Below are 144,179 nucleotides of genomic sequence, written 5' to 3'. Positions count from 1 at the left end.
AAAAATTAAGATAATTTTGGAGTTAATTATCTTAATTTTGTTTAATTAAATTTTATTTATTTGATGTTATTTTGAATTCATTTAATAAGAATTATTTGATTTTGTGAAAATTGAAATTAATTAAATATTTGTTGGATGAATATTTAATTAATTAATGGTTTTGGCATGGTGTTTGTTGAGATTTTGATTAAATGGTAGGTTAAGAGGATTAAGTAAAGTTGTCGATTTTTAGTGTTGTTGAAGTTGAATTAAATTAAATAATTATGAATGTTATTTAATTAAACTGTAGAGTGTTTGTTGGAGATTTAATAGTTATATGTATATGTGGAAATATATATATAATTATTATGTGAAAGGAAAAGATAATTATATTTGTTGGAATATAATTATTTAAAGAAAAGATAATCGTATTTTGGAGAATAGATATTTATTAAGGGAGAAAAAGAAAAATAATTATATTTTGGAAAAATATAATTATTCGTAAAAGGATAATTATTTTGGACAAAGATAAATAATAATTAATTATTGTGGAAAATGATTAATTATTTTGGAGAAAGATAAATCTTGATTCTAGAGAGAAGTTGTTATGATTGGGTAAATAAAGAAAGAGAAATTGGATTTAATTAAAAGGAAAAATGGATAATTATATTTTGAAATATAATTATTGGGATAAGGAATGTAACATGCCAAAATTTTAAGAAATTTTTATTAATTATGTTAAATTATTTGGGTGTTATATTAAGGATTGGAGCAAAAATTTAATGGTTGGGTTAAGATAATTCATGTTGGAAGTTATGAATGATTTATTGAAAAAGATTTGATTGATTAAAAGAATTGAGAATTTAAGTTAATTTGAGATTTTGGAGAAAAAAGTTGGTTTTGGTGGAATTGGATTTAATTATTTGGATGTTTGTGGAATATGATATTAATTATTTGGTTTGTCTAAATAATTAATATGGAATATAATTACTTGAAAAAGAAGATAATCCATGAGGAGGGAGATGATTGATTTGATTGGACGATAAAAAATATATTTATTTAGAGGAGAGAATGATGATTTAAATAAATATATATGTTTATTATAGATTTTGGTGAGAGAATAATAATAACAATAATAAAAGTTATAAATGCCTAAGATTTTGTGCATTTAAGAAATTTATTGAGAAAAAATAATGAGAATAAAGATATATGTATATTTTGGTATTATATATATATCCTAAAAGGAAGAAAAAATAATAATAATAAATATTATTATTATTATTTGGGTCTATAAATAGTATTGGAATGCTTAAGTTGAAAAGAAAACGAAAAAGAAAAAGATTCTTCATCTTCTTCACTAAGATATCCCTCTGCTGCCGCCGTCTCACCAATTTTAGTTATGATTAGTTTTTCTGGCAAAGCTTGAAAATTTAAAGTGATGAATTTTCCCATCAAGGATAAGAGAATTTTTCAACCTCCATTTGAGTAACCTTGGTAAGCTAATGAAATTAAATTAGTATTTTGTTAATTTAATTTTGGATCTATTTGCAGTTTCTTTAAAGGTTCAATTGACTAATTTTTTAAGATTTAAATCTTGGATTTTTTCCAATCAAAGTTGAATTGATTTCAACCCAATTTTTTTGGAAGTTAACTAAGTTGGGAGAATTTTTGGATGATAGCCAATGCTAATTTCATTAATTAAGATACTGAAATTTTCTTTTATGATTAAAATCAAATTAATTGGAGAATTTTTACCGTCAACTAGGGAGTGCTTTGTTTGGCTAAAATCTTCATGTAAGAGATTCTCCTACTAGACCTTCGAACTGAAGTTAAGAGCTTGTAATTTTCCATTATGCATTGATGTAGCTAAGATGCATAATGTGTTGATGTTGATGATTGATGATGATGACTGATATTATTTTGATGACTAATTTATGTTGATGATGATGCATGGTATATTAATCACATGATTAAGGATATTATGATTAATATTCAAGCGATGTTATGATGTTTATAATATGTTAAATGCTATGGATGGGCGTTCTGTCAACTTTGTCTATTAGAGTCGTACCCATATAGGTGTCCGTTGGGATCACAACCTTTTTATGATTGTGTAGTTTGACGGGATCACCAGTCCAGTATGAGATGATATGTATATGAGTGACTTGACGGGGTTACTCACAGCCCAATTGTCTTAGTATTTTTTTCGAGTTCACTAAAGACCAGTTTGTCCTAGGTGTTTCTTTGGGTTCACCAAATATCAGCTGTGTTCCTACGGGATCACTAGATTCTTGTGTTTGGGAACGCGCCAGTTCAGGGATACTTCCTTACAATACTCTAATGGGAAGTTAACAGACACCTTGTAGGACTAGTAGTGGGTCCCTTACTGAGTATATGTTTATACTCACTCTTTCTATGTTTAATATTTCAAGCAAAGGTAAAGGTAGAGGAAAGCTGGCAAGCGACAGAGAAGGATTCACGACATGCCATATAGGGACTCAGTTTTACTTCCGCATCTATGTATCAGTGTTTTAGTATTCTGTTTTTAATGAAAGTTTAGTCTTCCTCTTTTCAAGAAAGTGTCTCTTGTTATTGTTTCTTTTTAGTAATGACCTCAACTTAGTATAAAGAGTTAGGTCGTTAAATCATTAGAGGGTGTGAAACGACATCTACTTACTATTGGAATATCCTCCTACGTACTACACAAAATAAGTGTATCATGGAGAGTTAGTTAGCTTTAATAGAGGTATGAAATACTTTGATGAAGAAACTAGTAGTAACCCTTTCGATGAAGAAAATAGTAGTAGCCATTTTCATGAAGAAGATGATATTTTTGGTATGATGAATGATTTACAAGCCCCGATTGAATAGGAAGAGGAAACAGAGAAATGTCATTTGGGGGATGAAATATTGAGGAATAGTGGGGTAGATATAGAACAAGATACAACAAACATATTTCAGAAGTTATTGAATGAAACATGTAATGAGTTGTACCTTGGTTGTTTTGAATTTTCTTCCTTGAATTTTTTGGTTAAGTTGATGCACGTTAAGGTTTTAAACGATTGGAGTAACAAGTCATTGGACATGTTGTTAGAACTCTCAAGAGCAAAGTTTCCAATGTGTAGTAGTACTATCCCTAGTTCATTTTATGAAGCCAAACGAAAACTTCGTGACTTGGGTTTGGGATACAAGACTATTCACGTGTGCAAGTATGACTGTGTATTGGACTGGAAAAAGTTTACCAATTTGCAATATTGTCCTACATGTGGTGAGGCTCGGTACAAGGTTAATCATAACAGAAGGAAAAATTTCACATAGGGTATTGCAACACTTTCCTTTGGTACCGAGATTACAACACTTGTTTGTCTTGCAGGAAGGGTCCGCTGACATGAGATGGCATAGGGATAAACGTGTTAAAACAAATGATGTGTTGGGACATCCAACTTGAAAAATAGCAACTAGAAGTTAACAACTATTACTTTAGTTAACAATTTTCTTGTAGCTATTACTTTAGTTAACAACTAGAAGAATAGCAACTAGAGGAATAACTAAAGGAGCAAAAAGATAAATAATGTAGAGAATACAAGAAGCTTTGGTAACCAAGTTCGGTGAACCCACCTACGTCTGGAGAGCTTTTCCAGCTCATATAAGCAGATTTTATTAAGATTCAAACGAGTATAGCACTTTAACAATCTAGAAGACACTCATCCTAGATCTAGTACTCTTTTTAGTTATAAACAGAAACTAAAAATAATCAAGCTCCCCCTAAATTGTATTTGAATCTAATGAAGATGGCCAGACTCCCCTTGTAGAAAAGTCTTCTTTAAATCTCTTATCCCAGATACATCTTGAGTTGTCTACGAAGATATCAAACAATCTTCATATAATATCTAAAAAGGTAATACCTTACCTTTTGCAAAGATTCTTCACGAATTGTAGCTTGGAAATTGTCTTTGAAAAATACAGAGATTGACAAATACCTTCTCCTTTTATAATGAGGAGAAATATTTGAAACTTTCTTCTTGAAGATGCGCAAAACAAATCTTTTTTCAAAAGATAAAAGATATTTAGAAAAGATCCTAAAGATAAGGAAGATCTTTTATCTTTTTTTAAATAAAAAGAAAAAAGATCCCTAAAGATAAGAAAGATCTTTTATCTTTCTTTAAATAAAAAGAAACTAATTCCATATTTGTCAAAAAATCTAACACAGTTGATATGGAGGGACGGAAGCACTTTGATTGTAAATTTGCTGATTTTGCTTCTAATCTACGGAACATGCATTTAGGGTTAGCTTCAGATGGGTTTAATCCATTTGGTCATATGAGTACCTCGTACAGTATGTGTCCTGTTGTAACACAACAGGACACATACTCGGTCATAGATCTCCTAGTAGGGAAATCGATGTGTATCTCCAACCATTGATTGATGAACTAAAAGAGTTATGGAATTTTGGGGTGCGTACATATGACTCTCTTATCAGTCAGTTCTTTTAGCTACATACAGCCTTGTTATGGACAATTAATGACTTTCCAACGTATGGTAACCTATCAGGGTAGAGTACAAAGGGGGTTGTGGAAAATAATGTTTTCCTATTTTGCTCTTAAAATTTTGATAACTTTCATAAACTATAAATTTTACATACATCACACATATTATGAACTAATTTAAATAAATAAAACATCAACAGAAAGGTAACCATTTGTTGGCCAGAAGCCACTACACAACATAATTTATCAACATTCACACTACAAGAAGTAGGGTTACTCCCAACGCATAAAAACATCGGAAGACATGAGTCGGGTACATCAAGGACCACTTCAACGTATGGTGACCTAAAGTTAGAGCCTTGTTGTGGACGATTAATGACTGTCCCATATGCATGGATGATAGATCGTCGTTTGGTATTTGAGGTAGAATATCCTTCATGGGACATTAACTCTGTCTTCCAGAGAACCACGTGTCGCGTAGAAGTAGGCTACACAATGGAAAGGTAGAGCGTAGGCCTTCTCCAACGGTGATGAATGGGCATGAAATATTAGAGCAACTAGATCAGTTGGAGTATCCAGTTATTAGTAAACATCCTTTAGTAAAGGATAAGAAAAGAAAGAAAGCTCTTAACTGGACTAAGAGAATTACTTTTTTTGAACTTCCTTACCGGTTGAGACTACTGTTACGTCACAAACTTAACATAATGTATATTTAGAAGAATGTTTGTGACAATTTGATTGGTACATTGTTGAATACCAAAGGAAAAACAAAGGATACCATGAATGCTCGATTGAACCTACAAGATCTGAAGATAATAAAGAATTTACATCTTATAGAAGTGGTAACAGATTGGTCAAGCCACACGCAAGCTACACATTGACTAGCAACGAGCGAGTTGAGTTTTACAAGTTTCTGAAATTAGTTAAGTTTCTCAATGGATTTGTTTCCAATATATCATGAAGTGTGAAAGAAAGAATGGGACAAATATCAGGTCTCAAAACGCAGGATTGTCATGTTTTATTACATCAACTTCTACCTATTGGTAATCGAGCATTCTTACCGAAAAATGTGTACACTTCTATTACCGAACTATGTAGTTTTTTTGTTACTTGTGCACCAGAACCATAAGAGTAAGTGAGTTGGATATATTGTAAGCAGATATCATAATCATACTTTGTAAGTTGGAAAAAAATATTTTCATCTTCCTTCTTCAGCGTTATGGTACACCTTGCCGTTTACTTACCATATGAAACTAAGGTTACTAGTTCAGTTTCTTACAGTTGGATGTATCCTATTGAAAGAAGTCTACGCACTTTGAAAAAATATGTTCAGAATAAAGCACGTCCCGAGGGGTCTATTGTAGAAGCATATGTGATAAATGAATCGAACACCTTTTGTTTGCGTTATCTAAGTGGTATTGACACTCGATTCACTAGAGATGAGCGAAATGATGATACCATTCCAAAGGACAAGGTGATTGGTGAATTTTGAAATTTTCAAGTAAAAAGTACGACCATTAGGTACGTCTAGTCTTCAAACTCTATGACAGGAAGAAAAACGGCTCTTCCATTGGTACATCCTCAACAATTTAGATAAAATATCGGAGTATCGCAAGTAAGCATTTCTTATCTTCGTATTTCTTAGGTATAGTTTAGTATTTGTTATACATTGTTGTTACACAAATTAAATGATAGGGACAAACCACGTACCCATATATTTATTTAGTTTATATTTCGAATTTGATTATGTGTTCATATTTGCGTAATGAATGTTTGTTTTCTATGTCCACACGCATTATGTTGTCAATCCCGAGCGATTTCGATGAGACAGATGCAATGTTCCTTGAGTTCATCGAGGATCTAAATAACCCTGCGGAAGGGTCATCATCGGTAGGTGACAATTTGGGTGAGTCTAATGGTACGTTAACTCACAATTATTTAAACTTATTTATCACATTAACTTGTTGTTTTAATTTATTCAGCAGGTACTACTTAACCATCTCTGACGTTGACTCCTAGGAGATGTGCACAGCCTCGACTCCTAAAGTTGGAGCGCTATGTTCACACCAATGGAAGGATTCTGATATCGCTAGTCCCTGGCACAGAGAAGCCTATTTCGTCGCACATTGTTCGCTTCAGCCAGGCGATAGACGTATGTGTAAAAAAGACATTTCCAGTCTACAACCTTAGATGGGCGAACATAGGAAGAGAATACATCGAGGTCGTTAAGGGTGGCTTACAGGTACGTCCATTACACATTTTTATTTTCATTCGAAACATTTTTAAGTTAACCAAGCTAAAGTGTAGCATTTTTTTCGTGCTTGATTTCAACGATCAAGCAATGAATAGATTTTTTGAACATGAAATGCTCAATACCTTTAAAGAGTTCAGGGACAACTCTCACATGCACTTCAAAAAGTACAGCGACCCTGAGGAGGCACGTGCCAACCGACAACACATATTAGTGGGATGTATAGGGGATTGACACTATCTCTTTGATCATTACATGAGTCGTGCATTCCAGGTGAGCAACGATACACTTTGTAATGGTTAATTTTGTTTTCAACTTTTACTATGAATAAGAAATAAACAATATAATTATTTTCATGCAAGAGCAATTACGGACCAACAAGGCTACTAGATAAAAGCAACCTTACAATCATACCAGCGGGTCGAAGTCGTTTCTACAACGACACCACAAGCTCGCTGAGCAAATAGGTGAGTTGGTCGATTGTGTGGAATTGTTCCGACAAACACACGTTCGAGACGAGACTTTTGTATCGCAGACCGCAAAGAATGCACATGTAAGTTATCCAAGCAATACTCTGCCTTTATTTGTCCTCTTTAATTTATTTGTGACTTACTTAGTTTTTAAATTTGTTGCAGAATCAAATGCTGAAACTCTAGTCCCAACCTACCCAAGATGGTTCTCAACCACTCTTCAGGGACGAGATATGCAAAACCGAGCTTCTAAAAAAGCCTTGATTAGGGACCCAAGCTCAAGTCCCGCAAGACATTAGTGTGACCAGTGCCTCGACCTCATGTTCGCAATGTACGATAGAGCTTCAATTATGGGTCGAGCTTGATGAAGCTAAATGAGCGATTGAAGAACAGAGAAAGACACAAGATACGTTAGCTTCACAAGTAGAACAAATGCGGACATAGAAGACATGAGTCGGGCACATCAAGGACCACTACATGATCTTTAGCTTCGCGGTACGTATATATGTTTCCATTATTCTTAAGTTCTTGAAATTACATTATTCAATGATGATATGCATATGTACCAAACTTAGGCATTTTTTTATCATTGTTGGTCCCACGCTGTGGAATGGCGTATAAGACTTGTTAGGAGATGCACGTAGTTTTTATATATTTTTCGTGTTTTTTTTAACAGTTACTATTTTTTATTTATATTATAAACCTTCTTGAACTGTAATCATATTTAAATTTTTGTTCAATTTGATATTTTATAACGGTGTTTACTAATTTATTGTTTATTTTCTGTAATTTAATAGTTCATAAATCATATACAAATACTACAATTGAATAAAAAACAGTTTAGAAAATAAAAAAAAAGTATATATATTTAATAGATTTTTCGATGCACCCAAGAAAGCATCGGGAACATGGTTTTCGAGGTCGCGTCAGGGATGGTTATTTTCGAAGCACGACTGATGTCGAACATGTAGACGTCGAGGATGACTTATTTTCGACCCACGGATAACGTTAAAAATACTGCCATTGGGAGATATATACTCTCGATGTCGTGTTAGTGACACATCGAAAATCTGTCTCTCGACATATTTTTTCTGACTCTCTTTCTGACATCCCTTTCGACATCGAAAACTTATTTTTCTGACGTATTTTACACTTCTTCCGACGTTTTTATGTGTTGGCAGTAGCCCTACTTCTTGTAGTGTGAATGTTGATAAATTATGTTGTGTAGTGGCTTCTGGCCAACAAATGGTTACCTTTCTGTTGATGTTTTATTTATTTAAATTAGTTCATAATATGCGTGATGTATGTAAAATTTATAGTTTATGAAAGTCAGCAAAATTTTAAGAGCAAAATAGGAAAACATTATTTTCCATAACCACATTTATAAAATAGGAATAAGAATTTTGAATTCTTTCTTTTCATAAATGATTTGTACTAATGGTAAACTATAAATTGATTGAGTAGTGAACAGATTTTGGATTCTAGCTACATCTAATGTAGTTTCATTATTACTATTAGTTTTTTTTTAAAACAAATGAGAGAGTTAAAGCTATGTGACTTTTTTATAAGGATATGTGTGTAATTTGAGGAGTGATGTTGGAGATGACTCTTAATATATATATGTAGAAATAGAAAATGGAGATTATAATTTGTGAAGGCCAGGGTGAGAAATAAAAGGGTAGACGAAATGAAAGAGTAGAATAAGTTGAAGTTTGAGTTTGACACATGATTAGCTGTTAGAAGAAATGATGTCAGGGAAGTTGAGTTTTGCTATGGCCACTGATCGCATCTGAAATTTGAAGTTTGTTTTACTTCGAAGTTTGTTCAATTTTAGTTACTTTACTTTCAATTGTCTAATTTTAATTTCTATACTTTTAATAAATCTTAAATCTATTCTTAATGCTAGTTTATTATGTTGATTTTTTAAATGTTTATTTATAACATTTTTACAATAAATTTTGAAAACATATTCACATACTTTATTTTATTGATAATATGCATTTGATTTAAATATTTATTTTTATTTTTACATGTATTTTGAAATATATGAATGCGTATGGTGTGCTCAATAACCAGGCAGCAAAGAATGTGGATACAATGTTATGAAATTCATTCAAGACATAATAAGGCAAAAAAGCGTCACAATTAGAGATGTGGTATGCATTTTCTTGCACCATTTCTTATAACTATCATTCTTACACTTGGGACAATCTAGTTATTACATTACATTTATTTCATTTACAGCTGATGAAACAAGCATGATGAGACAAACACCTTACACTCAATTTGAATTAGATTCAATGAGAGTTGATTACTGTGACTTTCTAGGATGCTACATTGACACATGTTTTTTTTATTGCAATGAATTGATAATTTTTATATTTATAGGTTTAGGTATATTGTGATATGATGTCAACTTTTGCACGATTATGTCTTATATGATCTTATTTGTTAGATACTATATTTCTTTTTTTTTTTGTAGAAACATTGGTTTAAAGTTTATTAATGAAATTTATATTGTTTATTCGATAGATGTTCAGTAAGTTAAATATATGTTATTTACATTCGATTATATGGTCTGGTGGTATGCATAGTATATATTTGTAATTGTTGATATTTTGCATGATTTGTTTGAAGTTGTGAAGTCAGAAGTCTTGAGTTGTTGGAGTTGTGTGAGTTCTGTAATTTTGGAGTCGTTGCGAAGTTGTATAGATTATTTAGTTGAAAAGATTTTGCAGGAGTTGTTTGAAGTTATGAATTTCGAAGTTTTGAGTTGTCGGAGTTTTGGAGTTGTGTGCGTTATGTAATTTTGGAGTTGTTGCGGAGTTGTGCTGGTTATGTAGTTGAAAAGAATTTGTAGGGTTGTTTGAATTTGTATGTAATGGATTTTGCATAATTTGATGTTTTGTTTTGTTTAGGTTTTTTTAGCTTGTTTAAGGTCAATCACAAGTCAAATGTATGGGAGGGTAGTAATGACCCTTTTTTTTTTCCTAAAGTTGTTATAGTTGATGGGCGAAAAACATCAAGAATAAATTTTTGTTGACGGGTAAAACCCATCAATAGAAGTTCTATCTTGATAGGCAAAATACATAAATGAAAAAGGTTATCTTGATGGACTTATCCAATTTCTTGATTGGTGAAAGATTTCAAAGTCCCCTTTTTTATGACAATTACCATCAAGAAAGGGTTTTTTATGGCATGTTTTGGCCATCAAGAAAACGAGTTTTCTTTGAACTTTTTGGTTTACTTGATGGGTAAAAAATATCAAAATCTCTTTTCTTGATGACCAATACCATCAAGAAAAATAGTCTTCTTGATGATCCGGCTTTCTTGATGTCTGTCTATTTTATGGGCAAAGACCATCAAGATAGACCTTTTTTTACGTGCTTTGCATATTAAAGAAGGTCAAATTTGTAGTAGTGGGTAGAAGAGAAGCAAGAAGACGTTGTAGAAGCTCTTCTTTATACAATCAACAAGCATTTCGGCCTAGGAAATAACATTGATATTGAAAACCAAAGGAAATAATAAAAAAATTTAAATGTTCCTCCATGGAAAACTTTAGATGCTACAAAGATATGTTCTTATTTACAACTTATATCTTCAAGGATTACAATGTTAGGCATTGGAAAGAAATGTTCATTGATGGACTTCTAAGCTTAATGGCAGAACGAGTTTACAACTCTCTCAATAAACACTACAAGAGACGTGGGTACTCTCGATGCACAAAAATGTCGGGGAAAGTGAAAAAATCGTCGGAAAAGGATATGCCGACATTTTTCGCGGTGTCGGGTCGCACGTGGGGAAAAGTGAGTTGGGAGAGGCATTCCTGACGCGTGACCAACACGGCGTCGGGAATGCCTCTTCCGATGTTGTGTTCCTCGACGTCATCGACGACGTCAAGATCAATACCTCTCCCGATGCCATTTTTGGCGATGAAATCACCAGCATCGGGAAGTCCTCTCCCGACGTTGTATTTTCTGACTCATATCGTAGCATCGGGAATGATTTCTTTCGACGTTTTTGTGCATCCTATTCCTAACATTTTGTTGCGTCAGAAATTTCTTTTTATATGTTTTTTTAAAATATGTAATTTTTAATTTTTTCCCCTTAAATAATTTACTCAAACAAGTTCTTTATTTTTGTAAAATAACGACATTTTGATTGCTCAAATATTTTTCCGACGTTTTGGATTAAATTAAAACAAATTTAATATAAATTAATAAATTAAAAAATACAAACACAAATTAAAAAAAACATAATTAATAAGTTAAAAAAACATAATTAATAGTGTTCATAATGCAAAAAATATAGTTCTCATAGTACAAAAAACTGCAAACAAAGTCATACGTCTCCTAATGAGGCTCGTACGTGCCATTCTACACCTTGGGTTCTACAATGATACAAAAGTAAGTAAGTTCAGTACATATATCCATATGTTCACTGTATACTATCATTGCAAAAACTTAAGAAAAATGGAGACATATATACGTACCGCAAAGCTAGGGATCATGGGATGGTCCTTGATGTGCCCGAGTCAAGTCTTCTATCAACTTTTGCATTCGTTCCACTTGTGAAGCTAACGCTGCGTGATTTCTATCTTGCACTTCAATTTATTCCAAAACTTCATTAAGTTTATATTGTAATTTAATCTCTTTTTGTGTGGACGACGAACAAGATATCATGGAACTGCTTGCACTCGTTGTCTTGTGGGCCTTCGGCTTGGGTCCCCAACCAAGACCTTCTGAGTAGCCTGGTCGTTTACCCAACACCTGATCGCATATCTCATCCCCAAAAAGTGGCTGACTACCCTCTGGGATAGGTTGGGACTGGAGTTCCAGCATTTGATTTTGCAACAATTTTAAAAACTAAGTTAGGTAACGTAAAAATATATAACGAAAGAGGATATAATTAATAAGAGCATAAGTGTTGGTTCAATAACTTACATGCTATCCTTGCGGCCTGCAATACGAACATCCCGACTCAAACATGTGTTTCTCGAAACAACTCCACATAGTCGACTGACTCCCCTTTCTTCTCAACGAGCTCGTGCTGTCGTTGTAGAAACGACTTTGACCCACTACTATGATTTTAAGGCTGCTTCTGTCTAGCAGCCTTATTCGTCCGTGATTGCTTCTGCATGAAACCAATTATATTGTTGATTTTTTATACATATTAAAAATTGAAATCATAATTAAGCATGATAAATACTTAGAATGCACTGTTCATGTAGTGATCATAGAGGAAATGTCAATCCTCATCCAACCAATATGTTTGGTGGGTTGGCACGAGCCTCCTCGAGGTCGCTGTACTTTTTGAAGTGTCTGTGACAGTTGGCCTGGTGTTGAGCATCTGATGCTCAACAAACCTATTCATTGCTTTATCATTAAAATCAAGCATGAAAAACCGCTACACATTACAAAAATAACACATTAGATTGGTTAACTAGATATGTTTTAAATGAAATCATAAATGTGTAGTGGACTTAATTACCTGGAGGTCGCCCTTGACGACCTCAATGTATCCTCTGCCAACGTCTGCCCACTTAAGGCAGCGAACGAAAAATATCTTTCGCACGCACACGCCTATCGTCTGACTGAAGCAAACAGCGTGTGGGGAAATAGGTTACTCCTCTAAAGAAAGGGATACATATCTCTCTCTCTCACACATCCATAAATTTTCACTAAAACTAACTTCAAAATACTTCAAAAATCTTCACATCCTACCCACCCCTTCAAACTATAAAGGCTACCTGCAGGATAGCCAACACAACCTAATTATTAACAACAAAATACTTCAAAAATCTTTGCATCCTACCCACCCCTTCCTGCAACGCTACCTTACAAGTCATCCAAACATGAAACAAATTCAAAACAAACAAGGCTACCATAACTCCATGATAGCTATCCCAAATAGAAACATATTCAGCACAAAAAAGTCTACCATAACTGTAGGATAGCCAGGTCAAATCAACAACCAAGTTATTCAACACAAACAGAATACGATAAAGCCCCTTCAAATTTGAATGCAACCATAACCCCCCTTCATTAAAATTTGAATTCAACCATAACTCCCCCCTCCCCCCCCCCCCCCATTCAAATTTAAATGCAACCATAACCCTCCCCCTTCATTAAAATTTGAATTTAACCATAAAACCCTCACTCATTCAAATTTGAATTCAACCATAACCCCCCTCCTCATTTGAATTCAACCATAACCCTTCCCCCCCTCTCATTCATATTTCAATTCAACGATATTCAACACTAACAATATTACACACTGACAACATTTCAATTTAAAAATCTAATCCAAAATAAAATTTTAAAATAATTTTTTTTAAAAAAAACCCTAAACTAAATCCTAAACCTAAAGTAAACTTATTTTAAACTTACTTATATAGTGGCAGACTGCGACGGACGGCGACGAACGGCGTCGAGGAAGGGTAGCGACGATGAGGACGGACGAACGGTGGCACCTGTCCAACTTTTTCTTTCTTCTTAGTTTGGTTTTATTTAAAACAGAATCGAAATGAAATATATAGAGGATCTCCCAACATCGCCCGAAAACGTCGGGAGATCCCCGATCTGGTGTCGAGAAAACACCCATTTTCCTGATGCTTTTAATGAGCGTCAGGAATAAGGGGTATTCCGATGTCTTTTCCAACACACTACGCATGGCGACGGGAAAACCCATATTTTCTGACTTTAGTTTCCCAACGCTCAGTTAACGCGTCAGAAAACCCCACATTTCCTAATGTGTTTCTCGACGCGTTATGCCTGCATCGGGAATAGCCCCTTATTCTTGACGTCTTAGTTTGTGCATCGAGATAGCCCCTATTCCCAACGTTTTTTATGCCGACGCCTTTTGATGCGTCAGGAAAAGCTCGATTTCTTGTAGTGAAAACATATCTTGAAGAAATACCTTGGGAAACCCTTACCTATGCCCAACTAACTTTTAGAATCATAGAGTGTGGTCTAGATATCTACAATAAGATAAAAATTCAAACTAAGGAACAAAAACATTCAAATCTTCATAAAAGATAAACAAAGACCTTTTGCTATCAATATGGATTTGAAAAGATCAAAGAACAAGGATAACAAACCTTGTACCCCTAAAAGGTATCATAAATATTCAAATTACAAAAGATTCGCCGAAAAATGGCAAAAAGAAATTCAAAAAAGAGGAAAATCAAATAAAAATATTTTTTTTGTTACAAATGCACAAAAGGACATTATGCCAATAAGTATCCATAAAGTATAATCCATGAGATAAATGAAGAAGAATATTCTTCATATTCATCTTATATTTCTGCCTTTCAATTGCAGGAAATTGCAGATGAAACCGATTCAAAAATTTCAAATCAATCTTCTCAGATAAGGGACTAAAAGCATTCTTCCGAACCAGTACAAATAGTTGGTAAAGTAAAAGTAAAAGTTGCTAATACATGCCACATTGCAGTTGAAGAAAGCAAAGATTTTGAAGAAGGCAAAAAAGACAGAAGTCAAAGAAGTTCTGTTTTTTACCGTATTACTTCTTCTACTGCACGCCCTTCAGTCTTCCACAGACTGAGTACATTGATAGAGGTTGACAAAAATTGAGTTTCAACTTCTAGCTCCCCTCGACTTTCTTCCTTTCAAAGGCTATACACAACTGCAAAGAAAGTATAATCTACAAGCCCAACTCCAGTCACAAGAAAATCTGCCTTCAAAATGTTAAGTGTGTCGGTAACAAGAGGCCAAAAGAAACCTTCCATATCCATCCCAAGCAAACCTCGCTTCGTGACAGGGGACGAGGAAATTCGCAGTGCAGTTTCGTCAAGAATGAAAAGAAAGATGTTCATTTTAGTTAATACAAAGGGTTCATTGAAAGTAAAGCGACATGACGTTGTTTTTACTCGACCTGAAGATAATGAACTCAGAAGATGAAGTAGATGTAGCAGGTTGCTGCCATGTTACAATAGAAGAGACATTCGACCATGATACATTTGAAGAAGATGTCGAAGTCATTCCGTTATCACTTGGGGACGGGGGTCAATCAATGATTGATGAGTTAAAAGAAGTCAATCTTGGTACGATAGAAGAGCCTCGTCCAACCTTCATAAGCATCCAACTTTCTGATGATGATGAAAATGAGTATGTAAACTTACTCAAGGGATATAAAAATGTCTTTGCATGGTCATATAAGGAAATGTCTGGAATCGATCCAAAGGTGGTCGTTCATCGCTTAGCAATCAAACCAGAGCATCGGTCAGTCAAGCAAGCCCAACGACGATTTCGACCCAAACTCATTTCTTAAATCGAGGAAGAGGTAAATAAGCTCATGAAGGCTGGATTTATTCGTGAAGTCTAGTACTCAACGTGGATAGCTAATATTGTTCCTGTAAGGAAGAAGAATGCTCAACTACGTGTTTGTGTCAATTTTCACGACCTAAATAACGCATGCCCAAAAGATGACTTTCATTTGCTTATCATGGAAATCATGATAGATGTAACTGTAGGGCATGAAGCTTATCTTTCATGGATGAGTCGTCAAGATATAATCAGATTTGAATGGCTGTAGATGATGAGGAGAAAACATCATTCTAAACTCCAAAAGGTATATAATGTTATAAGGTAATGTCTTTCATATTGAAAAATGCAGGTGTCACATATAAACACGCTATGCAAAGGATCTTTAATGATATGCCACATAAATACGTTGAATGTTATGTTGACGATCTTGTAGTGAAGTCCAAGAAAAAATGTGATCACCTGAAAGATCTTAAGGTTGTACTTGATCGCCTTAGAAAATATCAACTAAGAACGAACTTCTCTAGTGTGCATTCGGCGTAACTTCAGGAGAGTTTTGGGATTTATTATGAGACATCGTGGAATCGAAGTTGATCACTCTAAAATTGATGTTATTTAAAAGATGCCAAGTCCAAAGAACCTACACGAGTTGAGACGATTGCAAGGTCGTTTAGCTTACATTATAAGGTTTATATCTAATCTTACGGGTCGATGTCAACCATTACAGAGATTGATGAGGAAGGATGCAGTCTTTGATTAAGATCAGTCATGTCAAAATGCATTTGATAGCATAAAGAAGTATCTACTCAACCTTCTGATTTTGAGTGCGCCTGCAATTGGAAAGCCATTGATATTGTATATCGTGGCTCAAGAGACTTCGCTCGGGACACTACTTGCACATGAAAATGATAAGGGTAAGGAATGTGCACTCTACTATCTAAGTAGAACTCTGATTAGAGTTGAATTGAATTATTCTCCAATTGAGAAAATGTGTCTCGCCCTCTTCTTTGCAATAGATAAATTAAGACATTATATGTATGCCTTCACTATACATTTGGTGGCAAAAGTTGACCCTGTCAAATATATCTTATCAAGGCCAGTCATCTCAAGACGCCTCGCTAAATGGGCTATTATACTCCAACAATATGATATTGCATATATCTCCCAAAAAATAGTAAGAGGCCAAGCATTGACAGATTTCCTGGCTGATCATTCGGTTCCATCAAATTGGAAATTATGTGATGACTTACCTGATAAGGAAGTATTGTTTGTTGAAAGCATGGAGCCTTGGACCATGTTCTTTGATGTTGCGGTACGAAAAAGTGGAGCTGGTGTCAGCATTGTCTTCATCTCTCCTGAGAAACATATGTTGTCATATAGCTTCACACTCAGTGAGTTGTGTTCAAATAATGTTGTTGAATACGCCCAACTCTAATCATTGGCCTGCAAATGGCTTTAGAATTTGGGATTAAGTACATAGAAGTATTCGGCGATTCGAAGTTAATCATAAATCGGCTCTCCTATCAGTACGAGGTAAAACATCAAGACTTGAAGCCCTACTTCATTTATGCCAGAAGATTGATGAATAGATTCGACGACATAATATTGGAGCATATACCCGAGATCAAAAAATAAGAAAGCTGATGAGCTTGCAAACTTGGCCACTACTTTAACAGTCTTAGAAGACGTACCGATAAACATTTCCCTTTGTCAAAAGTGGATTGTGCCCTCGATTGAAAGTCAATACGAAGAAGCTGATGTGATATATGTTTATGCAATTGATGAAGAAGACTAGTGTCAGCCCATTATAGACTATTTGGAGCATGACAAACTTTCCACCGATCTTCGACATCGAGCTGAGATACGGAGAAGAGTTTCGTGATTTATTAATTACAATGACACACTTTATCGACGCTCATATGAAGGTCTTCTTCTGCGATGTCTAGGAAAAGAGGAATCGACAAAGGCCTTAGAAGAAGCACATTCAGGTATCTGTGGTGCTCACCAGTCTGGTCTAAAGCTCCAACATCAGTTGAAAAGAATGGGTTACTATTGACCCACCATGATCCACAACTCAATGCATTTAGCGAAGTCTTGTGAGGCTTGTCAATTCCATGCAAATTTTATACATTAGCCACCAGAGCCTCTTCATCCAACAATAGCTTCATAACCTTTTGAAGCTTAGGGACTCGACCTAGTTTGACCTATCACGCCTAAGTCATCAACTGGTCATTCTTACATCCTTGTAGGAACTGATTATTTTTCTAAATGGGCTGAGGTTGTGCCATTAAGAGAAGCAAAGAAGGAAAACATTGTAAATTTTGTTTGGACACACATCATTTACAGATATGGTATTCCTCATCGTATCGTGACTAATAATGGACGACAATTCACTAACACTATAATGGACAAGCTATGTGAGAAGTTTAACTTCAAACAGTATAATTCTTCTATATACAACACCACAGTAAATGGATTGGCAGAAGCATTCAATAAAACTTTGTGCAATCTTCTGAAAAATGTGGTCTCTAAGACAAAAGGAGATTGGTAAGAAAAGATTGGGGAAGCATTGTGGGCCTACAGAACTACCCATCATACTACTATAGGTGTTCCACCTTATTCTTTGGTTTATGGTGTTGAAACAGTACTTCCACTAGAAAGAGAAATTTCATCCTTAAGAATGTCAATTCAAGAACGGCTAACTACGGAAGACAATGCTAAATTACGCCTTCAAAAGTTAGAAGCACTTGACGAAAAGAGATTAGAAGCTGAACAAACACTAGAATGTTATCAAGCACGAATGTCTAAGGCTTTTGACAAACATGTAAAACCCCAATCATTTCAAGTTGGTGATTTAGTGCATGTAGTAAGAAGACCCATCATCACAACAAGGCATATGTAGAATAAGTTCACACCTATATGGGATGGACCCTACATTGTCAAAGAAGTTTTCATGAATGGAGCATACAAAATCATTGATCAAGATGGATTACGAATTGGCCCAATCAATGGCAAATTTTTCAAGAAGTTTTATGCCTAATCTAGTTATGTAAACAAAATTGAACTACATTATGACTTGATCCCTATATTATAAAAAAAGTACGTAGGCAGCTTAAAGTTCACTTTAAGTTCAGTCACACGTAAAAAAAAAAATGTTTCATTATCATCTCATTTGTAAGCAATGTAAAATAAATGCAAATGCAGCCATACTAGAATTAAAAAAAATTGCATTATCATTCAACAAAAATTATACCTCTACAAGGATTGCAACAAAAGAAAAGTGGGCATAAATCAAAGCTTCCACTTGAAATTCTTAAATTCTTCACGTGCAACTTTCATGCTCTTGCGAATTGTAGCTAGAACCTCGATCGCTTCTTCAGTAATAGCAGGGGTGTTTTCAAGGGTGTTGACTTCATCCTAGAGCTTGGCACTTCTAATTATTGTAGGTTTATGGCCTCTGCTTTCTCACAAGATAAGATCGACAGTTATTCAGATTCATCTCTGAAGTCTCATCTCTAGTTCCTTCTTTTCTAAAGATAACTACACGGCTCTCTCCTAAATAACTTTGGCGTCCCTTCGTAGCTGATCCATCAAAGTTAAAGCTTCCTTGATGATAGATGTCTTCTCATCTAATTGATGAGTTTTATCTATTGACAACAACTGTGCAGGATATGAAGATTGCACATCGTTGAAATTGTCTACCCTTTTAAGGTAACTATTTAGATACTCTTTAAAAGGAGTCAAGTCGTCTGCATGGATCTTCGCAATCTCTAAGAGAACTGTTGCTATTTCTAGCCTAAGTCTTGGGATATATTCAAAAGGCGTTCACATGATCTTATCTTAAATATCCTCCCACATACATAAGGCTATTTTCTGGAAGAAGTTTGAAACCAATTTTTCATCAATCCACTGAAAAGGCTCAGGGTTTCTCGTAGTCTGTCTCTTAGAAGTGTCTAAAGGCGGTTCAAAAATCTTAAGAGGAGCATGTGTCGAGCTGGCCTTCTGTAAGAACGCTTTAAGGCATGCATCTCCTTTGGATGAAGGACTCTTAATATCGTTTCCTCTCACTTTCATCTTGTCTCGACGAATCTCCTCGAGAAGAGTAGGTAGATGTAAGGATTATTCGGCTAGTTTAGCGACAGGAGTCTTCGAGGTACCAACTTCCTCAATGGCTGAATTAACTGCATGAGGTTATGTCAAAGATTCACCGCTACCTAGCTCTATAAGTCCTTCAAGATGATCATTCAAAGGTGACTGCAGAAGTAAACAATGAATAAATCATTTTTGAAGAAGATGAAGAAAAAAAAGATTTAAGAAAGGAAAATGTGTAAACCAATGGTGGAACATCAGGGACTCCCAAAGCACTTGACCCCTTTCATCGGGATCATCACTTGATACCTTCGCTTTCTTTAAAGGTTTCTTCCAATGACGATCACTTTTGCTGCTATCGCTCTCATCTTTATGCTCCTTCACCTCCTCCTCAAGAGTAGGAGTCATCGCCTCAACCAAGCAAATTTCATTACCACCTAGATTGCTCCCTTGGTTCTTGGGTAGTTTGGGTTGTAAAGGGAAGGAATGACACTACTCATCAAATGGTGTCTATTATCTTCAAAATTGGTCATGTGCCTCGTGGCCCACCAGTTTTTAAATTGTTGCGTCACATGTTTGTAAGGCTCTAACGAACGGGTAGGTAAGTATAACTCAGATAAAGTGTTACACCTTATACATATTCTCTAGTGATGTAATATATTATCTAATGGGACCATATGTGGCATGCCCCCTATATCATTAGGGATATCCTAGTAAAAGTTAAATTGTCATCCAAATCGATACGAACTGTATGATGTCATGATCCAGGTATTCCCACAGTAGGATGACAAGTAGCAGGAACTCATGCTTACGAAATAAGAAGTCTACAAAAATGATGAATCATGGGTATCAGTCATGCGTTCATGTTTATTCCTATTCTAGGGGCTAGCGTGCCACTGAATTCTTGCACCATTATGGATCAGTTCTCGCCCCTCATATTCGTCAAAATGAATATACCCGACTTCATCGAAAAAGTTAACCATCTTGGGACCTCAAACTTCTGTAGGAAGTGGATAATACATGCCAAAATAATGGGCTAACCAGCCATGGACGTAATGCATGAAAAAGTGAAAGCTCATGTGTCCTATCAGATTGGAGGCTTTGGTTATCAAACCTAGCTCATGATATATGTTCACCAAAACTGGAACTGCAAGACTATAAATAGTGTCAATGGCCATTAAGCTTGCAATTTTAAATACTCTAGGGCGTAGATATTATCCTTTATGTGGAAATACAAAAAGGCACAACCAGCAAGATAAGAAGGCAGCTAAATACGTTTCATCCTTCAGATCGTCCCTGATTCCAAGTTCAGCAAATAACATGTTCTCCCTAGAGGACCATTCTCAAGCCTGGATCTTCGAACCATCAAGGTTTTGAGTAGATTTGGAGCGTGATGCCTTCTTTTGTTTCCATGTGGTTGGCTTATCATAGCTTCTAGACCTAAGGTACCAGAAAGAAACCCAGGAGCTAATAGTCACTTGGGAGTCATTCTTGAAAGATGTCGCACGATCATTCTTGTACGTACAAACTATTAAATAATACACCTAGAAAAGATATTGACAGGTCGTCGGAAGGGACTTCGTTTTATCTTAAAAAGAGGTTAATTCTTCAAAGGAAGGGATCCTTTCCTCATAGAAATCTTCCTTAATTGGAAGACCCCCAAAGGACCATAGGTCCCATAAGAAAATGGATAACCCACCCGCCATAGTATGAAGAGTATTAGTCGAAGGACATCAAGCTTCACAACAACATCACTATTATGATCACAAGTGTACAAATAAGCTATTATGGAGCCATATAAACGAGCATTGTAAAGAAGTCGCGCATTTCGACCAACTACAAGCTCTAGCCATCCCAATAGCAGTCAGTAAAGTAGAACTCTCCAGGGACCTTGGTCATAGTACCTCAACGTGTTTGGCCTTCAATTAAACATTGTTCGAGAGTGAGAGCTCAGTCAAAAATTAGGAGCCTTTTTATGGATAGAAGACTGTAAGACCCATGCATTTTTTTCCTCAGACAAAGGTATCTCTACAGATAATTTGGGAAGAATCGAGTTGTTGTCTAAGCGTGGCCAATGATCTACAAAAGGGTCAGCGCATGGCTTCTCCACAAGGAGACTGAGTCCAGTTTCTCTTGGTTGATTTCTATCAGAAAGTATTACAAGGTGTCGGACTCCGGACAAGAATCGTTCTGCAAAGTAAACCATCGTTCTGCAAAAGAAGATCACTAAAAGCAAGTTAATACTGATGACATGGTCTTGGAACAAAGAATATGTGAAAGCAAAGTAGACGAAGCAGGGCATCATGATTTAGTTGCATCGTCTATCACAAACAAATTCCGTACATCGACGAAGTAGTAGGGTATCATGATAAAGTTGCATCTTTTATCATGAACAAATTCCAGAAGTCGAAGAAGCAGCAGGGCATCATGATAGAATTGCATCTTATATCATGAACAAATCCCAGACGTTGACGAAGCAGTAGGGCGCCATGATCGAGTTGCATCGTCTATCATGAACAAACCCCAAGAAGTAGCAGGGCATCATGATGGAGTTGCATCGTCTATCATGAACAAATCCCAAAAGCCGAAGAAGCAGTAGGACTTCATGATAGAGTTGCATCGTCTATCATGAACAAACCCCAGAAGCTGACAATCAAAGAAGCAGGATGTCGAGGAGACCGTAACTTCATATATATTGGCATGGAATCTCCAAAGAATTAGCTACAAAAAAAAGGTTTTTAATAATAATAATAATAAACAAAGTCAACCTTTGGTAGAGCTTCAAGTTGGTGCTAAGAGTACTGAACCTAAAAAAAATTAAGTAAGCTAGGTATAAAAAAAATAGAAAATAGAAAACCAAGAAAATAAGAAAGTTAACAAGAAAAAGAAAAGAATTTTCAAAAATTGTTATTGAAAATAAAGAAAATGTAAAAAAAAAAAAAAAGAAAAAAAAGAATTTTTTTTTTTAAAAAAAGTAGTTATTGAAAAGAAAAGGAAATAAGAAAAAGAAAAAGAAAAATAAGAGATAAGAAAACAAAAAAAAATCTTAGAGTTTCTTTTTTTTTAACCAAACTTCATATAGCATTTTAATCACTCATGTCCAAATGCATAGTGTGATTAATTTGGCATTTCTAATGGGAGCCAAAATCAAGAATAAATCACTTATATTATGGTATTAGATTATCATTTTCGAGAATCACCCACTTATGCACGTGTACAAAACTCGAAAAGGGGGCATTTGTTGAGCAAGAAATTTCAGCCAGTTAAATTTCGGCATGTCATCACAGCAAACATTGTGATAATTATAATTCGATTGGCTTTGGGTAATTAAGTCTTCTCATACCTAATCCAATTAGGCCCAAATATAAAAATTGTGCTAAAAAAATAATGGACATAAGCCTGTCAAACAAGTGGACTCGAGCCCGAGCCCAAACAAATGGGCCCAACCCCGCCAAGTAAAAGGGTCTAAGCCCAAGCCGCAAGGAAATGGACCCAAGCCCAAGCCCAACAAGCAAATGGACTCTAGCCCACCTAAAGTCCATGAAATTTTTATAAAATCTACATTTACCATTCATTTTAGGATCTTGGATTGAAGGAAGAATCGAAGCTCCAAAGAATTGAAAACTCAAAACTTCTAAAAGCTCTCAAGACGTGCAAGTTATTATCAACCTCGAGATCATCCTTTTGAAAGATCGAAGACTTGGGAAGATTAAAACTTTTCCAGAATTCCAAAAGATTGAAGCTCGAATCAACTTACAACTACAGCTTCCTGAAGATCGAAGACCACAAAATTTTAAGTTTAAATTGTATTCGAGAGAAAGCATCAAAGGAGTAAATATTACAGATTTTATCCACAATACATAAATTAATACAAAGTTCAATTTCATGAATTACATTTCTTCTGAAATCTCGTGTAAACAAGCGGTTTTCCCACGTTCCCTATATTACTCTCCAACTTCCCTCTTGGAGATACTGGTACGGAACGTCAGTATAGATGAGTTCTCTAATTTACGTATTCTAAATTATCTTAGAAACACCTCTCTAAACAAAATTTCTACCTTCTCCAATTTTGGTTCCCACAAACCAAATCTCAACCCAGAGAATAGGAAGGTTTCCAAGTGGTAGTGCCCCAATTTGATGTTTGGTAGATTCAGAGTCGTCCACGATCGTAAGTATTCTTCCTCTTCTTTGTAATTTTTTAATACAACATGCTTAGCCATAGTCATAGCCATAGAAATTAGTTTTGTAATTTCTTTTGCCAATGGATTGGTATTTTTATATTTTCAAATTAAATTGAATAATAGTTCTTTAATTCTTCCATTGTGCAAAGATTCTTATCCCTTCACACACAAATTGGGGTGCATATGATCGTATAGAGGATACTTTTTAAAGGGTCAAAATGAAAAATAGTTTTAAGTTAGAAAAACAATTGAGTTTTGTCCTTCTGCGGGTGTCATCATTCTGTAAAATTAAACTTTAATACTTCTTCCTTCGTTCTTTTTTTTTTGTTAGTTTTTATGTGTTTTTTCTTTATTTCTTTTTTGTTTATTCATGTGCTTCTTTTTTCGTTTTTTTACTTTGACATCTTCTTCTTCGAGCTATAATGAGTTTCATTAGTTGGCATTTGTTGTCAAAATTGCACCATATAGCACAAATTAGAAAATAAATATAATTTGTAGCACAAGGAAACAATAATCGCAAAAATGACAATTTTTGACCAGTTATATGGTAATTAATTTTTTTTAAATGTCAATTTTTCCCTTTAGTTTCCTTCCTCTTATGCTATCAATGATGACTTCTATCACTGATATCATACAATCAATGATGACTTTTATCAATGACATAATGTCTAATATGTCGATATATTTTTCATGAATTTATCACTGATATCATTCTTATGGAAATCATTTCCTTGCAATTCTTTCATTGCAAATCATATCACATCGTTTGTCTCTCGCATACCGCATAATCATCTCATAAAATCATTCAACATTTTTAATTACGTCTTGTACCCTTTCCTCAGCTCAAGTGTTTACCACACTCTTTTTCCAAGTTGCAACTATGCGGAGTAAACTCGATGCATTTAGTAGGTTTCATCAATTCTGCTATGCATAACACGTCTTCCAATGCCAAATCACACAGCAAGCAAAAGACATTTCATACCAGATCACACAGCAAGTATGAGGCATTATATTCAAGATCACCCAACATGAATAGGGTATTCTATTCAAGATCACACAACATGAACAGAACATTCTATTCAAGATCACATAACATAAATAGAGTATCTTATCCCAGGTCACACAACAAGGATTGCTTTAAATCTCTGAGTTTCCTTGTACTTTCTTGCAATCTTTGTCGAGTTAAGACTTGCTTTAAATCTCTGAAAATCTCAGAATCTTCTTAATTCTCTCTTTAGTAAGCTCAAGGTAAAAGCAGCTTTAAAGGGATCAGAATCCATCTATTTATAGGCTTTTTGGGTGAAGTTTTCTATGCTTGAATGATAACTTCTGTCAACGGCGAGGAGTGGTCCAATACTAAAACATCACGTGTTTCTACCATAGCCTTATCTCAGATTTAGATTGAGCGGCAAGGTCAAATTAATCGTCAGCTTTCTGACACAAGGATCATGTCACTATTTTTGTAGTAGTGTGCCTACCTGTCATTGTGTTATGTCTTCCTATGAGTCTCTTCACATAGTATTCTTACCGCTAGACCTTTACACATAAGTAGTACGTGATCAGCCTCTCACAATTATTCTTCCATGAAATTTTTTTATTGCCTTTGTTTTGCTTCTACTTTTCCATCTCACAAACTAAAGGTTGAACCTCAGGTTGTTGCTTCTATCTTTATTGACTATCCACCATGCATCAAAGGTTATTGTCTATATGATATTACAACGAAAAGGATTTTTGTCTCATGTAATGTTGTTTTTCATGAACAAGTCTTTCCTTTTTCACATTATTATCAATGAGAATGTTGTTGTTAATTCATTTCCTGATTTAGTGTTGCCACATTCATTTGATGTAGCTTGTTCTTGTGATGACTATGATGTTATATCATTGGAGTCTTCATCTTCTATTATACCTAGTACACTAGAAGATGTTGATATTAACGCATCTGCTGTTGAGAATGATATTGATGTCTCTCCTAATCATGATGTTTCTACTTCTGAGTCTTCATCTTTGCATACCTCATAATGGTGAAATTCTGATGTTTCTGAGTCACAACATGAAGTTTTTGTAAATCATAATGGTGAAATTCTGAATGAGCATTCTAATTTAACCTTACCTCGACATTCTTCATTGCAGCATGTTACATTCAGTTACTTTACCTATAACCACTTAGAAGTATCATTGGTTGTTGTCTTGACTTGTGACAAATTATCTTTTGCTCATAAATAATTTGTACTAAATGTATCTTCTTTGTATGATCACTAATCTTATCATTAGGTTGTTTCTTTTCCTTTTTGGCATGCAACCATGGACAATGAGTTGAAAGCCATGCAAATAAAAATGGTATGTTGTTTCTATTCCTCAAGGACAACATTCCATTGGGTGCAAATGGGTGTACAAGTCAAGCATAAATCTTCTGGGTCAGTGGAACGGTACAAGGCTCGTCTAGTGGCCAAGGGTTACACACAGCAAAATGGTTTTAACTATGTAGAGATTTTTCTCCAATTGCTAAACTTGTGACTATTAAGGTACTTCTCTCTATTGTCGTTTCATTACAATGGCCCTTAGTACAACGATGTCAACAATTCATTTCTTCATGGTTATTTATATAAAAAGTCTATACGGATTTGCCTCATGTTTATAAACATAAGGTTGTTCGGTCTAAGCAGGAGCGTCTTGTATGTAAGTTGCATAAATCCATTTATGGTCTTAAACAAGCATCTAGGCAGTGGTTTGACAAATTTTTTCATGCATTGTTATTGCTTGGTTTTCAATAATCTAAATATGATTACTCTTAATTCACTAAAAGGTCTAGTGGTTCTTTTATTGCACTTCTTGTGTATGTTAATGATATTATTATCACTAGGGCATCACTGAATATTATTGATACTTTGAAAGTTCATCTAAAGGATGTTTTTAAGTTGAAAGACTTGGGATCTTTGAAGTATTTTTCGGTTTAGAACTCGTTCGTTCATCCAAAGGGATTTTGCTTAGTCAACATAATTACACCCTTCAGTTGCTTGAGGACATAAGTTCTTTTTATCTTGCAAGCCGAGTTCTTTGCCTATAGATCCTAATGTTAAACTTTGTGTTGATGAAGGTGAACATTTAAATGATCCTACTGTATATCGAAGACTTATTGGTCATCTTTTGTATCTTACTGTTTCTCATTTGGATAGAACTTTTGTTATCCATAAATTGAGTTAGTACGTTACTCGGCCATGTAACTTCTCATTTGTTTGTTGTGCATACTTTGCTTCACTATTTGAAGAGTTCTCTTGGTCAAAGCGTTTTCTTTTGTGCACCTTAACACTCTATGCGGGAAAGTGGAGACGTGACCGCCTAGACATTCTATATGAGGCTCTTTCTGAAACACTGCGCAGAATGCATAGTAAGCGGAAATAAAGATAAACATATGAAACTTTAATGTGGAATGTGGACTTAGACGAAATATGGAAACTTCATTAATATTTCAAATAATAAAGTACATTCAGTACTTTATACAACATTATTCTTTACAAAACCACTAAGCACAATCTAAACAACATTAAACTCTTCTTGCCTAGCTACTACATGTTATGCGAGTTGACAGTGGCCACTACCAAAATGATCCGTTCTCAAAAGGCACAATAAGTGATCAAGGCTACAAGTTCAACGTTGAATGTCCTTCGTTTGGGGGAGGAAACAAAACAAAACATTTGAAAGGTTAAACGAAAACGTCTAGTGAGTGGAGTCTTTTATCAACACCTTTGATGAATCAAGGTTTTTCTTAATGCGTTAATCATTTCACCAAAACATTCGATATAAACGCTGCGTTTAAATAATTAAATATTGAGTTTTAAGCAAGTCGTTCCAATGCATTAGGCGGTTAACATAATTCAAATTCCATTATTAAATATTTGCAAATCGCATGGAAAACTATTTCCTTTTAATCAAGCCCAAGGCTCATAACAAGTAGAAACACATTCATTATCAATCATCTTATCATCATATCCTATAATCATTCTGCATGATAATTACATCTTGGTGCCCTTTCTTTAGCTCAAGTGTGTATCACACTCTTGCCAACTTGCAGCTATATGGAGTAGTGATCTCAATGCATTTGTCAAGTTTCCATTAATTCTACCATGCATAACACGTCTTCCCTGCGCCATACCACACAGCAAGCAAGATCCATCCCACACCAGATCACACAGCAAGTTTGAGGCATCCTACTTGAGATGACAGAGCATGAATATGACATTCTATTTCAGAACACAAAAAAAGTATGAGACATTCTCATCACATAGGGTACAAAAGATCATCTCAATTTATCATTACAAGTTTATATCAAATTTCATGCATTTCTCCATTATACATCATTTTATCACATCCTTCTAGTTCATAGTCATTTATAAATCGTATGCATCTTTAAGATTCAAAAAGCATATGAGAAATCACGTCGTTCATAATTTCGGTAGAAATATAGTAAGGATTTAAACACATTGTAGAAAACCTTTTTATTTTGAAAAGCATTTTATAAGAAGAACGACTCACAACCTCAATAGTTGGTTGCTATCCACGAGCTCTTTTGCACTTTCTGATCAAGCTTAGGTTTGATTAGAATCTCCGAGGAAACCTTGGAAGTTCTTTCTAATTTCTCTTAAGTAAGCTCAAGATAAAAGCATCTTTCAAAGGATCGGAATTCACCTATTTATAGACTTTTTCGATGAAGTTTTTCATGCAAAAATGATTACTTCATTCGGCGGTGAGAATTGGTCCAATATCAGAACGCACCACGTGTATTTGCCATATCCTTATATATCCTAGATTCATATTAGGCGGCAAGGTCAAATCAATTGTCAATTCCCTTACATGAGAAAGACATCACTAGTTCCCAGTGACATAACCAAAAACACATCAATGCTCCTCACGTAGTCACTTTTTGTCGCTTAGCATTCTTTATCGTACAGGTCACTTTGCCACATGAAGTCTTATCGCGTGCAGTAGGCCCACAATCCAGGCCTTACATCTTCTTCTTTTCAGTTGAAAGCTTTTTGTGCTGTTGATTGGACGTCGTGTTTAGATTCACATAAATCTACAACTGCTTTTTGTGCTTTCTTAGGTGATTCTTTGATTTCCTGGAAGGCTAAGAAACATATGGTTGTATCTCATTCATCTGCTGAAGCAGAGTACCATTCGTTGGCGGTAACAACTAGTGAACTTACATGGATTGTTCAGTTTCTTAAGGATCTTCATGTTTCTTCACCTGCTCATGCCTTGCTATTTTGTGATAATAATTCTTCTATTTACATTGCTTCAAATCTTGTCTTTCATGAAAGGATGAAGCACATTGAACTTGATAGTCATTATGTTTGTGACAAGATTGTTCATGGGGAAGTTAAACTGCTTTCTATTCCCTCATCTCCTAAACTTGTTGATATTTTTACGAAACCTCGATCTCTCAATGTATTTTTCAATTTGTTGGCCAAAAATGGGTGTTGTTAATGCTCTTTCTCCATCCTAAGGGAGAGTATTAAGAAATGTTTAACTTTAATTGTTGGTTATTAAATGAGTTGTATGAGCTATCATCAGCTGTGTCATTTGTACTTTCTCACATATGGCTATTTATAGCTAAACTTCATTAATGCAAGTTTTAACTTATACTCATGAGTTTAATATTTATTTCTTATTCTCTCAGGCGCCTTCTTCTTCTTTGTTCTCTAAACTTTTCTTCAACATATTTTCTTTTTTGAACAAAAATTTGTGTGTTTGATGAAGAACAAGAAGAAGACGTGAGAGGTCGAAGCAAGAGGTAGACTTTGAACAAAGAAAAAGAATAAAAAAAGAAAAAATTATAGTTGCATCTGATGAGAGCTAGAAAGAGAAACTAGAATGAGAAAGTATCAAAGAAGAGCTGTCCAATGAGGAACTAAAAAAATGAGCTAAAAACTAGAACAAGAAGCTAGAACGAGAAATAAGAATTCATCAGCTCTAGGTCCTTGTGTGCTGTTTGAGGACAAGATGTTAACACACGATTGATGTAAGCAAAATACCATCTTTCGAGCAAATTCGAATCTTGAGCCACATTTTAATTGGATCCTTAAAAAAGGATCGTTCATACAAAAACTCTGAGTTTTTTGTGTCATTTAATATTATATATATTGAGAGAAAAGGAAGAAAAAAGAGGGTCAAATGCAAGTGGATAGTCTCTAGAAATTTATCGTAGAAATAGCCTACCACAAGTTTATTAGTCGACTATTTTTAATATAGATATTTTCGATATAAGAGTACGACTTTTGGATAGTTTTATTAGCTTTTAGCATAAGATTGTTGGAATTTATATCATAAAAATTTCATAAATTAACGTTTACGTTAAAGTGGAACTAGTAGAAGACTTTGTTTATTAGAGTAGTGAGAAGAATTGATGAATGAAAATTAATTGATTTGTACGATCAAAGGAAAAATGAATAAATAAGGATGGCTATGGATACCAACCATACATGCAAAGAGGTCCACAAAGGATCTTGACACTTCCCCAATTAGATAATAAGTACATCCATTTTGGAAAACAAACAGAAACTCTACGTCTGAAATTGACAACTTTGTTTTTCTTTTTCTTTTTTTTTTCTTCTAAAAATAATGATTTATTTGAAAGCGTTTTCTATATTGGAAATTACAAACAAAAGAAAAGAGGAAGAAGAAAAACAGCGTTGCTCAATCGTCCTTTTCTAAAGGGCCGCCTTACCTCGTTCAGTTCGCCCCCAAACGGAACCGCAACTAGAGCCGTGCACGGTTACGCTGTCAAATTTTAATAACTTGTTATAGAAAATTAAATTATTCTACATAGTAAAATTATTAAAATATTTAGAAGCCACCTATACCTAAGAATTTTGGTCCCAACGTGTGAAGATATTGGCAAACCTATATTTGCCTATTTCCTCATCCCTTCCAAAACTTGAATGACCTTAAGCCTCAAACCTAAGAATGAATGTATGGATTTATAAAGCAAGCTTTATAGCAACGTGGGAATACAAGATTTGAATAAAATAATAATAATAAATATCTTTTACTCAATTTTTCATTTAACAATCCCCACTTGTAAAGGTTTTACAATCAATAGAAAAGTTTCCGATTATATCTAAATTTATACATATCGATAAATGCTTGTTTATATTTATAATTAATAAAATTTGAAGTTTTATTATATTTTGTAAATATTTTGATCCATTTTGTTATATTTAAAAATGTTCCATATAGTTTGATTATTAACTTTTTAGGCTATGTGTAGTAGCTATATTTTGCTTTCTATTATTTGAAATTTGTGATGTCTTATTTCCGTAATTTATTATTTATAGTCGTAGATAATTTTCAAAAACAAAAATAAGTTTTCTTAAAGGACATTTTTAAATATAATAAAATAAACTAAAATACATAAAATTTTAGATTCTATTAATGATGAAATTTAAATTTTTGCTATATTTTTTAATATTTTGTCAAATTTGTCATTTTTAACAATTCCCCATTTATTAATACTATTATTTAAGGTTTTATTTGATAACTATTTGTTTTTGTTTTTTGTTTTTAAAAATTAAGTCTAATTTCTTTCCGTTTTTTATTATGATAGGCATCTTTCTTAAGATTCTTATCTAATTTTTTTTTTTAAAAAAATACTTTTATTTCCAAATTTGAATTATTTTTTAAACTAATGGTAAAAAAGTATATATCAAAACAATAAATTTACGAGTGGAGAAACATTTATAATCTTATTTTTCAAAAACAAAAAATCCCAAACTCAATGGCTTATAAAATAGAAAGTGCATTATTTTTTTGTTTTTGAAAATTAGCTTCGGTTTTTGAAAACAACAATACAAAAGTAGGCGATAAAATACAAAATTTTAGGTGTAAAATGGTGTTTATAGACTTACCACTTACCAAACAAGACCTTAAGGATGTTTGTGGCGCAGAGTCCATTATTATTGTTTATGGGGCTATGGTAAATTATGTGTTATTATAGTATGTGTTTCGAATGTAGAGTATCACAGTTTGAGTTATTATAGTTTCTGTTTGGGGTGTAAAGTATTATAGTCTGAGTTATAATATTTTGTGTTTTGGGTGTAAGTTATACAATCTAAATTATAGTTGTCGGTAAAATAAACGTTGATGATTATCTTAGATCATGTCTTTTTTTTTTTTCACTATTATATTTTGTCATAAAGATATTTAGATATGTGAAATACTATTTTTTAAGAACATAGTTTAAATTATACCTTCCACCATATACAAAGTAGTTTGTTATTCGTGGGATGCACATGTTATAAAATTTTATAATATAACTTCTTTTGTATATTAGTGTTGTGATGTACTTATATTATATGTATTAGTTAGTTGATATACTTACTACATGATTTTCATTTTTTCAAATTTTATGCAGTTTATTATAGTATTATTAAGTATATGAACGACATAACTCATTATGTATCATTATCAAGTATATCAACAATATATTGTTAAAGTATATCAACACATTAGTAAAATGTGAATCATTATCAAGTATATCAATCAATTTTATAAGTATATATCAATAGTGTATCAAGTGTATAAGTAGGACTTCAAGCATATCAAGTGTATTTAATCAATTGAGTTTATTAGCAAAAAATTATAAGTGTATTTACAGTACATCAAGTGTATCAAATTTATTGAGTATATATTGATGAAGCATAACAAGTTTATTAGCAGTGCATCAAGTGTATCAAACTTATACGTGGAATATTTAAATGTATTAATACCTAAAGGGTATCAAGTGTATAAAAAAGAATCAAATGTTAGAAGGAGTATTAGGTGTATCAAATGATATCAAGTGTATCAAAGAGTATCATGGTGTATCAAGGTCCAAGTGTTGTCAAGAAGTATCAAATGTATATCAAATATATCAAGAAATATTAGATGTATCAAGAGATATTATGTGTATTATGTATTCCAGATGTATCAAATGTATATCAGCAACGAGGACATTTGTGACATTTTATGTCTTATATATATGGGCAGAACTTCGCTTTTGTCATTTTTGCAAACGATAAATATGTGTACTATGAATTTGATTATTATAACTTGTGTTTTTTTTTTCAAATGGCCTTAACTATACATAAAAAAAATATTTAATTAATTTCAATTTCAATAACACCCAAATAACTTCGCATTTAAACAATTCAAGGTAACACCTAGTAAATTCAATACATATAAATAAATATTAAAATAATTGAATATAAAATTACCTTAATTTTTGAAACATTACGCTATTTTAGCAACCAAAATTATGTCCAAATGGAAGGAGTGCAAAATTGGGAAGAGAAAAGAGAGATAAGCAGACAGATGAGAGCGGTCTACGTGAGAGATGGAAAGGGAGGGAGATAGCAAAAGGCGAGATTAGCCATTCTGAGGAAAGTTTCAAAGAAGTTGGAAATGGGAAATCAACAATCGTTATCTTCATAACGCAGGTAGAAAGATGTAGGGCATCTGTCTGTCTCCAAAATGGGTCGAAAGTACAATTTCAAAATTTCTACAATTTAGTTAGGGAGATATTGTTTTTTTTATAAAATAAACAATGGGCATAAAAAAAAAGGGAACGGAAATAATAATAATAAATAATAATAATATATAGAAACGCCTTCCTAAGCGGAACTGGCTTCAGTACACTGGTCCCTCACATTACAGAGATTCGTCTCTTCTTAGTTTCGGAGAAGAAGACGAGAGAGAGAGATATAGCAAAGTTTGCTACTGCCATTCTTTAAACCTCCGTATCTCCACCATTTTCTTTCTCCTTCTCAAAGAAGGAAGCCATTTCCGCAATGGATTCTGTGTTTGTTAGAGCCTATAGAAGTCATTTTACTCTTGCTGCAGGTTCGCCTCAAAAGTGACTTTCCACTTTTTCAGTGTTCAATCTTAGATTTCTCCGCTGGAAATTCTGCATCGTGCTTGAGCTTCTTCTTTTTCCTCTTATTGATTGGTGCATTTTTGTTATCGAGTCTGTTTTTTCTTTTTTTTTTTTCTTTTTTTTCTATTTTGATGATTCATTTTTCTTTGCGCTTGATGAGTAACTCGATTATATTCTCGCGATTGTCATCTTATTTGGTTGATTGAAGCTGATTTGCTGTTTCTGTTTCAGTTGGTGGGATTGGAAACGGGTGGACGAGTAGTGACGTCAACAACGTTCGGCTTCCAAGTAAGATTAATTCGTTTTTAGACCTTTATTTTCTTTGCATTGATCGCTTTCGCTTTTCGTCTTCTCTGGTACCTTTAATTCGCCAATGGCATTTTCGTTCGTTTTTTTCGAATTTCATGTTTCGTATTGCAAATTTTGAAAGAATTTGTCGTTGATTGTGGAAGTTGGATGAATTGAACTGGTGGAAAGGATTATCCTGGCGGCGAATTCGCATGTAACCTTTGGAGGGGCTATTTGAGAGTTGGGAACAATGTTTTTTTTTTTTTCCATTGAAATAAAAATTAAATAATTTTTTATAAAATTTAATTTGAAGTGTGTGTATATATATATTGAAGGGAACTTGGAAAACATTATATAAACTTACCTGTCAATCAGCGCCAGTGGCAATTAAAATTCTGGAAAGTGTGTTTTCTTTTTTCCATTGGAATAATAGATTTCAATCTCTTGGTCCTCGACGTACTTTTTGGCCATTTCACTACAATTTCAGTTTAAAACTGAAATAAAAAGATTACAGTTCTCAAAATTACATTTTTTTTAGAGACAAAATTAATATTTTAATATTATTTTTTTGTAATAATGTTTTCAGCATTTTCTTTTGGACCAAATTGCGAATATTTGGATGCCAAAGATGATAAATGAATACTTTAATATTGATTGAGTAGCCATTTTTCGTTTGGAAGTCATTAATATATCTCCAAGGAGCTTCAAACGAAACACGAGAGATAGGAGAGGGCCAAATACAATTCGGTAGTTTATTAATATTTGTATTTCTTTTGCTTGAGAAAGAAGTATCCCACAAATGTGTTGTTGTGTTGGCAGCAGCATAAATGACGTAATTTTAAAGCAGGAGATCAACTAGATTTTCACCCTTTTTAGAAGAAAAGACTTCGACCTCATTTAAATGACAGCTCTGAAGGGGTAAAAAAAGTGAATTACTAAAGATTATGAATGTCCTCGAATAACAAATTTCCATCTTTGACCCCCTAAATTTGAGAGAACACTGCGTTTGACCTAAGCTGCACAATGTCTGACGTGATTGACGCAAGTAGGACACGTTTAATAGTGAATGTTTGCACGCTGGGCCATTTACAAAAGTGCCTGCATGCGTGATGTTGGCCTTCTGTCACTGACTAGTGGCACATGGCATGTCGTAATTTTGTTCCAAGTCCATGACCGAAAAAGGAAGTAGAAAGCAACGAAGAAAGTCAAGAAAGATAATAGGAGAAAAGATTCTTATATGCGGATATGTATGTTGGGAAAACATCCCAATATGGCAGAATAAACAGAAAAATAATAGTATTGTAAAAAAAAAATGATAGTTGAAAAATTGTAAAAAAAGAAAAAAAGTTTAATAATAGAGAAATAACAAAAATAATAAAATGGAAAACACAAAAATCAACATGAAAAAACTTCAGACTCAAAAAACTATCGAACTTTACTATTTGAAAAATCACTACGATCACACGAAAATTTCACGTTTAAAGGTGTTGGAAGAGCCTAAGTTGAAAAATTCAATATGAGATTATTGGACTTTTATGCCAAAACACGTGAATCTGCTAGTATTTCAACTACATATGCTGTCTTGCATGTCTACATTACGTGTCATAAGAGTGGGAAGGTGCGGATCAATATCCAAGGATGACCTTACTTAACCTTACCTGTACTTGATCTACTCTGTTAGTCGTACTTGTTCTATAACTTGTATAACTGTGCTCATTCTACAGAGTAGATTTTGGAAATCTCAAGACCAGTGTCCAGGATCTGCAAACAATTCTTGTACCAGGAACAGATCTGGCACTTATGCAAACCAAAAGTTAAAACCTTTTATCAAAATGATTACTCTCTCAAATGAAGAGAGAAATGTTGTATTCATATAGAAATATGAGTACAAGTTCCAAACTACCCTTTTAACTAACTTTCTAACTTCCCTCTTTTGAAAACAAGCAACTCTCTTTTAATATAAAAGTAACTCTCACTCTGTCGGGTACACCATATTCCACCCCTCTAAAATCAAACTCGTCCTCGAGCGTGACTATTTAGAATACCAATTGTGTAACACTTTGAAAAGGTGAATTATTACAAGGTTCCTTTTCCAAAGTTAACCACCCTTCGAGATTTATCCCTAGCCAATAAATGAGTCATTTCACTAAATTCATCTGCCACAACCATCACGACATCTTACCCTCGCTGAAATTTTGGAAACTCATCGAACAACTTCTGCATTTCTTGATGAACTTCACCGTTCTTTTATTTTCTACATTTTTAACTACTACAAGGCCCAATCGACCTCCCTTTCTTTACCAAACATTTTGCAATGTATTTGAGGATTAAAATCTCCTACGGGAGCAATCTGCATCGTCTGAAGAAGACAAGATACATCACGTTCATCCGTGGACCGTGTCAATATAATTGGTTTCTTTCTCATTATCTTCACTCATCCAGCCAACAAATTCTCTTTTCTTCATCCATATATATTCCTGTTTTATGTTGGGGCACTCACTAGACAAGTGCCCCACTTGGTTACCCCCTTAAACATTTTCCAGTGTAGGCCAATTATAAAGATTTTGAACTTTCTACTTGTAAACAACCTTTGTTTCTTTCTCACCAACCTCTTCTTGCTCTTCTTTATCCATTTTCTTTAACAACTTCTTTCCACTGATTATGATAAACAAATGATTGCTTCTACTCTTCCTGGAATTAACACTTTCATTTTCCTTTTGGGTCAGAGGCAACAGTACAATCTTTTTATCCATCCATTGAAATTCATAAGTATTCTCTCTCCCATAATGTAAGGCCTGAGTATCGTATTGCCACGTTCTCTCCAATAGAACGTGACACACATCCATCTCCAAAGCATCTCAAACTATTTGATCTTTGTAGCTACTTCCAATTGTCAACGGAACGGTGCATATCTCATTAACTTGAGCTTCTCCTCTTTTCTTCACCCATCCAATCTTGTAGGCACTTGGATGAGACTCGGTTTTCAAATTCAAGGCTGCCACTAACTTCTTGGCACCGAAATTCTCACTACTTCCGCTATCTATGATGACATTGCAAACTTTGTCGTTGATTTCAAGTTTAGAAAAAGGACGGAGAAACAAATATTGCATATACTTAAAGTTTGAGTGACCCAACCGAAAATGGCACCACATGCAATCATGTTCAAAAGTGCTAAAATAGGAAGAGGGTAAACTAGCCCTAGAGAAACTACTACTAGAGGTATCATCATCAAGAATGTAAAGTCCCCCGCTAAGTCGGGCAGTGCCAATCCTCCTCCCTGAGCTCATGTCCTGAAAACAAATAAATTCAAGTAAGAAGATAGCTTTGGAATGTAGCTCACTAGTGATCTTGCTTATAGATAGCAAATTGTAAGACAGTTTAGGCACATGCATAACATTCTGGAGAGCAAAACTGTTAAAGGAAACTATTTGTCCTTTGCCAACGATCGAGGCTAGAAGCCGTTGGCTATCCAAATTTTTTCATTACCGGCACATCGGACATAAGAGATAAAGTGCTCCAAAGAACCTGTCAAGTGATATGTAGCCCCTGAGTCTAAAATCCAGGGATTCTTCCCATCAACGCTAATAAGCCTAAGGGAAGGCATACCTGACGGAGCAATGGCACCTAGATTAGGAGTCTTGGTCTAGCTTGCAGTAGGGCCAGTTGATTAAGAAGTGCTGGCAGAGGTAGTCTCACTAACGTGGGCACGTCTTGAGCTCTGTTTCTCGTTGAAGGGTCGTTTCTTACCTTCTGAGGGACGATCGTGGAGTTTCCAACACCGATCCTTGGTGTGCCATTGTTGCTTGCAATGCTCATAAAAGGGATTGGTTTCCCATTATTCTTGTCACTATCATGATTGAGGACCGAACACTAAAGGCAGTAGAGTCAGTGGCAAGGGTAGTCAGTATACCCATGACATTAGTGCGGTCTTCTTCGAGACGGACTTCAAAACACACTTCCATTAGGGAGGGAAGAGGTCTTTGTTCGAGTATACAACCATAAACAATATCAAATTTGGGATTAGACCCTGTAAGGAAGTCATAAATACGGTTAGCCTCTTCAAGCTTAGCATATTGTATATTGTCATTTGGTGTGTCCCAAACTGTCTCTCTGCACAAATCCCTCTCTTTCCAGAGAAGAGAGAGCTTGTTGAAATAGGTAGTCACGTCCAGGGTCCCTTGTTTGCAATCATGGACCTGTTTTCTTAATGTATACAACCAAGAGGCATTCTGTCATTTCAAGTAAAGGGTCTGAATTGTTTCCTCCAAATCTTTTGTTGTGGTTGCGTATGGTAGAAGCTTGCCAATATGAGGTTCCATATTATTAATCAACATGGACCAAATGAGTGAGTCCTCCTCTTTCCAGAGTCGTTCCAAGGCCTCACTCGGTGGAGGACATACAGTCTCTCCAGTTAAAAAGCCGAATTGGTGGCGACCTTCATGGAACATCTTTACTGATTGGGACCAAGAAAAATAATTTTGCTCATTTAATTTTTTACTTGGAAAATCCCTGTAGATGAACCCAAAGAGTCAGTTATATAATTTGATGGTAAATTAGGGAACGAAGTTACCGGGTTCTTGGAATACATTGGCGACTCGATTGGTTTGGAATGCACCAAAGACTCGCTCGCTTCAATGCCTGATCTGTCATGAGGTTGGTCAGTCTCCTTACCATAGAAAAACGGTTGCTGTAAAGCGTCAACGGACAATGGATCCTTGCTGTACAGATTTGACAGATTTATGGTAGGGGTTGCTATCCGGAGGGCATAGGCGGCTCATGGGGCTGCGGCTGGACGAGAGGGTATGACAGTTGGAAAGCCGATGGCGCGTAGAGGGGATTGGGTAGATCAACGGTCTCTGAAGGTTTTGGAGCAATTTTTCCATGGCGGCGGCAGGTTCAGGTTCGAGCTGGGTTTTTCCTAGGTTGGTTTCTAGGGTTTCGTTATTGCTTTGCTCTGATACTATATTGAAAGCAATTAACACCAACACGAGGCTTACGTAGAAACCCGAGAACCAGGAGAAATAACACGATATTTTTAGTTTTATTATTTTTTGATGATTTACAAATGTACAATGAGGGAACTTAAATAGAATACCCAAGGGCAAAGAAAAAAGTAAAAGAAAGATTTATGTTAAGCTTTCCGTAAATACTTTTTTCCATGAATAAATTTTCCATAAATGGCCTAAGGGCCAAACCCACAAATTCTAACAGTCTTGAAAAGGCAATGTTGTTGAGGATGTGATTCTTCCTTTTGTGTCTTCAAAAAACTTGATCTCTATCATCACTTCAATCATCTTTGCTTCTTCTTCACTTTCTTTAATGTTCTCGAATGAATCTTCATCTTCTTCATCTCAAGGAAGAGTGCAGAAAAACTACCCATAAAACTGATCTCCCCTTTCTTCCTTCACCAACTTCCTATTTATAACCGTCTAACTGCCTACATAACTAATTACCTTTACACCCCTGGCCTATACTAATCTAGGTATCTAACAGTTTGTTCATAATTCGAGGGTAGAAAACGTGCCTTCATCTACTTCTTCATCTTTTCCCAAGATCAAATTGATCTCTTGCCACTCCTTTGCCGATTCACCTCTATAGTTGATCCCATCATGCTGAAGCACTTTCTTTCAACTTCAAAGCGAAGTGAACCTTCTTTTGCTCAGGAGTATTCATGTAGTTGAAGAAATTTTTGGTATTCTTTACCCTATCCAAGAAAAACTCTATGTGGATCATACTTATTAGCCTTCAGCTCCTTATTATTTCTTCTTGTGCCAGAAAAAGTGTTTGATGCTGATGACACTAAGGTTTGGTCAATTGGGCAGCAGGGCAGATTCTATGTTAAATCTCTCTCAGCCTACTTGATCTCTGCCTCCCCAATGGATAAAAACTCTTTAAAGCCCTATGAAAATCATGCTGCCCTTGGAGAGTGAACACCCTGATTTGGATCATACTTTACGGGTCCCTAAATTGTGCAGAAATTCCCCAAAAGAAGTCCCCTAGCAGCTCCTCAGTGCTTCAGCTATTGGAGGTTCTGCCACTACCTAAGAAACCTCGGCTGATTTGGTTAACTTTACTAAAAGCTCTTTTAGCGATTGTTGTTTGAACGTAATCAACGGATCTTTCATGACAGGAAAAGTCCAAGCTCAGAAATCTTCAGTTTAGTGCAGCGTAATGCAGCAGCTTGGAGCTCTCTCAACAAGAATTTTGCAAATTACTCCACTCAAGACCTTTGTCTCAACTGTGCAGTTTTTCTATCTCAGCCAGTTTCCTAGGCCTGCTTCTGATGTGGTGTTCCCTATCTGGACTTCCATGGAGCTTATTCCTATGCCTTCTTTTTTATTCTCACATTTGTATTTTTGTAGTGTGAAGAAGGCTCAGCCATTGTATTGTCCAACATTGTGTTTCTGCCCTATTTTCTTTTCTTTCTAGTTTTCGGTGGTCTTTTGGTTTTGCTGTAATAGGCTGAATTTCGCTCTCATTATAATAGGCTGGACATCGTTTTTATTGCTTGTTTAGACTTCTTTATTACGGTCATTGTATAACTCTCTTGTACATTGAGTTCTTATTATTAATATAGAAGTTTGTCTTTGTTAAAAAAAAACTCTATGTTGCATCTCCCATCATAGCTTGGAAGATCAATCTTCATCTTGAACTCTTGAGGTTCTCTTCTTCTTTCTCCATAATGGCCTTGTCGCCCCCTTCTATGATCATCAAACTCGTCATTTTCCTCTTCGTCACTTGAAGAACTCCAATCTTGGAATTCTTGATTGCATTCTTGAAAACGTGGCATTGGTTCTTGATTTTCTTGGAGCTGTCTTCTTCAATTCAAGTTGTCTTGCCTTCTTTCTTGGAGATTTTTTTTTGCTGAAATTGTATATTTCTTGGCTGTCCAGCTCCATGTCTTCCTCTTCTACCCCAATCTTGATTGAATACCAGAGCTTCTTCACGATCATATTGAGGTGGATTCAACGAATCCAACCTTTGAATTATGGTATTGGGTGCTTCTTGAATTCCCTCCAAGGTAGCTTCAACGGACAGCAAACGTACTGTCGAGGATCTTTGAGGGAGGATGGCCATCTTCTCTGCCTCTTGTTCTTGGTTAGCATTCTCACCAACTGACTGGTTTCTCCTTTGGGCCACCGATCCAAGGAATTTTCTTCTTGCTCTGATAACAAATTTGGTGTAAACCAAAAATCTAACTTTTGTCAAAATAATTACTCTCTCAAATGAGGAGAGAAATGTTGTATTTATAGAGAAATATGAGTACAAGGTCCAAACTACCCTACTTACTAACTTCCTAACTTCCCTCTTTAAAAACAAGTAACTCTGTTTTAATACAAGTAACTCTCACTCTCTTGGGTACACCATGTACTGTCACAGTCTGCAAATGTCGCTAGTTATCTCCCCAATTAATTCCCATAAGGTTTGGGGGGAGTTTACCAGCCAAAAGATTTGATTGGGAATTAATCTTATTGTCTCTTTCCTAGATTCTGAATTCATATATGCAGGAAACACCGGACTTAGGGTCTAGCAGGGGGATTTTTAGTACACTCTACTCTTTTCCTTCTTAACTCCTATTTGGCAGTCACCTTGTTGCATTTGGAAAACGTAACCTTTTCGTCATTGATGAAGTAATAATCTTTAGAGTATTCCAAGTCTCGAATTCCACCAGACTAGTATCAAATTAAATACAATTCATACAATGTAATCATTGTAATTAATGGTAACCAGGTGTAAAACAGTGATGAAATTAAAGACCGGAAATCAGAATAGATAAGCAAGGTGCAACAATGTTTTATCCACTAGGCTCTGTGTCTTGGGTAATGGTACAGCTTCATATTAGGACAGTGACTCAGACATGGACAAAAAACTTCTCCTATTTGGTCTTGTCGAAGCAGCTAATGCTTATATTTATATGGTTAGCTGGATCTTAGATTGGATTGCATGCAGATCCTTTATCCTATGGTGTCCCTTATTTCTAAGGTGACACGATCTTCATATTTTTAAGTTTTTAGTTCCATATTGCTTCGTGATATCCATTTATATCCCAGCTTTCTTAGTATTAGGACTCCACTAGATTGCTAAATCAAGTGGCCAGTTTGACGTTACAATTTTTATCCGTAAAATCAACAAAGAAAATTTGCAAGTCAAGTGGTATGAATTGTAAACTTACTAGAGCCATAAAAACCGTAGACTATCTACATTGTTGAACCCCCTTGAGAATTTAACTCATGATGAAAGATGAACACACGGTTCAAAAATCATGGTTACAGGATAGAAAATGAAAGAATAAATTAATGAAAGCATAACAAGATGAAAATAGATGCTGGAATTGTGAAGTACAGACACTGTTGAATCAACCTCATACTCTCTAGACACTCCTTAGGCTGGATTCTCCTTCCTCAAGGTTGAATCCTATCTCTACACTCACTCTCACGGGGTAAGGACGATCTAAACATAAGATTCTTGGTAGCAACTTTCATTCTTGAAGTTCTGTGTTGAAGGGTGAGATCTCTCCTTTGAAGTGTTGGAAACTGTGGGTGGAATGGGATTCGTTTTGAACAAGAAGCTCCCCTCCTTTTTATAGACTTTAAACGCTTGGGAGGAGGCCTAAACTGCTGCCTCTGGCATTTACCTAGAATTTTTGGGGCTGAAGAGCAGTCTTAGATAGAAAGAATAGCAATTGTGAACAGCCCGTCAACAATCCAAAATTTGGGTTTTTTTATCAGCCGTAGTGCTTCTGGGCGATGTGGTCGCATTGACCCAATTTCTTCAAATTTGCCAAAGTTACCTTCCAAAGTTCATAAGTTGACTCAAAATTAGTAGAAAGCCTAGGCCATAAGGACTTGCTTAATATCATTTTATCCATTTAAGACCATTCATGGGGCAAAATACAAGCAAAATAAACCTTTTACTTAGATATCAATCTAAAACATGCATTTCAAACATGTATCAATTACCCTTCCTTTGCAACACAGGAACACCTTCTCGTAGTTTGGCTCTTTTTGTGGACTTTTCTTGTTTGTATGCTTTGTGTATTTTTTTCATTTTCTTTCATCAAGTCAAGTTCTTTTCATATTTTTTTCAAAGAAAAAAAAAAAAAAAACTCTCTTTGAAAAAAATTTCTTCACTTACCTCTAGTTAAGATTAACATTTATGATTGATTCAAGCGTGAGCTTGAATTTTGCATTCTAGCTTTCAATGACATCAGGATTGTTCATTGGTCGCGGAAGGCATTAGATTTGCTTGCATGGGTCATAAAAGGAAATCATTTTTTCACAAACAAATAGCCATTTTGGACGTTCAACTCTGTGGCTGGTCATGGCAAAGTTTAGGAGCTATCTTCTGCAAATGGATTCTTTAGTTTTGAGTTTAGTGTGAACTTCGTTTTCTAGTCTCATGTTAGACATTTTTTAGTGGAATGTGTTGAAAATAACTGTACTAAGGGTGTTTGTCTAATCTTTATACCCTTGTTTATTTCCTTTTTTGTCGAGACCTATTATGGCCTATAAATATTTCATCTCTTGTATTCTCTTGATAATAAGAAAAATATACAAAAGACTCATCGTGATTTTTCTCTCCCTCAACTAAGGCCTTCCACGTATACTTGGTGTTATTCTTTTTCTTATTCTTTAATTAATTTTTATAGAATGACGTGTCTTTGACACTAGCTTTACAAAGTTAATATAAATTTGAAGTGCAAAATATAGGAAACTCATTTCTAAATTAGCCATTTTTTTTTAAAGGAAACGAGTCTCACTATCATTAACGTACAATGAGCAATGGGGGATCAACAAGCGCACCCGGACATCTAAACTAGGTTAACACCCTCTTAGCGCCTTCATCATATCCATAAAGCGGAAATAAAAGCAAATCTTTACTCTAGGCTAATATTAACCAATATAGGGACAACATAAAAACCACAAAAACAAGGCCAAAATAAAATAATCCAATCTGTCCATACAAAACATAAAAACAGAAGGGCAGAGAGCAAATGAAAATCGTCCTCATTTATGCTGAATGCCATTTATTAGTTAATCAGACTTAAGAATTGACATAGTTTCCTTGCACTACTTGGGAGGAGGCCCATCCACGCTCTGTCTTAGGCTGTTTCTTACCATTTCATTTTATGTTTGTTAGAATTATTATAATTAGTGGGCTTAGCCCACTAGGAAGATTTACCTTAAATATTCTTTCCTTTTTTATCTCTTTGTACTTTTCTATTATTCCCTCTCGTACCTATTGTATGAATATCAGAAAATAATAAAACTAAAAACATCGTGGCTTTTCTCTCGGTTCTCGAATTTCCATGTAAGCCGGTTTCGTGTTTATTGCTTTCAATATGGTATTAGAGCGAAACAACGAAACTCTAGAAAAAAATTTAGGAATCACCCAGACCAAAACAGCCGCCACTGCCGTGGATACCACCATGGAAAAACTACTCCAATGGATTCAGACGTCGCCGATCTATCCAATGGGCTAACCTCGCCACCGTCTGCACAACCTTTCGGCCAAAAACCACTTCACGCGCCACCTCTGTCGGGCACGTGGGCCCACGCGCCGTCGTCCGTTAATCTCACTGCCCATCCCATCCGCTTCTACGTGTCGTCGCCGGTCCAACCATCTCACCCTTTCGGTCATCTGCCGCCACACGTGCCCGTCCATCGCCGCCGAACAGCAACCTTCAAAACTGTCAAATTTGTACAGCAGTACCAATCTGTCCGTCGACCCTTTACAACAACCTTTCTTCTATAGAAACGTCCTAACCAATACCATAGCAGATCGGGGATTGAAGCGAGTGAGTCAACGGCACCCTCTGGTTATGGACAACCATATGTTCGTGGTCTCGGGATTAATCAAACCTACAGGAGAGTTGTTTTTGAAGTTATTACATCCTTGGCACAGACCGATCTACTGATGTATTCCAAGAACCCGATAATTTTGCTTCCTAACGTGCCTTCAAATTATATAACTAACTCTGTTGCCTTTAGTGCTCAATCCTTGACCCATGATAATGGGAAACCAATTCTCATTTGTGAGCACTGCAAGAAACAACGACATACCAAGGATCAGTGTTGGAAACTCCAGGTCGGCCCCCAAGAGGTAACAAACGCTCCTCCAATGAGCAACAGAACTCAGGGATATCAATGTTAGGGAGATTGCCAGCACCTCTCAGCCCATTTAGCCCTACTGCTAGTTAGACCAGCTCTTCTACTCTAAGCGTCATTGCTCAATTAGGTATGTCTCAGTCCCTTGGCCTTATTAGTGTTGATGGGACGAATCCTTGGATTTTGGATTTGGGGGCCACAGATCACTTGACAGGTTTCTCGGAGTACTTTGTCTCTTATACCCCCTGTGCCGGTAATGAGAAAATCCGAATAGCCAATGGCTCTCTAGCCCCGATTGCTGGGAAAGGACAAATAGTCCTCTTTGACGGTTTCTCCCTTCAGAATGTTTTGCATGTGCCTAAGCTTTCTTACCATTTGTTATCTATCAGTAAGATCACCCCTGAGCTGCACTGTAAAGCTACTTTCTTACCTGAGTCTGTTTGCTTTCAGGACTTGAATTCGGGGAGGACGATTGGCACTGTCGGACATAGCAGGGGACTTTACATCCTTAATGATGATACCTCCGGTAGTAGTATCTCTACGACTAGTTACTATCTTCCTATTTTAACATCTCTGAACATGACTTTATGTTGTAGCATTTTCGGTTAGGTCACCCGAACTTTACGTATATAAAATATTTGTTTCTCCATCTCTTTCTTAAAATAGATGTCTCCTTGTTATCTTGTGATGTGTGCATTCGGGTAAAACAACATCGTGTTTCTTTTCCCTCACAACCATATAAACCCACACAACCGTTTACCCTTATCCATAGTGACGTTTGGGGTCCCTCCAAGGTCACCACCTCATCTGGGAAAGGGTGGTTTGTAACCTTCATTGATGATCATACCCGTCTTATCTAGGTCTACCTTATCACCGATAAATCTGAGGTTTCCGCTATTTTTCAAAACTTCTATCACACCATTGAAACACAATTCCATAAAAAATTGCTATTCTTCGGAGTGAAAACGGTCGGGAATTCCAAAACCATAACCTTAGTGAATTTTTAGCCTCTTAGGGGATTGTTCACAAGAACTCGTGCGCCTACACTCCTCAACAAAATGGAGTGGCAGAGCGAAAAAATCGTCACCTTCTAGAAGTAGCCCGTTCCCTTATACTTTCCACTTCCCTTCCTTCATACCTGTGGGGAGATGCTATTCTTACAGTAGCTCATTTAATCAATAGAATGCCTTCTCGTATCCTCCACCTTCAGACTCCCTTAGAATGTCTTAAGGAGTCCTACCCTCTACTCGTCTCGTTTCAAAGGTTCCTCTTGTGTGTTTGGGTGTACTGCTTATGTCCATAGTTTTGGTCCTAATCAGATCAAATTTACCCCTCGGGTTCAGGCTCGTGTGTTTGTTAGGTATCCCCCTCACCAGCGTGGTTATAAATGTTTTCATCCACCGTCCAGGAAATACTTTGTCACTATGGATGTTACTTTCTGTGAGGATCGACCCTATTTTCCCGTTAGCCATCTTCAGGGGGAGAGTGAGTGAAGAGTCTAACGGCACCTTTGAATTTATCGAACCTACTCCTAGTACCGTGTTTGACATTGATCCTCACCCTATAATCCTACCTACAAACCAAGTTCCTTGGAAAACATATTACAGGAGGAATCAGAAAGGAAGTCGGGTCCCCTACCAGTCAGCCGCCTGCTCCAATCCAAGACTCCAAAGCTCCTCGAGATCAAGGTATGGAAAACCCTACTGAACCTTGCACTATTAATACAATGAATGAGAATGACAGGTCTGATGTTGCTGTTCTTGAAAATGTGGAAGAAAAGAACAGTGGTGATGAGACTGAGGTCAGAATAAAAACCAGTAACAATGAAGCTGAACAGGGTCATACAGGGAAACTTGACAAGTATGGTCATTCTCTTGATCTTCCTATTGCACTGAGAAAAGGTACTAGGTCTTGTACAAAGTACTCCATATCTAATTATGTGTCATACGAGAATCTCTCACCACAATTCAGAGCTTTTACTGCCAGCCTTGACTCTACCATAATATCGAAAAATATTCATATTGCTTTAGGGTGTTCTGAATTGAAGAATGCTGTCATGGAAGAGATGAAAGCTCTTGAAAAGAATAACACTTGGGAGGTCTGTGCTCTACCCAAGGGACACAAGCCTGTGGGATGCAAATGGGTGTTCATTCTCAAATATAAAGTAGATGGAACACTTGACAGACACAAGGCAAATTTAGTTGCAAAAGGATTTACTTAGACCTATGGTGTTGATTATTCAGAAACTTTTCTCCTGTTGCTAAGTTGAATACTGTCACAGTCTTTCTTTTTGTTGCTGTAAACAAAGATTGACCTCTATATCAGCTGGATGTTAAAAATGCTTTTCTGAATGGAGATCTAGTAGATGAGGTTTACTCCTTTTGCCTAGCTTTGAAGCCCAGTTTGGTCAACAAGTTTGTAAACTCCAGAAATCCTTATATGGTCTGAAACAGTCACCTAGAGCATGGTTTGACAGATTCATTACTTTTGTCAAGTCCCAAGGATACAGTCAGGGACACTCTGATCACATTTTATTTACAAAAGTTTCAGGGAAGATTGCAGTTTTAATAGTTTATGTGGATGACATTGTTTTGTCTGGAGATGATCAGACAGAAAGCAGTCAACTTAAGCAGAGAATGGGTAATGAATTTGAAATCAAGGATTTGGGAAATCTGAAATATTTCCTTGGAATGGAGGTGGCCAGATCTAAAGAAGGCATCTCCGTGTTTGCTAACCGAGACAGGTATGTTGGGATCTCAGAGAAAATACACCCTTGATCTGCTAACTGAGACAGGTATGTTGGGATGTCGTCTCGCTGACACTCCTATTGAATTCAACTGTAAACTAGGAAACTTTGATGATCAAGTTCCAGTTGATAAAGAACAATATCCGCGCCTTGTGGGTAAATTGATTTACTTATCTCATACTCATCCTGATATTTCCTTTACTGTGAGTGCTGTCAGCCAGTTTATGTAGGCTCCCTATGAGGAACACATGGAAGCTATCAAAAGAATTCTGAGATACTTAAAAACGACACCTGGTAAAGGGTTGATGTTTAGAAGACAGACAAAAAGACCATTGAGGAATATACTGACTCGGATTCGGCAGGATCTGTTGTTGACAGAAAGTCTACTTCCGGTTATTGTACCTTTGTTTGGGGCAATCTTGTAACTTGGAGGAGTAAGAAGCAAAGTGTTGTGGCCAGGAGCAGTGTTGAGGCTGAATATAGAGCTATGAGTTTGGGAATATGTGAGGAAATTTGGCTCCAGAAAGTCCTGTCTAATCTTCATCAGGAATGTGAGACTCCATTGAAGCTCTTTTGTGATAATAAAGCTGCTATTAATATTGCTAACAACCCAGTTCAACATGATAGAACTAAACATATTGAGATTGATCGGCATTTCATCAAAGAAAGACTTGACAGTGGGAGCATACGCATTCCGTACATCCCTTCGAGCCAACAGGTTGCTGATGTCCTCACCAAGGGGCTTCTCAGACCAAACTTCGACTTTTGTGTTAGCAAGTTGGGCCTCATTGATATTTACGTCTCAACTTGAGGGGGAGTGTTATAATTATTAGAATTAGTGGGCTTAGCCCATTAGGAAGATTTACCCTAAACATTCTTTCCTTTTTTATCTCTTTGTATTTTTCTATTTATTCCCTCTTGTACCTATTGTATGAATATCAAAAAATAATAAAACTAAAAACATCGTGGTTTTTCTCTCGGTTCTCGGATTTCCACGTAAGCTGGTTTCGTGTTTATTGCTTTCAATAATATTAATATATTTGTTCTCTGGCGTAAAGTGATTAAGACTAAATATTACATCTTATCCATGTAACCTACTTGATTGGTCCCTTCTCTCAAAAGTATCTCTAATTTGGAGCTGTTCTTATCTCAACACTTGAAGATCGGGTTAGAGAAGACACTATTCTCGGAGGAGATTTGGTAGGTGGCAATGTTTAATTCCTCCTTGTGGTCGTTGGTCTTGGTCTCTATTCCTTTTTGGTAATAAAAATCTTGGTTTTGTTCTGTGAGTTTCTCAAATTTGTATTTATTTGAAGGAATCTCTCCTCTGTGACTAGTTTTCTACGAGGCCTTGTGGAAAGCGTCAATCTCAACAAATGCCAAGTTTGTATAGTCTATGTGGTCAAAGTTTGAGAGACATTGACGGATACGGTGAAATTTAGAAAAGAAATCTCTAGGAGAACAATTTTAAGGTCCTACATCGTATCTTCCTCTCATGATCTCTTGAAGTGGTTTTTTCTGGAGGACGTTACTTGGGTGTTCAAACCTGAAATATTGCTGCCTAAATCTGAAAGAGGATTTGTTTCGAAGTTCCGTGGCTACAATTTTGAGAACAATCAAATCTGGTCACATGATGCCTTCTGTTCTGCTTTTGTGAGAATTTTACACACAAAATAAAAGAATGCTTAATAATCTTAAGAAGTGTAGGAGCTGTGGGAAATTATTGTTAGTTTTTTTCTTCCTGGAGTCCACTCTTTTTTTAAAACATATTTCTAACGAACTGGTGACCTTTATTAGGTCTTCTTTTTGTGAGTTTTGTATACAAACGACATTGTTACCACCGTTTAAAAGCATTGTGGATGTACTTCCTAAAGACGCTAAAAAAAGACTAAAAGAGGGAGGGTTTTTTTTAATAATTTTTTTATTGTTATAAATATTATTATTTCTCTTTTCTTTTGATATATGCATCTGTCTTTTGTTTTTTATTTGTAAACGTCGAATAGTTAAGGAAATTGGTGGAAAATGCATACTAATCTGTTCACATGTCACAATTGAAGGTCCAAGGCCTGGAGCATTGAAGATTTCTAAAAAGCACTGTTGTGTTGAATCTGAATATGGATCACATCATTTTGAATGTGTTTTTGGAAGACATCGGGAAAGATACACCTTCTATGAGAAAAAAGATGACAGAGTCCAAGTTAGAAAAGCAGCCTCTAATCAGCCTTTTGAAACTGAATCCGGAGCCTTGAGTTCCAAAAATTATGGTGACGCTTTAAGGAGTTTTTTAGATGCTTTTTACAGGTTTTCGCGGCCGCACACAGTTATTGGTACAGTTACGTTTTTTCAAACTCATGTCCTTTGAGGCCAATGACTAATTTTTTCATTTCTTTTCATGAGGGAAAATTCTTCGATGTAGCTAGCTGCTGCAACATCGTGGATACTACCCTCTAAATGATTGGACGTACAGTGAAAATTACTTTCTGTCCTCAGCTTATGCTTTCCTTTCATGCTTCTAGGCATTGAGCATTGTATCAGTTTCTCTACTAGCAGTGGAGAAACTATCCGACTTGTCACCATTATTTTTAACTGGAGTGTTGGAGGTGATGTTTCAAACAAAATTTTCAATTTGAATTCTGACAGCATTTGTAAATATATTCAACACATTTGCATCTTTTTTTCAGGCTATAGTTGCGGCCCTCTTTATGAATATTTACATTGTAGGTCTGAATCAATTATTTGACATTGAAATAGACAAGGTACTTCTGTTGTATTCTTTTTCCCACCGAGCATATTAAATTTGGCACACTGAACATAATTTTTAGAGGACTTGAGAGTGGATCACATTATATGTGCAGTCATGGGTTAGAATCCATTTTTACATTGAAGGCATTTCTTGCAGAACACCATGCCCATTTCTGCAGTGTTCTCCTCATTGGGCACTTTATCATAATCTTTTATAATTCACTAGTATGAGCATTTCGACCATATATAATTCTTTAATGTGTATTCTTTATATATGAGTGGAAGCACCTTAAGTCTGCTGAAAAAGCTATCATAATCCGACCTTCACTGGATAACGTTTGAATAATAATAAAAGGGAAATTCAGGATTTTCTTTTTGTTGGCATGAAAGAAGACCAAACTTAATGTTTCCAATGTGTTTTAATTGCAGATTAACAAGCCATATCTTCCATTAGCATCGGGAGAATATTCTTTTGGAACAGGCGTTGCAATTATCTCCACGTTTTCCATTATGGTAGTACTTTGTGTCACATCATTGCAAGACCATTTGTTAGAAGTGTTATTTAATATCTTTTGGGTTTTATTCGATTGATTAAGTAGAAGTATATGTGTACTATTTCTTTTTTTTTTTTTTTTTTTTTTGGAAAAAAGCACCTTTTTGGTCCATAGAGCTTTTAGTTTTTTAAACGTAGAGACCAAATGAAACCTAGGAACCAAATAAAAATAAAACTTAAATTCAAGAGTAAAAATGCAATATTTGAAACTTAAGAATCAATGCAAACTAATGACGATGTTCCTGTGTTAGATCACTAATTTCATTGGCAGGTCCTCTTTCTGTCCCTAGAAACATCAACTCTCCCCCGCTATTGCTTCTTGCCACCTGCCGATCATTGACTCTTCCTCATCCTTTACTCGTTCGCAGGATGTTTGGTTTGCTCCCTGATATATGACTGCCATTCCTTAACCTTTTTCTCACCTTGTGTTAACAAATGGTGCTGTTTTTTCACAATTTCTTTAAGCTAGAGAGGAATGGTTTTTTCTTTAAATTTTTTTAATAAATAATCACTTTCGTTGAGAAGAGAAAGAAAGAAAGAAAAAATCCATCCAAGTCAAGTGACCCTCCCAAGGTGTTGCCCCGTCCAAGTGCTCCAAGTTCTTGTGGGATTTCAAAAGAAAAAGAAGTGATTGATTTGGTTAGGAATTTTCTAATGGTGATCGCCCAGTTGAATGTGCATGATGACTGAAAGGTGAGGAAGTCGTTGAAAATTATTGGCTGACAAAGCGTTATTACAATGGATGATGGTAGGATTCTTGGGAGACTTAGCTCTAATGGAAAATGAATGCACATTGGGCCTTTTCCTTTGAAATTTGAGGCTTAGATTATCACAAAACATAACAGATTTAATTTTGTGTAGGTTATGGTGGATGGATTCAGATTAAGAATATACCTTTGCACTATTAGAACTTACAGACTTTCAAAGTTATTGGTGAAAATTTTGTGGGTTTGATTATGGTTGCTTATAAAACCCCAAGTATGTTTGGATTGTATTTCTCTTTTATTGAGGTTTTTTAATTCCTACTTCCATTGAAATTCAGGACAAGATTTTAGGTAACTCTCTTAATTTGGAGATATAATTTCTATTGAGCCTTCTCCTTTTGAACAATCTCATGGAGGAATCTGGAACTCTAGTGATTTGTTTAACCCTTTGGATTTGGTTCATATTAATAGAGTAATTGAAGACTATTAAAAGCAGTAAAGAAAATACACCTAGTTACGTGGAAACCTGAGTATCGAAAGAAAAACAACGATATGACTTTCTTATTAATTTCTCATATTAACAAAAGATATAAAGGGGAAAATAAATAGACAACAAGCTTATGATAAAAAAAATGAAAGGAAATTAGGGTAAATCTTTCCTTGGGCCAAGCCTACTAACTCTAACACTCCTCCTCAAGTTGAGACGTAGATATCAATGAAACTCAACTTGCTAACATGTGAGTCAAAGCTTTGTCTGAGATGCCCCTTGGTGGGAACATCAGCAACCTGTTGGTTTGATGGAATGTAAGGAATGCATATGCTACCATTGTTCAGTATTTCTTTAATGAAGTGTTTATCAATCTCCACATGTTTAGTTCTATCATGTTGAATTGGATTGTTGGCGATGCTAATAGTTGCCTTATTATCACTAAATAATTTCATCGGCACCTCACAGTCCTGATGAAGGTCAGATAAAACTTTATGAAGCCAAATTTCCTCACATATCTCCAAACTCATAGCCCTCTACTCAGCTTCAACACTGCTTCTAGCAACAACCCCTTGCTTCTTACTCCTTCAGGTTATGAGATTGCCCCATACAAAGGTCTATGATAGACCACCACCTCCTATAATACATCAGTACAACCATAGGGGAAAGAAATAGATAGCAAGTTAGTTAGCCTAAACAATCAAATAAATAGTTAGGCTGTTATAGAAGTTTGTTACAGAAATAGTTAGAAAGTTAGTTAGCAGAAAAGTATAAATAACACACGAATACAAGAGATTAGGGAGGAGAAGTTTTATGAGAGAAAGTTCCTATGTTCATTCTTAGAAGCCAGAATAACAAGGAAGAGAGTTCAATATTGTAATTCTTTCATTAATATCAATAAAGCAAGCTTACTGGTTACTTCATAAGAGAGGGTCCCATCAGTCTAGTAACCGGAAGTGGATTTCCTCTCAACAACGGACCCTACCCAGTCAGAATCAGTATAGGCCTCAATAGCTTTCTTGTTGGTCTTCCTGAACATCAAGCCTTTACCAGGAGTTGTTTTTAAGTACCTCAGGATTTTATTAACTGCCTTCATGTGTTCCTCACAAGGAGCCTGCATGAACTGGCTAACGGCACTCACAACATAGGAGATGTCCGGTCGAGTATGTGACAAGTAAATCAACTTTTTCATAAGGTGCTGATATTTTTCTTTATCAATTGGAACTTTATCACTTGAATTTCCTAGTTTACAGTTGAATTCAATAGGAGTATCAGTAGGACAACATCCCAACATACTTGTCTTAGTCAACAAATCAATGGTATACTTCCTCTGAGAGATAGAGATACCTTCTTTTGATTTAGCTACCTTCATCCCAAGGAAAATTTTCAAATTCCCCAAGTCTTTAATTTCAAACTCATCACCCATCTTTTTTAGTTGGATGATCTCAATGGTGTCATCCCAAAATAAAACAATGTCATTAACATAAACAATCAACATGACAATCTTTCCGACCCCTGAAGACTTTTGCAAACAAAGTGTGATCAGAGTGCCTTTGATTGTACCCTTGGGACTTGCCAAAAGTGGTAAACCTATCAAACCATGCTCTCGGTGATTGTTTTAGTCCATACAAGGATTTCTGAAGTTTGCAAACCCGATGATCAAACTGGGCTTTAAACCCTAGAGGAGGGCTCATATAGACTTCCTCTTCCAAGTCTCCATTCAAGAACACATTCTTAACATTCAGCTGATATAGAGGCCAGTCTTTATTCACGACAATAGATAACAAGACTTTAACAGTATTTAGTTTTGCAACTGGAGAAAAAGTTTTAGAGTAATCGACATCATAGGTCTAAGTAAACCTTTTTGCAACTAATCTGGCCTTGTATTTGAGTGTGAACACCCATTTACATCCCACGGTTTTGTGTTCCTTGGGGAGAGTATAGATCTCCCGAGTCTTATTCTTTTCAAGAACTCTTATCTCTTCTATAATTGTTGTTTTCCACTCTGGGCACTCCAAAGCAATATGGATATTTTTAGGTATCACGGTAGAATAAAGGCTGGCTATGAAGGCTCTGAACTGTGGTGATAGACTCTCATAGGAAACATAGTTACAAATGGGGTGTTTTGTGCAGGACCTAGTACCTTTTCTTTGCACAATAGGAATGTCGAGAAAAGGATTATACTCATCTAGATTACCTGATTGATCCTGTTCAGCCTCATTACCACTAGATTCTGCCTTGACCTCAGTCTCATCAACACTATCCTTTTCTCCCATATCTTCAGGAGCAGCAATGTTAGACCTATCATTCTCACTCATTTTACTATCAACACATGAGTCAATAGGACTAGTCATACCTTGATCTTGTGAAGATTTAAGGTCTTGGACCAGAGTCGGCTGATTAGTAGAGGGCTTTATTTCCTTTTTGATATTCCTCCTATAGTAGGTTTCTAGGGAACTTGATTTGTAGGTAAGACCATGGGATGAGGATCGGGGTCAAGTAAGGTAACAAGGGTAGGACTGGTAGACTCTAAGGAATAGTAGACTCTTCACTCACATTTTCTCCTTGAAGATGGCTAAAGGGGAAGAAAGATCGATCCTCACGAAAGGTGACAACATATTTATGGGAAGGAGGGCGAAAACATTTATAGCCCCATTGATGAAGGAAACACCTAACAAACACACACACCTGAGCCTGAGGGGTGAATTTGGTCTAGTTAGGGACAAAGCTATGAACATAGGTTGTACACCCAAACACTTGAAGGGGAACTTTAGAAGTGAGGTGGGCAAAGGGATATGGCTCCTTGAGACAATCTAAGGGAGTCTAGAGATGGAGGACACATGAAGGCATTCTAATGATGAGATAAGCTCTAGTAAGATCAACATCTCCTCACAGATAAAAAGAAAGGGAAGTAAACAACATAATGGAACGGGCTACTTCCGGAAGATGACTAGGATTACTACTAGCGGAGGTATCATCGTCAAGGATGTAAAGCCCCCTGCTATGTCGGGCAATGCCAATTATCCTTCTCGAGCTCAAATCTTGAAAAGAAACAGAATCAGTTAAGAAAGTAGCTTTGCAGTTCAACTCACAAGTGATCTTGCTTATAATAGCAAATTATAGGAAATATTTGGCAGATGCAACACATTCTGGAGGAATAACCTCTCCAAAGGGAAAATTTGCCCCTTCCCAGAAATTAGAGTTAAGGAACCATCAGCTATTCTGATCTTTATATTACTAGCATATGGAATATAAGAAACAAAATTTTCAGAAGAACTTATCGAGTGATTTGTAGCACTAGAGTTTAGGAACCAAGAATTCTTTCTATCGACATTGATAAGACTAAGAGATTGAGGCATACCTGACTAAGCAATGGCTCCTAGAGTGGAGGGTGGACTGGGACTCTTCTGGTTTATCGTAGGGTCGGATGGTTAAGAGGTTCCTTCAGACTCACCCATATAAACACACCATGAATTTTGTTTATCATTTGAGGAACATTTCTTACCTTCTAGAGGACGACCATGAAGTTTCCAACATTGATGCATAGTGTGCATTGTTTCATGCAATGCTCATGGATAGGGATCGGTTTCTCGTTGTTTTGCTCACTATCATGGGTAGAGGATCTAACACTAAAGGCAGCAGAGTCAGTGGCAGGAGTAGTTAGAATACTCATGGCACTCGTATGGTCTTCTTCAAGATGGACTTCATAACACACTTCCATTAAGGAGGAACGGGGTCTTAGGCTCAGTATACGACCACAAACAATGTCAAACATGGGGTTGAGACCTATAAGGAAGTCATAAATCTGATCAGCTTCTTCGAGTCTAGCATATTGTTTGTCATCACTTGGAGTATCCCATACTGTCTTTCTGCTCAAGTCCATCTCTTGCCAGAGTAGGAAAAGTTTATTGAAGTAGGAGGTAGCATCCAGAGTTCCTTGCTTGCAATCATGGACTTGATTTCTCAATGTATATAGACGAGAGGCGTTTCTACGAATAGAGTTTCTGAGTAGTGTCCCATAGATCCTTTGCCAGTTGTTGCATGAAGCAAAGGCTTGCCAATTTGTGGTTCCATACTATTAATCAACATGGACCGATTAAGAGAGTCCTCTCCTTTCCAGAAACATTTTTGGGCATCATTGGGTTGGGGGCAAAAAGTCTCCCCTATTAAAAAACCAAATTGGTGACGTCCCTCAAGAAACATTTTGACCGTTTGAGACCTAGCCATTCAGCTTCTCTCCTAAAAAAAACACTTGTAAGTGGTGCTAAGAACTAGTTATATAATTTGAGGACAAAGTAGGGAACGAAGTTACTGGGTTCTTGGAATACATCGGTAAGTTGGTTGGTTTGGAATGTGCCGAAGATTCACCAACTTCAAACTCTGATTTATTATAGAGTTGATCAATTTCGGTACCATGGAAGTGCGGCGCGTGGATGTGTGGTTGACCAAGAGGGTGTTGCGGCTGGACAGAGGACCATGGTTGGGAGTAGGCTGGCTGAACTGCGGAGACGACGAACAGCGGTGCATAGGTGGAAAGATGTGGCGTGTGCGGCTCTTTCTCTCCTCTAGGAGGCATGGCTGACTTTAAGGGTGGGCCCATTGTGATCACCCACAACTCTCTATTTGGGTTTAATCAATAATCATGTCTAGGGTTTCTTCTTTACCCCGCTCCGATACCATATTAAGAGTAGCAAAGAAAATAGACACCGAGTTACATGGAAACCCAAGTACCAGGAAAAAAACCACAATCTGACTTTCTTATTAATTTCTCATATTAACAAGAGATACAAAGGGAAAGATAAATAGACAACAACCTTATGATAAAAAAGAAAGGAAATTAGGGTAAATCCTTCCTTGGATCAAGCCCGCTAATTCTAACAAAGACAAAAAGTAATGTATGTTGAAGTAGTTCTTAAATCACCATTTGACCCAAAAGTTTAAGTTGATGGGTGAAGGTAAATGTAATTATTTATCATCTAGGTAAATGTAATTATTTATCATCTAATACTTCCCTTCACTTGACTTGATTAAGGTTATTATTAGTGTGCCTGTTGACCTCAATATTTCAATAAGTAGTCCTCGCGGTGACAAAGGATATTGCAGACTATTGCTTTTTAGAAGCTCTAGTTTCTTTCTTTCAAGATTGTGCTTAGTAATCTTCTCTTCATCTGACCTCAGTTCTAAGCAACTGTGATTATCTTATTGCAGCTGGTGGCTTCTTTTTGCCTTTCTTTCCGTTTTTCAGCAGCTTGTAGACTTAAGTTGCGTGAAATTTCTATCTTTGTTGATGGAATTCATGGAAAGGCTAATAATATCTCTTTGCAGTTTCCTATCATTGATTTTTACTTGAAGTTATTTCCTTCCCCAGGCTTTTGGATCAGTGTTTTGTGCCTGTTGAAGAGTTTGTTAGACCCCAATTATCCATCAATACCAAAGGAGGAAGAAAGATGGAAATAAAAAGTAATAAGGAAAATAGAAAATACGTGGGAGTCGTTGGTTAGGAGGACCACCTGGTCTGTTAGAGTTGGTTACTGTAAGGGGGGACCACGAGAAGGTTATAAGTAGTTAGAAGAGAGAGAAAGTGGGGGGAATTCATTTTCTGGAAAGTAGCAGAGGCTGGGCTCTAGAGAGAGTTTCGGTGAGGGAGATGAATTACATCCTGTGATTCATTTGTTTTTCTTTGTTATTGTAATCAGTAAACGTTTGAATTCAATAAAGTGATACATACCCTTTGAGGTTTTTGTGTTGGAATTGAGGTCCAACAGAGTTTTATTTTTGTTGTCATGTAGTTTCAGCTCTTTGTTGGCCGTGTGGCTGTTTTCGATTTTGGAGTTTGGGTTCCTACTATCTTGGTTTTTGGTTCTTGTTGCCTCAAAGTTCGATTTTTTGTTGCTTTTTAATTTTGAATCTTACTGCAGTTTTATTTGGTCATTTTTAATAATGTGTTTGGTTTTCTTTAGTTTCTTTTGGGGCCTTTGGCTTGTTTTCTTTTTACTCGTTAGACTTCTTTGCATTGAAGTATTGTCATAATTAAATTTACCATAACCCATTAAACTTGAGTTTTTGGGTCAATTGGTGATTTAACATTATTAAACCACCGATTCATCGAAAAGCTTAAGCTTGTGGTTGAAGGCAAATTTAATTATATATCATTAACATTCCTTTTCACTTGTGGGCTTCAAATATTTGAAAGGCCCAACAAGTGGAAATCAATTTTAATTAGGAAAGAAACAACAATGCAGGGCGAACACAGAACCTCCCTGGACCACCTGCTCTAATACTATATTAAACCACCAATTCATCCAAAAGCTTAAACTGGTGGTTGAAGGCAAATTTAAATATATATCAATAACAAACGTGGTATTAGAGTAGGAGGTCTTGTGTTTGTAATGTCATTTTTCCAGCCATATAATATGGTTTCTACTTGTTGGGTGTTTTATAAATTTCTAAGCCCAAAGGTGAGTGGGGAGTGTTGAAGTATTGATATGATTAGATTTACCATAACCTATCTGCTCAAGATTTTGGGTTGATTGGTAATTTAACACTTTGTTTTCTCTCTCTCCCTTGAAGAGATTGAATCCCTAAGCATTAGTCTATTTTAATTTCATCAATGAGAATTTTTATTTTTTTGTTAGGGAAAAAAGTGTAACATTTTAAAATCTAGGGGACCAAAAGGGTATTTTTTTTCCTTGTTCAACATGTGGTATACTTCTTATGGTTATTTTCATTTGTGCATCTGAACTACAAATAATTGGCGTCAAGATTCCATTCTGAAACTACTTTACTCTCCCAATGCTTTTGTACAGAGTTTTTGGCTAGGATGGGTTGTTCGTTCATGGCCATTGTTTTGGGCTCTTTTTGTCAGCTTTATTCTCGGGACTGCTTATTCCATTGATGTAAGTGGGTTTCTTTATCTTATAATTTATTTCCAGCTTCTTCTCTGTCAAAAGACCAAATTTAGCATGCGTATCTTACTGGCTACAATATCTACGTGCTGAAATCTTGATTTGACATATCATCTTATGGCTCCAAAAAGAAAAGTTTAACCTGGAAAAGAGGTTTACCTTATCAAATTTATTATCACGTAGACTCAAATATTCATGCCACATTTGGTTGAAGTTTTATGATTGCATATAATCTTCATTAGCACAGTATCTTTGCAAACTGATCACCCCATGAAGGTATTGGGGTTGGATTATGTAGGACTGATTATAAACCTTCAATTGGAGTGTTGTTACTAATCTTTTTATAATTAAAACGTGAGGTAACAATAATGATTACCGCACAGGACCCAAATGTGTAATCAATTTTCACATTCTTTTCCTTTTCATGACCTTTCTTCATCTCTCTTTAACCCCATAGAGTTGTTAGATAGGAGTTGGATTTTTTAAACTAAAAAACGAGAGTAAACTCTTGTCTTCCTCTCTTTGTCAGTGTTACTGTCCCTTGTAGTTGGGGGTGTACGGAAAGTAGATTGATAAATGATAGGCTAGATAAGACACATTGACTATGGCATAAGGTCTACAGACCTATCTTTAGAAAGGCAAAGATTTCTCAAGGTCCCATCTTCTTAACTTTCTTCTTCTGCCTTTTGTAATTCTTCACCATTTATCAGCTATCAAAATTGGACCAACAATTTGTCTATCATCTACAAATCCATTTTAGTAGGTGACTGTAGAAGGCAACACTTGTTCCAATCTCTTTACGTAGCCTCTGGAAACCACAAATTTTCCTTTTAAGAATTTAACAGGTCAATTAGATTTTGGTTATCTCATACATCGGTTTATAATCTTTCTATTTACTCCATGTACTCGGGAAGTTTATAATAGATCCTTTAACTGTTATGGTCGTATCTGTAAAGTCAAACTTTAAAAATTTCTAATAAGTTTTGGAACTTTCAATTTTGCGTACAATAACCACTCATGTTAAATGCTTACGTGGCATGTGTATTATTGAAGGATTAATCCAAAATCAGTATGCTACATTATTCTTAAATAATAGATCATTAACATGTCATCTAAGTATTAAACAAATTGATGAGAGGACCTATTAGTTATAAAATTGAATGCTCGGAAATTTTGCTAGTTTATTTTTGGGAAATTGTAAAAAAAAAAGGCAAAATTGACAAAATATTTACAAAATATAGCAATACTTATGGATTTCTATCAATTTCTATTGGTGACATTCATAGATACTGATAGAAGTCTATCAATGTCTATTAGTGTCTATTAGTAATATAATCTAGAATTATATTTTGTAAATATTTTGATTCATTTTGCTATATTTTAAAATGTCCCTTTATTTTTTGTATTATGAATTATTATTATTATTATTTAAAAAAAGACTATAAGGACCAGATAGGCGTAACCCTAAAAGGTCATAGATTTTATAAGCTTTTAAAGTATAATGACTGAATAGAACCTGGACCCAGTTTGTAATTAACGATTTGCTTTTTTAAAAAAAGTGCTTATGTCTGTACCAAATGACAACACATAATCATTCCTTAGACTGATTCTGAACTAGAGGACCCTTCAAATTCTGGACAAAAAGGATCTATAAGAGCCCTTTCAATTTAATCAATGATTTATTTTTTAAAGAAGAAATCAATTTATATCACAAAACTTAGTAGGTTGAATCAATTAAACCTTTGTATCAATTTAAAAACCTTAACTTGAATAAGTGAATCAATTTTGATCCTTTAATAAGATTTTCTTTTAAAATCGTTAATGCATAATTTTCAAGTGTAAAATTTCTTTAAATGAAAGGCTTATATTAGATGGAAATGTCAGAATCAAGTCGGCAATGGGTGCTTTTGTTACATGAGCGATTTTTCATTATATCTTTTTCATGTAATTTTTCTGGGTACTTGGTAGAATATGGGAGAAAAATAATTTTATTTACGTAATTGTTAGTTGATTTTAAATAGAATTAAGTGAAAGTAGTTGTGCATCAATATAAACGGCCTTAATTGATTCACTTGCAAAATTTTAGGGTTTTAATTGATTCACCCAGCAAGTTAGTGTGTTGTCAAAAGAAAAAAAAAATCGATTAACCCAGCAAAATTTAGAGGATAAATTGACTTTTTCCCTTCTTGTTCACTGAAATTTCTTCCTCCTTAATTTTTATGTTCTATATTGTGATTCAAGATGATGAATGATGAAAACAAATAGTACTGTGAGCATAGTAAATGTATGAAAGAAAAATTGGCTTTGATTAAGAGCTTGATGGTCTTTAACTTTTCTGTTACTTCAGCTGCCACTGTTGAGATGGAAGAGATTTGCTGTCGTTGCCGCTATGTGTATCCTAGCTGTTCGAGCCGTGATTGTTCAACTTGCCTTTTTTCTACACATACAGGTCTAAAGATACCACTTATAGTGAATAAACAATGATGGCTATCTATTGAAAGTAGAGATGTAGAACAAACATAAATTTACATGGAAACCCTAGTATAGGGAGAAAAACCACGATGTTGATATTTCTTATTATTTTCTTATGATAATAGGGGTACAAAGGGGGGAAATATTTATAGGCAAAACGAACCTAATTAAAATAATAAAAAATTACGGCAAAGTAAATCTCAACTACTCTTGGCTTTCAACATGATCTAAGCGCACTATTTCTAACACTCCCCCTCAAGTTAGGACGTAAATGTCAGAAAGACCCGACTTGCTAATACATGAATCAAAGTTTTTTCTGCGGTCCCCTTTTATGAATATATCAACAATCTGTTGGCTCAAGGGTATGTAAGGGATGCAAATGCTACCACTATCTAGTCTCTCTTTGATAAAGTGTTTGTCAATCTCCACATGTTTAGTTCTGTCTTGTTGGACCGGGTTGTTGGTAGTGCTAATAGTTGCTTTGTTGTCGCAAAAATAGTTTCATAGGCACCTCATAGTCTTGACGAAGATCAGACGACACCTTTTGGTGCTAGATTTCCTCACAGATTCCCAAACTCATAGCCCTATATTCGGCTTTAACGCTGCTTCGAGCCACAATTCCTTGCTTCTTACTTCTCCAAGTAGCCAGATTGTTCCACACAAAGGTACAGTATCCCGAGATGGATTTTCCATCAACAATAGACCCTGCCCAGTTAGAGTTAGTATAGGCCTCAATACACCTTTTGTCAGTCTTCTTGAACCTCAACCATTTACCGAGAGTTGCTTTTAAATACCTTAGAATTTTGTTAACTGCCTCCATGCAGTCTTCATAAGGAGCTTGCATGAACTAATTGACGGTACTCATAGAATAAGAGATGTTAGGCCTAATGCGAGACAAGTAAATCAGTTTTCCCACGAGGTGCTAATATTTCTCTTTATCAACAAGAATTCTGTCGTCTGAATTTTCGAGTTTGGCATTGAACTCAATGGACGTATCAGCAGGACGATATCCTATCATACCTATTAATAAATCAAGGGTGTACTTTCTCTAGGACACGGAGCCCTCTCTGGACCTAGCAACCTCCATCCCGAGGAAGTACTTCAGATTCCCCAGGTCTTTAATTTCAAACTCATCCCCCTTTTTTTTAGTTGGATGATCTAAACGGTATCATCTTCAGATACATCCTCAGATAGCACAGTATCATCAACATAGACAATCAATACTGCATTTTTTCTAGTCTTGGAGACTTTTGTGAACAAATTATGATCAGAGTGCCTTTGATTGTATCCCTGAGACTTGACGATAGTGGTAAACCTATCAAACCAAGCTCTCGGTGATTGTTTCAACCTATACAAAGACTTCCGTAGTTTGCAAATCTGATTATCAAATTAAGCTTCAAATCTTGGAGGAGAGCTCATATACACTTCCTTTTCTAAATCTCCTTTTAAGAAAGCATTTTTGGGGCCAGTCTTTATTCACAACAAGACTTTAACAATGTTTAACTTTGCAATAGGTAAAATGTCTCCTAATAGTCCACTTCATAATTCTGATTGGACCCTTTTGCAACTAACCTAGCCTTATGTTTGTCAAGGATACTATTTGCTCTGTACTTGAGTGCAAACACCCATTTGCATCCTATAGTCTTTTGTCCCTTGGGGAGTGTGCAGAGAATCTAGGTCTTGTTCTTTTCTAAAGCTCCTATTTATTCCATGACAATAGTCTTCCACTTAGGGCACTCTAAGGCAAGGTGGATATTCTTGGGTATCGTAATAGAGTGAAGGCTGGCAGTGAAGGCTCCGAACTCAGACGAGAGGTTCTCGTACGAAACATAGTTTGAAATAGAGTGCTTTGTACAGGACCTGGATCTTCCTGCTTGGTTTCGTTTTTAGTAGATTCTGCAACAACCTCATTTTCATCAACCCTGTCCTCTCTATCTGTAATGACCTCATCAACATTCCCTTTTCAACCATATCTCCAAGGGAAGTTGTTTTGGATCCTTTATTTTCAAATCCATCATTCTCACCCACCTAATTGTCGATATGTGCGTTAGTGGAATTCATCTCGGACCTGTCATTCCTACTCAATGGAATCAGTCATACCTTGGTCTCGTAAAGGTTTAGGATCCTGGATCGGAGCCGACTGAACAGCAGGAGACCCAACTTCCTTTCAAAGATAGCTAGGATTGTAGTGTGAGAATTTGGGTCAAGTAAGATAACTAAAGTAGGATAACTCGTTAAGGGTCTGGTTTTGAAACTTGCAACCATTATCACTGCCTAGGATTGCAATATTTGCATTGAATTGTGTTTCTACGATGTGATAGAAGTCCCAAATGTGGAGGTGACTTTGGATTTGTCGATGATGAGGAAAACCCAAGTGAGGCGGGTGTGATCATCAATGAAGGTAACAAACAACCGTTTATCAGAGGAGATAATGACTTTGGACGTTCCCATCCAACATTAGTATGGACAAGAGTGAAAGGTTGGGTTGACTTATATGGTTGTGAGGTAAAGGAGACTTGATCCTATTTAGCCCGAATACAAACATCACAAGACAGGCTAGAAATATCAACTTCAGAAAAAAGATGAGGAAATATATGAATATATTAATAGTTGGAGTGGCCTAAATGGAAGTGCCACAACATTGAAGTAGTAAAATATAAAGATAAAAGACTAGTCCTAGAAATGCTACTAGAGAAGGTGTTATCATCAACCAAATAGTGTCGCCTACTGTGTCAGGCAATGTCAATCATCCTCCCCGAGCTCAAGTCCTAAAACAAAACAGAATTAGGTAAGAATATCGCTTTGCAGTTTAATTCACGAGTAAGCTTGCTTATAGATAAGATTATAGGAAATTCGAGGCACATGCAACATATTATGTAAAGTCAATCCTTGAAAAGGAAAAATCAGGCCCTTCCCGACAATAGGAGCCAAGGAGCCATCTGCTATCCGTGTGTTCTCAATACCAACACACGGAATGTAGTACATAAAATGTTTTGAGGATCCCGTCAAATGATTAGTGGCGCCAGAGTCTAGAATCCAGGGATTCTTCCCATCAGTACTAATAAGACTGAAGGATTGAGGTATACTTGACTAGGCAATAGCCCCTAGTGTAGTCGGACTGGGATCCTCAGGTAGTCGAGAAGGGCTAGTAGACCCTCTCACATAAGCTCGTCTTGTGTCCTATTTTTCGTTGAAATGATGTTTCTTACCTCCTAGGGGACAACCATGTAGTTTCCAACACTGCTCTTTGGTATACCACTGTTTCTTGCAGTATTCATGGATAGGGATTGGTTTTGCACTATGCTTCTCACTGTCATGACTAAGGGACCTTGCACTAAAGACAACATAATCAATAGCAGGGTCGTCAGACTACTCAAGCACTGGCACAATTTTCCTCAAGGCGAACCTCAGAACAAACCTCTATTAGGAAGGGTGTAGGTCTTTGACCCAGTATACTTCTAGGAACAATATCGAACTTAGGGTTGAAACCTGTAAGAAAAACATATATCCTGTGACCTTCCTCAATCTTGGAGTATTGTACGCCATCATCGGGACGATTCCAAACAATTGCTCTACATAGGTCCATTTCCTATCAGATAAGGGAAAGTTTGTTAAAGGAAGATGTCATAGCCATTATCCCCTGTTTGCATTCATGAACTTGTTTTTGCAGAGTGTATAAACAAGAGGGCATTCTGACGCTTGGAATACAACTATTAAGTCGTATCCAAATGTCCTTAGCAGTTGCAGCATACAGTAAGGGCTTGTCGAATTGTGATTCCATACTATTGATCTATGTGGATCGAATAAGAGAGTCATCCCCTTTTTAGTATTGTTCTAAGGGTCTTCTGGTGTAGGACAAGATATCTCCCCTATCAAAAAACCAACTTGTGGCACCCTTCAAGGATCATTTTGGTAGACTGGGACCACGAAAAACAGTTTTAACCATTCAATTTCTCCCCTGGAAAATATCCTGTAGATTACCACTAGATTAGACACATAAGAAGAGGACGAAATAGGGAACAAGGTTATCAAATTTTTAGAGTACACCATTGAGGTTAAACAGTTGTTAGATGGAGCCCTTAGTGTTACCTCAATCGCTGCAATTTGCTGTCGTAGCATGTATAGCTGATGTTGAGCAATACGGGGAGACGGACTCTACTTATAGGCCCTTGACTGTGCTAAGGACTCACCTACCTCAAAGGTCGAGTGTGTTGGATTTCCAACCCCGGGGCGACCACTAGGGTTTGCAGCTAACCTAGCTTAGTGCAATAACACCAGCAGCAAAAGACTGAAACAAGGTCCACAGTTGGGCAAGTCCTAACGGCGGTGATGCATACAGTGAAGGTGTAGGCACGGGTGATAGTACGTGGGGCTAGGGTATGGGGAATTTGGACCGACGGCACGTGAGGTACATGTGCGGCTGAAGGCTGCTTGTAGCCGGACGATTGCGGTTGAGCAAGTGGGTTATGAAGACATCAAAACCACTCATCCATGGCGGTGCTGATTTGCCATCAACTGTAGCGACGACGGCTGCATTGATGTCAAGAACAATCCCTTCTGCTAGGGTTCCATCAAGGGTTTGATCGTCTTGGGTTTCTTCAATATCCCACTTTGATACCATATTGAAAGTAAAGATGTAGAACAAACACAAATTTACGTGGAGACCTTAATACAGGGAGAAAAACCACAATGTTGATATTTCTTATTATTTTCTTATGATAATAAAGGTACAAAGAGAGAAATATTTATAGGCAACACGAGCCTAATTAAAATGATAAAAAAATTAGGTAAAGTAAATCTCAACTACCTTTAGGCTATCAATGCTTTAGCCATATTGTGGCTTGTTAAAATAGCATATATTAGTAAACATTTAAGAAGAAATTAACAAGCAGAAGTTGTTGTGATGAAAGATAATATTTGAACGGGCAGATAGATTGATGGCAGATTATGCATACAAAATTAAGCACTCATGGTGGGACCAACGTCTATTTGTATGCATTAAACTAATTCCAACAAGAAATCCAAAAAACATGGGGAACAACTATCCCTGCTTTATATAACATGATAATACGATCCATGAAAACAATAGCGAAGATTATAAGGAAGATAACTAGATACTTCCAGAAAATTATAGAGTGATGACTCTCACCTACTCTAAGACTTAACCCCAAAATATTCACCCCTCCCATTGCCCAGCCAAACCCCTACATAAACCCTTCTCCTTCAGCAATGGTCTTCACTCCCGAAATAACTAACTTCCGTCCCACTTCCCTCATGTCCCTGTGAATTGTCTTTCTTATCCCTCTTGTATGTATGATAGATGGAAGGCCTTCCAGTTAATAATCATCCTAAAATGGGAAATGAGAATGGAGACGTATGTCCTAAAAGTATTAATATTTAAGTTTTACAAACTAGCATTTGTGTTAAAAGTTGTTTCCTAATTCCTATCTTCGACTAATATGTATCAATGTTTACAGACCCATGTGTTCCAGAGACCTCCGGTCTTTTCACGTTCTTTGATCTTCGCAACTGCATTTATGAGTTTCTTCTCGATCGTTATAGCATTATTTAAGGTAAACATTGATTTAAATGAAAAGTCAATTTCAATAGTTCTTGTTATCTTTTCTTATTTAGTGTAATAATATTTTTTTAATACCCATGAGGCCAATTGCATTTCCTACTATATTTGGTTGTTAAGATAACTCGTAGGATATTAAGTTCTAGCAGGAGGCTACCAAAACTTGAACTCATTCGTAAGCCTTTAGTTATTTAAATGAACCATGTTGACCACTAGATCTACCTCGTGGTTCATATTTAGTATAATAACAGTAACATTTACTCTAACTCTTGCTTGATTATACTCGTAACTTGTTAATTCTACTTGTGTTTCTAGGATATACCAGATATTGATGGAGATAAGATATTTGGCATCCGTTCCTTCACAGTACGTCTAGGGCAAGAGCGGGTGGGTATTGAGTAATCCAATTTTTATGCAAAGAATCTTTCGTTGGCACAGATGTATATAGTCGTATATCCTAGTGTGAGGATTTCACTTCTGCAGGTGTTTTGGAGTTGTATTTCCTTGCTTGAAGTAGCATATACTGCTGCTGTTTTAGTGGGAGTTGCATCTTCTTCCCCGTGGAGTAAATGGCTAACGGTAAATCTCTAGCTCCTTGAAATGCGTACATAGACAACGTATTTTCCTTTCTAGTCATAGACTCATAGTTCTATTAAAAGAAAAATGGGTTTCAAATATTAAAAAACGAAACAACTTCCTAGACCTAGACTGCATGATAGAGATGGATTTAACGGCTAAATGCATGTTTAGGAGTGATTTTAACCCTTTCAAAAACACTTGTAGTATGCCCTTAACATTTATGTACTTTCCAAGTATTTTAATACCTCTGTACACTTGTTAGGTTTTGGGACACGTCACTTTGGGGTCAATTCTTTGGATTCGTGCCAAATCAGTTGATTTGAAAAGCAAGGCTGCCATAACATCCTTCTACATGTTTATATGGAAGGTAATGTGCAGGAGCTTATGTTTGTAACTAAACAAGAAACAACTGATAGTTAATTACTGCCACTAGCATGATCCTGAGCTTCTTCTCTATCCGGTGGTCTAAATTGCAGCATAGTAGCTATAAATTTAAGATAAAATTAATGTTGATTATGAATTTAAGGTCTCCTATAAAACATGTTAACTAGTCAATCACTCTACTTTGTTTATGCTGTTGAATTATAGATTGATGCAATTAACTTTGATGGCTATAAATTCACTTCAGACACAAAAGCAATGCTTCATCTTTAGGAAAAGCTAGTTCTCAGATACTAATGTATCTGTCGTTTTCTTAAAATGCTTTTGGTGATATTTTAGTATCTGTCGTTTTCTTAAAATGCTTTTGGTGATATTTTTGTCTAGTCACGTCAATTTTTGGTTGCTGCATTATCTTCCTTGTGCAGCATGTTCATATGTGAATAAAATGGTGTGGTGTCTTTTGGGTAAGAATATGCCTAGAACCAGTTGAGTTTTGCTTAGATTGTCTGTTTAGGTATGTACATGTTGAGAATCCCACGTTGGAAAATCAAAAGGAATTGCACTCTTCATAAGATGGATGAGTTACTTCTTTCATTGTCAATTGGTTTTGAAATGGAATCTCATATTATCAAATATGGTATTAGAGTCCATAAAACTCAAATGGGTATTTGGTCCAATAAAAAGAAATTGAGATCCGATCAAGATTAAACCTAATCAAATCACCATCTTGAGGGGACATGTTGAGAGTTCCACATTGAAAAAACCTTAAGGAACTCGTACTCTTTATAAGATAGATGAGCTACACCTCTCATAGCTAATTGATTTTGAGATGAAGTTCCATACTATCGAATAGTGCGTACATATGTTAATTGCTTATGTTTTCATGTAGTCATAGTCAGATGACTCGGATGTAGTCTCCTGGTCTTGGTGTCGAAGAAGTTCTGAATTTGTTTCTTCTTTTCCCTAACTCTGTTAATTGGAGCTGTTTCTTTTAGTTTTGTTTAGTTATTGTTACTAGTTTTGGATCCTGTTGACGTGAACTATTTTTTTGAACCACTCATTTGCTCTTTGAAAGCTATTATTATTATTGTTATTGTAAAAAATTCCTTCTATCTGACTGTCTACTATTGTTATGTTGTGCAGCTCTTTTATGCTGAGTATTTGCTGATACCCTTTGTTAGGTGAGGAGGAGGACAAGAATGTAATTAGGTAGTGTTTGTATTGTACAAACTCCTTAGTTAGAAAGTTCTAACAAATAAGTTTCTCTCGGTTTCAAAAATGAAATCATAGTTAGATTATTGTATTAGTTTGATGGAGAAATATGTCTCAAATTCCTTCCTCTTTTTCTTTTTGGAAATTGTAGCTTTTTTGAAACTCCATTTCTTTTGTACTATATAGATCGTACATTCATTAATGCATGCACACAATATGATAATAAAACTATTGGAATAATATGAAATCCAAATTTATTATCTCTTTCTCACTATCATGTTGATGTTATTTGCTTGTTAATGGTTGTTTTTAAAACCACAGGTATAGTGGTTAAAAAATAGCTTCACTTTTTGTTCATTAAGAGTCCGTTTGGATTGACTTGAAGAAAATGTCTTTTAAAAAATTCATTTTTATTTAAACTTTTGACAAAAATACTATTGAGAACACTTTAAATGCTATTTTGAGTGATATTAAACACTATGTTTGCTAAAATAACTTTTTTAAAAAAAATTGAACATGATAATGTATTTCAAACATACTTCAACCCTTTTTTTCATTTGCTTTTAACTTGAAACATTGCAATCATTTCTTATTAAAAACATTGAAGGTTTTCAAATATAATAAAATGAGCCAAAGTATCTCTAAAATGTATAAAATTTTAAATTTTATTATAGATAAATACTCATATATTTCTATTATTATTTATTAACAATGTAGAAGTCTCGATTTTTATGATAGCATCTAAATTTTGTTATAGTTTTTTTTTTTTAAATACTTTTTCTTTCATTTACGATTATTTTTCTAAAGGACAGTGATTTACTTATTATTTTTTAAACAATTATTTAAAAGTGGCTAAACTATAATTACTTCTTAAAATTATTTTTATTATATTTTATGGCTTTGACTCTTACCACTGAACATTATTTTAAAAACTTTAATAAAAAGATAAAAAGAAAAATGTTTGCATTACACGCAATGCTAACTGCTCATAGTTTGAATTAGTTATACATTGTTAATTAATTTAAGAGGAAAACGCAATCAGTGTATAAATAATTTATTGGTGGTAATTAATTTTAACTGAAAAGCGACTATTTCAGTAAGCAAAACCAATATAATTGTTTTTAGCAAAATGTATCAAAATATTTATAAAAATAAAAGAATATCACCGTATATTAACGGTCAAATTTGTGAATATTTTTAATATTTTTTTCATTTAAAATAATTTTCAAAAACAATATATATACAAGCAATCAAACATAAATATTGATACACCGGTGGTCTTCAAACTAAATAGATGAAATGTTTTATCATCGAGCATAAGTGACCAGCTTATGGGTAACGAAATTGTTAGTTCGATCAAGAAGGATGACAAGGATTGTACCACTTCGATAAAGATGACTTTTTAACTCAATGAGTTTATTGACATAATACGAGTATAAATTAGGAAATTTCCAAGAATCTTTGATTTTAACTAGGTCTGAAACCGCAAATTGCCCTCCACAAATGTCTTTGAAATACGATCAAGAAGAGTAGTACTTTAGTACCATCAAAGTGTCACCACATGATTTACGACGTTAGCTCCAATTTTTACTTGGTGCATTTAGAAAAGTGGTTTCGAAACTAACTTAGAAAAACTTCCAAAGTGTTCATCTACCAATATTAGCCATAGACCTAACATAAGAGCAAGATGTTGCTACTCGTAGAAATGAAGTAGTAAGAGAAAATTTTAAGATTCATTTGATGGAAACTCTTACCATTATACTAATTTTGGTAACATATTTAAATAGCCTATGATTAAAAAGGCTTTCAAAGAATGGGAAGACAGATACCGTAACCTAGACGATCTTCAACAAGACTAACCTTCATGAACTCTCTAAATAGTGATATAGAGCGGCTAGAACTAGTCATACTTTTTTCCTTCGAGTACTTCTTGAGGAGAATGAGTCCTTTAAATCTATGGAATGAATGAATCTAGAGGACCCATCGTTGTCGTTGGAAGAAGAAGTTGGAAGCTAGACCGGAAAGAGTAGCTCATAGTGATTGAAATAGAATAAATGACCAAAGTTTATCATTGAATAAATGACATCTTTTTAATATAATAATTGAAGGTGGGGGATCGAACCAAAAAAGTTCAAATGTATAAGTGTTATAGACTTGAAATAAAAATAAAAAAATCAGTTATACATGCTCTACATGCATCTATTAGATTATATTGAAGTTTCGCTTTTATAGTATGTTACTAAAATTAGGAATTTCTCGCTCCAATGTTTTTTTTTTTTTGTCTTCCAATAAGTTTTTCCTTTTACATGTTTTTCTTTTCTGTGAACATTGAATAAATTTGGCAACATTTATTATCAACGTCAATAATCATTTTTAGTTCCTAAACTTTCGTGGACTTTAGTTTGTAACGAATTAATCTTAAATGTTCGATTTTGTAACAATTTAGTCCTTAAACTTTATTATATAACAATTTAGTTCTTATACTTTATTTTAACGATAAAAATAAGTGTGAAAATCTTTTTTTTTTTGCATAAATAAATTAATCCTAAATGTTTTGCATAAATAAATTAATTCTAACAATAGAAATGAGTTAATCCTAAATGTTCAATTTTGTAACAGTTTAGTTCTTAAACTTTATTATATAACAATTTTTAGTGGTTCGATTTTGAATCGGTTTCACATAGATGAACGATTTGATTCAATTTCAGATGAGATATTTTTTGCATTTTGCGGTTTGGTACGGTTTTAGCTTCAAACCAAACCGTGAACATCAATCTCTAGTATATATATCAATATTTTTTTTCTTCTAATTTTAGAACACCAACTGATTTACTTTACATTTGTTCTTACTAGAAAATATTGATGTGCGTTGTGTCATGGTCGCACTTTCGTGAACGATTTGGAGCAATCGTACAACACTTGTTCCCCCATACTAAATCAAGTCAGTCAAACTCAATCCTAATAGTGGATGACACAATAGATGTACTTCGCAATCTCCACCCCCGTTTTTAATGAAATGTTTTAGAAAACAGGTTTAGAGAAAAGAGTTTTCGCAAACGTTTGAAAGCATGTTTGAGAAAAGGAAAAATATTATAAGGCTATAAGCAACCAGGAACAACAACAACTTTATATCTTATAACTCTCGGATGTGTGGATATTGTGATTAGTTTAATTTTTACCCTCATATGGTACATTTTGAACAAAAAGAGAACCGGTAGGCTCGCATATGCTAAAGAGCAAGATGAAATAGTTAATAAAAATATTCAGGAAAATAAAAAGACAATGCAAGGTGTCAAAGCGATCGTGCAGCCACAGGCAACTAGCCTTGGACAAGCATGTCTGTGACACGTTACATGTATGATAGTTATTAGTTTCTTAGTACAACAATTTCGAAGATGAGAATCAGACCTCTAACTTTTAGAAAGAAAATCTGTTTTAATCTTTTAATCTAAACACAACGAAATTATCACAAACATTTCAAGTATTTCAGATAAATGTATTTTGTAAAATAACGAATGTTTTAAATTATTAAATATATCTATCATGAAGTTTATTGTATCTTCAAATACAAAAAATTCAACTATTCAAACTATACAAAATTTTCAAACATTGAAGCAAATTTCATTCTTTTCTTTGTTAGTAATTTGGGAGGGGAGGATTGAACATATACTTGATTTTGTTGATCTATGTGCTTGCTAGGAAAAAATCATTCCTGGGAGGTAAAAAAACAATTAATAAATTATAATTATTATCATTTAAAAGATTGAATAAATATAGACTTGGATGATTGTCTTTGTGCTTCAAAAAATTCTTATATGTTTGGAAACTCTAAAGAGTAGGATATTGTTTAAAATATTGGATAATTATTATAAGAAAGTTTCAAAGCATGCGCGAGCTTATTTTTAATATGTTTGAGATTTTGTATCAATGTATTCTCAAAGAGTAGTTTAAAATGAAATTTTTTGTATTATGAATCTACTTGCACTCTAAAACAATTCAAAATATAGTTTCGCAAAATGAAGGTAAAAGTTTAAATTAACAATTGAGATTTACCTTAAATCAATGATCTTGGCAAAAAAGAAAAAAGTTCATTCTTTGATAAAAAAAACTCTTTTATAAATCCATAAATAATACATGAGACTATTTATAGGAAAGATTAAGTTGATTATTTCAAATTTTTTTGGGTTTTTTCAAACTATTTACACTCCATAAAACAAAATCACTAAAAACATAATTCATTACATTTTATTTTCTCCTTTTTTTGGAATTTGAAAAGATTAATAAATATATATTAAAATAATATATACAATTACTGTTGAACAGGAAATTTTGACCAATTAAATCACGCCACGTCATCACAGCAAAATTGAGATAATTATAATTTGATTGGATTTGGGTAGTCAAGTTTTCTCATATCCAACCTAGTTGAAGCCCCTAAAAAAATTGGGCTAAAGAAATAATGGACCCGACCTTACGCAAATAAGTGGGCCGAGTTCGAGCCCACCAAGCAAATGGATCCAAGCCCAAACCGATCGAGCAAATGGGTCCGAGCCCAAGCCTGTAAAGAAAACAGGTCCAAGCTCAAGCCCAAAAAGCAGATGGGTCCAAGCCCAAACCCAACAAGCAGATGGGCCCAGGCCTAAGCCCGCCCAACAAGCAAATAGGCCCAAGCCCACCTAAAGCCCATCGAGATTCTCTATAAATAGAGACCTTCTCATTCATCTTGGAGGGACCTTTGATTGAAGAGAAGAATCAAAGCTCTGAAGAATTGAAGACAACAACTTCTGAAGACTCTCAAGACGTGCAAGTTATCATCAACCTCGAAATCAACCTTCTGAAAGATCGAATACTTGGAAGATCAAACTTTCCTTGAATTCCAGAAGATTGAAGCTTGAATTGACTTGTAGTTACAACTTCTTGAAGATCGAAGACCACGAAGTTTTAAATTTTACTCTTTGTATCCAAGAGAAAGAATCAAAGGAGTAAATATTAGAGATTGTATCCGCAATACATAAATCAATACAAAGTTCGATTCCACGAATTAAATTTCTCCTGAAATCTCGTGTGAACAATTTGGCACGCCCGGTGGGACCATCTCTACCTTTCATCTCTTTCTCTTTTTGAAGAACATCCAAATCATGACATCTCAACGCAACACTTCCAAAGCTCTCAGTGACATCGGCAAACGGCCAAACACTCGTAGCCGTTCAAGGGAGATTTAGTCATCTGAAGATATGCCACCTTTTGAAGTTGCAAAGAATATTTTGGAGCAAATCTCCAAGCCACCAAAAGGTGGAATTGTAATCAAAGAAAATCATGCGATTGACGAATACTACTCGTCCTCTAAACCCTCAAGTGAGGAAATGCCTCACCCAAATATAATGTCAGTTATGGTAATTAACGTGGATACAAGTGAAAATAGAATGGCAGAGCTTGAAAAGAAGGTGAACATGCTCATGAAGGTGGTGGAAGAAAGGGATTATGAGATTGCATTTCTAAAGAATCACATTAAAAGTCGTGATGCTGCTGAATCAAGTCATAAACATACTGTCAAGAACCTGACAAAGGGAAGGCAGTTATGCAAGAAAGTCAACCACAAAATTCAACCTCAATTGCATCGTTGTCTGTTCAACAATTACAGGAGATGATTGCAAGCTCCATCAAAACGCAATATGGTGGACCTGCTCAAACTTTCTCCTTGTACTCCAAACCATATACGAAGAGGATCGACAATCTCAGAATGCCGAATGGATACCAACCTCCCAAGTTCCAACAGTTTGATGGAAAAGGCAACCCAAAACAACATGTTGCTCACTTCATCGAAACATGTGAAACTGCTGGTACGCGAGGAGATTTATTGGTCAAACAGTTCGTTCGAACTCTCAAAGGAAATGCCTTCGACTGGTACATCGATCTGGAGCCCAAATCCATCGATAATTGGGAGCAACTTGAGAGAGACTTTCTCAACCGTTTCTATAGCACCCGACGTATCGTCAGCATGATGGAGTTGACAAACACAAGACAACAAAAGGGAGAACTAGTCATCGACTACATCAACCGATGGAGAGCTCTGAGTCTTGACTATAAGGATCGACTCACCGAACTGTCTGCAGTGGAGATGTGCACCCAAGGCATGCATTGGGGACTTCTTTATATTTTACAGGGAATAAAACCTCGCACGTTCGAAGAGTTGGCGACTCGTGCCCATGATATGGAATTGAGTATCGCCAATAGAGGAGCAAAAGATTTCTTGATTCCAAAATCGAGGAGTGACAAGAATGGACTTGATGACACTAAAAAGATTGCAAATAGTGTCATAAAAGAGTCAATGGTTGTTCATGCAACTCCTTTGAAATCTTTCTCTAAAAGAAAAGAAACAGAAATTGAAAGAAAGCATGATGGCGATGAAAAGCGACAGTCAACTCTTAAAGAAAGACAGGAAAAAGTTTATCCATTTCCTGACTCTGATGTTGCGGACATGTTAGAGCAGCTGCTAAAGAACCAACTTATTCAGCTGCCAGAATGCAAACGACCAGAACAAGCAGGAAAAGTAGATGATCCTAACTACTGCAAGTATCATCGGGTCATTAGTCACCCTGTTGAAAAGTGTTTCGTGTTGAAAGAGCTAATTCTAAAGTTGGCTCGTGAAAAGAAGATCGAGCTAGATATTGATGAAGTAGCTCAGACGAATCATGTTGCGATCGAGATGTCTTCAAATGTTCCGCCATTAACCAACTTGATGATCAAAGAAAAAGCTTGATTCAATTTGGGACTTCTGCACCTATACTTGTTCTATTCCAACAAAGGATCGTGACGATAAACTCCCAAAATAAAGAAGCGCATGGTAAAGATGATGCGAAGGATGGATAACAGTCACTCGTCAAAAAGGGAGGCAACCAAATTCCATTCAAAAGCAGTCGCGATTCCATCAAAAGTATGCAAAAGGAAGCCTCTCCTATAAAAAGAAAGGAAGAAGGAACAAGAAGATGTGGAATCCTAAGCCCATAAAAGGAAAAGATGAGGACTTCCTCCAACTTCGACGATCGATAACTTTGGCAGAATTCCTCCCAAGAAGTTTCCTTGAGGATCATCCAGAAGAAATACTTGAAGTCACTGCATGTCATGCTGCCAACATAGTAGAAGTCGACAACAATTATGGATCTTCTAAAGAAGTCAACAATTCAAATGAAATTAATCAAAGAACCTCTGTCTTTGATCGTATCAAGCCTTCAACTACTCGATCTTCAGTCTTTCAAAGATTGAGTATGGCCACGAAAGAAGAGGAAAACCAATGTCCAACGTTTATTTACATCGAACTTCAACTTTCAAAAGGCTGAGTATCTCCACATCGAAGAAAGATCGACCTTCAACATCTGTTTTTGATCGTCTAAAGATGACAAATGATCAACAACAAAGAGAGATGAAATCTTCGAAGGCATAACCATTTCGTAAAGAAAATGATGACGATAAGATTCACAGTTATGTCCCGTCACGCATGAAGAGGAAGTTGTTTGTTGACATAAATACAGAAGGTTCCTTGACTGTGAAACCAAGATTTATTATCTTCACCAATCCTACAAACGAAGGAGATGAACAAATTCTTGTTGAAAATAAAAGCTGTTAAATATGCAAAGCTCCTTATTGCAAGAGCCTAAACTGCATGGTGCTCCTAGCCCACAAGAGATTAAAAGGTGAATGGCAAAAAAAAAAAAGAGTTGAACTACGTTATGACTTGATCCCTATGTTATAAAAAGGGTACGTAGGCAGCTTAAAGTTCACTTTAAGTTCAGTCGCACGTAAAAAAAAAGTATTATTCTTCATTGTGATGATGTAAGCGCATAGTAAATGATGCGTAAACAGTATAAAATGAAATTCAGGAGCAGTCACACCAGAATAAGAACATTCTCATCACCATTCAACAAATTCTTGTATTTACAAGAATACAACTAAAGAAAAAAAAAGAATGGGGGCAAAGGGGGCAAAGTTAAAGCCTCCACTTGAGTTCTTAAATTCTTCGCGTGCAGCGTTCAGGCTCTTTTGAACCGTAGCTAGCGCCTCGGTGGCCTCTTTTGTGACAACAAAGATGTTTAATTGTCTACCTTCGTTAGGTGCGTTCGCCTCTTCTCCAAAATGTTGACCAGCGAACTCTACTCCTCTTTGATATGTTGCAGACAAGGATCTTTCCATGTGTTGTGCCCAAGAGGATCTTCATCTTCATCTTCTCACATGTATTGCAGCTGAGAGATTTATCACCTTCATTTTCTCACATGTATTGCAGCCGAGAGGATCTTCATCTTCATCTTCTCCCATGTGTTGCAGCCGAGAGGATCTTCATCTTCATCATCTCAAATATGTTGCAGCCAAAAAGATTTTTTGTCTCAAGTATATTGTAGCCGAGAAAGTTGTCGTCTCATATATATTGCAGCCGAGGATGTCGTCGTCTCAAATATGTTGTCGCCGAGGAGGTCGTCCCCTCAAATATGTTGCAGCTGAGAAGATTGTCGTTCTTAAATATGTTGCAGCTGAGAAGATCGTCGTCTCAAATATGTTACAACCGAGAAAATCGTCGTCTCAAATATGTTGCAGTCAAAAAGATTTTTGTCTCAAGTATATTGTAGCCGAGAAAGTTGTCGTCTCATATATATTACAGTCGAGGATGTCGTCGTCTCAAATATGTTGTCGCCAAGGAGGTCGTCCCCTCAAATATGTTGCAGCTGAGAAGATTGTCGTTCTTAAATATGTTGCAGCTGAGAAGATCGTCGTCTCAAATATGTTACAACCGAGAAGATCGTCGTCTCAAATATGTTGCAGCCAAAAAGATTTTTGTCTCAAGTATATTGTAGCCGAGAAAGTCGTCGTCTCATATATATTGCAGCCGAGGATGTCGTCGTCTCATATTATTGCAGCCGAGGATGTCGTCGTCTCAAATATGTTGCCGTCGAGAAGGTCGTCCCCTCAAATATGTTGCAGCTGAGAAGATTGTTGTTCTTAAATATGTTGCAGCAGAGAAGATCATCGTCTCAAATATGTTACAACCGAGAAGATCGTCGTCTCAAATATGTTGCAGCCAAAAAGATTTTTATCTCAAGTATATTGTAGCTGAGAATGTCATCGTCTCGTGCAACCGAGAAAGTCGTCGTCTCATATATATTGCAGCCGAGGATGTCGTCATCTCAAATATGTTGTCGCCGAGGAGGTCGTCCCCTCAAATATGTTGCAGCGGAGAAGATTGTCGTTCTTAAATATGTTGCAGCTGAGAAGATCGTCGTCTCAAATATGTTACAACCAAGAAGATCATCGTCTCAAATATGTTGCAGCTGAGAAGATTATCGTTCTTAAATATGTTGTAGCAGAGAAGATCATCGTCTCAAATATATTACAACCGAGAAGATCGTCGTCTCAAATACGTTGCAGCCAAAAAGGTCGTCATCTCATATATGTTGCAGCCGAGGATGTCGTCGTCTCAAATATATTATCGTCGAGAAGGTCGTCCCCTAAAATATGTTGCAGCTCAGAAGATTGCCGTTCTTAAATATGTTGAAGCAGAAAAGATCATCGTCTCAAATATGTTACAATCGAGAAGATCGTCGTCTCAAATATGTTGCAGCCAAAAATATTTTTGTCTCAAGTATATTGTAGCCGAGAAAGTCGTCGTCTCATATATATTGCAGCTGAGGATGTCGTCGTCTCAAATATGTTGCCGTCGAGAAGGTCGTCCCTTCAAATATGTTGCAGCTGAGAAGATTGTCGTTCTTAAATATGTTGCAGCAGAGAAGATCATCGCCTTAAATATGTTACAACTGAGAAGATCATCGTCTCAAATATGTTGCAGCTAAAAAGATTTTTGTCTCAAGTATATTGTAGCCGAGAAAGTCGTCGTCTCATATATATTGCAGCCGAGGATGTCGTCGTCTCTAATATGTCGCCGCCGAGAAGGTCGTCCCCTCAAATATGTTGCAGCTAATAAGATCGTCGTTCTTAAATATGTTGCAGTAGAGAAGATCATCGTCTCAAATATGTTATAGCTAAGAATGTCGTCGTCTAATATATGTTGTAACCGAAAATGTCATCGTCTGAAATATGTTGCAGTCGAGAAGGTCGTCGTCTCAAATATGTTGTAATCGAGGATGTCGTCATCTCAAATATGTTACAACCAAGAAGATCGTCGTCTCAAATATGTGTAGCAGCCGAAAATGTCATCGTTTCAAATATGTTGCAGTAAAAAAGATCGTTGTCTCAAATATGTTACAGCTAAGAAAATCATCGTCTCTAATGTGCTACAGCCGAGAGGATCATCATCTTCATCTTCTCACATGTGTTGTAATCGAGGAGACCATCATCTTCATCTTCTCACATGTGTTGCAGCCGAGAGGATCTTCATCTTCATTTTCTCACACATATTGCACCTTAGAAGATCTTCATCTTCATCTTCTTTTTCAATGTAGCGTGGCCAAGGCATTCCTCATCTTCATCTTCAATGTGGCGCGGCGCAGACAATCATCTTCATCTTTAATGCGGTATAGTAGAAACGATCATCATCTTCATGGACCATCATCTATATCTTCAATATGGGCACAACAGAAATGATAACCATCTTCATCTTAAATGTGTTCATCATCCTTATCTTCAACGTGACACAGTAGAAATGATCATCATCTTCATCTTTAATACGACGAAACAAAGGCGGTCATCATCTTCATCTTCAATGCGGCGCAGTCTAGGCGATCATCATCTTCAATGTGGCACAGACAATCATTCTCTTCAATGCGGCACACACGATGATCATCTTTAATGCGGTGTAGTCGATCTTCGTCTTCAATGCGACACAAGCGAGTCCATCTCCTCTTGGTTGATTTCTATCAGAACTATAAGGTGTCAAACTCCAGACAATCATCATTCTGTGAAGTAAACCATCGTTCTGCAAATGAAGTTCGCCAGAAGCAAGTTAGCGCTGATGATATCATCTTGGAGCAAAGAATATATAAAAGCAAAGTAGACGGAGAGTGGCGTCGAGGAAGCAGTAGGGCGTCATGATAGAGTTGCATCGTCTATCATGAACAAACCCCAGGCGTCGATGAATAAGTAGGGCGTCATGATAGAGTTGCATCGTCTATCATGAACAAACCCCAGACGTCGAGGAAGCAGCAGGGCGTCATGATAGAGTTGCATCGTCTATCATGAACAAACCCCAGGCGTCGATGAATAAGTAGGGCATCATGATAGAGTTGCATCGTCTATCATGAACAAACCCCAGACGTCGGTAAAGCAATAGGGCGTCATGATAAAGTTGCATCGTCTATCATGAACAAACCCCAGGCGTCGATGAATAAGTAGGGCGTCATGATAGAGTTGCATCGTCTATCATGAACAAACCCCAGACGTCGAGGAAGCAGCAGGGCGTCATGATAGAGTTGCATCGTCTATCATGAACAAACCCCAGGCGTCGATGAATAAGTAGGGTGTCATGATAAAGTTGCATCATCTATCATGAACAAATCCCAGGCGTCGATGAACAAGTAGGGCGTCATGATAGAGTTGCATCGTCTATCATGAACAAACCCCAGACGTCGGTAAAGCAGTAGGGCGTCATGATAAAGTTGCATCGTCTATCATGAACAAACCCCAGGCGTCGATGAATAAGTAGGGCGTCATGATAGAGTTGCATCGTCTATCATGAACAAACCCCAGACGTCGAGGAAGCAGCAGGGCGTCATGATAGAGTTGCATCGTCTATCATGAACAAACCCCAGGCGTCGATGAATAAGTAGGGCGTCATGATAGAGTTGCATCATCTATCATGAACAAACCTCAGACGTCGGTAAAGCAGTAGGGCGTCATGATAGAGTTGCATCGTCTATCATGAACAAACCCCAGGCGTCGATGAATAAGTAGGGCGTCATGATAGAGTTGCATCGTCTATCATGAACAAACCCCAGACGTCGAGGAAGCAGCAGGGCGTCATGATAGAGTTGCATCGTCTATCATGAACAAACCCCAGACGTCGGTAAAGCAGTAGGGCGTCATGATAAAGTTGCATCGTCTATCATGAACAAACCCCAGGCGTCGATGAATAAGTAGGGCGTCATGATAGAGTTGCATCGTCTATCATGAACAAACCCCAGACGTCGAGGAAGCAGCAGGGCGTCATGATAGAGTTGCATCGTCTATCATGAACAAACCCCAGGCGTCGATGAATAAGTAGGGCGTCATGATAGAGTTGCATCGTCTATCATGAACAAACCCAGACGTCGGTAAAGCAGTAGGGCGTCATGATAAAGTTGCATCGTCTATCATGAACAAACCCAGGCGTCGATGAATAAGTAGGGCGTCATGATAGAGTTGCATCGTCTATCATGAACAAACCCCAGACGTCGAGGAAGCAGCAGGGCGTCATGATAGAGTTGCATCGTCTATCATGAACAAACCCCAGGCGTCGATGAATAAGTAGGGCGTCATGATAGAGTTGCATCGTCTATCATGAACAAACCCCAGACGTCGAGGAAGCAGCAGGGCGTCATGATAGAGTTGCATCGTCTATCATGAACAAACCCCAGACGTCGATAAAGCAGTAGGGCATCATGATAGAGTTGCATCGTCTATCATGAACAAACCCCAGGCGTCGAGGAATAAGTAGGGCGTCATGATAGAGTTGCATCGTCTATCATGCACAAACCCTAGGTGTCGATGAAGAAACAGGGCGTCATTAAAGAAGCAGGACATCAAGGAAACTTCATATATACTTGCATGAGACTACAAAAAAAAAGTCAACTTTGGTATAGCTTCAAGTTGGCGCGAATCTAAAAAAAAGAGTAAAAAAAACAAGAAAAGAAAAAAAAGTTTTAAAAAGAAAGTAACTAAAAAAACTTGAAAAAAAATGTTAGAACAAAACAGTTTAAAAAAAAAAGAGCAAAGAAAACTTTTTCTAAAAAAAAACAAAAAAAAACAAAAAAAAGTTAAAAAAAAGGACAGGAAGAAAAAAAATGAAAATGAAATAAAAGTAAACAAAGAAAAAAAAACTAAACTAAAAGAAGTAAAAATGTAAAAAAAAAAAAAAAAAAAAAAAAAAGAGATGAAAAACGTGAAAAAAAAAGAGGGGAAAAGGTAATTGAAAAAGAAAAAATATATATATATATATATATATATATATATATATATAATATATATATATATATATAGAAAAGAAAAGAAATAGAAGAAAAAAAAAGAAATAAGAAAAGAAAAAAAAAAGAAATAAGAAAAGAAAAAAAAAAGAAATAAGAAAAGAAAAAAAAAGAAAAAGAAAAAGAAAAGAAAAGAAATCTCTCCAAAAATTTAAAAAAAAAAAGTTTTTTTTTCTCTTCTCTCTCTCCTTTCTCTTCTCCATCTGTGCTCTTCCTTACCAATTGAATGAAAAATAAAAATCTGTTTTTTTTCATTTATCACCTCTTCTTCCAAATCATGAAAAAAAAAAAGAAGCACATCGGATTTTTTTTCTCTCTCTCAAATAAAGAAAAAGAATTGGAGGATCAAACACATATGCAATGAAAAAAAAAGTTAGAGAAGATGAATTTGTGTGAATTTTGTTTGCAAGCTTCTTCCCTATTTATAAAGGATGGAAGGTAGCTAATCAAATCTTTTCTCAACAAACTAAATAAAAATCTTCTTAACAAATAGTTAGATTAGGTGAGATTATAGGAGAGAATTCCTAACCTCCTCTATTCTTTTCCTTTATTAAAAAAAAAAAACCCTCTATTGTTTTTTTAAAGATTAATTAAGAAAAAAAAATAATGACATTCTATTTTTTTTAAAAGCGTTAAAAAAATTTCAAGTCTTATCCCTCCCATATCCTCCTCATAATTAAACCTTAAAAAAAAAACACCTCAAATCTTGGAAAAAAAATCCCCCGATTTTCTTTTCTCATCTATTAAAAAAAATGTTTAAATTTTATCCCAAATCATAAATGGATTTGAAATGAAGTAAAAAAAAATGGCAAACTTTTCAAATTTTATCCCAATTCGCTAAAAAAATTCAAATCAAGAGAATATGCAAAAAAAAAAAAAAAAACTTTGACTTAAATTCATATTTCGATGAATTGGCAATATTCCAATATTTATAAATGTTAAGTCTCAATTCTTCCATTAAGTTCATTGGTAAAAAAGAAAAAGTTCAACTTCATTCAAGTTTTGGCTATATTCCAAAATAAATAAATAAATTGTGAATTAAAATCAAAATTCACTACAAATTTGATATTGGGCTGTATCAAAACTTCATTTTTAATCAAATTTATGTCCAAACGCATAGTTTGATTCATTCGACATATTAACTGGAGCAAAAGTCAAGAACAATATCACTTGTATTTTTTGTTTCAGCTTATCATTTTCGAGATTCATCCACCCATACACGTGTACAAATCTCGAAAAGGGGGCATTTGTTGAACAGGAAATTTTGACCAATTAAATCACGCCACGTCATCACAGCAAAATTGAGATAATTATAATTTGATTGGATTTGGGTAGTCAAGTTTTCTCATATCCAACCTAGTTGAAGCCCCTAAAAAATTGGGGCAAAGAAATAATGGACCCGAGCTTACGCAAATAAGTGGACCGAGTTCGAGCCCACAAGCAAATGGATCCAAGCCCAAACCGATCGAGCAAATGGGTCCGAGCCCAAGCCTGTCAAGAAAACAGGTCCAAGCTCAAGCCCAACAAGCAGATGAGTCCAAGCCCAAACCCAACAAGCAGATGGGCCCAGGCCTAAGCCCGCCCAACAAGCAAATGGGCCCAAGCCACCTAAAGCCCATCGAGATTCTCTATAAATAGAGACCTTCTCATTCATCTTGGAGGGACCTTTGATTGAAGAGAAGAATCAAAGCTCTAAAGAATTGAAGACAACAACTTCTAAAGACTCTCAAGACGTGCAAGTTATTATCAACCTCGAAATCAACCTTCTGAAAGATCGAATACTTGGAAGATCAAACTTTCCTTGAATTCCAGAAGATTGAAGCTTGAATTGACTTGTAGTTACAACTTCTTGAAGATCGAAGACCACGAAGTTTTAAATTTTACTCTTTGTATCCAAGAGAAAAAATCAAATGAGTAAATATTAGAGATTGTATCTGCAATACATAAATCAATACAAAGTTCGATTCCACGAATTAAATTTTTCCTGAAATCTCGTGTGAACAATTACTTTTTATCTTTTGAAAAAAAAATCCAAATTCAATTGGCTACAACAATTCAAAACCACCTTTTTTTTGTTTTTTATGTTATATATGAAATTATGAATATAGAATTTAGAATTCGTTTAAAGAGTAATAAATCAATTAATATAACATTGAACCCAAGTTAAATATGGAGTTATGAAATTTTGAAAAAATCACATAATTATAGAATTCTATATGGATTTCATTTTTTTTTTACCAAGTTAAAAACTTTGTAAATAATAACCAAGTAAAAGTTAAACGAGGGATATATCTGGAATTAAATAATAAATCTTTGGACAGAATAGTTTGATATTATTGATTCTCCAAATTCAATCAGAATTTTGAATGGGTGTTTTTTTATAGTACATAATGCTAAAAAACGGTTAATTTTCGTGAATACAATAAAACACCAAAATATCTGTCTTGCGTATAACAAAAAAACTTATTCATGAAACTGGTACAATATTTTCATAATTTTCAGATTTGTCCTTGCATTATTTCACTTTCTTCATCTTTGCAATTTATTCTATTTCAGATTTCTTCATCCCCTCACTCAAATTTCATTTCTTCTGTTTTTAAACGATTTATTATTCTGTTTAATCTTCTATTATATCTTCACTATTTTTGTTAAGATTCTTTGAAGGTACTTCATCTTCCTCGTATTTGAGAATATCAAGATCGTTTAAATATCATTTCAACATAATCTAAAAGATTGTTTACCATTGTCAACACGATCGCTTAAATTTGAAGCTATTCTCCCATTGTTTAAAAAGAACTACACGATTATCTTGATATGATCTAAACGACAGCTTACCATAATCAAAACAATCACTTATCATAGTCAATAGGATCGTTTAGCATAATCAACATGATCGTTTATATTTGAAATCATTTTTTAATCGTTTAATAAAAGATACATAACCGTGTGGATAGGATCTAAACGATCTCTTACCATAGTGGATGCTATCATTTAGCATAGTCAACACGATCGTTTAAAATTAAAGCTTTTTTTTTTTCTATTGTTAAAATAAACTACATGATCGTGTATCATGACCTAAATGATCGTAGATCATTCGTTTAGACTGTAGTACACGATCGTTTAAAAGAAGATTTATCACTCGCATGTGGCCGATTAATTGTATGTTAATCAAGGTATTTTTGGTATTTTTCGTTGCAGGCTTCTACACTTTTTCTGTTCTTGAAATGTCTTATAGAATCTAAATATTTTGATTTGTACTTATATTTAATAAAAACATAAAGAATCTAACCAAAGAAATTTAAGATAGAAAATAGATTTTAAATATGGAAAGGGGGGTAGAATGGTCCAAAAGAAAAAGTATTCTCCTCCCTCCTCTAAACAACTTTTAATATAGTAACGATTTTTTTTACACTCTTATGAAATGGTGTGGTGGTTTCGTCTCCTTGTAAACCCTAAACTTGAAACCCACGTCCCAATTTTTGGTGTTAGAAAAATCCTTTCCACCTCGGCGGCGGCTTTTTCTTCGCAATTCTCCACTCCACGCCTTGGACTACAAGGAATCTGCGAGCTTTATAAGCTTCTACCCATTGGAGCTTTCACTCTTCATCTGAAAATGGCGAGTTCTATTGACGGCGCTGCAAAGGCTGTCTCTGATTTAGCATTGGGTTCCACTACTGCGGCTCCAGACATGGCCGACTCTGCTCCAGGTGCTGAAGAAACTATAAGCAAGAAGTAAGTGTTTTGTTGAATTTTTGTGTATTTTTGCGTTTATTTAAGCTAATGTGTGGAAATGGGTGTTAGAGTTCACTCATTTGAGACTGGGTTTAGTCTCAATTAGTAGATTTTTATTTCATTGTTTCGATTTTGTTCTTTTAATGTTGTTTTAAGTAGGGTAGTTTTTCGTCAAAACTACGACTTTTTAATTTTTTTAAGGCTTTAACATTGGAATGTTCTCAGTGCACGCAAGAAGGAATTAAAGATGAAGCAGAAGGAAGAGGAAAGGAGGCGTAAGGAGGAACTGAAGGAGAAAGCAAAGCAGGTAATAGTGGTCACTAACGGAACACCTAAAGATTTGAGTGTGTATAGAATGCAATACATAAGAATAGAACAGGGTGGAATAATTGTCCATTCTCGATTGAGATTATCAAATATGGTTGTTCTAATTGGTTGTATGTTTAACGGCTATATTTGTATAAAGGGAAATGAGTTATTAATATTCTTGGCCAGGTATAATGCTATACTCTTATTTTTGACCTAAGAAGCACAGACACAGATACAAGACACGAATACAACACGACACGGTGACACACCATATTTTAAAACCTAGGACATGCTTTTTAAAATATTCATTAAAAAAATAATATATATATATATATATATATATATATATATATATATCATTTTATAGTAAATGAATCGATGCATTTATATGTTTAAAAGACTTAACTTGATGTATTCCATGCTCAAAGGTTATTATTATTGTAATATATGTGTCTTTTTCTTAGTCTACTCAACGAGTGTTCTATGCATCTAATACATTTGTTGCACTAGCAAGCATCTAATAGGTGCCATCAAGTGTCAGAGTGTCCAATTGTCCAAAACGTGTCGGACACTGGCACGCTATCCAAACTGAAGTGTCTGTGCTTGTTAGTTTTTGACTACCACCGGAGAAAGTTCTCTGTAACTGAAATGTTTTGTGTATCAGGAAGCACCCCAAAACAAGAAATCTGTAGCAGTAGATGATGAAGAAATGGATCCCACGGTATGACTTTTAAATTCTTGTTTTGACAAGTTCTGTTGCTTACTTTGTAGAACTGTTGTCAAACTGATTCTTCTCCCCCAATTGTCTCGTGTTTTGCAGCAATATTTTGAAAATAGGCTGAAATATCTTGCATCCCAGAAGGCAGATGGTAAAAATCCATATCCTCACAAGTTTCAGGTTTCAATGTCTCTCCCTGAGTACATTGAGAAATATGGAAACTTAAGCAACGGTGATCATCTTGAAGATGTCTTGGTATCTCTTGCCGGTACTTAGAACCAAATCTTGTTACTTTTTCATAATTCTTTTTGTTGATATCCCAATCATCTTTTGATTTATATTATTTTTTTCTGGTCTCATTCAAGGGAGGATAATGAGCAAAAGATCATCCTCCTCGAAGTTGTTGTTTTATGATCTCCATGGTTCTGGTGCTAAAATCCAAGTTATGACGGATGCACGGTATGTATATAATTATTTTGCTTCTCTTCTTGCTTTTATCCTTTGAGTAGTACTTGAGTGCCTCATACCCATCCTTTTGTTGCCCAATCACACACCAGATAAAACTGTGGTTGGATGACTGGGTGGATCCAAAAAATGGATGTTGCCTAAGATGCACAAGTATTTTTCTAATCCTTTAGTTCTAATAATTATGAATATTAAGAGTTTGATACCCTGTCCAAATTTTCACTTTATTTCATATTACAATTAAAAAATTTCATTCATATTCATTCACGATGAAACTAGTTTTTATGATAAAATAAGTATGTGCTTTGAATTTATTGAAAAATTTATACACATCATAAGTTACAAAAAATGTCCATTGTTAGAGTGACATTGAAAATAATTATTAATTAATAATATAAGTTTTACATGCACACGTATATAATTTTTTTCCCATGATTTTACATTACAATTTAGGAAAAGTTATTTAAATTCTTGGAAATGATATGATAATTATTTTCTTGGTAGATCCTATCAAACCACCCAGTATGCTGCATTTTGTATGAATCTGATGAAGTGCATGTCTATCAAATTTGTTGTGAATGCTTATTATGTGTTTTATCCATTAAGACCTATGTGGTTTCTATTTTGTTCTTCAATTCAATACAAAGGTTTCTTTTTCTATTTGTTTTATAAGAGAAGAAAAAGGTTATAATATTTCCATTTTAATGATGCAGGAACTCAGAGCTAGATGAAGCTGAATTTGCAAGGTTTCATGCCAGTGTTAAGCGTGGGGATATTGTTGGTGTCACTGGGTTTCCAGGTTGGGCTGCAATGATTGCTTGATCACTCTTTTTTGCTCATTCTCTATATTTTGCAGAAGTCTAGTTTACGATGTTTGTTCAATGTTCTTCAATTGTCTTTTTCCTTTCTAGTTCCTTCTGTGTGTCATCATGTTTCGATGTATCCCTTCCATTATAAGGTTAAAGAGAGGAACTGGAGACACACCATATAGTTCTTTTTTATTCTTGTCTCTCAGTTGCAGTGTGGTTGCACAATAAAATTATAGTCAGTCACTCCCCTGTGAGGAATCCAATTCTTCTCAGTGAAAGCTGGGTTTCTCAAAGGATAATGAAGGAAGAAGGAAGGAAAAGGAAATGAAAGAAAAACCCATGGACCCATGCCACGGATTGGCATTTTCTTCCCTGAGCACTTCATTTCATTTTATTACCTGACTTTTATGAAAATGGAAAAGCTATTTCTGAGTAGGTTTGATATGTTCTATTCTTACAGGAAAAACAAAGAGGGGAGAGCTCAGTATCTTTCCAAAATCATTCATCGTCCTTTCTCACTGTCTGCACATGATGCCGAGGCAGAAGGCGGCTCCTGGTTCTGATAATGCAAATTTGAAGGTGAATGAAGCTAATTTCTCTGTCTAGACTGGTTAGATGGGTTCTCATTATGTTCTCATTCTGGTTCAGAAAAATGATGCGTGGGCCCCAGGTTGTACCAGGAATCCTGAAACCTATATTTTAAAAGATCAGGTACCTATTCTATTTGTCATCACTTCCTTTTGTTTACCTACAGGGACATCTGTTTCATCTTAACTTTTCATCCAAAGACAAATTCTGTAAAGGAGAGTATATGATCGTAATCACCTTTGGCAAGAAGGATTTTACAGAATACAAACTCCCAACTTTAACATCTTTGTCACTAGGTCTGATATTAGAAAGTGTATGGGAGAGTGCCACATCCAAATTAGTAGGATTGCTTATGAAATTCAACTTCCAGCTTTTAAAATTTGCAGTGCAACAAATGGTTAGCCAAAAACTTTATAGTCAACAATCTAATAAAGTTTAGGAAAAGCCTTGTAGAAACAAATCCATTAAACTACTTATCTTTCCAAAGCCTCGTTTTATCTCCTTTGACTGAAATGATTTTGCACCAACACCACTAATCTTGCTCATTAATCAACTTTTCTAAGGACTTGACTTAATATCTGAGTTATGGACTTTTAGGGCATGAGAAAATTGAGAAAAAGTAGGGAGGGATGCTAGTGAGGACGGAATTAGCTCAAGTGACTTGCCTCCACTAGAGACGGTTGAATTCTTTCACCAATCTGACTTCATGGTGATTTGTCTATAATCGATGACCAAAAATAGGGCTTTTAGCGTGTCCTGCTAGAGCATCCCCCAAGCAGCTGTTTAAACCTCTTCTTCAGCGATGTTCGAACCTGTCAAAAGGGATTTCACAATGAGAGTATGGGTGAACATAATCCCTATTTTTGGTCCAATGGGACTTCACAATGAGAGTATGGGTGAACATAGGAGTTTGCATTGGTAGTTGTGCTTTTAGAAAAGTTGGTTGTGAAATTTAAGCGAGTTGTCCTGAGATTAGTGTGCAAGCTAGCCTTGACACTCACGTATATAAAAAACGAGTTGTGAAAGTAAAATAGTATTCGGGATATTTCATTTTAAATTAGAAAAACCTAGTTAGGATGTTTGGTAAATTAACACTAAATCGATGTAGTTTAGTACTTTAGTCAAAAGAACCAAAATAGGTTCATTATTTCAATTATTTTTATATTGATATTTAATCTATAATTTATTACTAGATAAATATTTAAAAATTTATAAATAAGTTGCACCTAATTTGGTTCAATTTAAATTATTTGATAAGAGTTTAAGAAGAATAATTGTGGTAAAAAATTGGTCAATCAGAATTTCATGAAAGAATAAATGTGAAAAAATAAATACATAAATGTGGAAAGTTAAATTTGAAATTTGTAAATGGTTGGAGAAGGTGGCAAGTTGAATCCAAAAACTGGTATCCGTTAGCTTTGCATTATAGACACGCTTTGGTAAATTTTAAAGTAGTCTTAGTATATTAATAAATATTTTGTTACTATTCTAATTCTTTTCCCCAAATTCATTTTATCCCATAATTGTTTTTTACATTTGCAAAGGCATACCTAAACGGGGCCTAAGTCAGACTTTTTCAATGTCTAGCTTGGACACTCACCCTTCTTGCCTCCTTATAGAGGTTCTATGTAAATAAAAAACTAGCTATACAGACAGCGGTTCCATCAAATTACATTTGTTATGAACATTCTCACAACTTATATTTTACAGTGAATTTCTCAATCTTCCGATTCATGCATTCTTTCACGATCTATGTACCAACATTTTCATTGCTGACACTGTCTGTTTGTCCCTTGGTTTGTTATCCCTGACCAAATATTATGTTATTGACATGTTTAGTTTCTTAATTCCAGGAAACTCGTTATCGCCAACGATATCTGGATTTGATGTTAAATATGGAAGTGAGGCAAATATTCAAAACCAGAGCTAAAGTAATCCAATATATTAGGAAGTTTCTTGATGATCTTGACTTCTTGGAGGTTTGTTTACTATTGATAATTGGCATATATGATTTTGGATTGCATTACATGTACTTGTAATTTATTTTCCTTTTTTTTAATTTTTTTTAATCTAATCTAATTTTATTTTTTTAAATGTTTGAACCTTTAGGTTGAAACGCCAATGATGAACATGATTGCTGGAGGAGCAGCAGCCCGTCCATTTGTGACCTTCCATAATGATCTTAACATGAAATTGTTTATGCGCATTGCACCTGAACTCTATCTCAAGGAGTTAGTTGTTGGTGGTTTAGACCGTGTATATGAGATAGGGAAGCAATTTAGAAACGAGGGTATTGATTTGACTCATAATCCTGAGTTCACCACCTGCGAGTTCTACATGGCCTTTGCTGACTACAATGATTTGATGGAACTTACTGAGAAGATGCTAAGTGGTAATTTTAAAATTTAGGATTTTGCATGCATGATAACTCCTGTGGATTCTGCATGACGCGTTTCCTGTTTTCTATATTTATCTATTTGTTTCTATTCTTCTCTGACATTGTTGGAACTAAATAGGGATGGTTAAGGAGCTTACAGGGAGCTATAAAGTAAAATATCATTCAAACGGGCTTGATAATGATCCAATTGAGATCGATTTCACTCCCCCTTTCAGGTTGGTTTGCAATAATCTTTTCTAGCCCGTTTATAAACTTGCTCTGTGTTGAGTACCGACCAGAATCTTATTTGGAATTACCTTTATTTTTTTTAACGTACTGCAGGAGGATTGACATGATAGAGGAACTAGAAAAGATGGCAAATCTCAATATACCCAAGGATTTATCTAGTGATGAAGCAAATAAATATCTTAGAGAGGCATGCCAGAAGTTTGAAATCAAATGTCCTCCACCTGAAACAACTGCTCGCTTGCTAGATAAAGTAATTCTCTTAGTCATGTGATTTTGTCTTTCGAAGCATATTGTGTTTTATAAGAAATTTCAGTTTCAAGAAGGAAGACAAGTAGCTAATCTTATTTCTGGAAACTTTACCCTGCTAATGTGTTTTTTCTAGTTGGGCCCCTTGTTCGCTTGCCTACTACTAATTCATTTTTCACATCAGTATTTTAAAAGTAATTATTTTGGCAGCTTGTGGGGCACTTCCTAGAAGAGACGTGTGTGAATCCTGCGTTCATTATCAACCATCCAGAGATTATGAGTCCTTTGGCAAAGTGGCATAGAGCAAGACCTAGTCTAACTGAACGTTTCGAATTGTTTGTCAACAAACATGAAGTACACTACCAAAACTTCACTATGATTTGCTTTTTTTTGTTTCTATATCATACACGTGTTTGCATATGCGTGCCTTATGTTTATGCTGTTAACACTTGATGACTATTCAGGTATGTAATGCGTACACAGAGTTGAATGATCCTGTTGTACAACGCCAACGGTTTGCTGAACAACTTAAGGTATCAACAACCTCCGCAGCTTTGAGTTAAAACCCTTAGAAACATAAATGATGTTTTGGTGAATTGATTGACAATTTGTTGAATTCTTTTGTACTTGGTTTTCTTTAACAGGACAGGCAGTCGGGTGATGATGAAGCAATGGCTTTGGATGAGACGTTTTGTACAGCTCTTGAGTATGGATTGCCTCCTACCGGTGGCTGGGGAATGGGCATTGATAGGCTAGCTATGTTGTTGACGGATTCACAAAACATCAAGGTTTGTACTTCATGCCTGTTTTTTTTTTTGTGACCACACCTACTTTAATGGCTGCTTGCTTCTGGTGATCCATACTCTCCATTGTTTTTATTATTATCTTTTCAAACGGTTATTTTTGTGAAAACAGGAAGTTCTTCTCTTCCCAGCCATGAAGCCTCAAGATGAACCACCAGCTCCCAAAGGTACATACTATATAATTCCTGGTCACTTGCTGTTCGCTTATTTTGTTATGTTGTCAGCACTGATAAGGCCTTACCTGAAGTTAGTCTTTTTAAAATTTGATAATACAAATTTGCATCGGTTTTTGTTGTGCTTAGGAACAACTTTTATGGTTTCTAAACATAACCTTAATTTTTCAAAACTAAACTGTAGTTGCCTTATGCATATCAAAGACTGAATTAGAGAAGGATCAATGTTGTTTTCTGGGGGCGTGAGATGCACCCTTTATGAAAGTATGGCATAGAAAGGAGAAAACACAGTTGAAGTGGGAATATGAAAAAAAAATCCCAAACACATGTAGTTTGCGGCTTATTAATTTTTTCTTTTGTCGGTTTATTAGGAAGGAAAACCCTAATTATTATTATTAACTTTCAAAATAAGGAAAAAGTTTTAGTAACCAAGGTGGTATGGAATACCTTTGTCCTACTTTGGCTCTCACCTCAATAGCTAGCTTTTGGAGCGTAATTCTCAAAGGTACTTAAGTACCTAACAAAAAGCCCCAGAACTACCTAATGTGCGAGGCTCATACTTGTGCTTGGTTGGGGTTTTCAAAACACTGAGAAGGATCTCAATCCCCATCCCTTTTTCATGTTGTTATACTCTAAAAGATAATAACCCCTGACAAGGATGTTAATCCCTATTTCATGTTGTTATACACTAAGTTGCATTCTTAATTCATTCCGAACCTTCTTGTGAGAGCTTCTGTTGATAATTCCTTGTTTCGTTGTTTGTATTTTCAGCCTCAACTGGAGTATAGGTACAATATGAGGAAAAATCAAAGAGGTGCATTTGCCATCGTGCAGTGTTATTTTACCTTATCAAAATTTTTGGGTCATATTGTTTTAAAAACCCCCTCCGGTCCGGGGAGTTGGTAGAGGAAATTTAACTTATATGATATTTTTCTCATCTTTTGTAATTGTTTTTTGTTTATGCATAATTATCTAATTAGACATCTTAAATTTTTTCGAAATTCTCTTTAATCTCTGTACAAATGCAACCCTAGATTTATATAGAGAACTGAAGTAAAATCGATACCATTTGAGAAAGCTGGCCTAGTTTGAATTTTGTTTTTGAATCTGGGGTTAGGATTCTACATACCTCAGCTTTAAATTAACCACCAACCTATGGAGAAAGGCTCTAAAGGTTTAATCCTTCAAAACTAATTTTGGTGACAATGTTACTTTTAGAAGTGTGGAGTTTAATATTGGATTAATTTTAAGTTATTAAAAGCGTAGTTTAGAATGATTGAACCAAGGAAGAAAGTGATTTTGATGATTTTAACCTCACTTTCAAACATGCTAAGATAGCTCCATTAAAGTTGTTCGACAACAATCAAAATCTTCTAATTCTCTAGTTAAAGTACGGGAATAGTTTAAACTCAAAAGATTAATTATATTTCAAGTTCTTAACTGTTTACATTAAAACTTTTTAATGGTGTGTTAAATCATTGTTAAGATACAGATTTTTTTTTCAAAAACGGAAAAAGCAATTTAAAGTTAAAATGGATTACAGTTCAAATGATTTGACAATCTAGACGATCCAACCTAAATTATAAGGATTAAGTTAGATTGGTTTTCATTTTAACCTAAATTGTAAGGGCTGGGTTAGATTGATTTTCGTTTTGGGTGGGTTGGATTAGATTTTTTATATTTTTTAGGTTAGATTGAGTTGAGTTTAAGTCACATTTTTTAAAATGGGTTGGTTCATTCCAACCCGAATTTTAATATTATTAAAGTATATATTGCAACTTATAAATATTACAATTCAATTCATATATAATTGTAATATTATTAAAATGTATGTTGCAACTTATAAATATTAAAATTCATACCTAATATTGTAAAATTTTTTTAAAGTTCGTAATAAATATTTTGAATTTTATTATTTAAGATTTGAGTTTTATAAAATTTTAGTTAGTTATTATTTAAGTATTTTAAGTTAATAAATAATACACTTAAAACATAAGGAAAAAAAATGAATAAATGATATTTACAATAAAATCCTTCCAATCCAAATATTATTTTGATAATTTTCCTAAAATATAAGGAATTTGTACAAATATTAAAAAGAAAAAGTGGAATAAAGATAGAAGCATTTACATTATTACAACTTTTTTTCGTTATATTTTCCGGTTTCTTTGGTTAATTTTCTTAATAAACGTTGGGAAATTATATGAAAATCTTTTAAGAGAGTTTAAGTTCATTATCATTAGAATATTATTTAGGGATCTTTTAAAAAATATAAAAAAGTTAAAATATTTACACTATAAAACAATTCCAAAAACGGAAAAAGTCTAGAGGCTCATTGGGTAAAATATACAAAAAATGGCCCATCAACCACGCTGTAAACAACGTGCGCGTAATATATTTGCGATCGTTTACATTTGGTTATTGTTTGATATACGATCGTTTAGATATGACTACAATTCATACGCGATCGTTTAGATATGATTACAATTTATACGCGATCGTTTAAATATGCCTACAATTTACATGCGATCGTTTAGATATACCTACAATTTATACGCGATCGTTTAGATATGCCTACAATTTATACATGATCGTTTAGATATGATTTTTTTTTCAAAATTTGATATACGATCGTTTAGAATACGATCGTATAAAGAAATCTAAACGATCGTTTACATTTGCCTACTCCAATCCAAATGATTTTTTTCAAGATTCTTTATACACAATGTTTTATTTTTTTTACATGATCGTTTACTTTTTTTACACGAAAGTTTACATTTGACTATTCTAATCTAAATGATTCTTTTTCAAGTTGTCGCAGCGAAAAAAAATAGGAAAAGTAGAAAGCGAAAAAAAAAAAAGAAGAAAAATGATGAAAAGATTAAACGATGTAAATAAAGAATTGAAAAATATGATGGAAAGAAATTGCAGAAAAAAAAGAGGAAAGAAAACATACGAAATTGCACGAGGAAGACGATGAAAGAAATAGTAGGAGGAAGACTAATTGCAAGGAAGAAAAGAAAGATGGAAGGGAAAACTTGAAATATTTAAAAAATGGCTAATTTTATGAGTTTTGTTAATATGGGCCGTGAATAGTTTGATAGTTTGTTACATTTACAAGAATTTCCCTATTATTTAAGAGAGTTCGAGTTCATTTTAAATGGGATTTGGTAAAATAGTAGTAAGTCATTGACATAGGATTTAAATATTAATTAATGGTTACTTATTACTTTGAAGATGTAAGGTATAAATTGTTTTCTTTTCTTGTTAAATATTTTCTAAGTTTGTTCGGAAAATTATCTTCAATTTTTTAAAGATTGACGTCAACAAAAATGTCATTTTACGATCTCCTTTGTATCTTTTTGTTGATAAAAATATAGATAAAATACTAGCAGATGTGTATATGATTTTTTTTTTGAAAAGTTAATTAATAGATACGAATTTTACACTTTCGAAACAAATTATGAGATTAAGTATTTCATGTTTTATGGATTCCTTTTAAAAGTAATAAGAATGTTGATTCACCTTTTATAAGTTATAAAGTTTTGAAAAACGCTTCACACAACTAAACCGATTGTTTTGATTTGCTTATTATCAAAACATCGAACACCTTGTTGGCAAAATATATAATTGAATAGATAAAGAAAGACTTTAACGGCAAGATCACTCTTTTCTATTTGTTTTGTTTGATTCTCATGCCTCACATATTTGTTGGTCATTCATTTCTTGCAACTTGGTATCGATGGAATAAGAGAAAGGCTAGTTTTGTTCTTCACATCTATCTTGTTTTTACTATTATTATTTGGTAGTCTCGAGTAGGAATATAAAATTACTTTGTAGGGATAACATTTATTTTCGTAAGTAGGTTGGTTTGTGCTTTGTTGACCCATACCATATTTTTCGTGACTCGAATAAGCCATAGTATGCTCCAATCATTGAATAGAGAAAGTTGGTCTTGGTTCATCCTTGATCAAGGTCGAGGACAAGCAGGCTATTTTGACTCAAAATTCTATTGCTCTTTTCCTTGAGTCCAATTCTATCTAGTATTTCTCTTCACTTATCTTATATTGGACAAATTGTGTGTGTGAATCTTCTTTGGACCAAGTGGACTAATCCAACCTTCTTAGCTATATGGGCTAGGGTTTCATCCATTAAGGCCTAGTCTATGTTGGACCAAGGTCGACCAAGCTTAGTTTGTTTATGGGTCCTTTCTTTCACTCTTTTTCTACTCTTCCTTGACTCTCTTTTAACCTTGATTTCGTAATCCACCCACCACAGTGTCAAATTAAAGTCTCTCTTAGAGAGGTTAAGGATCAAGGATAAACCAAGTCTAGGTACAAGAGAGGTACATGAATGAATTATAACTACATCTAGATTAACATAATTTGAAGATACAAGCATGTGTAAGAGAAACTTAAAATAATTGATAGTTATCTATATTAAATGAGGTCCATTTTTTTTTCATGATGTAATCATAAAAACTTTAAACTTAAGTGTGTTTGACTTAGACTAATCATATGTTGTGTGTCATCTTAGGGATCTTCTTATAAATAAATGAGAAAAAAAACATTCTAAAAGATTACAAGTTAAAATGTGGTGACAACCTTTATTCTCATAAGCAGTTCGAGATAAGCAATGTAACATAGTAAGGTGATCATAAAGTAGATATGTGGGTTATTAGGGACCGAATCATGGTCTAGTGGTTTTAAGCTACACTTTAGAATAAATAAGTTCTCTTTAGCTTCAGTTGATTCTCTATATAGCACACTTAATATGTATATTTATGATTTACACATTTTGTCCCATTCCTATTTCCAAATAAAGTGGTAAATTATTTGAAAATCTTGTTTTCTAATATAATTGCAATAAGATTGCTTTTCTTTATTGAGATCGGATCGTTTTTTGTGTATTGCAATATAAAAATGAAAAGGATTCACACCATTTCGAGAGATATGTCAAAAATAAAAGGAAGAAGAAGAAGAATTTAGTAGGAATTCTTGATAAATCTATATTTTAGTTGCAAGCCAACATCCTATGATCACTCTTTGCATATACAACTCTACCGATGTCTTAGAAAAATAGAACAAACAAACTCTAAGCAATTTCTCTCATGATAACTAGACTTGGAAAGAGAAGTATTAATCCTCCTTATTTGAATAAAGAGTGAGAATCCATAAAAGAGATGGAGGAATGGAACTATAGGAAAAGTGAGGGCAAAAATCAAGAAAAGAAAGGACATCATGTACAACAATATTCCTCTACAAAATTGAAATTTGTATGGAAAGAATAATCCACAAGAAAGGAGAGGATAGAGGCAAATATGAAACGAACTTCAAGGAGGATTACAAAGCAAAAGCAAGAGAAGAAAAGAGAAGAAAAGAAAATAAAGTGGTCATCTTTCTTCTAATAATCTTTTGAAAAGTGAATCCTCAGTACACTTGAGACCATAACTAATATACTTACAAACAACCATCCATCCCTAACCCACAAAGGATTGATTTTTCAAAGGGAATTGCTATAACCCATTTTGTAAGAAGGAGAGATCTCTCAAGTTTTCAACGTTTCAATTTTCTTTATATCTATAGCCTATTGTGATTGGATTTGGCAAAAATAGAATCTTTCACATTTAGTGTGGGACCCTCCATTCTCTTGGATGCCATTCAACAAGTAATCCCTACTGAACCTTTTTCACCATAGAAGATTATATTAAAGGAAGGAATCTTGATAATGACATTAAATAAGTCACAATCCCACTCAAAGATGATTGGATTTGCATTAATAACCTCTCACCTTTGGACAAAGAATGCAAATCTTTCATGAGGAGAGCTGCTTTTGAGAGAAGTTTCAAGAGCTATTAGTAAGATTATAAAATTTTAGATGCTACTCCATTTCATTTCATTGTTTGTTACACAAAAAAAAAAAAAAAAAAAAAAAAGCATTTGATAATTGTGTGAGACTTATATAGAATAAAATGCAAAAGGGTTAGGAAAAATGTTTGCAAAAAGTAAATTGCCCTCTTCAACCCTTTGTTTGGGAAAAATTTGCATGGTTTTAGAACTTTTTTCATATTAGGGGTTTCAAAAGTATAAGTAGTTAGGATTATTGTTCCTTAAAAAGAAGTCTCGATTAATTGAAAAGGATGGCACCAACATTGCACACAATTCTCACTAAGAAAAATTCATCTCTCAAATTGGGTTGTTTTTACGATTAGTACCACAAAAATATTTTCCATTCCCATTAATTTTTAAGCCATGAAATGATTCCAAAATGGTGCAACAATGAAATTAAGAGTATACATTGAATTTTATTAAGAAAAAAGATGAATGTTTTGAAATATATAACCAATATTCATGTGATGAACTCATAAAACTTGGACCTAAAATGAGCAATTTGTCGTACAAAATAGACTAATTATTAGATGTCATAATTAATATTCTAATTACTAACCACCACAATAGAAATTCTTATATTTAAATTTTCCCATTGGTCAGTCTTTTCACATTATAGTTAAATATAATTAGGTAAATGTAAAACTTAATACATATATATTAAAGAGGTAAATTTAGTTGAAACTTTCCAAAGATTAAGAATTAGTTTCAAATTTAAAACTATTTCTCCCACTTCATAAATGTGTGTCTAGAAGATTTAAGAGAAATTGTAGATTTTTTCTTTCGAATTTGTAAATATAGTAAATCAATTTTAGAATCTTACCATATATAGCAACATTAAAAAAATAATAATAGATATAAAAAAATTTATCAACCATAGATTTCTAAAAGTCTATTGTCGATAGGCTTGCATGACCTAACTACCAAACCACCAAGAACATGATTTATCACTGACTACTGTTTATCAACGATAGAAGTCTATCACCAATAAAATTTATCGTCTCTGTAAGAAAAGGTTATCTTGCACTTGATTATTATTGTAACACTACTATCCAAAACAATTACTCTTTCTTCTGGAGAGTAATTTTTTTTAGATAAAAAATGAGAAGTATTATTCAAAAAGGACGGTGTGGTTGTTTTAGAATTTTGAAAAAAAAAAGTTAAAGATGTGAAAAGTACAATAATAATGAATCCTATGAATTTTGAATGTGATTGGTGTGTGTATCTTTAATAATAATTTTTTAGATGTGGCAAATGGAAACATCTCTTTTCTATTTTTTCTAAAGCACATCTTTTTTTATTTATTATTATTATTTTTTTTTAATTTGAGAAGTAAAAAGGAGTTCAAATTCATTTATCTTAGAGTAATTTCACATGTTTAAATTGGTCTTGATCAAGGGCTGAAAATCTTTTTTTTTTTTTTTTTTTTTTTTTGGGAAAAGATGGGTTGCATGATTTCTACCACAAACTTTTAATTTAATTAATTTTTACTCTAAACGTATTTAAGTGTTGCAATTCTCACTTTTTTGTTAAGTATTTGTGGTAATTCAAAATGTTTGTTCTTATGCCTCCAATTAATTATAAAACATGCCAAATCCTTAAATTTATATATGTTTTTTAAGAAAAAACAAGAATAAAATTATTTATATCTTTAATTTATTAAAGAAATATTCGGAAGTGTAGTAAAATAAAATAAAATAGTTATAAAACGTAGCAAAATCTAAAATTAATATTAATGATTGATACTAATAAACTTGTAACGTTGTTTAGACATTGGTTGAAATAGACAAGAATAGATTTATCTATTAGTATTTATCAATATCTATATTTAAAAATTCTAAAATTTTGTTATATTTATAAATATTTTTTTCAATTAGTATTATATTATTATTTTAGTGATACATTTTATTTTTAGTTAATAGTTTCCTACAAGGATTTTAATTAGTAGTTAATTTATAATTAAATGATAATTTAGATAGTAATTAATTAAATTCAATAAATTTCAAGGTCACCTTTTGCCAAATATTTAATTTAATAATTGATAGTTAATTTAGAATTAAATTATAATTGAGATTGCAATTAAGTAGTTGTAACCTCTAACGTTAGATTCATCCTTTTTTGCCATTAGCAACTATGTTTTCTTAATACTATATTTTAATGTAACTATTAGTTGATAATTTAAAAAAAGAAAAACAAATTTTACTTTTTTAAAATAAAAGTTATCTAAATAAATCACCAAATTGTCTGCTAAATGTTTTGTTAGAAGTCAACCCACAATAAACCCATTATAAAAATTAACATTATTGTTTATTATTTATTACCATTTATTACTACTTTTGCTAAGGAAATAAAATTGGTTTTGGTTTCTGTTTATAACATGTTTCTTAATATCTAATAGTTAAATCTCAAGTTTTTCATGTGGTAGTTAATTATTTAAGTACATCCATTTTTTCAATTAAAAGTTAAAAAATTGATAAAACATTTACCATTATTATTATTATTAAGATAAAAGAGTAAATTCTAACTTTTTGAAATAACTGAATTAAAACTATAATTTTTTTACAAATTATAAGGTTAAATTATAATTATAATATTAAAAACACACGTGCGAATAGGAAAGGAATTACAATCAATCTCCTCAATACTAAAAAAACAAAATACCAAAAAGTTAAAAAAAGTCAAAGGATCGAAGTCAAAACAATAAGACCAAAAAAAGGTTGAGAAAAAAACCAAAATTTCAACAAAAGCAACTCTCAAGTTGATGAATTATTGAGGTAAAATTGATATTTTGTTTCTAAAATAATAAAAACATTTAAATTTACCCTTTTGAAATATTGTGATGAGTCAATTTTGTTCACCCCTACACACTTACCCATATTATAAAAAAGCAAAAGGCAAATTTGGAATTGAATACTCCCAACTTCCAAACAAGATGATGATGATGATGTTGTTGTTGTTGTTGATGATGATATTCTTTAATCTTTTCCCCCCTTCAATTACTTTCTACAACTTTGCATTTAGGTCCTTTTTTTTTTTTTATTATTATTATTATTATTATTTATCTTTTCGTATTCATTTAAGTTATTGAAGATTAGGTCATCAAATGTTTGTTGTATTGCCCAAATGAAGTTAATGGCTTTGCTTATAGACTTTGTTCTTTACCCAAATTGCATCATATATATCTCATACTAAATAAAATACAATAAAATTAAAAACGTATTGCATCATCTCTCAGATGGTTTTTGCTTCTTCCTTTCTTTGATCGATTTGTTTTCTTCCATGAGGCCTTCTTACAGCTTTGTTCAATGAGTCTAAATATTCAAATACGAGTTGTTAATAGAAAAAGGTTGTTGAGATATTGCATCTAATTTATTTTTCTATAATTTTATTTTAAATAACATCGACCACACAATAACGAATAAAAGGAGAGAGCAATCAAAATTTCCTTCATGTTTTGAATCGTCCTAGTATGTCTTTAAACATTTATGTTGGATTTTGATTTTTTGCCCACATTCAATCCTCATTTGTTATGCATAGATATTAACTAAAACTTAGAATTTTTCTCTGTTAACATGTTATTTTATACAACGATTGTCGAGGTGAAGAGATCAAACTTCCTACCTTTAAGATGAAAAATTGTCAATTATTGTTGAGCTATGCTCGCTTTATGGTTGTAAAGTGGACAAATTTAATACTTTTTTTTTCTTTACCATTTCTTATGTAAATTGAATGCGAACAAACCTTTATATTTACTAGAAATTTTAATGTGAAAGAGATGTATGGGGGTGTGTCTCACATACACACACATAATTTTAATTATAATATTTTTATTTTGATAAAATATTTATGTTTTGTTCTAGAACAATTTATGAAATCTGGACCAATTCGTAAAAGGCTATATAGGTTTCTAAAAGTTAGCCAGAACAAAGAAGCAATAGGATATGTTTGAAAGTTTAAAATTGTAATGGACAAATAGGTAAAAAAAAAAAAAAGGAAAAAAAAACCCTAAAATGTCCATGTTTTAATATTACAATGATAAAAGATAAAAATGAGAGAAATGGTCAATTGGATGAAGCATTTACGATGTATTTATTTAGGAGAGTTGATCCAACTTTTATCCCAATTTTACATAAACTCTCGATATAGTTGTAAACATTACAATTAACCTCAAAATATTAGCAAGTAAAGAATACTACAAAATAATTTACAGATATAACAAAATTTAGATCTAGCTCTCAGAGTCTATCAACATTAAAGATAGACTATATTATATATAGGAATCTATGGTCGACATAATATAATATATTACCAATGGATAGAAAAACGTATAAAACGAAGTTCGAACAAATTAGAATTAAATGGGACTAATTTGATGGAAAAGTATTTGAACCCCCTAGTATTTGACCTAAGTGGGTAACAAAATGTATTACTCTCGTATATGCAATTATATGTTTTAAAGTAATATGAGAAACTGATATCTAAATAATATAAAAAGTGAAAATGATGATGTGGTGGAATATATATTATAAATGAGAAGTATGGAAATTTATTTGTAATGATAAAAACAAAACAAATTATGAATAAATAAACAAATAAATAGACCATTTTTGTTTCAAAATGGTAGTTGGTGACTTTTACACATCCATTGATGAAGCCAAGCTGTGAGTGGTGAAGTGGAAAATCTTATCACATGCCTCTTTTAATCATTATTATGATCCTCTCTACATTTTAGTCAACATTTCCCCGATCTCTAATTCCATATTTTATACACATATCTATTACCTATTATCTTCCTCCACACTGTGTGTTTGATTTATCTATTTCAACTTTGGAAACTTTCATTTTAATTTGTATCGTTAAGTTCTAAATTTATTTTTTAAAAAATATTTATAAATGAAATAGCTAGCATGATTTCAAGAGATTCTTGAAATCATTCGTATGATTAATTTTTATAGAAACGTCGCCTCAATTTATTGTGAACAAAGTTGTAATTGACATCTTTGAGTATGTTTTTATAACAAACTTAACGTTTATATGTAAAATTAAAACCTTTCAAATTTTGGAAACATAATAACCGAAAACCTACTAAAAATTGAGTGTATTTTTGTACAACTTCTCATCTATTGTTTTGAAGTTTGTTTAGTATTATTTCCTTTATTTGCAAGTGTCCAATTTGTAGTGATCACTATATTTTTCTTAAAAAAAAAATCTTAAATTTATTTCATGTCTCTAACTTTTTGTTATTTATTAACGTTTTGTTTCACTCTAATTTTAGAAAATATTTTCGCATATTATATTTTGTAGCATGAAAATTATTATTACTAGGTAGATAATTTTGAAAAAAATTAACTTTCTAGAAAAGTAGATAAACAAGAATTAGATAGTTAGAAAATACATAAATTTAAGGTTGAAGTAATGTTAGGAGGACAGAAAGGGTATTTTTATATATATATATATATGAATTGTTGAAAAGGAAACCACATATTATTCGAAAGCATTTATAATTAGTTTATTATATTTTAGAGAAAAAGTGTGTCGTTAATAATTGAAGGTGGCCAACTCAAGTGGGAAGGAGAGAGTGTGTGGTTTTGAATTCAATGCAAAAATGAAGAACAAACTTCTTCACATGCTTTTGTGTGAATATTCCCATGGCGGTGTTAATACTAAATTATATTCAATTTTCTTTTTTAAATACAAATATATACCATCATTTTATTTCTACATCTTTTTTAAAAATATACACAATTACTATAAGTTTTTGTTTATTGATTTCCCACCTCCTAAAATATTATTTATATATATATATATATATCATACTCCTTTGACTAATGAGTGATCTACTTCTTTCTCTTTTTTAAAACTAAATTTCACATGAAGTTTGTTGTGGCTGTGTGTGTTTTTTAAAATTAAAATTGTCAATATTTTGAATTCTTTGTTTTAATTTGAAAGTTTTTTTTCTTTCTTTATTTCAGTTTTTTATCATAGTAATTTTCATTTTCTTTATATTTATATTGGAGATAGGTAAAATTTATTTTTGTTTTGTTTTGTTTCCACACGCTTGTTTGTTCCCAAGCAACTGAATGTATTTCAACTTCGTTTATGGGTAGTGATTTTCATAACATACATAATAATTATGACATAAATAATTTTTAAGTCATTGATTTTAAAGTTTTATATAATGTTTTTTCAAAACAACTATAGTGAGCATTGTTTTCATTTGTCACTCTCATAATAATTTTCTATAAACCGACCAACAAACAAGGTTCGAGAATTAGAAAATAGTCTTTCAACTCAACGACATAATTGTTAGAATCGAACTAATTTAAAAGAAACAAAAGATTGTGAGATGATATGGACATGATTTGACCCAAAATTCTTTAGACCAAACCTCATGATATATATATACCATTAAAACCCTAAAAATTAATGGCTAAATTGGAGAAAGGAAGAAAATTGAGAAGAGGTAATTAGGGAAAAGCATAAAGTGCAAAATATACAAAAAAAAAGAAAAAAATGGTGTGACACTACATTACAACAAAAAAAAGGGGGGGAAAATCCTCCATTGATGATGGCCATTGAAAAGCTTGGTTGCATGGGTTCACTTTGAGTGGCCACCTAATAGGGCTTTTGTGAAAAAGACATTCAAAAACTAAAAAGAACCCAAAGGGCAACCTTTGTTAGTGGGAGTTATGTACCTTCCATATTATTCCCCTATTCTTCAATAACTCAACATACCTGGCTAATTCAAAGTATTCAACAAATCATATACAATACCTCATTTCCTCATCAAATAATGGATTGTTATATGTACTTGATGATCTTTAAGGTCAATAATAACGATTTTCTTTTGTGTCTCTTTTAGATAAATTAGAATTCGCAAAGATACATGAAAAGATTTTGTAACAATGATAAAAATGTAAAACAAACACATAAAATAAAGTAAAGATTAATTTGTTTGGATTACTAAATATTGTTTTTTTTTCACTTATAAACAATTATTTAAACCTAAGAATCGTTGTGCCTCTAGAGTCTTGTGTTGTTTTTGTATTAATTCAAAACAAATACGATGACACATCGATGTCTTCTCATGATTCATTAATTTACAAACGACTTTGCTTTTATTTATTATTAATTGAAACAAAATCGATGGAGTTGTACACTTTGTATGTAAGAGAAGGATAGAGATAGAGATAGAGATGGGGGATTTGGTTTGAGTGTCACATTATCTCCAAACAATCCAACCCATAACAATACAAGAATCTCCATTATGAAGAAAAAGTGTTCTAAGCCATAAGAAAAGAGAGGAAAATGGTGGACAAAATGTGGTGGAGAAGCTGGGTTTCTTTAGTGGGAATAATTTCTACCTTTTTTTTTCTTTTTGGAAAAAAATCTCCTATTATCTACAATTTCTCTTCCCCTCTAGTTTTTTTTTATTATTTATAAATGATTTTAATTAATTATAATACCAGGAAAGTTTTTTTTTTCTTTTAAAAATTAGTTTTAGAGTGAAGAAAGGATTTAAAAAGGGCAAAGGAACATATCATGAATGGATGGTTCCAAGTGCAAAAGGTACTCTATAAATTTAAAGTTATTATGATATGTATATATAGTGGATGCTCCCATGGTCCAATAGCCTAAAGATTGTAGGACAATAATGTACAATGTGCTTAGATTTTTCATTCTCTTTTACAAAGAGTTAGGACCATTTTATAATTATTTGGCCAACCCCATTTCAAAAAAGATGGCCAATTTCCAAAGAAAATTCATTCGATAAAATCCCTTCAATTTCTACTCTCTAATATTTTCCCTCAGCCTTAATTTTGTATACAATTTACTTTTATCCATCAACTTAAGATCAAGGTTTTGAGTTAATCGATGATTTAAAATGTATACATGAGAACAAAAAATTTGACTTTCAAACAATTCTTGCAATGTGATTTCGAGTTATATTATAATGTTATATAATATTAAATTTACTTTCACTTATCGGCTTAAATTATACGTGGATTTTTAGAATAAAACTCTTTGTTTGGTTTTTAGATAGACTTGAGCTCTGTAAAAGTTATAGCATATGCATAAAAGGGAATATATTTGCTTATGTATCTCATGCACTTACCACATTGTATAGTGTGAGAGAAATAGATTCACATACTAACAAAATTGGACTTGTGACTCCCGACTCTTTCTTTCTTAAATCCTCAAATGTCCAACTCACAAACTAAACACTTTCTCCTTGTTGTTTACTTAGAAGGAATTGAACATGAACTTTAGTGACATTGTATGAAAGGTTTAAAGTAGAATGAATTTGGAAGTTCTTGTAGTGGTCAATTTAGGTTGAAAGAGAGAAGGAAATAAAGCCTCATTTTGCATCATATCATAATATATATCGATATCTTCTTTTCTTTTTCATTTCAAAATAAAAAAAATAAAAAAAAAGACAAAAGATTTTGTCCTAGTATAAAACTTTAATTTTGGAGTAAAATTATAAACAAGTATGAATTAAAGAAAGAGAGGAAAGAAGTGGAACATATTGATTAGAATGGTTGCCATTGAAAATCAAACCAAGAATTTTATTGGATGGTCACAAATGGGTTATTGACTAGGATTCTGACCCATTTCAACCACACATCTCTCTACAATATGCTTGTCTTCATTCTCACTCTCTCTTAAAAATGTTCTCTCTTTCCCTTTTTCTAATTATATATAGTAAAGTAGAAAGAGATTGAGAGATAGAACAAGAAAGGGTATAATGGTAATTTCCTTTAGAATAATAGGGACAAAATTATAATTTCACCTTAGTTATATTATGGGGCCTTTATATATGTGAGATAATTTGTAATTAAGAAACTTTGAAAGCTTAATTATTAAATATAACTCTAAAAAACAATGTCCAAATTATTAAAGAGCTAGAAGTTCCTATTCAATTTACTATGTGTGTGTGTGTGTGTATATATATGCCCATCAAAATGGATCATTGTGATCACATGCCCCTACCTCCAAAAATAACCTAAGAAATATCTTCTCACATTAACCGACTACTCTTTTTTCCCTTTTTTTTCTTTGGTGATAGACGACGGACCTCATTTACAAAAAGAATATGAAGGACGATTCAAAATGGCCATTTCACCTATGAAAGATATCTTTCATTGAGAACATGATATCAATATCGGTTTATCAAAAAAAAAAAATACAGAAGGAGAAAAAAGACGAACAAGATAATTTTAATATTTTATACAAGCAAACTACGATTCGACTCTTATTTCTACCTTGATTATTGTCAGCTCAATCATAATCCCATATGGAAAAAGGAATAAAAAGGGAAAGGAAAAGGGAGAAAGTTAGGTATGACAATGCAAAAAAGTTACATATATATATATATATATATATATATATATATATATATATATATATATATATATATATATATATATCTTTTACGTAATAATAAAAATAAGCTAAGATTTCCTTATGAACCCTAAAACCATTTAAAATTAAGTGTACACATAAGCACTATTCCTTCTTTTTTTTTTTTTTTTTTCCCCTACATTTGCTGTCCTAATAATTCTAACCTCAGCTTAACTTTGTCACCTTCACATAGCATTTAGACTTGTATTAAAAATGAAAGAAAGAAAGAAAGATTCTCATTGAAAGACAAAAAGAGATAATTATTTAAAAATGAAAGGACAAAAAAGCCCACAATTAAAGGGTTGATTTTGCAAAATTGGCTTTAGGTTTAGGCATAGTTTTGAAGGGTCAAATTGCAAAAGGAGGAAAATGACCCCATCAACACACCATTTTCAATCTCACTATCGCACACTCCTTCTTCCTTCCTTACCCTTCACACCATTGACAAATTGGTTGGTTCTTATTCATTATCTTTCTCCACTCCTTTCAATATCATACTTATTTATAAAACTTTACTATTTCGTTACAATTTTTATTTTTAGCTTTTTCTTTTTTTTTTTAATCATGTGTTCATTGAATTATGCTAAAAAAAATCTAAATATATTTAATTTATATATAATTTTAAACTAATTATGCCTTTCTAAACTTTTTAAAATGTTTAATTAAGTCATTTTTAAATTTTGCTTCCAATAGGTTATTTTGAATTTCTTAGAATTAAAAAAGTTTGAAAAATTCAAGGTCTATCCATTTGATTTTTAAAAATCAACTTATTTTTGTTAAGACTTCTTTATCATTATTTTATTGTTTTTCTATCTAAAACACTTGAATTCTCGATTAAATTTAAAAAAAAAAAAAACACACGCACATGAGAACATGTTTTTAAAAATATTGCTAATCGGATAACCATATTGAGTTACAAAACGAGGTTCAATTATTTTTTTTAAGAAAGTATGTTTAGAAGCTTAATTTTTTTAAAAAAAAAAATTGGTCATTAAGGTAATCAAGTATTTGACCAAATAAAAATTATTACTTCAAAATGTAATTAAAAGCAAAGCATTTCTATATATGGTTATATAGTGCATATTCTTTGGTTTTTGGTTATGCTTAAATAGGAATATATTTATTATTATTAGTTATAGTTATTATGAAAATAAAGCAAATGAATTCATTGTCAAATTTTCATTCCTTTAGTATATCTATCAATTAGGTATATATTAATTCAGAATAATAAATAAATAAGAAGCATCAATTAGGTATTATTGATACTTACTATAAATATACACTTAGGCACATTGATTATGTAACAGAATATATATATATATATATATATATATATATATATATATATATGGCCACTAAAGTCAATTTTGTTTTTTCAAATCTTTATTTTAATATATAGTTTTTTTATTAATCTTTTTCTCAACCATTTTATTTGTATGCAAATTAAAATTATGTTCTTTCTATGTTCTTTTATAATGTATATTATCTTTTTTGCCTTCTTTTTGTTTTTGTAAATGTAATGGGAATTAATTATAATCACATATATTGCACAATTTTATTATTATAGCACATTTTCTATGCTATACAATATTCTACATATATAGCATAAACCATAACTTACATTAAATTATAATTTAGTGTATCAAAAATTCCATGATTAAATTTAGAAGATTCTTTTTTTTTTTTTAATTTTAAAAAAATATTCTAATGGTTTCTAGTTTCTTTTTAAAAAGTTAATTGAAAACTCCAAGTTATATATTATAATCTTGATTAATAGGGGATTCAAATTTTAAACCTTTATCTTTATAGTTAACATAAACACTATAGAGTTTAGTTGTCATGAAAGTTTTATATATGGTCAAAAGTCGAGATTCTCTATGAATTATATTTATAAAAAAATATTGTCTATGTAATGTAACGTTGTATTGTATTATTATTTATAAAAAAAGAATTGGCGTGACATGTTATTCCTTTGTTTAGAAAACTTACTCGTCACATTCATTAATAAATTCAATTATTTGGTGCATAATTGGGAGTGAACTATAATAATTAAACTAGTTATGAAAAAACACTGAACTATTAAAAAATTAGAAGTGGAAATATTTTAATAAAAATGAAAATTACAAGTTGATGATGAGAGTGATAAAATAATGATGAAGAAGAAGAAAAATGAAAAGAGAAAAGGAGAGAGCAGACTTTTTAGAAATTAATTTTTGGATAAATTTTTATTATATATTTAAAATTTTGTTTACATTCAATTATATTTAATAAATCCGAAATCAAATAATTAGAAAACAACAAAAATTTAATATAAAAATACTATTCTTTTTTTCTTTTTTTACAAAAAGAGACACAAATTGACTATTATATTTTAATAAAATTGTCTATATTTTAAAAAGGTAAAAAGAAAATATTAAGGAAAGAAATAAATGGGGCCAAGAAAAAAAGAAAGAAACTAAAATCGTGAAGGTGAACACAAGAGAAGAGGAGGGAAGAGGAGGGAAGAGGGAAGAGGGTGTGATGATAGGGAGAAGGAGGGGAAGAGATATTAAGGTTAGAAGACAGGGGGGTGTGTTTTTTAAGAAAAAGACGCGTGTAGAGTACGGAGAATAGGGTCCGTTTGCCGGCAAATGAGAGATGAGTTGCGTGGCTCTGTCACTGACAATCCACTTTGGCACTCCCCTCCATGCCTCTCTTTTTTACATTTATTTTCTTTCTTATTATCTACTTTTCTTTTTTATTCCTCGTAATACTTTTTTCTCATTAAATAAACACCTTTAATTCAATTCCATCAAATATCTATAAATGTAAAATCATTTTATTTCTTATATATATATACATATATATACTAATTTTTGTCTTTATTATTGTAGTATTTAAAGTTTTCATTATATGGTTAATAATTTAAGTCGATTTAAATATAATTTAGCCGGTTAAAATATTTTTATTATTTTTTTTTAAAAAAAAGTATATACTAAAATTATTATAAATTAAATTTGAACGCATTTTAATGGGTAAGTCACATTTAAATTTCTTGAGATTATAATTTTATTATTAGTTCATGCATTTAGAAAGTGTATAAAAAGTTTATGAAATGGCTTTTAAAATTTAAAAGTATATAATAATTTCGTTTATTTATTAATTAATTAATTGATTTTGTGTGAACGTGTCTTTACATATATCTAACTTTAGGAGTCTTAGTATACATAAAAATTAAAGTTTGGTTGCATTAGCTATCAAATACTTTTAAGAGTTTACAAATGCATTCCATGGTTAAATTAAGGACGAATTTGTGATTTAAATTGGTATAGGTTAAATTGGATTATATAAGTTTCAAAGTAATTATAAGCATTGTGTTTATTTTGATGTCATTGTAATTTAGAACTATCTTAATAAGCCAGCATTTTTCTTTTAAAAATCTTAGCTAGCAACATCACTTAAATTTGAGTTTTTTTTTTTTTTATTTTTTTTTATTTTTATATATTTATAATACACCTAAAGTTATCTAAAATTAATTAATCACACAATCTTTAAAGGTTAATTTACATTAATTTAACGAAACCTAAAAATATTTATGGCTCGTGAACAAAAAACAAAAGCCTATGAAATCGGGCAAACTATTTTTTATAATTTCATATTTACCCTTGTGTCATTTCTCTTTCATTTTCTTCGTTCTTTTCTAATTTGTTCTTTTCCAGATTTCTTTATCTCCACTTCCGGATTTTCTTTCTTCTATTTTTAAACAATTTGTTCTTTTATTTAAATCTCCTATTCCGTCTTCACCATTTTCAACAAGGCTTTTTAAAGTTACTTCATTTTCTTCATATTCGAGAATATCAAAATCATTTAAATATCATTTCGACATGATCTAAACGATCGTTTACCATCGTCAACACGATCGATGTAAACGATCGTTTAAATTTGAAACACTTTTTTCATCTTTTAAAAAGAACTACATGATGGGTTGATATGATCTAAATGATCGTTTACCATAATCAACTCAATCGTTTAGCATGGTCAACACGTACGATCGTTTAGATGCGAAGCCATTTTTTATCGTTTAAAAAGAACTACATGATCGTGTGGATATGATCTAAACGATTGCTTACCATAGCCAACAAGGTCATTTAGCATGTTCAACACAATGGTTAAAATTGAAGCCTTTTTTCCATCATTAAAAAGAACTACACGATCGTGTATCATAACCTAAATAATCGTAGACCATTCGTTTGAACTGTAGGTACACTATAGTTTAGAAGAAGATTACTCATGTGCACGTGTGGTCAATTAATCGCGTGTTAACTGATATACTTTTGATATTTTTTATTGTAGGTCTATGAGTTTTTTCCGTTTTCGAAATTGTTTTGTAAAGTGTAAATATTTTACTGATTTATTATATTTTTCTAAAAAACCCCCTTTATATATTTTTTTTTAAAAAAACCATTATATGAGAATTAAGAAAATTTTAAGGGAAAAATATCAGAGTTTAACTTAGATCTTGTGTTACTTGTTATCCTATACTTGAAATCTCATCAATTACTACTAAAAAAATTGACAAAGTATTTCAATTCTTTAAGTTAGAAATAAGTAAATGTTAGCAATTTTAATTCTCATTCATTTGAAAGACATATGTAAAAAAAAAATCTCTTATATATGCTTAAATAAATGTTACAACAACATTTTCTTTCTAATTCTACATACAGAGAAAGACCATAGATATTAGGCTATACAACGTTGTTTTAAGCAAAGAACATTAAAAAATACTTAGGATTTCATTTTAATATTTTTGTCCTTAACTTCCAAGAACTCGAGAAGGTCATCAATATCATGGTAAACTTTAGTCATTTGCATGGTCATACCCTTCTTTTATGGGCAACAGTATCTCGAACTCTATGGACAAAACTAGTATATAACTAAATCCACATTAAGTTTATATGAGTATAACAGGAAAGGGTGAACAATAAATCTATTAGTCGTGTTAAAGCTGAGATAAGACGTCATCTAGCTTATACTATGATTAACACCATTCAAACGGTTATTTACTCGTCGAGTCACTATAATTTGTACTAAAATTTTAGTTATGTTATATATATTAGTTATCTTACTTTTTTTTAACATAAATCTGTTCATCCTTTGTTAAATGAACAAGACAAAGAAAAATAGATTTTTCAACGATGGAGACTTCTAAAACTTTTAAGAATTTCTTGAAAAGTATATGTTATAAAATTCCATGATTGTTCCCCAAATAAGATAAAATGGGAAGAAAAGGGAAAGTATTTTTTTTTCTTTTTTCACTTATTTGGAAAAATAGGGTGATTTTCCTTGGTTTTAAAAAGTCAAACATACATATTTCTATATGTTTAAAGTCATTGGGTCCATTTTCATTGGGGAAAAATTGGTATTGAAAATAGTGTCATGTTTGGATTGGAAGGCATTTAATCATGTTAGAAACCAATCCCAAAGTGTAGAAATTATTATGATTAGCAATTTATGAGGAAAGCTTTGTCTCCTTTCACATGTTATATTCAACAAGTTATATTTATGTTTGACCAAAAAACCTACCACATTGAAAAGGGTGTCAAATTTTAATTATTATTTTATGATAATATACACATTATTATATTTATTGTTGCCTTGTATTTTAAGTGCTCTTGATCAGATTCATGTTTTTCTATAAAAAAATAATGTTTGTAATTCCTTATCTTTCAAGGGATTGGTCTTAAAGTGAAAGCACAATTATTATGTGTCTGATTTTTAATTAATGCCATTTTCTTTATTGCTAACTTTAAGACATAAGGGTTTGATTTTTTATATACCAAGTTGTTCATTATGACCGTTAGTTGGATCTTATAGTTAATTTTGTTAACATTCATAGATTTAAGATGTAAAAATGTTTTGAAATAATCATCGGTGAGAGTTGCGTCAAACAAGGTTAAAAAATTTATGGGTAGACTCGATTGAGCTTATAAGAATTGGAAAACAACATAGAAAAACGTGTGTCTCAAAAGGAAAAAGATTAAAGCTTTGAATTCTAAATCGATCATTCGAACCAGGAAATCTGTACCAATTGAAAAATAACCGAACAGTGTTGGTGTGACAACTTGTAGTCTTGAATGCTGCAAACTACCCTGGCATCATTGAAGTTACACATAATCAAAGTGAATGTCAAATGAAGAATATTATTAAATACCTTCATTTGGCTACCTTAAAAGGCGAAGATCAGTAAGTAATCTCTATCGTATTTAAATTAATTTACAATTCATGCATACTAACTTAGACATCATAGTGTAGCTAGTTTAACACCACATTAGTGCAATGAATTTTCACATAGTTCAACTCGGAAAACAAGACCACATTGAAAGAAGAGGATACGGATCATGCCCATGAGAGGCCCACAGTGACAACAAGCACGTCTGAATTTTTCATTCACCAAACAATAATAGTAAAGAAATTTTTCGTCAAAAAGAGAAGCTGAGAGAATTCCTGTAGTGTTTTCTTAATTGAGACAAGACAAAAGAATAATTGAGCATAGAAAGGTAGGAAGATCAATGACTATGAATGCATAAAGTATTAACGTTCCTAAATTGAAAAACTATGGAAGAATATAAGGCCACAACAACGTTACTAAGAAAAGGCTAATTGAATAAGTGTACTTGCCGTGATTATCTTCTTGATGACTAAGGACTAAATGCCTCAATTACTCATTATTACTTAGATTTTAGTTGTTTTCATTTTGTTGGAAGTTTTCACCAAGAAAAAAACACATTCATTAATTGGTTAAATTTTATGGTTTCAATGTTTTTTTTTTCTTTAGATTTTGTTGAGTGTGAGTTGAATATTAAACCATTTCTCACATGTAAGAGTTCCACTAAACGTTCAGTAAACAACTATATGTCACGTTTTGATTTAGTAGTTCATTCAAATCGTTATTGAATTAGTTTTTTTTTCAAATACAACCTTTTTAAGCTTAAATTTGATTATCACTTTTTGGAGCTGAATTTTATCTTTCTAGTCTTTAAATAAATTTCTTTTAAGCTAATTTTTGTTAGAATAAAATGAGGTTTCATAAACTTCGGTGAGTTGATAACGTTTTAACTTGACATAATTTTCAAACTCTCTAGTGTTATTTGTAACTACTACACTATATCCTATTTACATTGTTCATCTTTTATTGGCATATACACATGTATGTACGTATGTATGAAATGTGAACCACATTAGAGACATATTGTGTTAGCAAGTACGGTTAATGCTTGACTTGACAATGAAACTCATCGGTGCGATAGTAATAGTTAACTAAATAAGTAAGTATTAATCAACTAAAATATGGTATGCATTAATCATTGTGCTATAAGATACATTGATCCTCACCATTCTTTAGTGGTATGAAATTATAAATTGAATTCTCACTTGGTGTAATTTGATCCTAAATGTACTTTTAGAAATCTTTCTTCTTAATTAGATGGTTTCTTTTCTAACAGATGATAATTAACTAAGAAATCAAAAGTTCGAATTTCATTTTCTTTTTAACTTGAAAATAAAAGAAAAGGAAAACAATAGTATATACAAGGTCAAAAGGTTGTCTTGATATATAGAGATTAAAGATTTAGCAAAGAAGGATTTGAATTCATATACAACTAGGTATCTTATTCAATGTATACTTCGACTGTTAATGATCAGATATTTATTGAGAAAAAAATTCTAAAAATTAAAGTTGGAGATGATCGATATAGGACCACCAAAAATACAAAAACAAAATCTTTCGAAAAATCAAAGCTCTTTTTAATATATTCAAATTTTCAAAGCATAGAAGTCGATCTCATGGATTTATCCAAACGACAAAGAAACCTTAAACTATTGTAGCTTCCTTCTAAAATTTAAAGATGATCATGACGATATCCATATTGTATCTCTACAAAATTTCAAAGATATTCGAACAACAACTCAAATCAAATAGTTTTTTTTTTTCATCGTACTTTCATTGTCTTGAAAGAAAAACAAGCAAAGTAGAATATAGCTTTTCTTCTGTTACGTTGAACTTTATTGTTAATTAGTTTCTTTGGAAACCAACACAATAAGATTTTTTTTCTCTTTTTTACTCTAAAGAAGTAAAGATGTGAAACTAATAAAAGGAGTGGTTAAATAATATAAGAAAGTTAGAAGAATATATAAAGAGGAATTTTGAATGGTGGAAAATATAAGATCAAAAGTTGAGAATGAATGAGATATGAAAATGTTCTGTTTTTGCATGAAATTCTAAGTATTAGTAAAATTGGTAGCCATTTGTTTTATTGGGTAAAGCTTCTTTGTTAGGTCTTCATCCCTTTCATACTAAAGGTCAATGTAATTTAATTGTTCCATATCAATTTTAGAATTTTTTTTTCGGGTTGGATTACAAATTTAGCTTTTGAATTTAGATGTTTGGGTCTATTTCATTAATCTTAAACTTTCAAAACTACAAATTAAATGTCGTAATTCTTGAAATTTTGAACTTTACAACGTTTTTGATCTACTAGACACAAATTGAAACTTAGAGTTCCATTAGATATAGCATTCATATTTTATATCTAATGGATGAATTGGTTTTTGAAATTTTTATTTTTATTTTTTAAGGACCTATTAAACATAAAATTTAAAATTTTGAAACTTGTTAGATAAGTACTTTTGTAAGTTTGAGAATCAACCGGATACCAATCTCAAAATTTACAGACTAAACATTTTAATTTAATCATTTTTTTATAGTTTACCAAGTGTACAACAAGATCAAAATAGCAACCAATTCCCAAACAATGCTTGAGGTCAATAAGAGCCATGACTTGAAGCACTTATAAGTGAGGCTGACCTCGACTTCGACTTCGACTTCGATTAGGGATGAGGTCAAAGGCCGTCCTATTTGGTCTAAAGGTTTCCTATTTACACATCCACGACTCAATACATAGAATGATAGGAGAAATGGATAACGTCTAAAGAGCTCTTATCCGCATAGAGATGGAAGAAATCCTAAGTCATTAAACTTATAAATATGCACATTATTTTAATTCCAAAAAAAGAATTCAACTGTAGTTTTCCTACGTGTTAATCTCACTAACATAGACTTTAAAAATTGTGTGGTAAGTACCATATGATAATAACCAAACTAGACTCTTTTTTTTTCAAATTCCGTCTTTCTTACTCAATAAATTTATCATTGAACATGTGTACGATATGGTGAAAATTACACCATCGAAAAGTTACTATATGAAATTTATAGAAGGTACATTAATTAATATAATTATAATCATCCTAAATGTTAACTATATCCATGACAAAAAATTATGTAAATAAAAAAATCACTACCCAAAAATTTGAATCAAAACAATTTTTTAATATATTTTATTAACAATATGATATATTTACAATACTTCTATTTTTTTAAAAAAAAAAAGAAAAGTACATACTTACAAATACTTTGTGGAAAATAAAAATAAATTATTCCAAAAGTGAATTTTTCCTTTGAGTTGTACTTCTAATTTGTTGTTTCCAACCCTACCTAGCATTTAATGGCCTCATATATATTATCACACAAGTTTGATAATTTCCATCATGATTAGTAAAATTAATATATGATAACATTGATAATTACATCTATTTATGTATCCAACCTTCATTTTAGAACCATATACTAAAATTTAAAAATAAATAAAACCTAATAGCTATATCTACATGCGGTTGCATCCAAGTCATAGTCTCTTAAACTAAACAAATAAATATGAAATTTGCATCTTAATCAAAAATGAAAACATAAACTCCCTTCTAGATATTTTGTTATAATTTTTTCAGTATACTTGAAAGATTATTCCTTGAAAGATTATTCCAAGTATTACTTGATTTAAGCCCTTGATTAAGAGAAAAAAAAATAGTAACGATGAGACATTAAATTGAAATAAAAAACAAAAAGGGGGAGACCCATTTCAAAAATAAATTTTGCATTAATTAGATTAGAAAAATGGAGCAAAGCTATATGTCTAGAAAGAAAAAGTGGGTGAAAGGAAAATGCTACATTTATGTTCTTAGTATTCCAAAGAATTGGAAAGAATATATATTGTATAAATTGTTAAGTCATGGAATTGGATCCATTAGCTTTTTGACCTTTTGTGTATATATGCTTTGCCTTTCAAACTTTTAACATTTAGAAAGTTCAAAATTGGCATATAATTCAATTTGCAAACAACTTTTTTTTTTCCTTTAGTTCAACAATTTTGGAAGCCTAAATCTAACCATTGGTTTCTTATTTTGTTGTGTTCACTTATGAATCAATATCTATACCAATTTTGTATGACTTAATTGAACTTTCTCAAAAGTCTTTTTTTCTTTCTTTTCTTTTTAAAAAATAAAAATTGACTATGAATTTAACATTTAGTAAAAAAAAAAAGTGAAAAATTAAGTAATTGTTTCTTTTTATTATGATTTGTGTTTCACGTTCCATTATTCCACATAATTTTTAGAGACATTTTTAAATATAGTAAAATAAACTAAAATATTTACAACATATATAAATTTTTTGAATTCTATCAATAATACACTGATAGACTTCTGTCTATCAATATGACTGATATGAGTATATCAGTGTCTTTGATAGAAATATAAAATTTTATTATATTTGTAAATATTTTGTCAAATTCGCCAATTTTTACTATTTTCCTAATTTTTATGGCCTTGAGTATACAAACTACTTTTACTTTTGCCAAAAAAAAAAAAAAGGTATAAGAATTGGATTACTAAGGTAAAAGAATTGTTATGAATATTTTTATAAAAAAAAAATGTAGAAAGTTGAGAGATTTTGTAGAATGTAATTAAGCTTTAATTATTTTTCCCCCACAAAATAAATGGAGAGAAATATGAGCAATAAAAGAAGCGTAGAATGTTGAGGGGACTCTTCCAAACAATGCCAACAAATTTCAACAATTTAATTTTCCAACCACCTATATTAAATTAAAAGATAAATTGAAGGGAAAAAGAAAAATCAATGTTGATATTACTTCTTGGAAAAATCAAACAACCTCTCTTAAAATACCATTAATGAAAACCATATACACCACATTAATAATCATACCAAAAACAAAAAAGACATTTAATTCTTTAGCTAAATTTTTAAAATTACTTTTCTTTCTCAAAAAAATCTTTCATTTTTTTTTTCAAAAAAAAAAAAAAGAATTCATGCTAAAAAATTGTGATTATCAAACCGAGAAAAAAAATCGTTATCAAATATGAATATAAAAAAATTCAAACTTTATTTTTTAATTTCTATATACTAATTCATTTTAGAAATACAAGTGGGATAGAAGAAGGAAAAAGAGAGGAAAAAAAGAACAATGATGTTAAGTGTAGTTAATGCGATAGTTTTGGTTGACAAATAATTGTGAGAAACAAAGCTCTGTTTTGGTTTTGGAGTTAATGTTTGAATTTATATGGTGGAAGTGAGAAGAGAAAGTACACAAAATATTTGCAGTCTTGTTGTCCTATTGATCCAATTGGGGCAATTTTTTCTCTTTGCATTTTAAACCAATTATTGTGGAGAGTTTTGAATATTCCACAAAGTTGACCAATCCCAAAAGAAATTCCAAAAGGACTATCCGTACAAACACATCCAAATTAAAAGGATCAAATTACAAAATAAGAATATCTATCTATATATATATATATATATTGGTATTGAATAGAAGATTTTGAAAAGCTTTAAAAGCCGGCCTAAATTTAATTTCTTCCACATATGTAAGTCTTTGGTTTCTTTTCTTTAAGATTGCCAATAACAAAAGTTTCCTCTCTTTGACCAAACACTACCTTTATGACTTATGCAGGCCATTCTCATCGGAACAATACCCTTTTTTTTCTTCTCAAAATCGTTAAATAGGTCACTGGTAATTGACGTGTATTCATTTTCTTTGAAGTTTTAGATTCAAATTAATCCCTGATATTATCGTAGTTGTTGTAAAAATTGAGACATGCATTAAAATGAAAATTTCAAATGTGTTTTTTCTTTTTTCAATGTATTTGTAAGATGAGTTTGGTGTACCTACGTAGTATAAACACAAAAACCAAGGTAGGAAAAGTGATTTTAATTTAAAGACTTGTGTGTTTCATAATAACTTCTTAAAGGTGAATTTAATAGCAAATTTGGTAGAAGAGTAAATGTTTTTTTTAAAAAAAAAAAACAATCATTTCAAAAATGTTTAAAAAAGGTAAAATTATTGTGATTGGTAAAACTGTTGAAATATTTATAAAATATAGACATCGATGAAAGTCCATTAATTAATATAATATTGGTGTCTATCATTTATAAAATCTTAAATTTACTATATTTTGTATATACTTTGGTTCATTTTATTGTATTTGAAAATGTTCAATATGATAATAGATATTAAGTCAATTTTTTGCTTAGCATAGGACAATTATGGTTTGGGATTTGGACCATTTTGGTTTTTTTAAGTTTTGATTTTCAAAAACTAAAAAAATATAAACCAAATTATTGTAAATAATTATTTGTAAACATTATTATCTACTATGAAATACTTAAAATTTATAGGTAGCTAAAGTAGTTGTGGGTGTGTTTAGTTTAAAAGAAAAACAAATAAAAAAATTGGGGAAAGAGAGAAGAACCATTATATTATTTAAGTCATTTATCAATCATTTTCATATTAATTAAGAAAAGAAAAAGAACACAGAGGTCAGTACATATTAAGTACACAAACATAACTCAATTTCTAAAGTAATTTTTTTATTTATACACTTTTAGAATCATATTTTATTTTATTTATAATATGATATTGAAAAAAGAAATAGTTGAATATTGACAAATTAAGTTGGTTTTTAAAATTTAGTGTACATTTTGTACACAAACTTACCTACCCCTTTTTATTCTCCTTTTTGCATACCTAACCCCTTTTGTCTTCACACATTTTCTCTTTTTAATCTTTTCTCAATTCCAATTTTCTTTTTTCACATCTACTTTATGTTTCTATCAAAAATAAATATTTATAGTTTTACTTCTTCTTTTTTTCTAATTCAAATTTGAATTCAATTTTAACAATCTTAGAAGTTTACTGACATAAGTGTTATTGTTGAAAGTTTAAACACGTGATTGTAACTATCATCATATTTCCGTTTCCGTTTAGGAGATTTATGAACGAGTGAAATTGAAAGGTGAAAGTTAATGGATTTATTTGAGAATTTTATTTGGAGAGAAAAGGTAAATAAGAGGTTTTTGAATGTGTAGTTTTAAATAAAGTTGAAAGAAGTGATTTTTTTTTTTTTTTTTTTGTGTGTAGCTTTATGAGATCTCAACCTCTTCCTAATTGTCGTTAAACATCCTTGTTGGTTTCTTTACACTTTTCATGGGAATATGCTGACCAATCTCACATGGAAACTTTCAAATTATATATTTATATTCATATTTTAAATTATGTGTCGGATTTTTATTTTTTTTTCGAAGAAAAATTATCTTTTTAATCGTTGGACTCTATAGAATTTGTGTTTTTGGTATCTAAGTTTTTAAGGTGATGTTTTTAGTTTTCGAGTAATTGGATATGAATTTGTTTGGTTTCAAAATTATAAAAACCTTTTTTTTTATTGAAGTTTTAAGAATATATTGAAAAAGTGTCGCACGATATTTTTTTAATTATTACTTTAAATAATTATACAATATTTTAAGTAAACTAATTTTTTAAATTTATAATGTTATCCCAACTATTTTAAATAATAATAATAATATACATTTCGAAGACTTACATCTATTCATTAAAATTGGAGAACCGAAAAGTTTAGTTTTGAAAACTTAGAGACCAAAACAAACATTTTTTTTCTTTCTTCGAATTTTTTAAAAATAGAAAAGTGTCCATGACTTCAAAGTCTTTTTGTTAAGGGGCATAATTAGTTCATTAAATTTCGACATTATTCTTGATTCATCGGTAGACAAAGTGGCTCAAAATTTAATTGTAAAACTAATCAAAGGATAAATGCCCCTTATTTATTATTATTATTATATTTTTTTTTGAAAGTGTAGACACATTTTGTACAAAAATTACACGGAAGGAATGAGCCTCTTTATTTATAGCTTGAAATATTATATCGATAGGAGAAATGAACGGATGATGAGTATAAAAAAAAAAGTTGTTTAACTAAACAATAACCTAAGATAATGCTATCAAATTTTCAATTTTGTGTAGTAACTTAATTAGGCATGTTTTTTAAAACTCACTTATTAGATATATATATATAAATTATATTATTATTAAAATTAAGTTATAATCTTGTCATTTTTTAAGAACCTTATTTAAAGAAAAATGGAAAAATAAGGAAAGAGGGAACTTTATTCTTTTTTTTTCCTTAAATAAAGGAAACAAATAATAAGAATGGAAAAATTATTTTTCAAGAATACATATTTTTTTAAACACTTCTTTAAAATGAGTTTAATTAAAATGTAAACATATGTTTGTTTAGATCTTTTTATAAAGGTTTAGATACATAATTTTGTTTATAAACCTATTTTCTCATATCAAACTCCATATTTCAAATATACTAAATTGTTGGAATTTATATTTAAAAATATAACCAAATGAATTTGGAAATTTTCTACTAGAATTAATCTTGAGCACGAAAATATTTTTGGGGTTTTTTCTTTATAACATGTGTTATGGAAAAATGAAATCTATAACAACGAAGTTGATATTACAAACCTTTTGTTATTTAAAAATAAAATTAAAAATATGTGCGTTTTGCTTATATTTTTCAAATTATTTCATAATTATTTATAACTATTTGGATGACCAAAAGATTATATATATAAAATTCAGTAGGTAAAATCATATCCAGCCTCTGAATATAGTTCCGTTAAAATGAGAATGACTCAATTGACATAGTGTTATCATAGATTTGATTTTTTTCGTTAAAATTTGTAAAATATATGTAGGGGAAATAGAAAAGACACCCTACACCTAGGATGAGCCTCGCCTAGTCAAAATCAGTTTTTCGATCAAACTACCATTGAACCGACTATGGTTGATCTAGTAAATGTTCAAACTGACCCAATCGTTAAAAGAGTATAAATCGATTATTGGCTAGTCCATGGATTGATTTAGGTCAATTTAAGTCTTTAATTTTTTTTTAAAAAAAAATTGTTGATTTAGATTCTTTTCCAAACCGATAGCAATCGAATCTCTCGAACTATTTAAAGAAACCATTTATTCTTAAAAACAATAAATGTTTTTGTCAAGAAGATTGAGGGAGGCATCCTTAGAAATAAGGATAAGAAACAAAATAAAACATCCATCCAATCAAGCATGAAAATTAAAACACAAATTTGTCTCAAAAAGATTAATTAATAAAGGGGAAAAAGAAAAGCACTTGATAGAAAAATGTCATTAGCCTTTCCAATGACACAACATAACTTTAGTCTTTTGTAATCTCATTTACCAACATTACATAATGAAATTTTACATCAATACCAACTTCCATAATTAATATAAGATTTTTCTTGATTTGTATATAAATTAATATCCTCACATATATTATATATATATATCTTTAAATTAAAAAAAAATATCCCAACATATAATTGAGTGAGATTCTTAAACTAACTAATTTAACTATGTTTTACAATATTTCTATTTTTGTTTTTTTTTTTAACTTTTACCATTATTTTATTAATTTTAATCCATAAATTTTAAAGCTTTTCTATTTTAATCGCTTAGATAATTTGCTATAAAAATACCATTTTAATTAACGACATTACCTTTTGTAAATTGTTTATCATTAACTTTAACATGACATAGTTTTAACTTCTTAGATGTTGAGACAATGATAGTAAATGAGAAGTTTGTTATAGTAAATATTTGAAACGAAATAACATACAAATACCCTAAATATTAAATTTTGAAACAAAATAAACTAACAACAACAATGAACACTCCATATGTTTAAATAACAATTGTATTGCAATTCTATAATGCTATTTTTTTTTTCTTCTTACAGTATCATCATTATTTTTTAAGCAGAGAAAAAAAAAAGTCTCTTTTAAGGTGAAAAGAAAATCCCATTGATTAAATATAGAATTACTCCCAAGCTAACATCATGCAGAATCAAGGGTAAATCAAGTCTAAAGTGGCATTTTTTTTAATGTCACACTCAAATTAAAGGAAATTAAAGCAATAATTATAAGGTACATAAAAATATTTCTTTGTTTATACAATAATGAATAAACATTGTCAAATAAGGAAAAACAAAATATAATAAAATATATGTAGAGGGAGAATTGACTGCATAAATGTGTAGCAAGCAAAGAATATGCTTGATTGTATCATTATCAATTAATAAATTCAAACCTATTATAGGAAAAGTATATCTTTTCGATACAGAGAGTCAGAAAAAAAAACCTCAATTCCATAAATTTCATTTAAATTCAGGAAAAGAAAACAGAAAAATGAATATTTAATCGGAGTCTTTTGAAAAATATAAAAAAGCAAAAAAATATTTACAATTTATAGAATAGTTCCGAAAACGGAAAAAGCCTAAAGACCTACTATGTAAAATACCTAAAATGTCCCGTTAACCACACTCAACAACGTCATCATAATATATTGTTTAGATTTGGGGACGACTCAAATCTAAATGATTTTTAAAAAAAAAATTGGTACACAATCATTTTAATTATTTTGTACAAGATTGTTTAAATTTTAGACGATCGTTTAATTTGGCTACTCCAATACAAATGATTTTTTTTCAAGATTCTTTATACACAATTTTTTATTTTTTTTACATGATCGTTTACTTTTTTTTAAACGATCGTTTACATGATTTTTTTTTCAAGACTCTCTATACACGATCTTTTAGATTTTGCTTTTTTTTTTTTACACAGTCAATTAGATTTGGTTAACCAAATGTAAACGACGTAAAAAAAGAGAGAAAAACAAGAAAGACATCGCAGCGAAAGGAAAAGTACAAAGATGATGGAAAGAACCAATCAAAAAAAGAAGAGAAAAATAAGGAAGACAGATTAAACCACATAAAAAAAAGAGGAAAAAAAGAAGACGATCAAAGAAATCATGAGGGGAAGATGAAAGAAATTGCAAAAAATATGAAGACGATTTTATGCGAGGAGAAGAAGAAAGACGGAAGGACAAACCTGAAATATTTAAAAAATAGCTAACTTTATGGGTTTTGTCTGTAAATAATTTATTATTTTGTTACATTTACGAAAGTTTCTCTATCTTAATATATATAAATAATAAAGTTTACAAAAAAATATTACTATTATTATTAGCAACATTAATTGCATATGCATAAGTTTTGGCTTAGATGCTTGGAGGAGAACATTGATTTTAACTAAGGGAAGAAAGAAAAAAGCTTTATTATTATTGTTGTTGTTATTATAACTAAAAGTCATTAGTAATGTTGTTTTATTTTTATTTTTTTTAAAAAAAAACCATTAGCTTTTATTTAATATTTTTTGGGGGCTAGTTTAAGAATTGTTTTTAAAATATATAATTTCATTGTTTTTTTTATTATTGTTAATAGTTGTTTTTTTTTTATATATAATTTACTAAAAGAGAAAAAAAGAAAAGAAAAAGTGTTTTTCAATGTTTTCTCTCTTCATGAACTGTCCATTACCATAAAAAGTTGGTTTATTCTTTCCTTTGAAATTATAAATTTATATAAAAATAGATTCAAAATTAGTTTATTTGTTGACAATTCTTTAAAAAAGAAACAATGACAACATGTTCCCAAACATGGCCTTTTTAATCAAGTTTAATGCATAATTTGTACTAGAAAACATGATTATAAAATTCTTAATTAATATGCATCTATAACCTTTTTTATTTTTTATTTTTTATTTTTTTTGGTGCTAAAACCTTTAATTGAAGGTCATCAAAGATTAAATAAAAGTATAACCTAAAGTTTGAAGACAACTGCTTTTTCAAACATGTCTTGAAAGATACAATATTTGAACAAAATTCATAATTTAACAAAGTAATTTGGATACTTTTAATACTTCTTTAGTTCATGAGATTTGTGTATATTTAGTCATCAAACCTTAAAAAATCTCTAGTGAATTTTTATAGGCTTTTAATTTTGTATCAAAATAGATATAGAACGTTTCAATTCACGTATGGACTTATATATAAAAAATATCTAAATTTAATTATTTTAGTACGTTAAAATATACTACTAGACACAAACTAAAATGGTCGAAAAATTTATTGTAAGTAACTCTTAAATAAAAAAATTTAAGTTTAAGAATTTATTCACATTTTTTAAGTTTTAATGATTTGATTAGGTAAAATTTTGAAAGATTTTTATGAAAATTTAAAAATTAAATAGATATAGTTAAACTTTTAAAGTTAACCCTACAAAGTATATAATTTGACAACAAAAATATTGATTTTGAATTTTTTTTTCTTTTATAGTTTTGTCATTTGGATGAAAATTTGAGTTTGGTTTTTGGATTAGAAAGATAAATGCAAAATAAAATAAGGTTGAGTTTCATTAAGAAATCTAAGTTGAGAGAACGAAAATTACTTATGATAATTAGATTTTAAAGTAATATAGTTATGATAAATTATTGTAAAAGTTAAAACTATTGAAAATATTTACAAAATATAGAAAAATTCCAGGCTTCATCGATCATAATTATCAATAGACCTAAAATTTTCCTATAATTTTGTAAAGATTTTGATCTATCGTGCTATATTTGAAAAATGTCATTCTCTCCTTTTGCAAAAACATTATTAATTATTATGTGCTACGTGTTTATAAAATTCATAATCTAACCCCAACTTCTTTTGATAAAATTTATATTGGAAGTTAGATTTTATTGTAATTAATAGTACAACAAAAACTTCACTAAAAAAATCACATTATAATGCTGAGTATATAACTTTATTTATACAAAAAAAAAAAAAAAAAATCCTGTTATCCTTAAAATATATATATTTTTTATTGTATGTAATAGTACAACAAGTAATAGATAATATAGACCTCAATCAGTGTCTATAATTAAGACCAATTAATAGACATATATCAATGTTGATCACTCAGCAGACGATAAAATTTTGTTATATATTCGTAAATAGATTAACTCATTTTGTTGTATTTGAAAACAATCCAAACATTGATGGACAACGTATTTTTAAAGATTTCTTTCCTCTTTTTTAAATAATAATAATAATAATAAAACCTTTACTAAAAAGAATCTACATTTCATTTCCCAACCTAAGACTAATTTTCTCTAAAAAAATATTCTTCAAAAAAGGTATTTTTGAAACCATTTTTAATAATAACATAATAAAAATATCCTCCCAATAACGTCATAACTTTATCTACCTAATTTACTCATATCACTTTCTTTTAACATTATCATTCTACACATACATTTATAAAAATGGCTACAAACTACCCCAAGAACTTCAAAATGCTTCGTCTTTGTTAAGTAGACATTCGTCTTAATAACACAAACTTTAGTTAGTCGGTCCATTTCATATATATATCCTATTAAAAAAAATAGCTAACCTATATTGTAATTTAAAAAAAAAAAAGTTAAGCTAGACAAAACATAATTCAGTAAATAAGACACTAATTACCATTCCAAATATCAAACATTTAGATCTTCCACGTAAAGAAACATTTTTTAATTAGAAAAATTGAATGATAGGAAAGGAATAAAAGTACATGACACATGTACAACCCATCCCATATGAACAAACATAATTGATTAACTCAATAAATACTAAAAAAAGAAGAAAAAAAAAGAAAATAGTTTATTTTTCTTTCATCTTTTAATATAAGTTTTTAAAAAAACTAAATTAAAATTAAAATTTAAAAATAATAATAATAATAATAAAAAACCTTAATTAAGGACCTCAATTTCCCATAGGCCGTAAAGAGTTGACTACCTTTTAAAGCAATCCAACGGTCATGTTGGATTTACCCTTCTTTTTTTCTCCATCTCTTATTTTATTTTTTCCTTTATTAATATTCCCAATTTCCCATAGTGCTCTCCCTCTTTTTTTTTTCCTCTTAATTTCTTCTTTTTTTTCCTTTTATTATAATTTATTTTTTTTCCACATATATTTTCTTAAAAAAATTAGAAACCCCATTTGTAGAAACATCACAAGTGAGAAGACTTTGGGGGTACTATTATTGAGGTTCCCACAATCCACTTAATAAAATTTCAATAAAAACAAAAAAAAATTTAAAAAATTATTCAAAAAGTCAAATCCCCTATTATCTTTTCATTTTCTCTTGTTATTAAAAAAAACATTTATGTTGTATTATTATTGCTTAATTTTTATTTATTCTCTCTCTTTGTAGCTAAGACATTTTTTTAACCCCAAATAATTTGATCCTCCATGTGCTACAATCTTGTTAATTGGGATCATTTTTTTTTTATTTTTAGATTCCATTAATTGCTTAATTATCTCATAGTTTATCCTCTCTCTTATTTCTCTATACATATTTTTTTTTGTACCTTATCCATCATTATGTTACTATGTGTAACGACCCAACTCTTTATACTAAGCTGAGGTCGTTACTAAGGAGAAACAATGACAAGAGACACTTTTTTTTGAAACGAGGGAAGAATAAATTTTCATTAAAAATGGAATATTAAAACACTGAAACATAAACGCGGAAGCAAAACTGAGTCCCCATATGGCATGTCACGGATCCTTCTTTGTCGCTCGCCAGCTTTCCTCTACCTTTACCTTCGCCTGAAATGTTAAACATAGAAAGAGTGAGTATAAACATATACTCAGTAAGGGACCTACTACTAGTCCCGCTAGGTGTCTGTTAACTTCCCATTAGAGTCCTGAAAATGGTACCCAATCTCTGGCACGTTCCCGAACACGTGCAACATGCGCTCCCGTAGGAACGAAAATCTGGTCTTCGGTGTCCCGGGGGAGCACCTAGGACATGCTGGTCTGTAGTGAACCCGGGGGTAACACTAAGACAATCGGGATGCGAGGACCCCGTCGAATCACTCGAATCATATCTATATACATGCTAGACTGGCGTCCCGTCGAACCACACAGTCCTAAATAGGTGGTGATCCCGAAGGACACCCATGCAGGTACGACTCTAATAGACAAAGTTAACAGAACACCCTATCCATAGCATGTAGCATAACATAACATCATAACATGGCATGAGTATTAATCTTAACGTCCTTAATCATGTGATTAATATATCATGCATTAACAATCATCAACATCAATCTATCAGTCCTTAACATAACATCAGTCATCATCATCAACCATCAACATAATAATCTCAGTCATCATCATCAACATCAACTATCATCATCAATCATCAACATAATAATCTCAGTCATCATCATCAACATCAACTATCATCATAATCTCAGTATAATCATTATCATCAAATTGTGCATCTTAGCTACCATCAATGCATAATCATAATTACATGCGGTCTCTTAAATTCAGTTCGAAGGTCTAGTAGGAGAATCTCTTACCTGGAGATTTTAGCCAAACAAAGGTACTCCCTAGTTGACAGTAAAATTCTCCAATTAACTTGATCCTAATCATAAAAGGAACACTTAGTATCTCAATTAATGAAATTAGCAATTGACTAACACCCAAAAATTCTCCCAAATTAACTTTCTAAAAATTGGGTTGAAACCAATTCAACCTTGATTGGGAAAAATCCAAGATTTAGATCTTAAAAAGTTTAGCCAATTGAACCTTTAAAGAAACCTCAAATAGATCCAAAATTAAATTAATAAAATATTAATTTAATTTCATTAGCTTACCAAGGTTACTCAGATGGAGGTTGGAAAATCCTCTTATCCTTGATGAAAAATTCATCACTTTAAATCCTCAAGCTTCCAAAGAGACCAATCTTAACTTTAACTGAGGCGGCGACAACAGAGGGTTATCTTAGAGAAGAAGATAAAGAACCTTTTTCTTTTTCCTTTATTTCCATCTTAAGCATTCTAATGCTATTTATAGACTCACATAATAACAATAATAATAATAATTATTATTTCCTTTTCCTTTTCCTTTTAGGATATATATAATAACAATAATATTTATTATTATTATTTTCTTTTCCTTTTCCTTTTAGGATATATATATAATACCAAAAAATATACATATATCTTTATTCCCATTATCTTTCCTAAATCAATGCCTTAATCTTAGGCATTTACAACTATTAGTAATAATAATAATACTTCTTTATTATTATTATTTTTCTCTCACCAAAATCTACAATAAATATATATTTATTTAAACCATTATTCTCTCTTGCAAATAAATATATATCTTTTTTGTCCAATCAAATCAACCATCTCTCTCCTTATGGATTATCTTCTTTTCCAAACAAATATAATTATATTCCATCATATAATTAACTTCACTTTTCCATATTATTAATTAAATATATATATCCATATATATATACTCAATTAATTACAATTCCACAAAAACTAACTTTTCCCTCCAAAATCTCAAATTAACTTAAGTCCTCAATTAATTTAATCAATCAAATCTTTTCCAATAAATCACTTATAACTTCCAACATGAATTATCTTAAACCAACCATAACAACTTCACTCCATAATCAAGATTTATCTTTCTGCAGAATAATTAATTATCATCCACAATAATTAATTATTATTTACCTTTCTTCCAAAATAATTAATTATCTTCTACAATAATTAATTATTATTTATCTTTCTCAAAAATAATTAATTATCTTCCACAATAATTAATTATTGTTTACCTTTCTCCAAAGTAATTATCCTTTTACAAATAATTAATTATTGTTTATCTTTCTCCAAAGTAATTATCCTTTTACAAATAATTAATTATTGTTTATCTTTCTCCAAAGTAATTAATTATCCTTTTACAAATAATTATATTTTCCCAAAATATAATTATTTTACTTTTTCTCCTTTAATAAATATCCTTTCTCCAAAACACAACTATTTTTTCCTTAAATAATTATATTTCAACAAATATAATTATCGTTTCCTTTAACATAATAATTATATATATATTTCCACATATACATATAATTATTCAATCTCCAACAAACTTTCCACCCCACAATTTAATTAAATAACATCCATAATTATTTAATTAAATTCAACTTCAACAACACTAAAAATCCACAACTTTACTTAATTCTCTTAACCTACCATTTAAACAAAAACTTAACAAACACCACGTGCCAAAACCTCTAATTAATTAAATATTCATCCAAGAAATATTTAATTAATTTCAATTCCCACATAAATCAAATAATTCTCATTAAATGGATTCAAAATAACGCCCAATAAATTATCTTAATTTTTGGGGCGTTACAATCTTCCCTCCTTTAACAACTTTCGTCCTCGAAAGTTCTAATCTTTGAACAGCTTGGGATACTTGGCTCTCACAAATTCTACCAAATTCCAAAATCTTTAATTAAATATACACACCCATGTATATATATTTAATTAATCTAACACAAAACACCAAATACATTCCTTAACTTCTAATTCCACTTAATGTAATACCCATAATAAGTTCCTTAAATTTATGGGGTGTTACAATCTTTCCTCGCTAAGAAACTTTCGTCCTCGAAAGTTTTAGTCCTTGAACAATTTCGAGTATCGAGCTCCCTTGTCATACTCTTGTTCCTAAGTAGCCTTCTCAACTTGGTAACTCTGCCATAAAATTTTCCTAAGTGCAACTCTCATGTTGCGCAAAGCTTCGCTTCTCTTGACAAAATATTACTTTTCTCAAACACTTTTCTTTCCTTTACACTTATCTAAGTGAAACTTAATTCATAACTCTTCAAAAACTACATTCTATTTTCCAACTTCGGACTTCCACCCTTAGTAAGGCATTCTCCACCATTTAGCAATCTTTAGAACTCACTAATTTCTCTTTTCTTGTTTGATAAAGTTCAAACTTTTGTCCAACTATTGGCTTTCTTTAATGACATCAACTTAGCTAGTTATTCTAAAGGAGTTCGTTATTTCATCACTTGTACTTTGAACTAGCTGTAACTTATCCTTCATGGTAAACTCAAAAACAGTTTCTTGAAGTTTCACCAAAATAACTATGCACTAAAGTTTGCTTTGTTCCTTCTCCAGCAACTCAATTCTAAACACAATCAAATGTGCTTGATATACTTGAACTTAACCATGCCTTTAGTTCCCTTTAAAACCACCAACATAACTTATTTCTTAGATATCCAGTCACAAAACAGTTCATCACGCTGAACACGTCCAACTCTTTTGCCTACTCAATCACCCCTTTGAGCATCTTTACGTGCCAACATTTTTCTTAAAACTTTACCACCAAAGCCATCACCATTAAATCATAACATTCATGCAGTTCTAGTTTAATACAGGCAAGGTCACGTGCATATTCATAATCATGTATCATAAAATACATACCTGGCGAGTGACGAAGGACCGTAGTAGCCATATATAGAGACAAAATCAGAGACTCACATCGTAAGTTAGTCTACAGAACCTAAAAGCTGACGCTCTGATACCAACTGTAACGACCCAACTCTTTATACTAAGCTGAGGTCGTTACTAAGGAGAAACAATGACAAGAGACACTTTTTTTTGAAACGAGGGAAGAATAAATTTTCATTAAAAATGGAATATTAAAACACTGAAACATAAACGCGGAAGCAAAACTGAGTCCCCATATGGCATGTCACGGATCCTTCTTTGTCGCTCGCCAGCTTTCCTCTACCTTTACCTTCGCCTGAAATGTTAAACATAGAAAGAGTGAGTATAAACATATACTCAGTAAGGGACCTACTACTAGTCCCGCTAGGTGTCTGTTAACTTCCCATTAGAGTCCTGAAAATGGTACCCAATCTCTGGCACGTTCCCGAACACGTGCAACATGCGCTCCCGTAGGAACGAAAATCTGGTCTTCGGTGTCCCGGGGGAGCACCTAGGACATGCTGGTCTGTAGTGAACCCGGGGGTAACACTAAGACAATCGGGATGCGAGGACCCCGTCGAATCACTCGAATCATATCTATATACATGCTAGACTGGCGTCCCGTCGAACCACACAGTCCTAAATAGGTGGTGATCCCGAAGGACACCCATGCAGGTACGACTCTAATAGACAAAGTTAACAGAACACCCTATCCATAGCATGTAGCATAACATAACATCATAACATGGCATGAGTATTAATCTTAACGTCCTTAATCATGTGATTAATATATCATGCATTAACAATCATCAACATCAATCTATCAGTCCTTAACATAACATCAGTCATCATCATCAACCATCAACATAATAATCTCAGTCATCATCATCAACATCAACTATCATCATCAATCATCAACATAATAATCTCAGTCATCATCATCAACATCAACTATCATCATAATCTCAGTATAATCATTATCATCAAATTGTGCATCTTAGCTACCATCAATGCATAATCATAATTACATGCGGTCTCTTAAATTCAGTTCGAAGGTCTAGTAGGAGAATCTCTTACCTGGAGATTTTAGCCAAACAAAGGTACTCCCTAGTTGACAGTAAAATTCTCCAATTAACTTGATCCTAATCATAAAAGGAACACTTAGTATCTCAATTAATGAAATTAGCAATTGACTAACACCCAAAAATTCTCCCAAATTAACTTTCTAAAAATTGGGTTGAAACCAATTCAACCTTGATTGGGAAAAATCCAAGATTTAGATCTTAAAAAGTTTAGCCAATTGAACCTTTAAAGAAACCTCAAATAGATCCAAAATTAAATTAATAAAATATTAATTTAATTTCATTAGCTTACCAAGGTTACTCAGATGGAGGTTGGAAAATCCTCTTATCCTTGATGAAAAATTCATCACTTTAAATCCTCAAGCTTCCAAAGAGACCAATCTTAACTTTAACTGAGGCGGCGACAACAGAGGGTTATCTTAGAGAAGAAGATAAAGAACCTTTTTCTTTTTCCTTTATTTCCATCTTAAGCATTCTAATGCTATTTATAGACTCACATAATAACAATAATAATAATAATTATTATTTCCTTTTCCTTTTCCTTTTAGGATATATATAATAACAATAATATTTATTATTATTATTTTCTTTTCCTTTTCCTTTTAGGATATATATATAATACCAAAAAATATACATATATCTTTATTCCCATTATCTTTCCTAAATCAATGCCTTAATCTTAGGCATTTACAACTATTAGTAATAATAATAATACTTCTTTATTATTATTATTTTTCTCTCACCAAAATCTACAATAAATATATATTTATTTAAACCATTATTCTCTCTTGCAAATAAATATATATCTTTTTTGTCCAATCAAATCAACCATCTCTCTCCTTATGGATTATCTTCTTTTCCAAACAAATATAATTATATTCCATCATATAATTAACTTCACTTTTCCATATTATTAATTAAATATATATATCCATATATATATACTCAATTAATTACAATTCCACAAAAACTAACTTTTCCCTCCAAAATCTCAAATTAACTTAAGTCCTCAATTAATTTAATCAATCAAATCTTTTCCAATAAATCACTTATAACTTCCAACATGAATTATCTTAAACCAACCATAACAACTTCACTCCATAATCAAGATTTATCTTTCTGCAGAATAATTAATTATCATCCACAATAATTAATTATTATTTACCTTTCTTCCAAAATAATTAATTATCTTCTACAATAATTAATTATTATTTATCTTTCTCAAAAATAATTAATTATCTTCCACAATAATTAATTATTGTTTACCTTTCTCCAAAGTAATTATCCTTTTACAAATAATTAATTATTGTTTATCTTTCTCCAAAGTAATTATCCTTTTACAAATAATTAATTATTGTTTATCTTTCTCCAAAGTAATTAATTATCCTTTTACAAATAATTATATTTTCCCAAAATATAATTATTTTACTTTTTCTCCTTTAATAAATATCCTTTCTCCAAAACACAACTATTTTTTCCTTAAATAATTATATTTCAACAAATATAATTATCGTTTCCTTTAACATAATAATTATATATATATTTCCACATATACATATAATTATTCAATCTCCAACAAACTTTCCACCCCACAATTTAATTAAATAACATCCATAATTATTTAATTAAATTCAACTTCAACAACACTAAAAATCCACAACTTTACTTAATTCTCTTAACCTACCATTTAAACAAAAACTTAACAAACACCACGTGCCAAAACCTCTAATTAATTAAATATTCATCCAAGAAATATTTAATTAATTTCAATTCCCACATAAATCAAATAATTCTCATTAAATGGATTCAAAATAACGCCCAATAAATTATCTTAATTTTTGGGGCGTTACACTATGCCAGCTTCATTTCTTTTTATTTTAATTTTCATGTTATACCAAGTCTAGTGGCCAAACGCTTAAACAAAAAACCTAAATATTCTCCGCTCTTAAAGCAGTGATCGAAAAATTATTATAAATAACAAAATTTCATATTCTATTAGGTACTTATTATCAATGTGAATTATTATTGATAGAGTCTAAAATTTTACAATATTTTGTTTTATTTTAAAATGTCCAACAAATGTTCGTAAAATAAAAACATCAATTTTACACCTTAATCTCTTCTACTATATTTTTTTTGCATTTAAAAATTTACTAAAAAGACAAGTTAAATTAGAATTAAAAACTTTAAATTTTAATATTTGTTTTATTGATTTCGTCTATGGTTTTTATCTATATATTTAAGTTTACTAAGAGATATACATCATAGTTTACGATTCAATTTTTCTATTTTGGATATGTAAGATTTTTTTAAACAAGAGTTAACATCGAAATGAATCTTGATATATATAGCACGGACCACATTATATATATAAAAATTTACAGCTACATTTTGTAGTAACCAATGTTGGCTCAAATAGACAAAGGTACAATACTAATAATAATTTTGTTGTTACTTATAGAAAGAAAGAGAGTGAGAGGTAATAATATTTTTTGTCTTGCTTATTGGAAAAAAGGTACAAAACCAAAAAATGCAAATGCATGGGTTATATCAATCATACATAAAAATTTAAGCAAAAAAAAAAAAAAGAAAAAAAAAAGTTTAGACAGATCATTCATTGGTTATAACATAGTGATCATTGGTTATATCACAATAATGATTTCAACTAAATATACAATACATACAAAATAAATAAATAAATAAATGAAAGAAAAAAAATGAATCAATCTCTATGATGATAAAACTCATCGCTTGATGACTGCCACGTGGATTCTCCCACCCTACCTTTTCTTGAGTGGAAGATTAAATCCAACGGCGACTAAGAAATCACCCCCCCGCCCCCATTATATTAACTATGGGATGAAAAATATTTGTTTAGTGCCATTTTAAATTTCAAAATTAATTTACGTCAAAATTGATCAAATAAAATGAACAATAAATTAGTTCCGTTCATGACTAAATTTAAGATTTGTTAAAAGTATAAGTAGACGTTGGTTTTAAGTTATTGAGTATAAGAGAGAGAAATTCATAATCTTGGTTACACTTATATATAAATACCCGATTTTATAAGCAAATGATCAGTATGGATTTTATCCGTCCAATAATCCTTATAGTCGAATAATTTTCTCTGGACCACCTAACTTGTTTGTCACAACGTTTCAAAATTTAATTTTCCATAGTTGAATATGTTGTGGGTGGAGTGCTCTAACTTTTAAACTAATCGTTGGCAATTGTGTTTTTAGAAAATTTAAATTAAAAAAAGTGCAAATAATAAAAGTTACTTAGTGATTATGAGTATATTACACAATATATTATTATTTATTTATATATTAATTTATTAGTTAATTATTTATAATTTTTAAATGTAATTTACAAATTATATATTCGAACTTCTTTAGAAAAAGATATTGTTAAATACATAATTAATTTAATGATTTTATGAAATAAATAATTGAAATTGGAAAATATTTTATATTAGTTTAGAAAATAAGCGTAAAAGAGAAAAATATATAAAGAGAATTAGTTAATTTATATGGAGGTGAATTTGAAAAAAAAAAAGAAAAAAGGATAAGATGAAGATTTAGGCGTAAAATAAATGAGATTAGGAACTCAAATACTAAAATGGTAGTAGGAATGAGAAAAACATAATAATAATAATAATAAAAAAAAAAGCTCAGTAAATACAAGATTAACCCTAAGATAACTAAGAACTTTTGACTTACAAAGTATGATGTAGTTGAAGAACAGGTGGGATGTCATAGTAAATTTAGAGAGAGGAGAGAGAAGGTGTGGAGCCCACTTGGACTGCGTGGTAGTCACAATAAGAGTGGTGGGGGGGGGGGGGGGGGGGGTAAGGCTTTGGAGTTTTATATAAAAAGCCAATTGCATTTGGACGCCAATTCCTCACTCCTCTCTCTCTCTCTCTCTCTCTCTCTCTCTCTCTCACACACACACACAAAAGCTCTCTTTCCCCCCTCCCCCCCCTTTCATTTTTCTCTCTCCCCAAACACCCTCTTATTTTCCCGGGAATCTTATTACTTTCTCGGGAAAATCCACCCCCTCCCCCTTCCTTCAATGCTTCTTCTTCTTCCTTAAGACAACAAAACCCACCAAACCCCCTCTCTTTTCATCTCCTTAAGCTATACGACTAAACCACAATCAAGATGGGAAACGACACCGCTTTAACTCTCGAGGAGATCAAGAACGAAACTGTTGATTTGGTATTATTCCTTTTCTCTCTTTACTTTCTCCCCAAAATTCCCTCCCCCTTCTAACTTTCTCCTCCCCTCTTTTGTTCATTATCGTTGTTATTATCTTTTTGTTTCCTTGATCATGATTACGATTCTAATAGTTAGATTGTTTGATTTTTAATTTTCGGAGTTTTAGTATTAACGAATTAAATTTTGATTTATTTTCCTGATATTTCTCGCCAACCAAACATATCTTTTTTTTTTTAAAAAAATATTTTATCATATATGGTTGGCTCCTTAACTGGATCTGAGCATGTGCAATACAGAAAAGAAAATAGGGTGGCTGTTATTAATTTTTTTTTTTTTTAAATATAAATTAAGTTTATTACTTTTTTTGCCACTTTTTCTTTTAAAATTTTTAATTTATTTTTATAAAATTAATTAATGAAGAAAATGAAAAAAAAAAAAAAAAAAAAAAGAAACTGGGAATTTTTTTGGGTACGTCTCCGTGGTACTTTTGACTTTTCCCCTTTTTTTAAAAATGAAAACTCAACGTTTGGGTTTATTTAATATTTAATTTTCCCTAAAGAAAAATAGGCTTTTCGTATTTTTCAACGGCTCTGACCCCACATCTTCACTTAACTGACCCTTCCTTGGATTCAACAAACAAATCGTTTCCCTTTTTTTTTTAAGATTTCCCGTTTTACCCTTCTCCGGTAGCGATATTTACGCCGCCGCCGCCGCCGGCGCAGTTGGGGTTATTGTGGCGCGTGTTTGTAGACGCGCGAGTAGCCACGTGGTGGGGTCCATTTGGGGAAATTTTGTGGTCAACGCGCCTTTGATTGAGGATTTTGAGTTTGATTTTTCCGTTCCCCCAAATTTAATTCTCTTGTCTCCTACCTGAGTCTCTCAACTCGCTAACTCGGCGGTGACTCGTTTTCTTTTTCTTCTTTTCATTTATTACTTTCACTTTTTTTTTTTTTTTTTAAATTGGACTTTTTTGTTCTTTTTATTCTCATATATAGAAATTAGGTTGGTCACTTTTTAAAAGTATATAGTAGGACTTGATTGGACTTTTTGAAAATTGAAAAAGGATTTATGCTTAAATTTAGGGTCAAAGGTATATCTATTCTTTTTTTTTTTTTTTTTTTAACATTATTATTATTATTATTTTAAAAAAATTGATTTCCTATTAGTCTATTGAATTACATGTATACAAAAATTCATTTAACTTTTTAGAGTAAAAACTAAATTGTTGGAAAATGTCAAGTATAAGTACCCAACCTTAATTGAAAATATAAAGATAATTAACTTGTAACTTTAGGGAAAGGTTATTTTTAATTTTTTAGTTTAATTTTTTTTTTTTAATTTCTATGATGGGTAGGTGGGATGTATGTGAATTATTTCTTAATTTTTGGTTTCATTTTTTTGGTAATGAGGAAAAGTCTTGGAATCTCATTAAAGGGGAAGTAAATGATTCTTCTAGTTCCCATGTTTGACTTGAATTCATATTTATAGAGTTATTATTATTGTTGTTATTGTTATTATTTTTGTCATTAAAGGTGTTTAGTATTCATTGATATTTCACTAGGTATAAAATAATAAAGTTTTGGGTTTAAATTATTTTTGGGTAATTTTAATTAGAACATCAGAACTTTGGTTTAAAAAAGAAAAACTTGATTAGATAATGATAATGTTTGATTTAAGTGAAGTCGTCCAATGAAAACATAGCCTTGATTAATGAGATTTAATGGATCGAAACTCTAAATTATGCTCTCATATTCATGAGGAACATTCCCTTATCAGATGAATGAACACTTATTTTGTGTCATTTTTTATTTGATTGCAGGAGAAAATCCCCATTGAGGAAGTGTTTGAGCAGCTGAAATGTACAAGGGAAGGTTTAAGTTCTCAAGAAGGGGAGAATCGTCTTCAAATCTTTGGTCCCAACAAGCTAGAAGAGAAAAAGGTTTGATTCTTGGTTTATGAGAAAAACAAAAAATTTTTTTTACCTTTTTTCTTTGAATTTTTTTCTGATATTCATTTGTAATCATATGAAAACAGGAAAGCAAGATCTTGAAGTTTCTTGGGTTTATGTGGAATCCTCTGTCTTGGGTCATGGAAGCTGCAGCTATCATGGCCATTGCCTTGGCCAATGGTGGCGGTCGGGGACCGGATTGGCAGGATTTCGTCGGTATCGTCTGTCTTTTGGTTATCAACTCCACCATTAGTTTCATTGAAGAGAACAATGCTGGTAATGCAGCTGCTGCTCTTATGGCTGGTCTTGCACCTAAAACCAAGGTAACTCCAACTTGTTCATATTCATTCCCTAAATTTGCTTTAAAATGTGTTTAAAGTACAGATGTAAAGTTTTTGTGTGTTGGTGTTTAGGTTCTGAGGGATGGAAAATGGTGTGAACAAGATGCATCAATTCTAGTACCAGGAGATGTGATCAGTGTGAAATTGGGAGATATCATCCCAGCAGATGCTCGTCTTCTCGAGGGTGATCCGTTAAAGGTTGATCAATCTGCCTTGACCGGAGAATCACTTCCCGTGACCAAGAACCCAGGGGATGAAGTTTTCTCTGGCTCCACTTGCAAACAAGGAGAAATCGAGGCTGTTGTTATTGCTACTGGTGTCCACACTTTCTTTGGTAAAGCAGCTCATCTTGTTGATAGTACTAATCAAGTTGGACACTTCCAAAAGGTTCTCACTGCCATTGGAAACTTTTGTATTTGCTCCATTGCCATTGGTATGTTGATTGAGATCCTCGTTATGTACCCGATCCAACACCGTGAATATAGAGATGGTATCGACAACCTTTTGGTTCTCTTGATTGGAGGCATTCCAATTGCTATGCCTACTGTCTTGTCAGTGACCATGGCTATTGGTTCTCACAAGCTGTCTCAACAAGGTGCTATCACCAAGAGAATGACAGCTATTGAAGAAATGGCCGGTATGGATGTACTTTGCAGTGACAAAACTGGAACGCTGACTCTTAACAAGTTGAGTGTTGACAAGAACTTGATTGAGGTGTTTGTCAAGGGTGTTGACAAAGAGCATGTCATTCTGCTTGCTGCAAGGGCATCTAGGACTGAAAACCAGGATGCAATTGATGCTGCCATGGTTGGAATGCTCGCTGACCCAAAAGAGGTACACTTATCTTTGATTATTTTTCACTTTTCATTATGCTGAGAAAGCCCTGAATCAAACTTCTGACGGTCGAATGGTTTAAATATTTTGTAATGTAGGCAAGAGCTGGAATTAGAGAAATTCACTTCTTCCCATTTAATCCTGTGGATAAGAGAACTGCTTTGACTTACATTGATTCTAATGGAAACTGGCACCGTGCTAGCAAAGGTGCTCCTGAACAGGTATATATCTTATTCGTATTGAAATGAGATGTAAGGACTGAACAATATCATACTGATTGTTGATTATCAATGCCTTATAAACTGATCTTGGGAACAGATCTTGACTCTTTGCAACTGCAAAGAGGACTTCAAGAGGAAGGTGTTTTCTGTAATTGACAAGTTTGCCGAGCGTGGACTTCGATCTTTGGCTGTTGCAAGACAGGTTTGATTCCCGACACTCCATAACATAGTTTGTACCTCGAACTTTGATGATCGAGCTGTCTTTGAGATTGTTGTTTTTCATAATATGTTAAACAGGAAGTGCCTGAGAAGACCAAGGAAAGTCCCGGTGCTCCATGGCAATTTGTTGGTTTGTTGCCCCTTTTTGATCCTCCTAGACACGATAGTGCTGAAACCATCCGCAGGGCTCTCAACTTGGGTGTGAATGTCAAGATGATTACTGGTATATTTGACACGAAGTTTCTCGTAAATTCTTCTCATCGTGTTCGATAGGCTAGTGCTTGACCCCAATTGATATCTATACCAGGTGATCAACTTGCTATAGCAAAGGAAACCGGTCGAAGACTTGGAATGGGAACGAACATGTATCCATCTTCTTCCTTACTCGGCCAGCACAAGGACGAAAGCATTGCTGGCCTTCCAGTTGAAGAGTTGATTGAGAAGGCTGATGGATTCGCTGGAGTATTTCCAGGTGATTCTCGCCTCTAGTTTATACTTGACGATCAACATTTTTGTTTCGGTCCTCTAACTTCTTTTTAATTATATTTTAATCCAATATCTAGAACACAAATACGAAATTGTAAAGAAGTTGCAAGAAAGAAAGCACATTTGTGGAATGACTGGAGATGGTGTGAATGATGCTCCTGCTTTGAAGAAGGCAGATATTGGTATTGCTGTTGCTGATGCCACTGACGCTGCACGAGGTGCATCCGACATTGTTCTTACCGAGCCTGGTTTGAGTGTTATCATTAGTGCCGTGTTGACCAGCAGAGCTATCTTCCAAAGGATGAAGAACTATACTGTAAGTCACCGTACTTGAACCCTCATAAATAGCTAACTCAAGTTTATGTGTAATTGGGAAACCGCTAACCCTTTCTCCTCCTCTCTTTTCTCTTCTACAGATTTATGCAGTCTCCATCACTATCCGTATTGTGGTATGTGTGCAGTCAATGGTTAAACTTGATTTGTTCATTGCAATGGTATGTTATTTGATTGTCTTAATCATATTCTGTTTTCTGTGTGATTCCTCTTTTGCAGTTTGGTTTCATGTTGATTGCTCTCATTTGGAGATTTGATTTCTCTCCCTTCATGGTTTTGATTATTGCCATCTTGAATGATGGTGAGTTTCTGATAAATTGTGAATTAGTTCTATCCTTCTTGTCTCCTTGATAGCTCCACAAAAGCAAAACAATCCAATATTGATGGGCGTGCATTGTTGTTTTGTTACAGGTACAATTATGACAATCTCAAAGGACAGGGTGAAGCCATCTCCATTACCTGACAGTTGGAAACTAAAGGAGATTTTCGCAACCGGAATAGTACTTGGTGGGTACTTGGCTTTGATGACGGTTATATTCTTTTGGTTAATGGACGGAACCAACTTCTTTTCGGTATGTTCCTTGCTCACTAGCCTATACTTTTCAGAATCAGTTGAAAAATAGTTTGATCCAACAACTTATGTTACTTGCTTGTTAATGCAGGATAAATTCGGTGTTAGATCCATCCGTCATAATGTAGATGAGATGATGGCTGCTTTGTACCTGCAAGTCAGTATTGTCAGCCAGGCTTTGATTTTTGTTACTAGATCGCGTGGCTGGTCGTATGCTGAGCGACCTGGACTTCTGTTGGTCGGTGCTTTCTTGATTGCACAGCTGGTAAGAATGAAGTAGAATAGTTTTCTCCAAATGTATTGAAAATGATCTTGTGAACCAAAGGCTGAAAAGCTAAAATGTTTATTCTTGTCATCTCAGGTTGCAACCTTGATCGCAGTATATGCGAACTGGGGATTTGCAAAGATCAAGGGAATCGGATGGGGATGGGCCGGTGTCATCTGGCTTTACAGCATTGTTTTCTATATTCCACTCGATATCATGAAGTTTGCTATTCGTTACATATTGAGCGGAAAGGCATGGCTCAACTTGTTAGAAAACAAGGTACGCCTTCTTTTCGGTATCTTGACAAAATGTATGAACAAAATTAGTTATTTAGTGAACTCTTATTAAACTACATTGTTATTATTATGCAACAGACTGCTTTCACCACCAAGAAAGACTACGGAAAAGAGGAAAGAGAAGCACAATGGGCCCTTGCTCAAAGAACATTACATGGACTTCAACCACCCGAGTCAACAAACATCTTCTCCGAAAAGAGCAGCTACAGAGAACTCTCTGAGATTGCCGAGCAAGCTAAGAGACGTGCCGAGATTGCAAGGTATTAACATGAAATGAATTAGTATTGCCTTGCAAACCAAACGAAATATTATTAATCTATCATTCTGAAATTCTTTTCCATCGTGGTTTCAGGCTCCGGGAGCTGAACACACTCAAGGGACACGTCGAGTCCGTGGTGAAGTTGAAGGGACTCGACATTGACACCATTCAGCAGCACTACACAGTGTGAGAAAAGTATTATTGCTTCCTCATATAAAATGAGAGATTAATGAAATTGTGATTTCACTTTGCTGTGCCAAGGAAAGAAAAAGAGAAGTGTTTGAGAAAGAGACAACAAAACAAACATTAAAAAAAAAAAAAAAAGAAAGAAGAGGA

General features: G+C 33.0%; 3 protein-coding genes across 5 annotated transcripts in view; all 3 read left to right on the top strand.

The window, feature by feature from the left end:
* Positions 1–33,382: 33,382 nt before the first annotated feature.
* LOC103492819 (homogentisate phytyltransferase 1, chloroplastic) lies at positions 33,383–69,664 on the top strand. Of its 3 annotated transcripts, XM_051085385.1 has the most exons (14): positions 33,384–33,615; positions 33,881–33,937; positions 49,849–50,123; positions 50,308–50,391; positions 50,473–50,547; positions 50,963–51,046; positions 59,084–59,173; positions 61,530–61,631; positions 67,132–67,227; positions 67,548–67,619; positions 67,716–67,811; positions 68,074–68,178; positions 68,618–68,656; positions 69,336–69,664. In XM_051085385.1, exons 1-13 carry the CDS (start codon positions 33,564–33,566, stop codon positions 68,630–68,632), a joined length of 1,203 nt encoding a protein of 400 aa, XP_050941342.1. In that variant the 5' UTR covers positions 33,384–33,563; the 3' UTR covers positions 68,633–68,656; positions 69,336–69,664. The 3 variants fall into 3 exon arrangements, with proteins under 3 accessions (XP_016901965.1, XP_050941342.1, XP_008451585.1); XM_008453363.3 differs by lacking the exon at positions 68,618–68,656; XM_017046476.2 differs by lacking the exons at positions 61,530–61,631; positions 68,618–68,656 and having other exon boundaries at positions 33,383–33,615.
* Positions 69,665–85,970: 16,306 nt separating this feature from the next.
* Positions 85,971–94,034, top strand: LOC103492812 (lysine--tRNA ligase, cytoplasmic). Its single transcript, XM_008453351.3, has 17 exons — positions 85,971–86,296; positions 86,522–86,603; positions 87,270–87,326; positions 87,426–87,591; positions 87,689–87,782; positions 88,502–88,587; positions 89,058–89,176; positions 89,246–89,308; positions 91,039–91,164; positions 91,295–91,577; positions 91,702–91,798; positions 91,905–92,061; positions 92,268–92,411; positions 92,522–92,590; positions 92,702–92,845; positions 92,973–93,027; positions 93,805–94,034. The coding sequence occupies exons 1-17, from the start codon at positions 85,986–85,988 to the stop codon at positions 93,819–93,821; spliced, it is 2,070 nt and encodes a 689-aa protein (XP_008451573.1). The 5' UTR covers positions 85,971–85,985; the 3' UTR covers positions 93,822–94,034.
* Positions 94,035–137,722: 43,688 nt separating this feature from the next.
* The window catches only part of LOC103492804 (plasma membrane ATPase 4), a 6,608-nt gene continuing 151 nt past the window's right edge, over positions 137,723–144,179 (top strand). The window contains exons 1-16 of the mRNA XM_008453341.3: positions 137,723–138,070; positions 139,890–140,009; positions 140,105–140,341; positions 140,432–141,193; positions 141,292–141,414; positions 141,512–141,616; positions 141,712–141,856; positions 141,941–142,105; positions 142,197–142,435; positions 142,536–142,568; positions 142,672–142,753; positions 142,864–143,024; positions 143,115–143,288; positions 143,385–143,567; positions 143,663–143,844; positions 143,937–144,179. The exon at positions 143,937–144,179 is cut by the window's right edge and continues 151 nt beyond it. Of these exons, the coding sequence (XP_008451563.1) occupies positions 138,014–138,070; positions 139,890–140,009; positions 140,105–140,341; positions 140,432–141,193; positions 141,292–141,414; positions 141,512–141,616; positions 141,712–141,856; positions 141,941–142,105; positions 142,197–142,435; positions 142,536–142,568; positions 142,672–142,753; positions 142,864–143,024; positions 143,115–143,288; positions 143,385–143,567; positions 143,663–143,844; positions 143,937–144,033 (2,865 nt within the window). The 5' untranslated portion in view covers positions 137,723–138,013 and the 3' untranslated portion in view covers positions 144,034–144,179. The remainder of the gene's footprint in view (positions 138,071–139,889; positions 140,010–140,104; positions 140,342–140,431; positions 141,194–141,291; positions 141,415–141,511; positions 141,617–141,711; positions 141,857–141,940; positions 142,106–142,196; positions 142,436–142,535; positions 142,569–142,671; positions 142,754–142,863; positions 143,025–143,114; positions 143,289–143,384; positions 143,568–143,662; positions 143,845–143,936) is intronic.

The sequence above is a fragment of the Cucumis melo genome, chromosome 5, assembly GCF_025177605.1.
Source record: "Cucumis melo cultivar AY chromosome 5, USDA_Cmelo_AY_1.0, whole genome shotgun sequence".
Taxonomy (NCBI): Eukaryota; Viridiplantae; Streptophyta; class Magnoliopsida; order Cucurbitales; family Cucurbitaceae; genus Cucumis; species Cucumis melo.
The sequence above is the reverse complement of the archived record's forward strand: the minus strand, read 5'-3'. Positions and strand labels throughout refer to the sequence as shown.

What these genes read in the sequence shown, in the direction of transcription:
- LOC103492819 (XM_008453363.3), top strand. Translation starts at nt 33,564, where the DNA reads ATGGATTCTGTGTTTGTTAGAGCCTATAGAAGTCATTTTACTCTTGCT. An exon ending in GGACTGCTTATTCCATTGAT is followed by an intron (nt 59,174 to 61,529) that starts GTAAGTGGGTTT and finishes CTGTTACTTCAG; the next exon opens with CTGCCACTGTTGAGATGGAA. An exon ending in TACGTCTAGGGCAAGAGCGG is followed by an intron (nt 67,620 to 67,715) that starts GTGGGTATTGAG and finishes TCACTTCTGCAG; the next exon opens with GTGTTTTGGAGTTGTATTTC.
- LOC103492812 (XM_008453351.3), top strand. Translation starts at nt 85,986, where the DNA reads ATGGTGTGGTGGTTTCGTCTCCTTGTAAACCCTAAACTTGAAACCCAC. An exon ending in TGTCTTGGTATCTCTTGCCG is followed by an intron (nt 87,592 to 87,688) that starts GTACTTAGAACC and finishes GTCTCATTCAAG; the next exon opens with GGAGGATAATGAGCAAAAGA. An exon ending in CCTATATTTTAAAAGATCAG is followed by an intron (nt 89,309 to 91,038) that starts GTACCTATTCTA and finishes TCTTAATTCCAG; the next exon opens with GAAACTCGTTATCGCCAACG.